The following is a 115,237-nucleotide window of genomic DNA, read 5'->3' as shown; positions in this document are numbered from 1 at the left end:
TCGCACAGATTATTTCAATTACATGATTTCTGACAGGAGCAGGAGATCCTTAGAGGAGGTGGCTGGTAGTATCACAGAGTCTTTTCTGGGACAACACCTGAATCATGTATTTGTACTTTTTAAAGTTTATTAATGAATTTACAACACTGTAAAAATAAAGTTCATCCTAATATGATGTGCACATCTCGCTTAACAAGGTCCCCAGTTGCCCCGGAGCTTGACTCCCTCCCTGCGCTGCATGCAGCAGAGGCCTCCTTGTCTTTCAGATGAGCTAAAAAGACAGCAGACACTTGAGCACGCCCCTCGGTGTTGACTGGCGTTCCACAGGAAGCTGTGTCCGCAGGCTGAGCATGCACCTCACAGTCCTGCTGTAAAACATCGCCCTGCCTGGAAAATGAGTAGTTCTGTACATATTTTAAATAACAGTAATCAAGGGAACAGAGTGCACAGTGACTCAGTGTGGAGGGGCGGGGGCGCGGAAAAGACGCTTGGAAGAGCCTGCTTGAGGCAACCTGCACGTTCGTGCTGCTGTCTGCAGTCTTGCTGAGGTTGGTGCAGTGCGGTCATTCGCCTTCAGGTTGTTTTAAATGATTAGAATCAAGTCTTGGATGCAGACTGTTCACAGACTTCAAGGGACACCCACTTTGTAACTTTGGGGAGGAAAGGAGTGCTTTGTTTTAATGTGCATTCTGTTTGTGAGTAGTAACAAGACTCTATTGATGTAAAACCATAGCTGTGATCATGTGGAGAAATCAAATAAATCCTTTAAAATTCTCAGGTTCTCACTTTTTCTGAAAAGTCCAGGTGTTTCCCTGTTGGCCACAGAGAGGTTTCCAGCTGACAGGTGTGCTCATCTTTGTCGTGACTGGGCAATGGGTCTCCTGGAAGACCCTGGCCTGACTTTAATTTGAGATGCTTAAAGGTACGTATCTCAACTTCAACTCCGATAGAAGATGTCAAAGGCATTTATAATTTCTAGCAACTTTCAGACTTTAGTGTTTTCATCAAGTTAGAAGAGGTGGATCCTATGAAGTTTTGAGGTGGACGGGATGATTTATGGAGGGAGAATACTCCGATGGCCCAGTCCTCAAGTGCTTGAAGAGAGTTTATTTAATAGGTCACAGTTATCTGTTGCCCCATGTTGGTTCACGCGATGTGCAGAATCTAGGAAGGTGGATTCTGATCCTACGTGATTGACTTGTCCTGTGTCTTCCTTCTTTCCTGGAACCAGGTACAGTTTCAGAGAAGACTGCCTTACGTTCAGTACATACCATAAAATGTAAAACTGGTAGATCTAATTTGTGGAAAACAAAAAATGTTAATTTCAGTGACCAAAATTTACCGTGGCTCACCCTTCATGAAGAAGTGAATTTTGATCAAAAGATGTTCTGAGATTTCTGCCCCTGGGTAACCATTCCTTTTCCAGGCCGTTCAGGGTTCTTCAACACAGTGAAGCTGGTCACTGCAGTCTCCTGGAATGCTAGCTTGACTCCGGCGTTTGTCTCTGGCACACGGGGCTGCCTGCCACCCCCCGCTTGGTGCAGGTGAGCCGCTGAGCCATGGAGTCCACGTGATGATGCTCTGGGTTTTGTGCTTGTCTCTCACACCAGATTGTGAGCTCCTTGGGGCAGGGGGTCAAGCTGACCCACTTCTCTGTGTCCGGTGACCAGCACAGGACTGGTCTTGTCAAAATGCATCTGAAAAGGATGCATTTGTTAGACGGAGGAGGGGGTGACAGCAAAACCACTTGTTGATCTTACTGTGTGTAAATCATCAGAATTTTATGGAGACATGTTCGCTCAGCCCTTTGCTACCCTTGACACTGAGAAGTCTAGATGGGGACACACTTGACACTGTCAGAGTTCCGCAGACATGGTCTGTGCTCCCTGACGTTCCCTCCCCCACTCACAGTTTTAGCGCTCATTTTACTTGACCTCAGGGCAGCTTCTGAGATTGTTCAAGTCCCTGCCCGCAACAGCATTTCCTCGTCGCCTTTGGTCCCACACCCTGGCCTTCTTCTCGGGGGAGCCTTCACTGTCTCCTCTGCGGCTAACACTCCTCCACAGAGCTGTTAAGTGTTGGTCTGAGGATCAGGCCCAAGCTCTCTTCCCTCCTTTACTTCCCTCTAGGCCATTCCGTGCAGGTCCGCACTTTCCATCTGCCTTCCATACACCTATAGCTTCCAAATGCGAATCTGCTGCCCAGAGCTCCACTCTGAGCACCCATGTTCCCTTGGGTCTTTCTTTATCTCCATGACAAATATATGGTCACATACACACATAAAAAAACACAACTGGGGCCTCTGCTGTGTTCCCTACGTTGGCAAATGGCATCACCACTGAGTTGTATAAATGAGAACTTAGGGATTGTCCTTGACACCTCTCCTTTCAATGACTCCAAGTCCATTCTGTCACCAAGCCCTTTTGGTCTTTCTCCTTCTACATGTTCTTGAGTGCATTTCTCCACATCTGACACTGCTTCAGGCCAGTACCCGTCTCACCTGGACTAGAGCTCCCTAACCGGTCTCCACCACCACTGAGGGTCCCTCAAACCCATTCTCCACATGGCATCAGAGGAATCGTTTTAAGGTGCAACCTGTGTAAAGCAATGTCAGTGGCTTCCTATTGCCCTTCTGATTAAATCCTTAGTATGGCCTTCATGAGGCCTGCATGGGCGGACTCTGCCTGCCGCTCACCTTCGCTTTCCCCTGCGCTCCAGCCACGTGAGCCTTGCAGGTTCCCAGACACGCTGTGCCCCCCACCGGGCGTGCAAGCATGCCCCTCTTGCATCTGGGTTCAGTTAGCTCCCATTTCATGAATCAAATCCTAGCTTGGCGATTATCTCCTCTGAGATCTGTTCCCTCAGACATATATTCAATAGTGTGGTAATTTTGTTCCAGTAAGTGTCACAAGGTCAGGACAGTGCCTGTAATCTCAACATGTGACACAAAGTAGGGCTTTCATAAATGCCTGCTGAATGAGTACATGAAGACCACAGACCCAAAGAAGGAAACTCAGTGTGGAAATGTACGATGGCATCCAGAGGCTCAGAAGGAGATCCGTGGCCTCGGCAAGCAGCCTGGCCGGAGTGCTGGGCAGAAGCAACCAGCGTCCTGGGTGCTACAGGCATTTCTTGTTAGTTTGAGGAATAGATTGGGCAGTGGTTGGAGGGTTTTAATAATTGTGTTTTAGCTTTCATCAAATGTTTTAACATTTAGAGGGTTTAGAATGACTAGATTTATAAAAAGTAAGGTTAAAAGTCACCCACAACCCCACCGACCCTGAAACAGTTATAATTATTTGGTCTATTTTCATTCCATCTTTTTTTCATAAACAGTTCTCAGTTACCTAGTTCAGGTCTTCTGTGTGTATACCAAAAGGTGTGTAAGTGTTGTTTGGTGCCCCTCATAAAAAAAAAAAAAAAAAAAAAAATTCACAATGAAAAACATCTAGGAAATGCTAAGTTAGTCAAAGTTAAACTAGTTTCTTTACTGCAGGACTTCTCAGAGCCTTTTAAAGACATGATGTGTATTGTCAGTCTCTGTTAGTAAAAGTTTATATGTGTAAATTTTAGTTTTTTCCTTAGTATATTCTGATGTTATGAAAGACTCAGTAGTTTATAACGTCTGCCTGATAGCCCATCGTGTGGATGCCCATGATGTGCTGGCCATGCAGATGGTGCTATTTTGGTGAATGAGGAACAGAAGGAAATAACAGTTACTGAGTGAATTTGGTGATTCTGGCAAGAGTTTGGGATCTGGAAAGGTAGACACTACTGAATCTGACCTTAGTGCTGAGCTCCTGGGGTGCACATTGACACCATTTTGGTAACTCCGGGTAGCCATGTGTCACCGGAGGTGCCTCTCTGTTCAGTGTGTTCAATCGCTTTCCAAGGGAGCCGAGCTCTCTGCACAGAGTAGGCGTGTCATGACGTGCTGGCTGGCTGAGGACAGGTCTGATGTGAAGGCTACTTGCCTCTATTTCTAATGTGGAGCTTCGTGACTTTTAAGGCTATTTTAGGGAATCTTTTCTTCCCTTTCTATTGCTTCTAATTGCATTCCAACCCACCTCCACAATGTGACCAGTGTCCTATAAGAAAAAGTTCCAATTAAATCTGAAAGGTAGGAGCTAAAGTTCTTAAGTCGTCTTTCACGGAGTAAACAGGGAAGAGAGCTTTCAAAAATAACACCAGAAGACCTGAATGGAATCTCTTCTCACATCGTTGAAGAGCTGTTCGGAAAAAGAACCAATAAAATTACCTGTTGCTCAGAACTACAGTGTAACCAGGATAGAGCAAAATCCCACCAATTTCAGCGAAAAGTCAGTGGGGAAATACATGTTAGACTGGGAGAGTCGGCGCCAGATCTCATACCAGAACACAGAGCCGGGAGGGGGCCGCACAGACAAGGGGAGATGGCACGGTCCTCGTGGTGGTAGGACACTCCACCAACGAGAGTTCGTGCCTGTAAGGACAGAGACCACCCAGAGTGGAGACAAGCGGACAGAGGTGAGACCTGGTCAGATCAGGAGAGGAGACTTGCCAAGTGCAGGGACACTGCTTCTGGAGAAGCAGGAAGCACCTGGGAAAGGGCGGTTTCCCTGGGAGGCTGGTGCTGCAGGAGAGAAGGGAGCGGCTAAGCGATAAGGGCCCTGTTAAAACAAGACGCTGTGAAAGAAGCGGAAGACAGACAAAAAATAAAGTGTCTTATTTAGGGAACTGCAGCAAAGTGGGACATTTTTGAGTAAAACCACATAAGACCTGGTGCTTCTCCATAACATCACTGCTATGGAAAATCCAGTACGAACAAACACAAAGTCTTCATACAAAAGTACTTTTAAGGAGGAAAATTAGAAAACTTTTTAGTAAATAAAAACACAGGATAAAAAGTCAAAGCAGCGGGAACTTGTAACACAACACACATCATTCATGAAATATAGTTAAACAACCAATAAGATATGAAAGAACAGCACACATCATAAACTCAGCAGCTCGGAATATGGTAAAAGTGGAGGAGAGGATGTGCGATGGGAGCTCAGGAAACTCAAGCACAAAACTGAAGAGAAATACAAAATTACCTCAAACCAAAGAATTTATATGCACATTTGCACAACCCAAGGACACGGACAATGGTGGGGAGAGGAACTGGGGAGGGGGAAGGGATGGGCTGCAACGGGTCATTGGGGAGAAAGAGGGACATCTGTGATATTTTAAACAAAAATAACATTTAATAAAAAACAAAAAATTACCTCAGCTGCCTACAGGAGAGTGGATGTAATTGAAAATATAGAAACAGACATAGAGGATCCAAGAAAATAAAATGTAAGGAGGTGCAGTATTAAAGATCGGAGAGAAAGTAGAGATGTAGCAGATGGAAAAAGAACATCTAATGGACATGTAAACAGTGAAATAAGAGGAAGATGTAAGAGTAATTAAAGAGAAAGGTCTCGCCTGGCCGGTGTGCTCAGTGGTTAGTGTTGCCCTGAGGCCTGAAGGGTCCTGAGTTCGATTCCGGCCAAGGGCACGTATCCTGGTTGCAGGCTCGATCCCCGGCCCCGGTCAGGTCAGGGCTCGTGCAGGAGGCAACTGGTTGATGTCTCTCTCACATCAATGTCTCTCTCGCTCGCTCTCTCTGAAAAGCAATGGAAAAAATATCCTCAGGTGAGAATTTAAAAAAAAAGAAAAAAGATTTTTAATAAAGAAGAGCTGAACCTACTACATCCTGAAAACTCCAACTATGTCCTTGGAGCGAAAATTACCCAGAATTATCAACACTGAAAGACATATCCTAGTAAAATTAATGAACTCGGAAGATAAACTCTCTGGATCTCAGATTCAAAAGGATAGAAAAGTAGCTTTGCACAGGTTCTGAACATACAAGCATGTGATGAACACACTCCGTAGGCGTCCTTCCTGGGAATCTGTCACAGACAAACCATGCAACCAACACATTCCAGAAATTTTGGCAAAAGGACTGACGAGCACTGGATACATAAATTGTACATATCTGGGTCTGAAGCGGAAGTGGGGATACAGATGGGAGAGTACCAAGCAAGTTATATGTTCAGACAAAATAGAAATAGCACAAACTTTTAAATGGGAAGAGAAGGAAGACGAGTGGAAGAGCCTTAGTCCCTGCCTGTGTTACTAGGTGAGAGTCAAACGATACTGAACCTGATAAAGCCAAACAGTAAAAGTCTAAGTAAGAAAACAGTGGACTAACGACGTTATATCAAAGTGTTATTATAATGGTAACCTCTAGAACAAAATACAAATCTTCCCAAATATAAAGCAAAGCAAAATGCGTTGGTGGGGGAAGAGAGGAGAAAGTAACATCCACAGGTAACTACACAAGGTGAAATATCCCAGGTAGAAGACCAAACATACCAACTGTATCAATGAGCGTAGTGTGTTTAGCTCTCCTATTAAAAAGATTTTAAGATTGACTCATGTATCGCTCAGCTATTGCCATAGTAATTCTGTGTGACAGCCCCAGACTCAGCAGCATTAAGCAATAAACGTGCATTTTTGACCCATGCATCTGCAGGTTAATTGGGGTTCAGCTAATCTAGACGGGGCGCTCCTCCACTTTTACCGTATTCTGAGCTGCTGAGTTTATGATGTGTGCTGTTCTTTCATATCTTATTGGTTGTTTAACTACATTTAATGAATGATGTGTGTTGTGTTCCAAGTTCCCCGCTGCTTTTGGAACTTTGTAGACTCACTTTAAGAACTGCCTTCATTTCAGTAGTTACTTTCCTCTTATCATTTCTTATTTTGTGTGTTTGTTTCTTTTCATCCTGATTTGGTTATAAGTCCACTTTGTTTCTTTTCAAAGAACCAGCTTTTTAAGTTTTACTATTTCTCTGTTGACACCCCCACAATTTTTGAATTGTTTTCAAATAAATTGTTTGTTGCAAATAAATTTGAAAAAGGTAGATGAAATGAGAATTAGCCAAACTGACCCCAGGTGATGGAGGAATTTTAAACAGACAAATTCCCATAAGGGAAATAGAAAACTTAGTCAACCTGCCAGGCCTGTGTGGTTTCATGGAAGATTTCTTCCAAACCTTCAAATACCAGGTAATCTCAATGCTACTTAAGCTTTCAAATCACAGCAAAGGAAGGAAAACTTCCAAATTCTTTTTATGAAGTGATTGTATCAGTGTTTACCAAACCTGATAAATATTGTGTAAAAACAAAACTGCAGACCACCAATGCAAAATTGTTAATAAAATAATAGCAAACATCTAATGGCACATTAAATGTAAACTAATATACTTCACAGTGAAGTAGGGGCTTATTTCAGGAATGCAAGAATGATTCAGTATTAGGAAATCCATAAATCCATCCTTTTCATTGAAATCAGAAGAAAAATCATGATTTTTAAGGGATATTCAGTGGAGCTGTGACAACTTGAGGGTCATTAATATAGCCCACAGCATTCCAAAGTCATGAGCTACCCTGAAGGGCATACCCACATGATTCAGCCTGCTGTGCTGAAGTAGCCAAAGGTAAAGATGCTGCCTCCATGACTTCAAAAGGGGTTACAGTAGGATCCAGCACAGTCCCCAGCATGCTCTTCTTTAAATATGAACCATCTGTAAACCGTGAGAAATCAGCATTCCCTGGAGGAGTCTCCTGCAGTTCACCAGGAGGTCTTGGGGTGAGCCATCAGTGTTATGCAGTCATGAGGAGCTCAAAATATAGCTCCTGTCAAATTCTAGGATTATTTTCCCCTTTCAGGAGAAACAGATTCCAGCATGATGCTTCTCTAGGAAGTCTCGGCCTACTCAATACACAGGGGCAGAGAAACTAAGAAGAAAAGGGTGTGTATCTCTTAATGGGACTAAGCAAAAAGGCATAGATTCAGAGACAGGAAACTGTTGACACCCACACTATTTTTTAACTGTTTTCTTACTTTAAGGCAGAGCAGTTCGGAGCAGTGGGGTTGCACATGGAGAGTGAGGCTCCAGTGTCACTAACGACAGAGGAGATTCATTCTCTGAGCAGATTAAGAGGGAGGATTGGAAAAAGCCCCAGTAGTTCCTTTGAGCTCTATCATTGGGGATTAGGAGACACTGGGAAGGCTGATTAGAAGGCTAAAGGTCCCTGAAGCATTTAAATTTGTGGCAATCCCTTTTCTAATGTCCTGGCTCTTTGCAATAATAGCAGAAGCTGCACAGGAATCTGGAGGGCCTGTGGGAGATGTTTTGCTGCAGGTGTCTTAGCCTGCAAATCCCCTCAGGAGATAGATGTAGGGACAGCATTAGGAGGGAGAGACAGAGGCCCAGAGCAGGGTGGTGGCACCTGACTGGGGTGAGGAAGCATCCACATGGTGGGGGAGGAGGGGTACACAGCAACCTTATGAGGGGTGTTGAAAGGTGAGGAAGATGAAGCATGGGGGAGGAATGATGTGGCACAACAATGGAAATTTGTTATGTAGAAGGTGACTGACAAGTAATTGTATTAAGGATAATGGTAGCTATGTTTCTCATTGTCAGAAAAGGGAATTACAGGTATGGAAAGAGAGAAATTTAGAATGGATCCCATAGTGATGGACTGAAACTGGAGATATTGGAGTGCATTAGTTATTTTTTGCTGCATCACAAATTACCCCCAAACTTAGTGGCTTTAAACAATAAACATTTCTTATCCACCAGTTTGTGTGGGTCTGAAATATGGGAGTTGTTTAACTGGTGCTTCAAGCCCAGGGTTCCTCACAAGGTTGCAGCCTCAGTGTCAGCCAGGGCCATAATCATCTCAAGGCTTATCCGGGGGTTTATACGTGGATTTAGGACTGTTAACCAAGGGATTCAGCTTTTTACCACATAGTCCTCTGCATAGCACTGCTCCCAGCATGGCTGCTGGCTTCCCCAGAGTGAGTCACCAAGGTAGCCAAAGCAATGCTGCATTGCTTTCTATGACACGTCTCAGTGACAGAGGATCACTCTGCCGTATTCTATTCATTAGAACCAAGTCACTAAGTCCAGCCCATATGCAGTGGGTGGGAATTACACAAGGGTAGAAATGGGGATTGTCTTGGAGGCTGGCTATCTCCATCCAACCTCTAGCCCCCTGTGATTCATTTTCCCTTTACATACAAAATACGCTTACTCTTCCTCCTAAAGTCTTCACCCATTATAACATCAGCTCAAAGTCCAGAATCTCATCATCCAGGTGCAGGTAAGGCTCTTGAAACACAGTATCTTTGACTTCAGAACCAGAGATACGTTTTCTGAGCCCCAACCCCCAGCCACGCCCAACACACAATGGTGAGACAGGTCTATATAGGATAACCTCCGTAGATATAATCACAGATGGGGGAGGGAGATGGGAGGCACACAGCAGCAGTTACTGGTCCATAGCAGTTTTGAAATGCAGCCAAGAAAATATTGGAAGCTCTTTGACTAGGACTCAGTCCTATTTTTGCCCAGGTATGGTTCTTCATTTGCCCTTGGCTCCTCCCTCTGGGTGATCCTTCCTTTTCCATGAAAGGTAACGTGTTTGTAGCTCAGTCTGCTTTCTGCCAGTAGAATTTTGGATGTCCAACGGCCTCTTCTCATTTTGTACAGTCTCTGTGCCTTTCATTGTCGAAATGGTGTAAATATCAGGAGGCAGGGATCATTGAGGGTTATTTTGGCGGCTGGTTACCAAGTGATGGAAACTGAAGGTTAACATCCTTACTTTGATAGTTTTATTGTGGCTCAGAATCTCTTATGAGTTTGCAGTCAGGATGTCAGCAGGTGATGCAATCTGTAAAGGCTTGACTGGGGGCTGGAGGATCCACTTCCAAGCTCACTCACACAGGTATTGGCAGGAGGCTTCTGGTCCTCGCTCACTGGGTGGGACTTTCCATAGGGCTGGGCACTGTGACACAGCTTTGCCCAGAGTGTGTGATAACAGAGGGAGGAGAGAGATCATATTAGAAGCTGAAGTGCTTAGTCTAATCTGAGAAAGAACATACCAGCACTATTGGTCAAACAGACAAATGATATTGTAATGCAGGAAGGGGATTGCACAAGGGTGTGAAGCTAGGGACCCGTGGAGGCCATCCTGGGGAAGGCCACCACACCCCCATTCACTCTGTTCCCCTTTCAGAAGCAAATATAGAAACTGGTTAGAAACCAACTTTAATTTAGATAACATTTTTGTTTTCTTTTTAGTGGTAGTAAAGCTTATTAGGCCAGTAGGGGAATTCCTTAGGCACAGATAAGGGTACCATTTTCCAACATTTCCAAATTAAAGGAAAGAATGCCAGAGAGAAAGAACATGACACTTGTTAAAGTACCTGCTTTGGATTCTACTGACACTTTCAAAGGGCCTTGCCTGGATCAGGCACTGTGCTGGCTGCTTTCCTCCAGGTCACCTCATTGTATTCCAATATCACTCCTATCCTGTTGGAGGAAACTGGCACAGATAGCTTGTGATTTGTACAAGGTCACCCAGGTAGTAAGCAGAGACTGGGGACAGAAGCCCACTTCTGCCAGCATCCTAGTTGTATGCTCTTTCTGCTCCTCCAGAAGCTTCAGACCCACAGGTTCCCTCAAGGCAGGATAAATGGCAAGAAATGCTTTCTGTTCGTTGTTGCCTGCTTACCAAGCTTATGGAATTTAGTGCTCTGTTCATGTTGGTGAGATAGCTAACATGAAATGTTTGCCTTAAGAGTATGTGGGAAAGGCTAAAATAATGTAGCAGGTTATTTTGTAATCATGTCCTCAAGAATTATTATTGGCAGAAGTTCCAATAAGGTGATTAATAGTGACAAGTATGATTTTTAAAGATCTATTTTATCTTATTATTTTGAATAAGTACCTCATGCACATGGTACAAAATTCAAAAGAAACAACTGGGTGGCTCAGCTGGTTGGAGTGTTGTCCTGATACATCAAGGTTGTGGGTTGGATCCCTGGTCAGGGCACATGTAAGAGTCAACCAATGAATATATAAATAAGTGGAACAGCAAATCAATGTTTCTCTCAAATCAATAAATAAAAAGTTAAAAAAAGAAACAACAGTAGAAAATTCAAAAAATTTTCAAAGGAAACAAGCAGCAGTAAATAAAATCTTGTTTATTGTTCTCTCTCCCCATCCTCCCAGTTCTCTCCCTTGAGGCAACTATCATTACCAGCTTACTGTGGTCCCTTCCGGAGGTATTCATGTGTATAATTTGTGTGTGATTAAGAAGCCAGTCAGAGAAAGACAAGTATCACATGATTCACTCATATGTAGACTCTAAAGAACAGAATAAACTGATAAACAAAATAGGTCCAGACATGGAAGCATGGAACAGACTGAGGGATCTCAGAGGGAAGGTGGAGGCGGGGGAGAGATTAACCAAAGAACTTATATGCACATATGCATAACCCATGGATACAGACAATAATGTGGTGAAGGCCTGGGTCAGGGAATGGGTTCAGGGTGGAGTAGATCAGTGGGGGAAAAATGGGACATCTGTAATATTTTGAATAAAAAAAAAAAAAGAGAAAAAAATTCTTCTTGCCCGGCCGGTGTGGTTTAGTGGTTGAACATCGACCCATGAATCAGGAGATCACAGTTCGATTCCCGGTCAGGGCACATGCGCCAGTTGCGGCCTCCATCCCCAGTCGGGGGTGTGCAGGAGGCAGCCAATCAATGACTCTCTCTCATCATTCATATTTCTCTCTCCCCCTCTCCCTCTCTCCAAGATCAATAAAAACATACTTTTTAAAAAATTAAGTCTTCTTGTTCAGGATTTATAGTTTATTCCAATGTAAGAGCTATGAGGATTCAAAGGTTCCTGCCAAAACATTGGTTGAGGGAGAGGCACCAGTGTACGGTGCAAACATCTCTGTCGTCGGGATGTCCTGTCTCGTTGCTCACTTTCAGCCATATTTAGCCATCTTGGTGAGGCTCATGGATAAAAGTTAGCTTCTGTTTACTTTCATGCATGCCTATAGAAATGGAGCCCTACACTTTCCTTAGTTAACAATCAAACAAATGTTTGAATCTTCTTACATTTCAGTTGCTTATCCTCTATGATTGTTGTAACTAACCTAAGGTTCCCTTTACCCCTTTCCTGTACTGGATTACTTGTTTGCTGGTCGTCTTCACTTGCAGTTTACTCCTTTGCTTTAATGGAGCATGTCCAGCAGTAGCTTCCTGGGAAAGGATGCCTACGTGGGAGGTAAATTATTGGGACCATCGTATGTCGAAAAATGCCTTTGTTTTACTTTCACATTTGATTTACAATTTGACTGATTATAGGTTTTAGCTTGAAAATTATTTTCAGAAAAGTTGTTTGGAATTTGGTGGCTTTGGTTCTTTCTATTCTAGCTCCCAGTGTTGCTAAGAAATATGAAGCCATTTTCATCCCTATATCTCTCTGGGAGCTTGTGGCATTTTCTCTTTGTCCCTAGTGTTCTAAAATTCAAAATTATATTCCTCAGTTTGAGTATGTTTTCATTCATTGCACTGAGTATTTGATGGGTCCTTTAATGTGGAAACTTATCTCTCTCAATCCTGAGAAATTTTCTTGATTCATTTCATTGATGATTTTTATCCTAATCCCACCTTGACATTCTTTTTGAAAAGATTTTGATTCATTTATTGGACTAGTTCTCAAATTTTATGCTCTACTTTCTGGGATTTCCTCAATTTTACTTTCAATTCTTTAGCGGAGGCTTTCACTTGTTACCTTGTTTTTCTTATTAAATAGCTCTTTTGTTTTTCAAAATACTTATTTTTTCATAGTATTCAGTTCTTGTTTCATGAGTACAAAAATTTCTCTTACTGTTTTGAGGATGTTGATGGGGCTTTTAATATTTTCTTTTAGCCAAATAGTCTTTGTTTCCTCCCAGTTGCTTTTTATACAGTTTCATCTCTTGCCCCATGGGGAAGGGGGGTCCCAGTCCTGACTGCTGTGTGGCCCTAAGCGAGTGTGGGCTCTAGCCCTGTCGTTTCTTGGGGTGCTAGCAGTTGCAGTTATGGACCTGACACAGCCCCATCTGACAGCAGTATTACCTTGATCTCTGCCTTCATCCTCATGACGTTCTCCCTATGTGCACATCTATGTCCAAATTCCCCTCCTTATAAGGGCACCAGTCATTCTGGATTAGGGGTCCACTCTACTCCAGTATAACCTCACCCTAACTTAGCTAATTACATTTGCAACAAAATGGAATAGGAAATCCTCTTTCCAAATAAGGTCACTTTCTGAGGTACTGGGGATTAGGACTTCTACAAATGAGTTTTGGAGGTACATAATTCAACCTGTAACACTTGTCAACCCAGAGAAAGATATCTACCAAGGTCTCTGAAAGGTTAAAGTCAGTGGTGCTTGGGCAGGCTAAATAGCCATCTCAGATGGTGAATAAAAAATAAATTTATTTATTTAAAAAGGGATGGGGGATGGGATACCCAAAGGGAAGGGTATTGAGCCAAAGGGTATTGGATCCATGATGACAACAAAAATATACTTAGGACAGTGCATATGTGATAGGCAGTTAGGCAAACATGAGCAGAGCAAGGATGATGGGCCAGGTACAGAGGTCATCAGGGTGGAAAGCCCAGGTGCATAGCAATGGACAACTGTAGGGTGGGACCCCAGGGTGGCTTTGCCTCCTCTAACACATTGCTGGTCATGCAGTTTAGACCCCCTGACCTTTCCTCTCTAGAGATAACATCTAGGCCTCAGTTGTACTTCGGCTCCAGGCTCAGAAAAGCAGCAAAACCAGACAAGTGACAGCATGGCTGACCTCAGGACCAGCTGCATTAAATGATGGCCCCACCCTGGCACAAACCAATCAGCGGAGACCACAACCCTGAAAGGACACACCTGGGAAGCTGCTGAATATTATAATGAGACCTTTCTCTAGGACCTCCACTAAGATAAAACCATTAGGACAGAGGACCCAGCCCTCTCCCTCCTAGGAGAAGCCAGAACCTTTGTCTTTGCCTTTCGTTAGCATTAGCTTTCTCACTCCGAAGGCCCAAAGGCCCTTCCTTTGCCTCTATAACTTGTTTCGTAGGCCCATTTCTTCTGGGAATTACTTCTTCCACCTCTGTAATTTACCAAATAAATGTTCTCTTATACTTTAGGTCTTGGCTCTGAATTCTTTCCTAGCAAAAACCCAAGTTGGAAGGTTGCTAAACCTAGATCTGATATGACCCCCACAGGCCTAACACCCAGTGCTGGTCCCGTTGCCTACAACACCTAGAAGTAACAGGAGAGCCCAGGCTGGGCTGCTTTGGTTTACTGAGAAGTCAGAGATAGGGAGCCTCGGGACAGGTTCAGGGGGTAAGCCCGGGATGAACTGTTGCTGCCCATTGCTCTCCTGGTTGCACATCAGGTGGGGTCCTCTCGGAGGGAAGAAGGGGGACGGAGCTGGAGCTGGTGTGCTTCCCTGGTGGGGGGGGCACACGCTGGGTCCTTTGTTTGGAGCATATTTCTTTCTTGCTGGTGGAAAGCTTAGGGGAGGTCTCGGGGGAGGGCCTCAATAGAATATTCATTAGCTTTCCAGGTGTGCTCTTTCAAGGCCGTGGTCTCCACTGATTGGTCGGTGCCAGGGTGGGGTCATTAGTCAATGTATCTGGTCCTGAGGTAGCCACAGCAGCACTTGTCTGGTTTTGCTGCTTTTCTGGGCCTGGAGCTGAAATACAGCTGAGGCCAAATGTTATCTCCAGGGAGGAAATGCACAGGGGGTCTAAACCGCATGACCAGCGAAGTGCTGGGGGAGGAGAGGTTCCCCTGGGGACAAGGTCCTTGTTTTCCCAGTTTTCCCCCTTGCTGGGCATCTGGGGCTTTTTGCCCTGGTGAGTCTCTGCACCTGGCCCATCAGCTGGGCTCTGCTCATGTCTAAGTCTCCTTGTGGCTAACTGGGCTCAAAGTTTAAAAAGAGAGCCTAGCAGCCATTTCTAAACAGGGGCCTTTTAGCAAATATTTCAAGGAGAAGCCTGCACTAAGCTACCCACCTCCTACACTAGCCTGCCTGTCTGCACTGTGTTCTGGCCACCTGAGCCTGCCCTTGAGATCCTAGAATCCTACGTCAACCAATAGGACTGAGACTTTCCCCATCCAATGTAAGCTGTACATCTATATCTTTATTAGCATATCCATAGACCAATCAGAGCAGCGCCACTCAGACCAATCAGGACTATGCTTTATGGGCCAATCAAGCTGTGAGAATCTGGAACCCTCATTTGCATGAGGGTAAACCAAGCACAGACCAGTGGCAGTGACTTTTCTACGTCAATGCCCCTCTAGCACGGGGAGCACCTTGTCCCTTTCCACCAAAGATCGAACTGTGTTTCTTCAGCTGGAGCTGAAGCTGAAACATCAACGACATCTTGCCAAATCAGAGTGGAGTGGACCAGGGCAGGGCAGGGCAGAGCAGAGCTGGGTGGTCTGGGTTGGACCAAACTGGAATTAAGCAGAACACAGCTGTCTGGAGAAGGGCCTTGTCTGAGGACATTTGAGCTGTAACATCATTGAGGTGTCTAGCAGCTGTGCTGTCCTGGGCTGCCACTGAGGTTTGCTGAGTACAGCTTCCTTCTTCTAACTGGGGATTCCAGTTGTAATTAAATTGGCACCAATGACCATAGACTGACACACTCCACTACCTTTGTGACTTTCAACAAGACTGTGACTTCCATGTTTCCATAATAACTAATGTACCCCAAGTAAGACTATAAATTAAAAGGGGAAGAATACTGGACAACATAATTTAGTGTGTAAGACAATGACTTCTCTGGGAGACACCTCTGTACACATAGGTCTTTGATTTCTAGACAGTAGGGAGATCTCAGCAGGAAATAAACTGGTGGTAAGATCTGTACAACTTATTTGTGGGTGCTTTATTAAGACATATACTACTGTAAGGCAGGAACCTTGACTAGACTCATTTTTCACATAAATTATTATTGATCTTGTAGCCTTGGAAAGGGAGACAATTCTGCCCCTTTCTTTTCTCCAGTTCTGTAAGTAAATTTCTCCACTGGCTTCTGATTTTGCAGCTTTAACACTGAGGGGATCTAGGAGTAGTTTTCTACTCAGACAATGTGCTGAGCCCCGAAACCAAACATCATGGTATACTAACATTATGGCTAAGTAAGAGTGTCAGCTTGTATGCTGGTAAGTTTTGTATGGAACTCACACAGGAAGGAAATTCAGAGATACAAGCATACTGCAGATATTATGGGTTTGGTTCCAGACCACAGCCATAAAGTATCGCAATAACGTTGAGTCACACAAATTTTTGGCTTCCCAGTGCGTATTATGTTTACAATATACTATAGTCTATTAAGTGTACAATAGCATTATGTCTAAAGACAATGTACACATCTTAACTTAAAAATACTTTATTGCTAAAAAAATGTTAACCATGACCTGAGCCTTCAGTGAGTTGTACTTGTTTTTCTGGGTCTTGCCTAGATGTGGATGGCTGCTGACTGATCACGGTGGTGGCTGCTGAAGGCTGGCATGACCTGGCAAGTTCTTAAAATAAGACAGCAATGCGGTGCTATTTGTCACATCTGCAGTACTTCCTCCACTGAAGCCTACACCCCTCAAACTCAGCCATGATTGTTGAAAGCACCTTCTTCCAGACTCCTGTTAATGTTAAAAGTTTGACTTTTCCTGTGAATCACAAATGTTTTAATGGCATCTAAATGCTGAATCCGCTCCTGAAGATCTTCAGTTCACTTTGCCCAGATCTACCAGAGGCGTTGCTACCGAGGCAGCGATAGCCTTATGCGATGCGTTTCTTAAATAAGACGCCTGTAACACATATAATGAAATCTGAAATATTGTGAGCATCACCAAATCGTGCCACAGACATGAGTGTGCACACGCTGCTGGAAAACGGGCACCGACAGACTTGTTTGGCACATGGTTGCCTCAAACCTTCGATGTGTAAGAAGTACAGCCTCTGCGAAGCACAAGGACGGGAGCTGCACTCACCGGGGGTGTTTTAAACACCGAGTGTGGGAAACTCATGCCTGCAGCAAACTGTTTACACACCCAGCACTCCAGGGTCAGACGGCAATCTCGGCGCGGCCCCCTCTCATTCCTGCAGTAAGAAAGGAAACCGCCGCGCACTTCGCGCGCCAGTTCCATAGGGCTTCCTTCACTTTCTCTTCAGAAAAACCCACTTTTACAGATGAGAAAACGAAACTTAGAAACTGGCAAACTAGTAGAAGTCCAGAAGCATCTCCCACTGTACACAATAGAGTGCTGAGAAATTAAGCTTTACACTTTTCCCAGTTTCTGCTTTGGAAACTGTGTGCCACTGGACTTCTTATTGCCTGACTTACGCTAAACAGGAACTGGCGCGCCGATTCCTGGGTCGACCTGACCCCTGTTCGGCAAAACGGTGCCCAGCCCCGGCGGCGCCGCCCGCCAGCGGCCCTTCCCGCCGCCCCGACGGGGCCCCGGGCCGCGGCGACCCCGCGGGACGCCCGCAAACACGCTGCGACCTGCAAGCTCGCGCGGCGCGCTCCCGGCGGCGCCCCCACGAGGGCCGCGGGCCTCAGGCGGCGGCGGCGGCTGCCCGCGCCGGGCGCCCAGCGGGTCCGGCGGCCGCGGGGAGGAGCTTCCGGCGGCGGCCACGCCCCGCAGCCGCCCCTCGCGCGCCCGCTGCCGGCGCCCGGCCTCCTCCGGCAAGGCGCCCTTTTCTCTTCCGGAAACACGCGTGTTACTAGGTGTAAGCTGCGAATCAAAACAAGATGAATCTTCGCGAGCCCACAAGCCACTTACAAAACGCCACGTGACCCGCCCGGCGGGTCCCCTCGGGGGCGCGGATCCCGGGGCGCTTCCCCCTCGCTTGGCTTTGCTTTCCTTCCGCCACGTTCCGCCAGCCCAGCTGGTGACAGGGAGGGAAGGGGGCAACTAGGCCGCCGCTCAGGCTCCGGGCACCGAGAGGCTCCCGTGGTCACGTCTTGCAGACAACCCTTGGGACTTTAGAACGAGCCTCCCCGCCGCCGCCGCCGCCTTCCCCGCGCGAGGCCGCCGAGACGGCGGCGGCGACTTCCGAGGAGGCCGCGCACGCGCGCCGGCGCCGGCGCCGGCGGAAGGCGCGGACCGGCGGCGTCATCAGCGGGCGCGGCCCGAGCGCGCGCCGGAGGCCGGGGCAGGCGGCGCGGCGGAAGGGCGAGCGCTGCGGCCATGCTCGGCGGCGGGCTCCGCTCGCGCACCTGCCGGGCCCTGCAGGCCCTCGCGGGCAGCCGGCGCGCGCTGCGCTCCAGCCCGCCCGCCAGCGCGTTCGCCAAGGAGCTCTTCCTGGGCAGAGTGGAGACGGTAAGGCCGAGCCGGCGGCCCCCGCGGGTTCCCCTGCCGGGAAGGCCCGGGGTCAGGCTCCGTCCCGGTCGCCACGCCAGCTTCGCAAATACACCTGAGGGACTGGGCGTGCCAAAATTCCAGATTCCCGAGTCCCCCTAGGTCGTGTAAGTTTTCCCTGGAAAAAGGAGGAGTCTTGGCAGGGCAGGGCAGGGCAGGGCAGGGCAGCCTTGGCAGCGGCGCCTGGCGTCCGCTGCTGCGCCCGGGCCCTCGCCCTGCCTTTCAGGTTCCTCAGCAGTCAGTCTCGAGGGTTCCTTCTCCACCCCTACCACGGGTCGCATTACCGGTAGTGACCCCGCTCTTACCCAATAGTAATAGCTTGATTATTAAGCATTCAACATCCTCTTATAGTAGGAAGACTTGGATTTGACCTTGACTCTGTGACTGAGCCTCAGTTCTCCTAGTTTTAAAATGGAGCTAGTGATGTATTCTGCCTCACAGGTGTGTTGTAAAGCCCCAGTGAGATATATAGTGCATGGAAATGCCTTTTAAACGGTAAGTTACTGTGCAGATGCAAAAGGCATCAGAATACGTAGTTAATGCTGGCTTCAACACTTACTAGTCTTGTGACCTTGGGCTAGTCACTTCACCTCCCTGTGTCTCTGTGCTAATCTACAAAATAGGAGTAAAAACAGTACTAGTCCCATCCTAAAGGTGCCCTGCAAACCAGAGAAAAATTCTGTGTACAGTGCTTTGAGCTTGGCAGAACTCTAGACTGATACTGTATCACTTGAGTTACTCCCTGGTTTCTCTTTAGAAATTCCTCTAAGGTTTTCAGGCATTACAGATGCAGAAACAGACTCAGACTAAGAGTGGTTGCCCTGCCAGGAAGTGCAGAGGTAGATCTTTTAAAGTTTAGGAAACTCTTTTCCCCCGCAACTGGAGGCTCTGTGGTGTTCTATCCATGGTGTATGATCTTTTCAATATATTGCTGGATCTGGTTTGCTAATATTTTGTTGAGGATTTTTGCATTTATGTTCACCAGGGATATTGGCCTATAATTTTCTTTCTTTGTAATGTCTGTATCTGGTTTTAGAATTGGTATAACACTTGCCTTGTAAAATGAGCTTGAGAGTTTTCCCTCCTCTTGAATTTTTTGGAATAGCTTGAGAAAGATAGGTGTTAGTTCTTCTTTGAATGTTGTTAAAATTCTCCTGTGAAGCTATTCATCCAGGATTTTTATTTGTTGGGAGTTTTTTTCTATTACTGCTGCAATTTCAGTAATTGTAATCTATCTATTCAGATTCTCTGATTCTTCCTGATTCAGTTCTGCAAGATTTTTTTATGTTTCTGGGAATTTATCCATTTCTTCCAGATTGTCCAATTTGTTGGCATATAGTTGTTCGTAATATTTCCTTACAATCTCCTGTATTCTTTTGGTGTCAGTTGTTATTTCACCTCTTTCATTTCTGATTTTGTTTATTTGGGTCCTCTCTTTTTTTTTTTTTTTTTGAGTCTGGTTAAAGGTTCATCAATCTTGTTTATCTTTTCAAAAACCACCTATTGGTTTCATTGATCTTTTGTATTGTTTTTTTTTTAGTTTCTGTGTCATTTATTTCCACTCTGATCTTTATTATTTCCTTCCTTCTACTCACTCTGGGCTTTGATGTTCTTCTTCAAGTTTCTTTAAGTGTGAAGTTAGATTGTTTATTTGAGCTTTTTCTTGTTTCTTGAGATAGGCCTGTAATGCTGTGAATTTCCCTCTTAGGACTGTTTTCACTGTGTCCCATAGATTTGGGATGGTTGTGTTATCATTTTCATTTCTTTCAAGTTGTCTTTTGATTTCTTCCTTGATCTCATTGTTGACCCATTCATTGTTTAGTAACATGTTATTTCACTTCCATGTCTTTGCGTGTTTTTCAATTTTTTTCTTGTGATTAATTTCTAGTTTCATAGCATTATGGCCAGAGAAGATGCTTGATATGATTTCAGTCTTTTTAAATTTATTGAGATTTCTTTTGTGTCCTAACATGTGGCCTATCCTAGGGAATGTTCCATGTGTGCTTGAAAAGAGAGTATATTCTGCTGCTTTTGGGTGAAATGCTCTGAAGATGTCAGTTAAATCCATCTGATTTAGTGTGAGGTTTTTATTTATTAAAATTATTGGAGTAACAGTGGTTGATATGAACATATAGGTTTCAGGTGAGGTGTGGATTTCTATGTTACAAGATCTGCATATTGCTCTGTGTGCCCACCACCCAAGGTCGTATCTTCTCCAGTCACCATATATTAGGACTCCCCCGCCCCTTTCCCTCTGGCAACCATCACACTGCTGTTTGTGTCCATGAGTTTCAGTTTTATGTCCCACACATGAATAAAGTCATGTTTCTTAGCTTTTTCTAACTGACTTATTTCACTTGTGTAATATTCTCAAGGTTGTTACAAATGGCAGTATTTCATCCTTTCTCATGGCTGAGTAGTATCCATTGTGCACATGTCCCACATCTTCTTTATCCAGTCCTCTGTCACAGGACACTTTGGTTGTCTCCATGTCTTGGCCACTGTGAATAATGCTGCAATGAACATAGAGGTGTGTGTATCTTTGTGAATACATGTTTTCAAGTTTTTCGGGTGTATACCCAGGAGAGGGATTACTAGGTGGTATGATAGCTCTGTTCTTAATTTTTTTGAGGAATCACCAGACTGCTTTCCATAGTGGCTGTACCAGTCTGCATTCCCACAGCAGTGAAGGAGGGTTCCCTTCTCTCCACAGTCTCTCCAACACTTGTTATTACTTGTCTTGCTGATAACAGCCACTCTAACAGGTGTGAGGTGGTATCTCATGTAGTTCTGATTTGCATTCTCCTAATTGCTAGTGAGGTTGAGCATCTTTTCATACATCTTTTGGCTGTTTGCATGTCTTCTGGGGAGAGGTGTCTGTTCAGGCCCTCTGCCCACTTTTTGATTGGGTTGTTTGTTTGGTGTTGAGTTTCATGAGTTCTTTATATATTTTGGAAACTAAACCTTTGTTGGAGCTACGGTTTGCAAATATCATCTCCCATCTGGTCGGCTGCCTGTTTGTTGTGTTGTCAGTTCCTTTTGCTGTGCAGAAGCTTTTTAGTTTGGTACAGTCCCATTCATTTATTTTTGCGTTTGGGATCAAGTTCATAAAATGCTCTCTACGACCAAGGTCCATAAGTTTTGTACCTATGTTTTCTTCTTTGTAACTTACTGTTTTGGGTCTTACATTTAGGTCTTTGATCCATTTTGAGTTCATTTTTGTACATAGGGACAAACTGTAATCCCGTTTCATTCTTTTGCATGTGGCTTCCCAGTTTTCTTGTGCTGGGAAAACTGGAAGGCCACATGCAAAAGAATGACTATTTTTACTCCATTGTGTGTTTCTGGTTTCTTTGTTGAATATTATCTCCCCATATACATGTGACCTTATATCTGGGCACTCTGTTCTATTCCACTGATCTGTGTGTCTGTTTCTGTGCCAATACCATGCTGTTCTGATTATCGTAGCTCTGTACTATAATTTGAAGTCAGGTAGCTTGATACTTCTAGACTCATTGTTTTTTCTCAGGGTGGCTTTGGCTATTCAGGGTCTTTTGTGGTTCCATATAAATCTGATGATTTCTCATTCCATTTCTTTAAAAAATGACATTGGGATTTTGATGGAGATTGCATTAAATCTGTACATTGCATTGGGTAATATGGCCATTTTAAGTACTTTGATTCTTCCAACTCAAAAACATGGGATATTTTTGCATTTTGTTGTGTCTTTTTCAATCCCTTTTCATAACGTTTTGTACTTTTCAGCATATAGGTCTTTCATGTTCTTTGTTAAGTTTATTCCTAGGTATTTTATTCTTTCCATTGCAATTGCAAAAGGAACTGGTTTGTTTTTTTTTTCCATTTCTTTTTCTGAAGTTTTGTTGTTAGTATAGGGGAAGGCAATGGATTTTTGTATACTGATTTTGTATCCTGTAACTTTACTGTATGTTTATTGTTTCTAATAAACAAATTGTTCAATAAGAGTGGTGAGAGTGAACATCCTTGTCTTGTTCCTGATCTTAGAGGAAAAGCTTTCAGTTTTTCACCATTGAGTATGATATACAGCCTTTATTATGTTGAGGTACTTCTAATTTTACTGAGTGTTTTAATCATAAATATATGTTGTATCTTATTAAATGCTTTTCCTGCATCTGTTGATAAGATCATACGATTTTTATCCTTCTGTTACTACGTATTACATTGATTGATTTATGTATGTTGAACCATCTTAGTGCCCCACTTGATCGTGATGTATTATTTTTATGATGTATTATTGTATTCAATTTGATAGTATTTTGTTTAGGAGTTTTTTCATCTGTATTCATCAGAAACATTGGTCTGTAGTTTTCTTTTTTTGTGTTATCCTTGCAGGTCTTGGTATCAGGATTATATTGGCCTCATAAAATGTGTTAGGAAGTATTGCCTCTTTTTTAAATTTTTGGAAGAGTTTGAGAAGGATGGGTTTTAAATCTTCTTTGAACGTTTGGTAGAATTCACTGGTGAAGCCATCTCCTGGGCTTTTATTTTTTGGGAGATTTTTGGTGGTTTCAATTTCCTCACTGCTGATCGGTCTATTTAGATTTTCCAGTTTTTCATGATTTAGTCTAGGAAGGTTAATATTTCTAGGAACTTATCCGTTTCTTCTAGGTTATTGAAGTTGGTGGCATATAGTCTTTCATAATATTCTAGTATGATCCTTTGTATATCTGTGATGTCTGTGGTGACTTCTCTTTCATTTCTGATTTTGATTATATGGGTCTTTTCCCTTTTTTCCTTAGTGAGTCTAGCCAGGGGTTTTTCAATTTTGTTAATCTTTACAAAGAACCAGCTCTTTGATTTATTAATTTTTTGTATAGTCTTTTTGTTCTCTATTTCATTCAGTTCTGCTCTAAATTTTATGATTTCCTTTCGTCTGCTGTCTTTGGGTTGCTTTTGTTCTACTTTTTCTAGATCTTTAGGATATGGTGTTGGGTTGTTTACTTGGGATTTCTCTTGTTTCTTGAGATAGACCTGTAATGAAATAAACTTCCCTCTTATTACTGCTTTTGCTGCGTCCCAGAAGTTTTGATATGTTGTAGTGTCACTATCATTTGTCTCTATATATCTTTTGATCTCACTTTTTATTTCTTCTTTGACCCAGTCATTTTTTAGTAGTATGTTGTTTAATCTCCATGTATTTGTAGGTTTCTTTCCTTACTTTTTGCGGTTGATTTCTTATTTCAAGGCATCGTGGTCAGAGAATATGCTTAGTATAATTTCAGTCTTTGTGAATTTGTTGATGCTAGTTCTGTGACCCAACATATGGTATATCCTTTGAAAGGTTCCATGTGCCCTGGGGAAGAGTGTATAATCTGATGTTCTAGAGTAAAAAGCTCTGTAAATGTCAACTATGTCTATTTAGTCTAGTGTTTCATTTAAGGCTGTTATTTCTTCATTGATTTTCTGTTTGGTTGATCTATGTAGAGCTGTTAATGGAGTATTAGGTTCCCCAACTATGATTGTGTTTTGATCTCTTTCTCCCTTTAGTTCTGTAAGTAGTTGCTTTATATATTTCGATGTTCTCTGGTTGGGCGCATATATATTGAAAAGTGTTATGTTTTCTTGATGTAGTGCCCCTTTTTATCATTATAAAGTGTCCATCTTTGTCTCTTGTTACCTTTGTTGTCTTGAAATCTATTTTGTCAGATACAAATGTGGCTACACCTGCTTTTTGGTGGATGTTATTTGCTTGGAGAAACATTTTCCACCCTTTTACTTTGAATCTACCTTTGTCTTTGCAGCTTAGATGTGTCTGTTTAGGTGACATATGGTTGGATTTTGTTTTTGATCCACTCTGCTGCTCTGTGCCTCTTTATTGGTGAATTCAGACCATTTCCATTTAGGGTAATTATTGATTATGAAGATTTCATATAGCCATTTTATCTCTTGTTTTCTGGTAGCTCTGTGCCTCCATCGGTTCTTTTTCTTTGTACTTCTGTCTGCTGTTTTTGTTTGGTGGTGTTTCATACTTCTTTCCTCTGGGTCCTCTTTTTTTAAGCTATGTATCTAGGTTGGGGGATTTTTGTGTATGGTTACCATTAGGTTTATAAAAAATAAAGTTGGATTTGTAGAGTAGTTTTTTTTTTGTTTCAAGTGCATCTGATGTTCACCCTTCTTTGCCATTTCAGACCTTTACCCCTCCCCTTTTAAGTTTTTGTTGTCACAATTACCCCTGTTTATGCTGTTATGTTTTTGTTGCTCTTACTTACAGTGTTGTGACCTTTTGTTCTTTGTTTCAGGTAGAATAACTCCCTTGAGTATTTCTGCAATGGTGATTTTCTGTTGATAAAATCTCTCAGCTTCTGTATGCCTGGGAACGTCTTTATTTCTCCTTCATATTTAAAGGATAATTTTGCTGGATATATTATTTGTGGCTGGTAATTTCTCTTTTTCAGACATTTGAATATTTGGTTTCATTCTCTTCTGTCTTGTAGAGTTTCTGCCTTGAAGTTGGATGAAATTCTGATGGGTTTTCCTTTGTAGGTCACTTTCTTTTCCCTGGCTGCTTTGAGAATTTTTTCTTTGTCATTAATTTTTGACAGTTTTAATACAATGTGCCTTGGAGAGGGCCTCTTTGGTTTGAGGTAACTAGGTGTTCTGTTTGCTTCTTGGATTCAAGATCTAGTTCTTTCCATAGGTTTGGGAAATTCTCATCCACTGTGTGTTTGAATAGACTCTCTGTTCCCTTCTCCCTCTCTTCTTCTTCTGGGATGCCTATTTTTCTGATACCTCTTTTTCTGATGGCGTCAGATAGTTCTTTTAGAGCTTTCCTTTTTCTTTATGAAAAATCATTTCTAGATTCCTGTCTTCTATATCATTAATTATTTCCTCCATCTGGTTGGCTCTGTTTTATAGATCATTCCTAATCTTAATTGCATGCTTCATTTCCAAGATTTCTGATTGGTTCTTTTTTAACGTTTCCACCTCTTTGGTAAAGTACTAGTTTTGTTCATTGACTTGTTTTCTGAGTGCCCTGAATTGCCTGTCTGTATTTTCTCTTATCTCCTTGAGAGGACTCAGATCCGCAATCTTGAAATCTCTGTCATTCATATCACATATTTCCATGTGTTCTAGCTTTCCTTTTGGGGATTTTTCATTTTCTTTCTTATCATGCTTGTTATTGTGGTTATTCATGGTTTTGCTACTCTCCTTTGTGTAGGCTATTAATGCCTTCTATAGCAGCATTCTCTGAAGATGTCTTCTAGTATTTTCCAATAGATTGCACTGAATCACAAGATTTTTTTCACCTCTGTAATCTCTCAGACTTGACCTCCATGGCTTCTTAAGACAGTACAGCCATGCTTCTTGGGATTGGCGTTTGTTTTGCCCTCACCTAATGGCCATCCCAAATGGGACCTCCATGGTGTACAGCCCTAAGCACCAAACCCGAGGATCAGTCACAGAGGGAAACAGCGGTTCCACTCCCATGGCTCTTTGTTTACAGATAAAATGTTCCTTGACCCGACACTGAGGGCAATGGGAAGCGAGTTTTGGAGTCCAAGGGGTGGCAGGGCTTTCTGTTTCCATTTTTTTGTCAGAATCATCCCCACCCAACAGTGGACAGCCGCACGACAGAACCCTGTCCTCTGTCAGGTATCTGTTGGTTCAGCCTCTGTTCACTCTGCTTGGCTTGCTGGATTGGCCCCCACAGCTCTCTGTTTCTTTTGGACAAAGGAAGCGCCTACTGCTGTAAGCTTGCTCCCCTTTCCTGGCTGCGCTGGTAGCTTCCAGATGCAGGGCTATGTCTGAGGGCAGTCTGAGCTTTCCTCCCTTCTACTCTCCCAGCTTATCCCCAGTTTCTCAATTTTAGATGTTTCAATGCGCGGTTTCTGAGGCGTGCCCCTGTGTTGAGCAGGGATTTCTTTGTTGAGTTATTGTTGGTTAACTTGTTGAAACGTCAGTGGGAGACGCCAAGGGAATCTCTCATGCCACCATTCCATTGACATCACTCTAGTGTGAGATTTCAGGCTCTGTTTCCTTGTTGATTTTCTGTGTGTAGATCTATTCGTTGATGTCAGTGGGTGTTAAATTCCCGTACTATTGCCCTGGCCATGTGACTTGGTTGGTTTGGAGCATCATCCCACATACCAAAAAATTGTGGGCACTATTCTCTGTCAGGTCGCATTAGTTGGTTATGGGTTTGCTCCTCAGTTGGGGTGCATGTGGGAGGCAACCGATAGACTGTTTCTTGCTCACATCTGTGTTCCTCTCTCTTGCTTTCACTCTATTCCTCCTTCCCTTCATTCCTCCCTCCCTTTCCTTTCTTTCTAAAGTTAATAAAAACCTATCCTCAGGTGACAATTTAAAAAAAGTCCCCACTGTGACTATATTACTTTTGACCTCTCTCTTTATGTCCATCAAGATTTGCTTTAGATATTTAGGTGCTCCTATGTTGGGTGCATAAATGTTTGTAAGTGTTATATTCTTTTGTTGGATTGCTTTCTTTATCCTTTTATAGTGTCCTTTGTCTCTTACTGTACCTTTTGTTTTAAAGTCTATTTTGTTAGATACAAGTGTTATTAGCCCCCCCCCCCATTTGCATGAAATATCTTTTCCCATCACTTTACAATTTGTCTGTGTTTATTTTTGGGGGGAGGTAGGTCTTTTGTAGACAGCATGTATATAGGTTTTGCTTTCTTAGTAGCTCAGCTACCCTATGTCTTTTGTTTAAGCCATTTATATTTAAGTGATTATTGATAAATAAGTATTTATTGCCTTTTTATTTTATTGCCTTTTAACTATGTTCTTCTGATATTTTTCCCCTCCTCCTACTTCTTAAAGCAGGCTTTTAACATTTTTTGCAATACTGGTTTGGTGGTAACAAACTCCTTTAGAATTTTCTTGTCTGGAAGCTCTTTGTTTCTTCTTAATTTTAAATGGTAGCCTTGCTGGGTTAGGTAATCTTGGTTGTAGTTCCTTGCTTTTCATCACTTTGAATATTTCATGCCAGTCCCTATTGGTGTGAATGTTTCTGTTAAGAGACTAGCTGATAGTCTTATGGGAGCTCTCTTGTAGGTAATTAACTGCTTTTCTCTTGCTGCTTTTAAGATTCTCTTTTTGGCCCTAGCCGGTTTTGCTCCGTGGTTAGAGCATTGGCCTGCCACCTGAAGGGTCTCAGGTTCAATTCCTGGTTAAGGGCATGTCCGTTGGTTGCAGGCTTGATCCCTGGCCTGAGGCCGGGCACATGTGGGCCAACCAATTGATGTGTCTTTCTTACAATGATGATTTTCTTTCTCAGTCTCTTCCACTCTCTCTAAAAATCAATGGAAAAAATATCCTTGGGTGAGGATTAACAACAAAAAAGATTCTCTCTTTTTCTTTGACCGTTGCCATTTAAATTATGATGTATCTTGGTGTGGGCCTCTGGGTTCATCTTGTTTGGGACTCTGCGATTTACGAACTTTTGGGTCTTTTGTCTTCACCACGTTAGATAAATTTTCTGTCATTATTTCTTCAAATAATGGTCTCTCTCTTCTTCTGTCACCACTTTAATGCAGATGTTATTACCCTTTTGTTGTCCCAAAGTTCCCTTAAACGATCCTCATTTTTAAAATTCACTTTTGTTTTTGCTGGTCTGATTGTTTTTTTTTTTCTACCTTGTCTTCCAAATCGCTGATTTGATCCTCTGCTTCATTCAACCTACCTATTTTTTCAGTTTATTCTTTTTGTAAGATATGGTATTTCTTATTTCTAACTAACTTTTTTGAAAATATATATTTTTATTGTTGAATGTGCTATAGATGTCCCCCTCCATTGAGCCCCTCCATCTGTCATCTGCCCTTGTCCCCCCAGGCCATCTCCACTCCAACTAACTCTTTTTCATGATTTATATGTCCTTTTTCATGCTATAGTAGTTCTCTCTAAGTTTCTCGAGCATCCTTATAACTATTACTTTGAACTCTATATCTGATAGATTGCTTGCTTCCATTTCATTTCGCTCGTTTTTGGAGAATTCTCCTGTTCTTTCATTTGGGGCCTGTTTTTTGGTCTCCCTATTTTGGCCACCTCCTTGTGTTTGTTTCTATGTATCAAGTATATCTGCCATGACACCCAGTCTTCGTGGGGTGGCCTTATGTAGTAGGTGTCCTGTGGTACCTAGTGGTGCAGTCTCCTTGATCTTCTGAGCTGGGTGCTCTAGGAATGTCCTTTGTGTGGGTTTTGTGGGCCCTCCAGTTGTTATTGAATCTGTGCGTGGGATTGATCCTCAGGCTGGCTGCTTTAGAGGCTCAACCCTGACCATGGCATGCAAGCTTCTCTGCAGGTACTGCTGCTATCCCCTTTTGGATACACTGTTTGTGAAGTTTGTTGGGTTCTTCTTTGATGTTGTCTGAAGCTGGCCACTTGGTGTGTTGGTTCTCAGCCTCTTGGGAGGGACTCTGGTGCAGGCCAACGTGAGATGCTATCTGTCCCTGGCCCTTGACAACCCGTTTCAAGTTACAAGTGATCTACAGTTTGTGGTTGCCTCTCCTGGGCTTGGCTGTGCATGGGAAGGACAGGACTTGGAAATTTCATCGCATACCTGGAGTCACACAGTGAGGTCATTGGTAGAGAGACTTCTGTTTCCTTCTGGTATACCCATTGTTTTTATATTGTTCTATCTGAAGGAGTCAGGTAGTTCTTGTAGCGTTCTTTTATTTTTTATAAATCTTTCTCTTCTGTCATCTGAGCCATTTCTGTATTTCTATTTTTGATGTCTAATTCTTTCCTCCTCCTGGCTAGCTTTATTTCCTCAGCTTGCTAGTTTATTCTTCATCTCTTTTATTTAGTTTTTCAGCCTCAGAATTTGTTTGGTTCTTTTCTGTAGTTTTAATCATTTTGATAAAGTAGTCCTTTTTTCATTGATTTTTATTTCTGAGTTCATTAAACTCCCGTTTTGAGTTTTCATGTATCTTGTTGACTTTTTTTTTCAGAACTGCAATCTTGAATTCTCTGTTATTTAAATCACATATTTCCATGTCTTTAAGTTTATTTTCTGGAGATTTTCATCTTCTTTTTGAGCTACCATGTTATCTTGGTTATTCATGGTATTTGATGAATCACTTCTCTGCCTAGACATATGTGGGAATGAAATCTGCTTTTTAAAAATGTGTTTGACACTTGTGTGTTTAGCTGGTTGATAATAAGAAATTTTTCTTTTCTTTTCCAGTGGGTATCACCGAAGTGCAAGTTTTCATTTTCTCTTAGTAGTATATTTAGGGCTTCAACGATCTCTTTAGGGGTGGTTTTGACTAGGCCATGGAAAATGCTCTGCATTTTCTGGTGATGTGGGAAGATCCCCTTTGTAATCAGGTTGCCTCAGTTACAGGGCACCATTCCTATGTGGGAGTATGGTAGGTGATGTGGTTCTGTGCCCTCAAGAACCTAGCACTTCCTCTTGTAACTAGATGCTAACAGTAGTGTTGTCCTATCTGAGGTCTCTCAGATGCCTCTGTCAGGCTCTGCTGTGATGTGTGAGGGTGAGTGGACTAGGAGAGGCTGGTTTGTGCATTTATGGCTTTGTTCTCCTTCCAGTAATGGTAGCTGCCAGAGCTGGAGTTCTCTAAGACTCAGCCTGTAGATCTTTTCATGTACGATCCTACCTTGGATGACCTAATTCATTATTGCTGCTTTAAATACTACCAATATCCTGATGTCACGTATTTATTTCTCCAGTTCAGATTTCTCCTCTGAATTCCAAACTCCTTTTATGTCTACCTTTCTATTAAAAACTTCACTTAGATGTCTAATGGGCATCTCAAATTTAATATATGCAAAACTAAGTTACTGTTCTCCTTACCCAGTCCCGCTCCTGCTACCAGTCTTCTTAATCATAGATGGTGGAGACTCTGTTGTTCAACTTTTTCAGGCCATATACCTGGAGTCACCTTTGATGCTTCTTACTCTCATAATCCACAACTAATCTGACAACAAATCTTATTCTTCTCTACCTTCAGATTATATTTAGAATCCGACCACTTTTAAGTACATTTACCACCATTGTCCTGATTTAGGTCAACATCATCTCTCACAGCATTATTGGGGTTTGAGCAGGAACATGGTATCTGAGCTGCTTAGAATCTGAGAATAGAAAGAGACTTTTGGTGTCATCTAGATCAGTTGTTGTCACACTGCCCTCAGTTGGACCTTCACTATTCATGGAAGTGCCCCTCGGGCTACTGCTGGGACCAGTGGGAATTTGAGCGGGAGACATTTGGGTGACCTTTCTCCCCATCTGCAGTTTCAACCAGAGCAGGTTTTATCTGTTTTACAGATAAACATCTGTTTTACATGTTTGGTGTTTGTACTAAATTTAGTTGAAAAACATGTTTTACTGCTTTAAAAATTTGAAAACTGCTGTTGGAAATTAAACCCAGCACCCATAAGGCACCTCATTCAGTTTTTGAACATTGATATCAGAGATTTCCTTTTACAACCACTTGTGATCTCTTTTCTTGTAGAAGTTATCATTTGGTTGTATTTGAGGGCCAACTAGTTCCCAGGCTGTTCTCTTTTCTCATCTGGAGTGCTCATTAGTACCAGAATAACCTTATAATCTTCTTCTAACTCAGCTCATTGCTCAAGGCTCAGGTGAACCCATGAGGCTGTGAAGGCAAGTACAGTGGGTTGAGACTCTGTATATTCAGCTAAGGGGCTGGCTTTGTTTTGTGAGGCTGCAAAGTAAGTAGAGTTAGCATATTTTTTTTCTAAACAGTCTTGAGGGCAGGGTCAGGGGGCCTGGAGGCAGGAGTTCCTTTAAGTCAGTTCTCACTTTTGGGTAGGCTCCCACATACAAACCTGTAGTCATGGGGCCTGAGAGGAGAAAACAGATTTGGGAGCATGTTACTAGACTCGGCAATGTTTTGTGGCTGATTAGATATTCAAGGGCTGGAGGGGGAAGAATGAAGATTCCTTTGCTTTGAAGACCTTGTCTGGAGACACTGGATGAGAGGTGCCATGAGGAGAGGCAGGGCTTCTGGGAGCTAGCAGCCTGTCATCTGGAACATCACTTCTTAGCAGCTGCAGATCCAGATCCGAATACTCATGTCATGCTGGCAGGAATATCTGGAGCCCAAAAAGCCTGAAGGTCTATGGACACAATAGGATGATTTTAGGTAACATATAGTGATGGCCCAGTGGGGAATCCTGGGCCAGCCAGAAATATTGGCCACTCATTGATTTGAGACAGAGAATTGAAGCTAATTTCTTTTCCAGGTATGAGGTCAAGGCAAGAGCCAGTATCTGACACATACAATTACAATTACTTTATTTTCTAGGACACATTATCTGGTTTGAGCCTCACAGCTCACACTAACAAAGGTTGTGTGACATATCCAAATTGTACATCTAAGAAGTGGCAGAGCCAGGGTTGAGTTAAGGTTGATCTGGCTCAATGTCTGTGCCTCCTTCAGTGACCCTGTTACCTTGCATATTCAGTTCAAGTAACAGCTGTCATCGAGCAGGAGGAGTGGAGGCTGGAATATGCAACTAGATGGTAACCTGACAAGATGTCAGATCTTGTAACCACACTATACTCATGTCAGCTGCAGCATCTTTGAACTCACAAAATAACTAATGTAAAATTTACATTTTAGTAAAGAGCTTTCATACCAACTGTCTTCCATGATTCTCACAATGGCATTGAGTAAATAGTACCTGCGTATTACAGATGAGAAAATAGAAGTATAGAGAGGTAGAGATTTGGTGAAGGCCACACAGTTAGTAAGCTGCAGATCAAGTAACAGAACCCAGGGCTTTGAAATTTTAGGCAGGCCTCTTTGTTTCATGGGAACATCATCATAACTTGTTACTGATGAGGAAAACAGTCAAAGTCACTGTAAACCTGCCGAGTCGGGAGGAGGACTTTTCTGGTGGTGGAGACTAATGCGCAGTTCCCGTGTCCTAAGCACCTTCTGTGGTTTGCTTTCTTGTTCCTTCAGTTAGTTATGTCCTGCCTATCAGATATGGAACCTAGCAAGTCTGTTTCCTTCCTTTTTGACTGATATTACAACTATGGAAAGTTGCTAAAAATGAGTTTTTACTGAGTATTTATCATTTTTAGAAAGAAGTTTTCCCGTTTCCAGAAGTTAGCCAAGATGAACTTAATGAAATCAATCAGTTTGTGGGACCCATAGAAAAATTCTTCACTGAAGAGGGTATGTATGATTTTCTTTATCATTACCAATTTCCATTTTAAGGGTGATGCTTTGATATTTATATTAGAAGCTGTATACAGAGGGGAAGCTCTCTGGAGTGTCTTAATCATGGGGAAATAGTGTCTGTTGAAGTATTTTGCTTTAAGGATTATCCCAGTGGCTGTTTAATTATATTTCAATGTTTCTCAATGTATCTGTGGTGAAGGACCACTTCTAAACATTTCTAAAATGTTTCATATGACACTTCTGTAAAATATAATACAAACAACTAGAAAAATGAAATGAACAAAGCCAAGGACTTATGAAATACAAGCCCATATGCACTTAATTGAGTATCGGCGTAAAACTGTTGTAAATATTCCTAAAAGTTTTCTCTCAATTTCTGTACTTAACTTATTATGAGCCAGGAATAGTTTGTGGACCAGCAGCAGGCTGCAGACAGCAGGTTGAGGATAACAGTGTAGATGGCAGAATCCCTCCCTTAGGGTGGTCAACCAACCCTGAGGAGCTTGTGGGGAGCAGTGATGATAGATTAACAGCAGTGCTTATCAAACTGAGGACCCCGAAGAATTCTTGTTCATGTGGGTTTTATCTAGCGATATGTGCCCTATTAGAAATTAAAACAGAAATTCAACAAATACTGTGTTCACTTATTATTTTATTTAAAAATAACAAACCCGTTACATATCAACATCAACAATATTTTTAATGAAAAATAATATTCCCAAACAAAAAATAGTGACAAGTGGTATTTTTTATAGTTTTGTGAGTTTTTCTAATATTTGATTTATTGTAATATGCAGCAACAGATAATGGGAATTCATTTGGAACGAGGTGGAATCCAGCTGAATTCTCAATATCTGTGTATGCATTTAATCTGCGATATATGTCATGCGTCCTGTGGAAAACTCCACTGTATCCTCATGACAGAATTTGAATTAAAAAGGCAAAGAACATCTTACTACTCTTATTAAAATATTGTGACACTGTGGACTCCTTGGAAGTGTCCCAGGTCCCCCAGGCACCCTTCCAGGACTGTAGTTCTAAATCATTAACTGTTGGTATGATGCTACTTTAAAAAGTTGCTTAGTTGTATATATACGTCTTTTGTTATTTAGAAATATTTGTGCCTGTTTTTTTTTCTAGTTACCTTCTTGTATCTTTTCTTAGTTCCTTAGTCTTTGTTCTTTTATTTAAACTTTCATTATCTTATTTGTTGGTTTTTTTAATTTTAATTTTTATTTTATTTTTTTTAATTAATTTAATTTTTTAAATATATCTTTATTGATTTCAGAGAGAGGAAAGGGGAGGGAGAGAGATAGAAACATCAATGATGAGAGTCATTGATCGAGCCCGCAACTCGGGCATGTGCCCTGACCGGGAATCGAACCCCGATTGCCTGGATCCTAGGTCGACGCTCAACCGCTGAGACACGCCCGGCCGGGCTGTTGGGTTTTTTTAAAGCTTTGTTGAGGTATAATTGATTTACAGTAAGTTGCACATATTTAAAGTGTAGAGTTTGATAAATTTTGATATATGTGAACTTCCAAGGAATCATCAACACGATTAAGGCCATAGACGTATCTATTACTGCTAAAAGTTTTCTCAGGCCCCTTTCATTCCCTCCCTGTCTCTAGGCCACCACTAATCTGCTCTCACTGTACATTAGTTTGCATTTTCAGGAATATTATTTAAATAGAATCATACATTATGTTTGTTTTTCTCCAGCTTCTTTCAGCATAATTTTGAGGTTCACCTATGTTGCATGTATCGATAGTTTATTTTTTTTAATGCTGACTAGTATTTATTTGTATGAATGTACTAAAACTTGTTTATCCACTCGCCTGTTAATTAACATTTGGTATGTAACCAGATTTATATATCATAAAAAGATGTGAACATTTTTTTTGAGGCTGGTGTAGACAAATACCTGGGAGTAGAATGTCTGAATCATATGATTGGTGTATGTTTAACTCTTTAAGAAACTGCCAAACTATTTTCCAAACTGGTTACCACTTTACCTTCCCACTAGCCGTGTATTAAAGTTCCAGTTGCTCCACATTTTCACCAACACTTGGTATGGTTGGTTTGGTCAGTCACTTAAACTTGAGCCATTCTAGTGGATATGTTGTGGTATCGTTGTGATTATAATTTGCATTTCACTAAGTGACTAATGATGTTGGGCATCTTTTCATAGGCTTATTTGCCATCTGAATTTCTTTCTTTTTTTTTGGTATCTATCACATATTGTATGCATTAAAAACTTTCAGTATCTTATAAAGAGCAAAAGTTTTAAATGTTGATTAAATGTATTCTTTTGTAATTCTTGATTTTTTTTTAATTATAAATGAGAGATCTGTGAAATTGATGATTTTTTTGTCTACGTTTTCTTTTTTGAAGGTTTATATTTTTAACTTTTAGATTTATTATCCATTTCCAGTTAATTTTGTGTATTCTGTGAGGTAAAGTTTTCAGGATGATTTTTCTGCATACGACTGTCTAATTCTTCCAGCAGCATGTATTAAAAAGATTGCCCTTTTTCCATATAATTGACTTGGTACCTTTGTCAAAAATCAACTGACCAGAGGATTCTGGGGAGAGAATATAGTGGGGAGCACCAGAAATCGATCTTCCCACCTAGACAGCAGTTGTACTGACAGGTTCTCTCTGTGTAACTGCTTTGTAGCTCTGGATTTGATTGAAGGTTTGAAACTTCAGGGGAAGGCTTGGATAGTAACTTGCAGTTAATTTAGATAGATTTTAGCTCTGAGCACAGTAGCAGCTACCTAGCCCCCACCCCAGCCCTGAAGTAGGCAGCTGTGAACTCATTCCTAAAACAGCTTACACACAACTTGTGGGAGCCAGAGTGGGCAAAAAAGACTCTGTGATCAAATATTGGGCATCTGTGCTCTTGATAGCTGCTTCTGATTACATAGGTGTAGACAAAGAGGCAGAGGCCATTGTCTTTGCACCTCCCCCATTGTTACAAGCCTGTACCCAAAGGCTGAAATAACTTCCAGGGGATTTAAAAGAATGCCAGATTTTAGGGACAACAAGATGGTGGCATAGGTAACCGTGGTACCAGCCGCCTCCCACAACCACATCAAAATTAAAAATAAAATACAAAGCAACTATCATTGAGAACCTCTTGAAATCTAGCTGAACAGAAGTCCTACAACTAGGGAATTAAAGAAGAAACACAGGAGAAGGATAGGAGGGGTGGAGATGGGCGGAGTCTGGCGGAATCGCAAATACGTAGCTGCAGTCCCACTCCCAGGTGCAGCGGTTAAAAACTGAGAGGGATATCTCAGAAGCGGAGGTTTCCCGGAGAAGCAGGGCGTCCTAGCCCCACATCAGGACCCCCAGCCTAGTGTTCCAGTGCCGAGAAGAGTTGTCCCCACAACTTCTGGCTGTAAACACCAGTGGGGATTGTGGCTGAAAAAGGCTGAAGCTACTGCAGTCCCAGGCAGTTCTTCTTAAAGGGCCGGTGTGTGGACTCACTCGGACTCACTCCCTCTGAGCTCCAACTCTGGGCAGCAGCTTGAAAGGAACCTGGGATATTTGGAGAGGAACTAACTTACCTGGAATCAGGGTGAGAGCTGGAGGGGCCGCTTTCTCCCAGACAGAAGAGCTGGCAGAGGCATTGCTCCTTTAATGAGCCCTCCCCTCATAGAGCTAGCAGGCAGGTACCACACCTGAATACCCATCAGCCTGACTCATCTTTTGCCTAGCCCTGGTGATTCCCTGAGACCCTATCTCTCCTTACTTGCAGGCTCATCCAAGCCATTTCCAGTGGCTTTTCTTTACAAGTGGCCTCTCTTGCCTCAGGCTTAGTACTTTCCTCACATCTCTCAAACAAGTAGCTGGCCTCAGCATGCCAATACCTCTTGATAAGTGGCACTAATGGTAGCCTGCATTGGTTCATAGCTTGGCTTCTCCTGAGCACCTCTGAACCCAACACAAGTAGCATCCATTTGTGGATTGCTGTGTTGCTCATCCTAGGTGGCCCTGGGCAGGGCACAGGCAGTGGCTAACTTTGCACCTCCCAGGAGGCCCCAGAGATAGTGCACCCAGTGGAGCTTCAACCACGCTGGATTACAACCCTACCACATCCATGAGTAACACATTTAAGGGGTGGGCTCGGTGCACACCAAAGCCCCATTGAAGTAAATCCTGCTCCATAGGGGTGTCTCCAGCACAGAAGCTCTTTAGCTGTAGTTGCAGCTGGTTCTCACAGCTGATTGGCCTGGTCGTCAGCTCCTCCCAGTGATGCCAAGAGCAACAAAGCCTCATCTACAACAGGGCACACAGCCCACACGGGAGCACCTAGAAGGCCCAGCTCAGGTACTGGGGAGGCTGAGCCAATGGACCCTACAGGACACCTACTACACAAGACCACTGTACACAGTCCAGGAGACATAGCAGCTCATCCTAATACATAGAAACAAAAACCAGGAAGCAGCCAAAATGCAGAGGCAAAGAAACATGTCACAAATGAAAGAACAGAAGAAATCTTCAGAAAATGAACTAAATGAAATGGAGCCAAACAAGCTACTAGATACAGAGTTCAAAACAATGTTTATAAAGATGCTTAAGGATCTTAGTAAGACTGTTAAGGAAACTAGCGAGATCATCAATGACATAATAAAGTAACAATAAGGAAGGAAGGCCACAATGAACTGAAATGAAGAATAATTTACAGGGAATGAACAGTAGAGTAGAGGACACCAAGAATCAAATCAGCAAATTAGAATATGAGGAAGCAAAATCCCAACCAGAAGAGCAAAAAGGAAAAAAAAAATCCAGAAATATGAAGATATTGTATGGAGTCTCTGGGACGACATCAAGCAGCCCAACATTCGCATTATGGGGGTGCCAGAAGGAGAAGAGAGAGAGCAAGAAATTGAAAACCTATTTGAAAAAATAACACAGGAAGTCTATTTCTTTCACCCTACCTGGTAGGACAAGTCCAGGAAGCACAGAGAGTACCAAACTAGAGGAACCCAAAGAGGCCCACAGCAAGACACATCATAATTAAAATGCCAAAGGTTAAGACAAAGAGAGAATCTTAAAAGCAGCCAGAGAAAAGCAGTTAATTACCTACAAGGGAGCACCCATACGGCTGTCAGCTGATTTCTCAACAGAAACTTTGCAGGCCAGAGAGAGTAGCCAGAAATATTCAAAGTGTTGAGAAGCAAGGACCAAAACCAATATTGCCTACCCAGCAAAGCTCTCATTTAGAACTGAAGGTCAGATAAAGAGCATCATAGATAAGAAAAAGCTGAAAGAGTTCATCACCACCAGACCAACACTACAGGAAGTGTTGAAGGGTCTTCTTTAAGAAGGAGCTAATGAACAAAAGAAACTGACAAACAAAATAGACCCAGAGACATTGAAGCATGCAACAGACTGTCATATCTCAGAGAGAAGAGGGAAGGAGGGTGGGAAGAGATTAACCAAAGAAGTTATGTGCATCTATGTATAACCCATGGACACAGACAATAATGGGGTGAAGTTCTGGGGAGGGGATGGGAGCGAGGTGGAGGGGGCTCATGGGGGGAAAATGGGACACCTGTAATACTTTCAACCATAAACATAAATTAAAAAATAAAAATAAAAGAATGCCTTGTCTGCCCTGGCTGGGTGGCTAGGTTTCCCATACACCAACAAAGTTTCAGGTTTGATTCCTGGCCTAGGCACATACCTAGGTTGTGGGCTTGATCTCAGGTTGGGGTGCTTATGGGAGGTGATTGATGTTTCTCACTCCAATGTTTCCCTCTGCCCGCCCCCTCGGTTCGATCCCAGGGTGGGGTGCTTATGGGAGGCAATTGATCGATGTTCCTTACTTCAGTGTTTTTCTCCCTCCCTCCCTCCTTCTCTTCTCTTTCTCTCTTTAAAACATACCTTTGGGTGAAGATTAAAATAACTAACTAGATAGATAAATAGATAAAAAAACAAAAGAATACCCCCCCTTAATTTTTTCCCTTTCTTTTGGGAATCTGATTGAAGAGTAGGACATTCAAAAGCAACCCCATATATGCGGGAAATTAGAGGCTCACAACACATTCCCAGGGAAAGACACAGTCTCAGAAAAGATTTTAAATTTATACCTCAGGTTGATCCTTGGCACAGACATAGTTCACAGTAATTAAAAACAACAACAGCCTGGCCTGCATGGCTCAGCAGTTGAGCATCAACCTATGTTCCAGGGGATCCTGGTTCTATTCCTGGTCAGGGATCGTGCCTGGGTTGTAGGCTCCAACCCCAGCAGGGGGCGTGCAGGAGGCAGTGAATCAGTGACTCTCATCATTGATGTTTCTCTTTCTCCCTCCCCCTTCCTCTCTCTGAAATCAATAAAAAATATAAAATACTGCCCCCCCCCCCGAAAAACCCCAACAAAACCAAACCAAACTCACAAACAAACCAGAAACCAGTATGTGGAACTACACCAAACTTAAATGTTTCTGCACAGCAAACAATTAACAAAATGAAATGTCAACTTATGGAATAGGAGAAAGTATTTGCAAACCATGTATCAAGGGTTAATATCCAAAATGTATAAAGAACTCATAATGAATCATCATCATCATCAGGGAAATACAAATAAAAATTGCACCTGTTAGAACAGCTAATATCATCAAGAAGACAGATGATAACAAGGGTGGGAGAGGATGTGAAGGAAAAGGAAGCCTTGTACACAGTTGGTGGGAATGCAGACTGGTGCAGTCACTGTGGAAAACAGTATGGAAGTTCCTCAGAAAATTAATAAAAGAACTACCATAAGATCCAACAATTCCACTTTTGCATATGTACCCAAAGGAAATGAAAATAGGATATCAAAGAGGTATATGCACTCCATGTTTATTGCATAAGCCAACACATGAAAACAACCTAAGTGCCTGTCAAGAGATGAATGGAATACATATGGTGTATGTGTGTTGTACATACAATGGAATAGTATTCACCCATGAGAAGGCAGGAGTTCCTGCCATTTGTGATCACATAGAGGGACCTTGAGGACATTATGCTAAGTGAGATAAGTGAGGCAGTAGAAAGACAAATACTATTATGATACTGCTTATATATGGAATCTAAAAAAGCTGAACTCGTAAAAACAGAGTAGAATGATGGTACCAGGGACTATGGAGTGAGGGAATAGGAGAGATGTTGTTTAAAGGGTACAGACTTGCAACCAGTACATAGAGATTTAATGCACAGTATAGTAATCATAGATAACAATGCTGTATTATAAACATCAAACGTGTTAAGAGACTAGATCTTAATTATTCCCATCACACACACAAAAAGATAGTTATGTGACATGTTTGAGTTATTAGCTAAGGCCACAAAGCCAGTCATTTTGTGACAAAGAAATGTATCAAATCAACATGTTGTACACCTTAAACTTACACAGTGTTATGTGTCAAAAACATTTCAGTTAAAAAAAGACACAAAAAAGCAAAAAAAAAAAAAACCCAGCAAATCCTGGGGAAGAGGGAAAAAACTCATTTCTAGAGTTACAACATTATCACATTCAAATGTCCAGTTTTCAACAGCAACAAAAAATTGCAAAGCATACAAATAAGCAGATCTATTCAAAGAATATATCATGTAAAAGACCTGATGGAAGGATTTATGAGACAAAGATTTTAAAGCAGCTGTCTAAAGATGCTCAAAGAATTAAGAGATGTGGAGAAAGTCAAGAAAATGATGTATGAACAAAATGAAAGTATCAATCGGGAGAAATTCCAAGAGAAATTCTGGAGCTGAAAATTACAATAACTGAAATGAAAAATTTACTAGAAGAATTGAAAGGAAGATTTGTAAAGATAGAAGAAAGAATCGGCATAACAGTGGAAATTATCAAGTCAAGAAGCAGAATGAAAAAAGATTGATGTGAATTAAAGGGACCTGTGGAACACCATCAGGCCGACCAGCGTATGCATTGTGAAGTCCCAGGAAGAGAAGAGAGAAAGGGCAGACAATATTTGAAGAAATAATGACTGACAGTGTTCCAACTTTTGTGAAAGGCGTGAATACAGACATCCAAGAAACTCTGTAAACTCTAAACAGGATGAACTAATACACCAAGACACATTGTAATCAACCTGCCCAAAGACAGAAGTTTAAAAGCAGCAATAGAGAAGCAACTGGTCACATAAGCGATCCTCAATAAGATTATACACAAATTTCTCATCAGAAACTTTGGAGGCAAGAAGGCAGTGGGCCAGTATATTCAGAGTGCTAATAGAAAACTCAGCCAAGAATCCTGTATTCAGCAAAGCTGTCCTTTAAAAGTAAAGGAGAAATGAAGACATTCCCAGATAAAAGCTGGGGAAGCTTGTCACCACTAGAACTGCCTGCAAGAAATGCTAAAGGGAGTTCTGCAGGTTGAACTGAAAGGACACCAGATAGTAACATGAAGCTGTATAAAGAAATAAAGATCTTAATAAAGGTAAATATACGGGCAATGATAAAAGCTGGTATTATAATAATGGTTTGTAACTCTACTTTTTATTTTCTACACAATTTAAGAGACTGATTCATTTAAAATATTATTAGTCTAAAAATTAGTATCATTGCAACTTTGGTTTGTAACTCCACATTTTGTTTTCTGTATAATTTAAAAGAATGCATGTAAAAGAATTATTTATGTTTTTGGACACAATGTATAAAGATGCAATTTTGTGACAGTAAGGGAAAGGGATAAGGGTGGAGTCATGGAAGGAACAGAAGTTTAGTATGTTATTGAAGTTTAGCTGGTATAAATTCAAACTAGAGTGCTATAACTTTAGCATGTTAATTGTGTTCCCCATAGTGATCATAAAGAAAATAGCCAAAGAATATAGGCAAAAAGAATGAGAACAGTTTAAACATTTTACTGCAAAAACAACTAAACACAAAAGACAGTAACATAAGAAATGAAGGACAAAAAAGATATAAGGCAGATAGAAAACAAGTAGCAAAATAACAAAAGTAATTACTTTGAAAGTAAACGGATTAAACTGATGGAAAGATACAGATTGCAAGAATGGATTTAAAAAAAACCACAATAAAAAACAGTGACCCAACTATATGCAGTTTGCAGGAAGCTTATTTTAGATCCAAAGACACAGATTGTCAGATAAATGGATAAGCATAATGTAGTATCTGCATACAGTGTAATGTTATTCAGCCTTTAAAAGGAAGGAAGTTCTGACACCTGTGACAACATGGATGGATCTTGAGGACATTATGCTTAGCGAAATAAGCCAGTCACAAAGGGACAAATACTGTGATTTCGATTACATGAGTAACTTAGAGTAGTTAAATTTACAGAGACAGAAAGCAGAATGGTGATTGCCAAGGTCTGTGGGGAGGAGGAAATGGGATTTATTGTTTGATGGGTATAGAGTTTCCTTTTGGGAAATAAGAGAGCTGGTGGTGATAGTCACACACTAATACGAATGTACTTAATACCACTGAACTGCGTACTTAAAAGATGGTTGAGTCATGTGTATTTAGCACAATATGAAAAATTGGAAGTAAAGTATTTGACCATTTATGTGTGGCTCTGTTTCTGAATCCTGTTTGTCAAACGGCTTGCCTATCTTTATGCAAATATTGCATAGTCTTTACTGAGCTTTGAAATAAGGCTTGAATCTGGCTAGTGTTAGTCCTCCAACTCTATTTTTCTAAAGTTGTTTTGGCTTCTCTAGGTCTTTTGCATTTCCTTCTGAATTTTAGAATCAGCTTTTCAATTTTGACTAAAAGACCTGCTGGGATTACAAGAAATCTGTAAATCAGCTTAAGGGAGAATTAAGATTATAACAATATTGAATCTTCTGGTCCATGATCATGGTATATCTCCATTTTCTTGATGCTTATTTATAAATATTTATTTCAGTAGCATTTTGCATGTAGTTGTCAGTGTATAAACCTTGACTTTTTGTCAAAAAACCTTTTGTCAAAAGTTTTTTGATGGTTTGTCAAATTATCCTTAAATTTAAAAAATTGTTTTGATTTTAGGAAGGGGGGGAGAGAGAGACTGATTTTTTGTTCCACTTATTTATGCATTTATTAATTGATTCTTGTATGTGCCCTGACTGGATTGCTCTAATCAGCTACCAGGCCAGGACTCCTTAACTTTTCTTTTTTTTATTTTTTTAAATCCTCACCCAAGGATATGTTCACTGACTTCTGTAGAGAGAAGGGAGTTAGAGATGGTTGCGTCCCGTACGGCTCCAGCCATATGTGCCTGACTGGGAATTGAACCCACAACCTTTTTGGTGCACGGGATGATGCTTCAGCCAGTTGAGTCACCCAGCCAGGGATCCTGAACATTTCTTGATGGTTTATAAAAACATTTCCATAAGTATTTAAATATTTTCTTATGTTGCTATAAATTGTTTTTAAATTTTTAATTACTGATTTATGCTAGTATTGGGACATCAATTGATCTTTAAAAAATTATTTTTACAGTGATGTGAAATTCCACTTCTGTATATATTTCTATTTCTGGAATTTTCCTTTTTTATAAAAGATTTATTGTTGACACTATTACAGATGTTCCCCATCCTCCCCCCTTTGCCCACCTCCACACAACCCCCACCCCCTGTTCCTCTGGTGGTCACCACACTGTTGTCTGTATCCATGAGTTATGCATATATGTTCTTTGGCTAATCTTTTCACCTTTTTTTTAAAACTAAGTTGTTGTGGGTTTTTTGTTTTTAAATATATCTTTATTGAATTCAGAGAGAGGAAGGGAGAGGGAGAGAGAGAGATAGAAACATCAGTGATGAGAGAGTCATTGATGGGCTGCTTCCTGCATGTCCCCAACTGGGGATCGAGCCAACAACCCGGGCATGAACCCTGACTGGGAATTGAACCATGATCTCCTGGATCCTAGGTTGATGCTCAACCACTGAGCCACACCCAGCCAGGCTCTTCACCTTCTTCACCAAGTCGTTCCCTCATCCCCCATCTCCCTCTCCTCTGACAGCTGTCACGCTGTTCTATGTATTCATCCATGCCTCTGGTTCTTATTTGTCAGTTTATTTTGTTCAATACATTCCATATATAAGTGAGATCATATGAAACTGCTATTTCTCTCTTTGGCATATTTTACTTAGCATAATAATCTCCAGTTCCATCCATACTGTTGCAAAAGGTAAGAGTTCTTTCGTTTTTTGTAGCCACGTGGTATTCCATTGTGTAAATGTACCACAGCTTTTTTATTCACTCGTCTGCTGATTGGCACTTGGGCTGTTTACTGATGTTTAGGTACTCTTAGGATATATTCACAGAAGTGGGATTGCTGGGCAGTTTCCATTTTTAATTTTTTGAGGAAACTCCATACTGTTTTCCATAGTGGCTGTACCAGTCTGCATCCCCACCAGGAGTGCATTAGGGTTCCCTTTTCTCCACACTCCCGCCAACATTTAATGTTTGTTGATTTGTTGATGGTAGCCATTCTGTCAGGTGTGAGGTGAGACCTCATTGTGGTTTTAATTTGCATTTCTGTGATGTCTAGTGACATTGAACATTGGCCGTCTCTATGTCCTCTTTGGAGAACTGTCTTTTCAGGCCCTTTGCCCATTTTTAAATTGGATCTTTTGTCTCCTTGGTATTGAGTTATATAAGTTGTTTATATATTTTGGAAATTAACCCCTTATCATATATCATTGACAAATATGTTCTTCCATACAGTGGGCTCTCTTTCCATTTTGTTGATGGTTTTCTTTGCCGTGCAGAAACTTTTTAGCTTGATGTAGTCCCACTTGTTTGTTTTCTCCTTTGTTTCACTTGCCAGAGGAGATGTATTGGCAAAAATATTGCTATGAGAGATGTCTGAGATTTTACTGCCTATATTTTCTTCTAGGATTTTTATGGTTTCATGACTTACATTTAAGTGTTTTGTTCATTTTGAGTTTCTTGTGTATGATGTAAATTGGTGGTCTAGTTTTATTTTTTTGCATGTGCCTGTCTAATTTTCTCAGCACCATTTATTGAAGAGGCTCTCTTTTCTACATTGTATTTTCGTGTCTCCTTTGTCAAATATTAATTGACCAAGTGGGTATGGATTTATTTCTGGGTTCTCTGTTCTATTCTATTGGTCTCTATGCCTGTTCTTATGCCAGTACCAGGCTGTTTTGGAATAGTGGCTTTGTAGTATAATTTGATATTCGGTATTGTCATCCTTCCAACTTTGTTCTTCTTTCTCAAGATTGTTGCAGCTATTCAGGGTCTTTTTTGGTTTCATGTAAATTTTTGGAGTATTTGTTCTAGATCTGTGAAATATGCCGTTGGTATCTTAATAGGGATTTCATTGAATCTATGGATTGCTTTAGGTAGTATGGACATTTTAATGATGTTAATTCTTCCAGTCCATGAACCTCGTATATTCTTCCACTTATTTATATCTTCCTCAATTTCTTTCTTCAGTGATCCATAGTTTTCTGAGTAAAGGTCTTATTCCTAGGTACCTTATTTTTGTTGTTGCAATAATAATTGGTATTATTTTCTTAGTTTCTCTTTCTGATAATTCATTATTGGTATTTAAAAATGCCACCAATTTCTGAATATTAATTTTGTATCCTGCTACTTTGCTAAGTTCATTTATTAGATGTAGTAGTCTTTTGGTGGAGTCTTTAGGGATTTTTTTTTTTTTTTTTGCCATTGCTTTTCATTTTTGACATTGCTTTTCAGAGAGAGTGGAAGGGGGAGAGAGACGGAAGGAGGGAGGAAGAGAGAGAGAGAGGGAGAGAGAAACATCAATGTGAGAGAGACATATCGACTGGTTGCCTCCCACACACCCCCTTCCCCTGACCGGGGCTGGGGATCGAGCCTGCAACTGAGGTACATGCCTTTGGCCAGAATTGAACCCGAGACCCTTCAGTCCTCAGGCTGACGCTCTAACCACTGAGCCAAACCAGCTAGGGCTAGGGTTAGGGTTTTGTATGTACAATATCATGTCACCTGTAAATAATGAAAGTTTTACTTCCTTCTTTCCAATTTGGATGCCCTTTATTTCTTCTTTTTACCTATTGCTGTGCCTAGGACTTCCAGTACTGTGTTGAATAACAGTGGTGAAAGTGGATATCCTTGTCCTGTTCCTGATTTTAAGGAAAATGCTTTTAGTTTTTAACCCATTGTGATGTTGGCCGTAGGTTTGTCATACATGGCCTTCATTATGTTGAGGTATGATCCCTCTGTTCCCACTTTGCTGAGAGGTTTTATCATAAATGGATGCTGGATTTTATCAAATGCTTTTTCTGGAGAGAGAAACATCAATCAGCTGCCTTCTGAATGCACCCTCTGGGGATTGAGCCCACAACCTGGGCATTTGCCCTGACTGGGACTTGAACCTGCGACCTCCTGGTGCATAGGACAGTGTTCAACCACTGAGCAACACTGTCCAGGACAGGATGGTGTAATTTTTACCCTTCATTTTGTTAATGTACTATATCACATTTATTGATTTGTGAGTATTGTACCAACCTTGCATTCCTGGAATAAATTCCCCTTGATCATGGTGCATGATCTTTTCAATATATTGCTGGATTCGGTTTGCTAATATTTTGTTGAGAATTTTACTATCTGTGTTCATCAGGGACATTGGCCTATAATTTTCTTCTTTTATTGTATCTTTATTTGGTTTTGGAGTTAGAATAATGCTGGCCTCTTAAAATGAGCTTGATAGTCTTCCCTCTGCTTGAATTTTTTGGAATAGTTTGGAAAGGGTAGGGATTATTTTTTTCTTTGAATAGTTTGTAAAATTGCCTGTGAAGCCATCTGATCCAGGACTTTTGTTTGCTGGGAGTTTTTTGATTACTGCTTCAATTTCATTAGTTGTTATTGGTATATTCAGCTTTTCTGATTCTTCCTGATTCCAGTTTTGAAGATTGTATGTTTCCAGGAATTTATCCATTTTGCCCATGTTGTCCATTTTCTTGGCATATAGTATTTTCTTACAATCCTATGTATTTATAGTCCTCCCCCTTTTAAAATTTTTTTGTTGTTGTTAATCCTCATCTGAGGATATTTCCATTGCTTTTCAGAGAGAGTAGAAGGGAGGGAGGGAAGCAGGGGAGGATAGAGAGAGAGAGAGAAACATCGATGTGAGAGTGACACATCAACTGGTTGCCATCTGCACACGCCCCAGCCAGGGGTGGGGAGTGAACCTGTAACCGAGGTATGTACCCTTGACCAGGAATCGAACCAGTGACCCTTTGGTGTGCAGGCTGACGCTCTAACCACTGAGCAACACCAGCCAGGGCTCCAGTCCACTTTTGCTCTATCTTGGATGGAAGCAGAAGTCTCCCCAGAACTGACAATTTCTCAAATGTTAAACATACCATACTATACAGCCCATTCATTGCACTCCAAACTACTGGTCCCAGAGAAATGAAAACATGTAGCTACACATAAACTTGAATTTGAATGTTTATAGTAGAAGTTTTATTTCTAATAGCCAAAACCTGGAATCCACCCAAATGTCCATCAGGAGGTGAACGGATAAATGATTTTATATCCATTCAGTAGAATATTGAACAATAAAACATAATGAAGGATTTATACATGCCACAGTATAAAGACGTCTCAAGATCTTATGCTGAGTCAGAGAAGCCAGAACAAAAATATACATCTTTGTGATTCCATTTATAGAAAACTCAAAAAATGCAAATTAGTCTATAGATAAGAAGGAGAATTTTGGTTGTCAGGGGATGGAGATGTAAAGGACTAGTCACAAAGGAGCACAAGGAAACTTTTGGTGGAAAAGGAAATGTTTTTTGATGATTTCATATATGAACAGATGTCAGAACTTGAAAGTATATATTTTAAACGTGCAGTTTATTGTGTGACAATTATATATGTCATAAAACTGAAAGTAAATAGAAAATGAGGATTTGGACTCTACTTGGGGACCCATGTGTATAAACATTTATTAGTGTAAGTAATGGTGGTTTTTAAGATTTATATTAGTGATGATGTTTATTTTGTTGGCAATTAAAAAATACACTAACTTGATCCATACAGAAGTGTACATTACAGACCTAATGCTAGTGCTTGTTCAGTTTTGCTGTAATGAATGTGAGTATTGGTGTTAAAGAGACTGAACTGTTATCGAACCCGTGGACTGTGGTGAAAGACCCCGGGTCCTGAAAACATACTGCCTAGACACATTGCCTTGAGTTTGGCTCTCTAGCCTAACATTTTAGGGCTGTTCTGGGAGTTGTGTACTTATTCTCTAATTTTCTGGATGGTAGTGATTTTTTAAAATTCAAATTTAGTATGCAGAAAGTTTACATCTTATAAATGTTTATTTTGCTGCAGTTTTGCATGATGAATATATCCATGTCAATAGCACCCAGAACACAAAACAGTATAACCTGGTATTGGTAATTTTTCAAAATACAGATCTTTCTGGCATAATTAGATAAAATTGAACACATGCTGAATGACCATGACTAGATAATTTCCAGTTTTAAAGTTTTTGAAATTGGGATTGTATACTATACAAAAATTGTTCTGTTTATTTTTATTTGTATAAATGTAGCTTATATTTTGTTTAATCAAGATATTTCCTGTTGGCAGTGGACTCTCGAAAAATTGACCAAGAGGGAAAAATCCCAAAGGAAACATTGGAGAAACTGAAGAGCCTGGGGCTTTTTGGGATGCAAGTCCCAGAAGAATATGGTAAGTAAAGGAAGCCATCTCCTTGCTGGTTGGCTCTTAAGAGAGTGCTCTATTTTTGTTCAAAAAGAGTTCTTTTTGGGAAAGGTGGTCTTTTTTTTGAGGGTTTTTTTAAAATTAAATTTATTGGGGTGACAATGGTTAATATGAACATATAGGTTTCAGGTGTGGGTTTCTATGTTACAAGACCTGGATATTGCCCTGTGTGCCCACCACCCAAGGTCATATCTTCTCCGTTCACCATATATTAGGCCCCCTTCACCCCCACCCCTTTCCCTCTGGCAGCCACCACACTGCCATGTCTACAAGTTTCAGTTTTATACCCCACATATGAGAGAAATCACATGGTTTTTAGCTTTTTCTGACTATTTCACGTAGCATGATATTTTCACGGTCCATCCATGTTCTTGCAAATGGCAGTATTTCATCTTTTCTTTTGGTGAGTAGTATCCCATTGGGCACATGTCCCACATCTTCTCTACCCAGTCCTCTATCGCAGGGCACTTAGGTTGTCTCCATGTTGGCCACCGTGAATCATGCCACAGTGAATGTAGGGGTGCATATGTCTTTGCGAATACATGTTTTCAAGTTTTTCGGGTAGATACTCAGGAGAGGGATGGCTGGGTAGTATGGTAGCTCTATTCTTAATTTTTTTGTGGAATCACCAGACTGCTTTCCATTGTGGTTTTACCAGTCTACATTAAGGGTGGCCTTTAAGTGTAGTATATCCAAGATCGAGCTGTAAAACTGCTGGAATTAATAAAAACACTTGTCATTGGCTGAATACTGGGTGGCTGGTTAGTGACTGTGTGTGGACTGGCTGGGGCTGTGGGCAGAAAGTGGCATTCTGGGCTTCTTCCTTTGAGATAGGTCCGAGACCACTGCAATAACTGTGCTTGCTGGGTCTCTGGGTGATGGAGGAGGGGATGTCGAAGGCAGACTGGCTGATTTCAGTGTCATCTCTACTGTATAGCCCTTTTTGTTCTCTGGGGCACAGGAATTGTCCCTGGAGCCACTTGCCCTTCATGTTGGAGGAATAACCGTGTGGTGAGAGTTCAGGTGCCAAGTTCCACTGGGCTTGCCTTCTCATCCTGGTGCAGAGGAGCAAGGCATATGGTGTAGGGCACAAGGTGCATCTAAAAAACACTAACTTGGTCCATAGAGAAGTGTGCATTACAGACCTAATGCTAATAAGTGTCCAGTTTTGCTGTAATGACTGTGTCGGTGTTAAACAGACTGAATTGTTCTCAAACCTGTGGCCTGTGGAGGATTTTACAGGGATTCCTTTGAGCAGGCCCTGTGCCATCTGGACTGTGCACAGCATCCATGGAGCATCATAGTGATGTTTTCAGCTCCCAAGTGAAAGACCTTGCCTTTTTCCTCAGGATTCTGGGCTAATTCTGCCCTACCAGATTTGGCTGATCACTTGTTTCTTTTTTTGTGTAATCCAGAGGTGGTCATCCTAATTCTGTGGGATTTTGGGGACAAGCAAGAAGTGTATATGGGGAGAGGGATAGACAGTGTCTCAGAGAGATGGACACAGTCTTATGCATGCATGAGCATGCAGACCCACACACAGTGTTTACTCTCAGGCCCCTTTGATGTAAAAGTGTGGGCTCTAGGCGCTCAGCCTTCACCCTGTACCCACTTCACTGAGTCTTTGCTAGCTGGGGCTGCTCCCAGCTTGGATCAGCTATGGGGCAGGAGTTTAGGGGAGAGTTAGTGGTACTTTAAGGGTTGGGTATATTTCATGGGTGTGAGCTGTTCATTGGGAGGTTTTTGGGCATTTTCCCAGCCGTATTTTAAATTAGGTTTACACAGCAAGTCACAGAAGCCAGGGTTTGTCTTTACCTAAGAGACCAGAGTTACACTGCCCTCCCCCTGTGCCCCAACCTGGCCAGCGACAGTGGGGGGCCTCAATGTTTGTAGAGTAAGTACCCATTATACCCAGTCTGGAGCCGGTCCCGTCTAAGACATGTGAAAATTTAGGACAAATTAGTGTGATACCTAATTTCCTTGATTCTGAGGCATATTTTAATCAGGTTAAATCTTAGTTTATATGTATGTTTATTGCTTTGCTTTCAACTGTTAAATGGCCTTATCTTGTCATCTTACGAAATACCTTTCCAAATGTGTAAAAATATTACCCATTTATGTAGAAGACATAAAGTAATCAGGGCTGTTCCCCCTAGCAGTGGAATTCACAGCACAGACCTCTGCAGGGAGAAGGTACACATCCTGTTTCTTAACAGAAATCCGCAGCCTGAGTGAGGTGGGGGAGACTGCTCTCTTTCCAGATATTTGATACTTGTCGGTATTATAACTGACACGTGACAAGGGAATTATATGCCATAACACATGGGCTGCATCAAATATTAGACTAGCAAGCAGGTAGGGGTAGAGCTGGAGAGTGGCGGTTGGTCTGTCATCCACTGGAAAACATGAGTGCTTGGAGTAAATAAATACCAGGAGAGAGCCTCTGGACAGAGCCAGGTTCATAGTAACATACATTTCCTCTTCAAGGTCATTTTTAAGTCATTTCTTGATGGATGAAAAGTACTTAATTTTTCTCCCCAACAATTTTTGTGTAAAATTGGGATACATCTTTTTACATCTGCATGTCTTATATGCCAGCATGTGTTGGGGGTGCACACATGCCTTCCTGTGTTGCTATGAAAAAGCACAACTTTCTGTCCCTTATTCTTGTTTTATGTCGTACTTTCTGGTTTGTAAATGCTCTTTCATGAGATGATAATGGTCGCATTTGGGGCATTTTCCCTCCCTTTGGGAAATTAAGACAGCAGCAACCTTATGTTCATGCCCCAAAAGTTTTGGGGACCTGTTTCCAGCCTGGAACATTCTAAAGAGTGGTTGGAAACTCCCATACAGGGAAATGGAGGCCTTTCTACCAACTGAGCCTGCATTTCCTTTCTGGTTCCCTGCGGCCACCCCAGCCTGTCCTGTCCCCATCCTGTTGACATGGTTCCTCCTGCCCTGCAGCTCTTATTCCACCGGCAGTCTCCACCTACCTGTCCCCCTTCCCCATGTGATTGCTGTCCGCATGACTTTAGTGATAACTTTCCAGGGGGGAAAGCATTGGAATTAATTTTTTTAACAAACAAAACTGACTCCCTCAGTATATGAAATAAGTAAAAGTGTTTTGATTGAAACAGTTGGGAAGGGGGAAGTGATACTGCAGAGCCCTAGCCTTCCCTGGGTACCACCATTGAACTCATGGACTACACACCAGGCAGGGCTAGTCCACATCTCTGCAGGGACTCAGCCTTCCCTTTGTGTGTGAATGGTGGCTCCAGTGCCAACGCCTCACACCCCCCTGAGTTCAGGGCCCAGCCCTGCTACATTTTGGCTACATGACCTTAGGCCTCAGTTTATCATTTGTGAGATGCACATATGGTCACCCAGCCACCTGTGGAAGCTGAAGATGAAATGCAAAATATGTAAGTTCGGTGGAGTTTTTGTTTTTATTTCTTTAGTCTTTGTCTTTTTACTCCAGAACAGTGATTCCCAACAGGGTGATTTTGTCCCCCAGGAGACATCTGACAATGTCTAGAGAATTTTTGGTTGCTGAAACTGTGGGGAGGGGAAACTTCTGGTATCTAGTGGGTGGAGGCCAAGGATGCTGTTACATATCCTACAGTGTACAGGACAGTCCCCATGACAAAGAGTGATCCATCCTAAAATGTCAGTAGTGCCATAGCAGAAAAATCTCTGTCCTGGAGTCCATGAGGCACTGGAATGAGATGCTGGAAAGTTCTTTCATTTATAAAGATCTATATCTGACAGGAGATATTCACAACATATTAAACGATGTAATGTAAAGATATTTTTATATTTTTGTATTATAGATTATACTGTTGTCTTAAAAATATATATCTATATATGCTCATATGCCTAGAAAAAGCCTGACAGGATATAAATAGAAATGGTGAGTGATGTTTATGGGTGACTTTTGTTTTCTTTGTACCTTTCTGTATTGTGATTTTTTAAAAATGGTGATCTGGTATTCTTTTATAATCAGAAAAGACCAGTAAAGCCATTTGCCTTTAATGAGAGGAATTTGGGGCTGGCCACAAATAAAGCTGGTCTGTTTCTTCTCTAGGTGGCCTGGGCCTCTCTAACACCATGTACGCACGGCTAGGGGAGATTATCAGCCTGGACTATTCAATCGCTGTGACCCTGGCAGCACACCAGGCTATCGGCCTCAAGGTCAAGTATCTTGATATGCTTTCTGTGACTCCAGAAGACCTTCAGGAAGTGAATTGTGCTTGCTTACTGTCTCAGGGTCTTGGAGGGGACCTAGCCTGCTCCTGTGCCCTTGCCTGCAGTTGCTAATCTGCACACATCCTCTCTCAGCCTGCTGCATAGTGCTCAGTCCCTACACAAGCAGCAGCTCTCTGATCACACTGTTCCTCCCCTTTGAATCCTCCTCCTGCCCCCATTGCTTTTGACCTGTCCTTGGAGGCCGAGGCTGCTTTCATGGAGCCTGCCTTCACCTCAGGCTGGGTGTGAGCCTCCCCCATGGAGCCCTTGTGTCACTCACTTAGGGCCTGAGCATGTCCTCCCCGCTGTTGTTGCACGTCCCCCTCACCTACTGGGCTCGGCGCATTTCATGGCAGGTCCAGGGTCACACCATTCTTATCAACAGTCCAATTACTCTGGCTGCCTCTGCTCAGTGTAGAAACCAAAATGAGCTGAGTGCGCAGCATACCTGGCTCCCTCACTCCAAGGGTGTGTGCTGCCAGCAGTCACCTTGTGGGAAGAGTGGGTGGGAAGGAGGTGGGACAGTTCTGACATTGATGAACACCTCTTTTATGCCAGGTATGGCTCTAGCTTTCCCACCTCTTCATGTTTTTTCATCTAAACCACTCCTCCAGTGGGTAGGATTATCCCCTGTGTGTAGGTAAGGAGATGGAGGCTCAGAGAAGGGACATCCCTTACCCAAGACCATCCAGCCAGGAAACAGAAGCTGTCATGAAAATCCTTGAGTCTGACCCCAAAGCTCTGCTGGGCCTCCATGCCCAGGCCAAACTGGAGTGTGCACTTCAGGGTGGGTGGGTCCTTAGCAGTCTGGCTCCCCATACTTTCCAGCAGCTCTGACTCAGGGTGTTTCCTCTTGTGTGAAGTATTTCTATCGGAAGCCATGTTCTGCAAGCGTATTTCACAGTCCTCTCTCCCCACAGCTAAACTCAACCTGTGTGTGTCTTGTTTAGGGGATTATCTTGGCCGGCAGTGAGGAGCAGAAGGCCAAATACCTGCCCAAACTGGCATCTGGGGAGCACATTGCCGCCTTCTGCCTGACAGAGCCAGCCAGGTCTGCGGGGTGTGAGTTGCCCTGGAACAGAATATTCCAGGGTACACTGGGAGGAGGGCTGTGGTTTTTGCTAAATAGGTGGTGACTTTTATTTCTTCTGTCTCTGAAATCTTCCAAGAGTCAACTCAGCAACTTTTCTTTCCAGTTCTCTTTATTTTTCTGTCCGGTGAGAGCTATAAGTGAGATAATATACACCTAGTAAATAATTGTTTTGTGGTTTGCAACACCTGCGTTCAACTTTCAGCGTATGGAGGGTGGGTGGTAGTGTCCCTGTTTTACAGTTCAGTGAGGTATGACAAGCTCAGGGTCACACAGCTGGGATATAGCAAGGCTTGGCACAGGGCCAGGACTTCTGATGACAAGTCTGTTCTTGGACCGCACTTCGTCTCGCTTCCCTCCACCTGGGACTCTGGGGTGCCCTGAGCCCGTCCTCACAGGAGTTTAGATGAATCTGTTTTGAGCACACATTTTCATGTTTAAACCTAAGCTCACTTTTTTTTCACTGCCACTTTTTTATCTGATGTGATAAACGAGGGGTTGGCCACATCCAGCCTGCCACCTGTTGTGTGTTTGTATTGTTTTTGGTAATCCTCACCTGAGGATGATTTTTCTACTGATTTTTAGAGAGTGGAAGGGAGGGGGAGAGAAGGAGAGAGTGTGTGAGAATGAATCATTGATGTGAGAGACACATTGATTGGTTGCCTCCCAACTGGGGCCAGGGATCGAACCTGTAACTCAGGTATGTGCCCTTGACAGGGAATCGAATCCATGACCCTTTGTGGTGTGCAGGCTGACGCTGTAACCACTGAGCAGTGCCAGCTAGGTCCTGCCACTGGTTTTTGTAAAGAAGGTGTTACTGGAACACGCCTGTTTATTTACAAATTGTCTGTGATGCCTTCATGCCACTGTGGCAGAATTGAGGAGTTGGGACAGGTATCCTCCTCTAGCCTGAAAGGCTGAATATATTTATAATCTGGCCCTTTATTTTATATTATTTTTTATTTTATTTTATTTATGTTTTAAAATATGTCTTTATTGACTTCAGAGAGAGGAAGGGAGAGGGAGAGAGAGAGAAACAACAATGATAAGAGAGTCATTGATCAGCTGCCTCCTGCATGGGAAGGAGCCCACAACCCTGGTGTGTGCCCTGACCAGGAATCGAACCGGTCATCTGGATCATAGGTCGCTGCTCAACCACTGAGCCACACTCGCCGGGCTGACCCTTTGTTTTTAAGTTTGCCAACTCCTATATTAAAGTAAAAACCTTTATTTTGGGACTTTCCAAACTATTCTTCTTGATTTCCAGCATTACTTTCCTCAACAGCCTATTTCTGTCCCTGCAGTGGGAGCGATGCTGCCTCCATCCAGACCAGGGCCTTGTTAACTGAGGATAAGAAGCACTACATCCTGAACGGCTCCAAGGTACAGCTCCATGGCCTCCCCTGGCCTCCACCATGACCTTCACCACCACTCACTGACCACTTCCATGCGCCAGGGACTGCAAAGGGCGCACACATCATCTTTTGACCTTCACCTTTTGGGTAGATACTACTTTCTTTTCTGGGAAGAAGACATCCTGTGCTTAGAAGTAGGGCCAGGATTAGAACAGAGGAGTTCTGGCTCCGTAGTCTACATGCTTCCAGAGCACCAACTACCTCCCTGAGCTGCTGTTGGGTGTTTGTTTAAAAAAAAAATTTATTATGCAAAATTTGAAACATACAAAAGGTCAGTACAGTGAACTTCTATGTACCTGTCACCCAGCTCCAGCAATTGCTAGCTGTTAGCCAGTCCTGTTTCTCTGTCAGCATCGCCGCCTCTAGATTGCATCCATACTTGTTTCAGGTCGTATGTCTAAAAGGCAGACCATTACAAAGTTATAATACCATTTATCACATTTAAAAATATTTATAATTTCTTACTATCTGGTCAGCATTCAGTTTTCTCTGATTATCTCATACCTTTTTATATTTCAAACCATTTGCTTGAATTAAGATCCAGATAAGTTCCATACGTTGCAGTTTGCTGAGAAGTCTCCGTCTTTACCTCTCCCTTCCTCTCTTCCTCCCCATCTTCTGGCTCCTTTCTGTCCCGTCCCCCTTTCTTGAGGAAACCTTTTTGTTTAGTGCGAGGGCTTGAACTATCTTAGTACCATTGGCTGCTCTTCTGCACCCCCCCCCCCCCCACACACACACACTCACACCCATGGCTACTTATGTCTCTTGGGAAAATCTTTGCTCTGGAGAGACTGGGTTGAACCTCTGTCTTCTGTTCATGCAGGTGACCTCCCCAGAGCCAACGGCTTTACATGCGAGCCTGAAATTTGATGGGTAGCTGAAGTGTCTAGTGGCAGAGATGGGGCTTAGAAGTGGCTCATGATAGTTTGGTTTTCTCCAAATTTCTTTCATTTTCCTTCAGGTCTGGATCACCAATGGAGGACTTGCCAATATCTTTACAGTGTTTGCTAAGACCAACGTTGTTGATTCTGACAGCTCAGTAAAAGACAAAATGACAGCATTTATAGTAGAGAGAGACTTTGGTGGAATCACTAACGGGAAGCCTGAGGATAAGTTGGGTATCCGCGGCTCCAACAGTAAGTGTGTGTATGTGTGTGTGTGAGAGAGAGAGAGAGAGAGAGAGAGACCCTTCAGCCTCATCCGAGTGCCAAGATAAAATGAGATTTAAGTAGTTTTGATTGTACGTAAGCATTTTAGCAACATTAAATTAAGAATGCCACAATGGCTGTTGTAATAATGCTGTAGTGAACATAGGGGTGCATATATCTGTTCGAATTAGTGTTCTTGTTTCTTTCAACAAATACCCAGAAGTGTAATTCCTGGGTCATAGGGTAGTTCTGTTTTCAGTTTCTGAGGAATTGCCCCACTGTTTCCCACGGGGCTGCACCAGTTTACATTCCTACTAGTAACGAACCAGGGTTTCCTTTTCTCCACATTCTCACAGCACTTAGTTGTTGACTTTTTATAACAGCCATTCTGACTGGTGTGAGGTGATATCTAATTGTGGTTTTGATTTGCATTTCCCTGGTGACTAGTGATATTGAGCATCTTTTCTCTGTATGTTCTTATTGGAGAAATATCTTATTTTCTTTGCCTATTTTTCTATCAGATTATTTTTTGTGATTGAGTTGTATGAATTTCATACATATTTTTTATATCAACCCCTTATCATTTGCAAATATATTTTCCCATTCAGTAGATTGTCTTCTTGTTTTGTTGAAGGTTTCCCTCACTGTGCAGAAGCCTTTTAGTCTGATGTGGTCCCATTTGTTTACTTTTTGCTTTTGTTTCCCCTGCTCAAGGGGTGGTATCCAAAAAGATATTACTCAGACTGATCTCAGTTTGTTTCCTATGTTTTATTATAGGAGGTTTCTGTCTTTAACCATTTTGAATTTATTTATTTATTTATTGGTTTTCCTTACTTATTTTTTTTTATCCTCTCCCAAGGATATTTTTCCATCGATTTTTAGAGAGTGGAAGGTGCAGGGGTGGAGAGAAACATCACTGTGAGGAACACAACCATTGGTTGCCTCCCGCATGCACCTGACTGAGCCTACAGTCTGGATGTGTGCCCTTGGCAGGAACCAAATCCGCGATCCTTTGGTGCAGGGGCCCATGCTCTGTCCACTGAGCCACACCGGCCAGGGCTTGAGTTTATTCTTATATATGATGTGAGAAAGTGGTCCAATTTCACCTTTTTGCGTTATCTGTCCAGTTTTTCCAACACCATTTGATGAATAGACTGTCGTTACTCCGTTGTGTATTTTTACTTCCCTTGTCATAGATTAGTTGACTGTATAAATGAATTGATTTCTGAGCCCTCTGTTCTTTTCCACTGATTTATGTGTCTGTTTTTCTGCCAGTACCATGCTGTTTTGATTATTACACCTTGCCAGTGTAGTTGGAGATCAGGGAGCGTGATACCAGGAACTGTGTTCTTCTTACTCAAGATTGATTTGACTCTTTGGGGTTTTTTGTTGTTCCATATAAATTTTAGGATTGTTTGTTCTGGTTCTGAAAAGAATGACTGTGTACCACTATATTCATTGCAACATTGTTTACAATAGCCAATATATGGAAGCAGCCTAAGTTTCCATCAGTAGATGAGTGGGTAAAGATGTGGTGTGTATATATGTGGAATCGTAAACAGCAATAAAAAGAATGAAACCTTTCCATTTAAACAACATGGATTGATCTAGAGGGTATTATGCCAAGTGAAATAAGTGAGGCATAGAAAGACAAATACCAAGTGATTTCATTTATATGTGAAGTCTAAAAAAATAAAAGAAATGGAAAAACAAAACAAAAACAGACTCATAGAAATAGAGACGAAAGATGTGTTAACAGAGGGAGAGGACTAGAGGATGAGTGAAAAGGGGAAGGGAAATACAGTCAGTAATGTGACAATTTTGCACAAATGATTAGGAGAGTTGGTGTGATGATTACATTGTAAGTTAAAAAATGTTGAATCACTATATTGTCCACCTGAAACTAATATAACCAATATAATACTGTATACCAACTATATTTAAATTAAAAAAAGAATGCCACAGTGACTGTGTACCGTTCCATTTGCTGAGCATCAATGATTTCAAGATTAGTGAAACAGTTACAGTCTTGTGGAGCTCTCAGCCTTGAGGGCTCCACAAGACTGGAGGGAGGCATAGTGGATACAAGAAGGGCAGTGGGTGTCCTAGGTAAACATTCCATTACAAGAGACCCTTTATTCCCTGCCTGGAACTTCCTCCCTTCTCTCAATTCCCTTTCTACCTGTCCAGACTTGCTTGTAGCCCCTGGTGAGCACTTGGTTTACTGAGGCTGGGTCTTGTGAGTGGCTCTCAGGATGCAATGGAGTCCTCACAGGACTCTACCTTGTGGGTCTCCTACTTCAGATCATGGAGAGTATGTGCTGCAGGGTACTGCATGCTGCTCTGGCACCTCCAGACCCACTTCTGTTTGCCACCTTGTCTTAGGGACCCTGTGTTCTGAATGGTGGTCTTTTCCATGACATCTGCTTGTCCTGGGGTGGGGGGAGTGTCAGAGGTCCCGAGCTCTAGCCTGGCTCTGGCACGTAGAAGCTTTGTGACCTGGAACAAGCTAGTTTGCTCTTCTTCAGTTCCCTCACCTAAACGAAAGGGATGGTAATAGAACCTTGTGGAGGTGACATGAGAAGGGACTGTTACGATGTATGTAAATGCTGAGTGTACATGGAAGCTGGAGATGCTGGTGGTTGCTGTTATGACATTACCACCATGACTGGTGCTGCCTGTGAGTAATGAATGTTCTAACAGAGCAAGGAGCAGATACAAAGGCCCTGAGATAAGAAAGCTCAGTGTGCTGGTGGGGAAGAAGTAGCCAGAGTGACCACCAGGGTGGAGGGAGAGAGCAGGGCTGCCACTGTGCACTACTGTGCGGGACTGTCCGTACTGAAGTCTAGGTAGGTGGTGCCCACTGGGATTATGCCGTGGCTCTGTGAGAGGGGATTGGGTGGCAGAAGATGAGGTCAGAGAGGGAAGAAAGGTCCTCCCCACACTCAGCAGCCTGTGAAGGATCAAGAGCTGTTAGGAGAAAGGCCTGGGCCTCACAGCCCATGTGCTTAAGCCATACATGAGACCCAGTGGCCAGAGAGATGTGTATTTCATCATATTTTACCAGCAGGGTGTTTGAACACAGCTGTGATCATAGAATAGAAGGTTAGCAGACCTGGTTGCCCACACTGGGTTTGGGTGCTGCTTGGGTTTTGAGCCATTACTTCCCTGTCCCGAGCCTGCCTTTTCTCCAGCATTAGTTGCTGGGAGCTATCGTTTCTTTATGATATAACATACAGAATCCCACTGTTACAGAGAACACAGTAGAGAAGCCTCTGTGCCTTTCCTGCCTCTCCCCTCACCCCTGCCATGCTTACCCTGACTGTTCTCTCCACATTGCCCTCTAGTTCCTTCAACACGCCAGGTGCGTCCTCACTGTAAGGTCTGCTAGTCATTCATTGCTGCAGTAACTCACCTGAGAAACCACCCAGGACTCGGCATTTATTTCTCTCCTGTAGTTCCCAGGTGCTGTGTGTTGGGTTCAGGCATGCCATATGTTTTCTTGAATGTGGTGGAGCGAGTTCTCACAGCAGATCCTAAGAGCGCAAGTGGCCAAGCCAGACTGGATCAACACAGCGGACGCCTCTCTGCTTGTGCTGGATGGGCTCCGTGCCCCTAGCCACAGCAAGTCACATGGCCAAGCCTGGCAATGTGGGTAGGGAGAGGCAAATCTCCTTCCACAGAGCCACAGTGCAGGGTTTGCTGCATTAAAGCATAGTGAAATGGGACCGACATTCCCCCTTGCAGTGGGGGCCTTAGGAAGTGCTGCGCTGCCTGGTTTCTTTGTTCTGTCTCAGTCTCTTTCTCATCCTTCAGATCGCACCTTAGAAAAGTCTAACATAAACCCTTAGTAAAAATAGGGTTACCCACTCCCCTCCAACCTGTCCCTGTGCTAGATGTATTTCATCCGTCGCACTTTACACAGTGCTGTAACATCTTGTTCATAGCTTATCTCCCTGACTAAAGTGTGAACTCCACATGGGCAGAAACCTTGTCTTTCTTTACTGTCCTATCAGTAGATGTAGAGTGAATGAATGAGTGAATTGCATTTCATGCCTGTGGGTAAGTGCAGAGTAGTTTGCATTTAAGGTCTTTAATTTCATGTGTTTCAGCTTGTGAAGTCCATTTTGAAAACACCATGGTGCCCGTTGAAAATGTTCTGGGAGAAGTTGGAGGTGGGTTTAAGGTGAGTTGCCAGCAGCAGCCCCTGTGACTGCTGTGTGGTTTCATGGTGCAGTTTGTTGGCCCCAGCTTTCTGTCTCACCCCTGCTTATAGAAGACCAGCCTGTGCTGGCCAGGTGACCATGTATGGTTCTCCATTGGGAAATCAGCATAGTGGAAAAGGGAAAAATTGGTTCCTGGAAGAGGGAGTGTGTGGTTAGAACTAGGTCCCTTCATTAATCTGTGAGGCTTTGTTTGCCTTGAGTAAGGACAGGACTCTTCCTTAGCAAGCATCAGAAAGCAGGCACTGGGGGAGCACAGGCTCTTTTAATGCATAACCCTGTTTGTTTGCTTGTTTGTTTTGAGTCAGATTTATTATTTTTATTGACAGATAATTCATGTAACATAAAATTCACCCTTTTCAATTGTACACATTGGTTGTTTTCAGTATATTTGCTATGTTGTGCAGTCATCACCATGGTCTAATTCCAGAACATTTCCATCACCCCAGAAAAAATGTGCCATCCCTCTTGTTTCCACTTCCCCCCATCCCTTCGCAATCACTATTTCAATTTCTGTTTTTATGGATTTGCCTATTTTGAACATACCATGTAAACGTAATCTATATGTGGCCTTTTGTGTTTGACTTCTTTCATGTAGCATTATATTTTCAAAGTTTATCCAAGTGGTAGCATTTATCATTCCTTTTAAAGGCTGAATAATATTCCATTGTGTGGATAGAACGCACTTTTTTATTCATTTATCGGCTGATGGTCATTTGTATTATTTCCACCTCATGGCCATTATCAATAATGCTGCCGTGAACATTTGTGTACAAGTTTTTGTGTAAACAATATGTTTTCAGTTCTTTTGGGTATTAACCAGAAGTGAAATTTCTGGGTCACATGGTGACTGTATGTTTAACTGTTTGAGGAACTGCCAGGCTATTTTCCACAGTGGCTGCACCACTTTACATTCCCATGATCAGTGTATGAGGGTTCTTGTTTCTGCACATCCTCACCAACACTTGTTATTGTCCATTTTAAAAATGAAAGCCATCCTCGTGTGTGTGAAGTCATATCTCATTGTGATTTGGTTTGCATTTCCCTAATGACTAATGTAGCATCTTTTCATGTGTTTATTTGCCGTTTGTGGTATCTTTGGAGAAATGTCTTTTCAAATCCATTGCCCATTTTTAAATATCTTTTTTTGTTGCCCTGTCCTAATTTACTGGATCCCCTAGGTAAGTATCTCATATCCCGGTGAACTCCTCCCCCTGGCTGTGAAGCAGGGAACAAAGCAGTGCCTTCAGCCAGCACTCCTGCAGCTTGGTGCCTGCCGAACCTAGGGTGGTAGAGGCGGAAGGACTGGCATGGAGCAGCAGTCTGTGTGCAGTGATAGGTGTGATTGTTATTCAGCTCACCCAGAAGATACGCAAATTAGACCATATAGATAAAGGAACAAAATGAACCCCCTGAAATCTGTCTCCAAGAGAGCTGGCATTCATTGTTCACGCTTTCTCTGCAGGTGGCCATGAACATCCTCAACAGTGGGCGGTTCAGCATGGGCAGCGCTGTGGCTGGAATGCTCAAGAAATTAATCGGTAGGTAAGTCAGGGACAGGAGCCCCCTGCAGTGCAGACTTGCCCCTGCTGCCTCCACTCCAGCCTGGAGGCTCTGTCATATGTTCAGGGCAGGCTGGTGCTGAGCCAGGCCACCTGGGCAAACGTTCTCACTTAAGTTTAGGACCTGGGCTTTGGTTTAGATCAGAGAATGTATTCGGTCTGTCCCCAAAGGGTGAGTGTTCATGTTTCAGCACTCCTCTCCTTTACATGCTCACAGGGTGGGAGGAGGCTGTGGACATTCCGTCAGAGATGGAGATGGGCAGCTGCTCTGGCCACTAAGAGCGGAGCTGCTTAGCGAGCATCCACGTGTGAGCAGACAGCTGTGAATGTCAGCTCTAGTCTCCCAGTGCTGCCCTGTAGGCGGCTCTCCACAGTGGGTGGGCGCAGGACTGGGGTCAGAGCCCTGGCCTCAGCCTCTCGACCCTCCTGTGTTCCTCTGGCAGGGCCCCTGAAATCTGGACTTTCCTCTGCCAGTGAACTTGAAATAGTCCTAAGGGCTTCTGCTGGGCACAGAACATCGTTACTATGTTAGCATTGTGGGAAATTCAGGGGGCCCTGGCTGCGGATGGTGGATTTCCCAGGGGCCACATACCACTGAGTGCTTACGAAGTTCTTCAGAGTTTAGGGTACAGTGGGAACAGGAAGGCTCTGGTTTAGGGTCTTACCTCCTTTTTATAGATGAAGAGACTGATGCTCAGAGAGGGTAAGGGTTTTTCCCAAGGGCATGCACCTGGGCCTAAAAGCTGACTCAGACTCCAAGCTCAGGGCTTGTCTCACTCTGCCCAGCTGCTCCCAAGACCCTAAAGCCCTCTGGACTTCTTTCCCATCTGGAAATTCCTCAGTACAAGAACTTTGTGGGGGTGCTCATGGCAGCCTCTCCCCAGAGGATGCAGAATGTGGGTGCCTTTTTACCTTATAGGCCCACCATGGGGAGCAGTTTGATTGGATCATACCTATGGAAATGTTTGGAGAACACTGTCCATAGGGGGCAGGGGGTTGCTGACTGTGTGGGATGCTGCCGTATTCATTTGGGTGTCTTCAGTGCTGGCCCCATGACACAGTTTGTGTTCACAGCTGTTCAGTTTGAAGCTGTAGGCCCGAGTTTTCAAAACAGACTGCCTTCCTGCTTTGGTGATGGACAGCTGTGAAGGTGTGCGCCAGCCCCTACTTCTGTCTAGGGTGTTTCTAGATAGGGGGCCGGACTTGGTGCTAGGCGCCTTCCACCTGAATCGTGTGTAATCTTCACAACAACTCTGAAGTTGGTGGGATTGTTCAGGGAGGTAAAGTCGCTTGTCCCCAGCTACCAGCTGGTAAGAAAAAGTAGCAGGTTGAAACCTGTGTCTGACTTCAAACTCTGTGCTTCCACGTCTGTCCAACGCTGTTGGCACCCCTGGGAGTGGATACACCCTCCTCCCACCTCGACTCACTAGGAAGCAGGGGCTCTGTCTTTCAGGGCTCGGTCTCTGCACACGCATTTCACGTAGCTCCTGCCAGAGTGTTTGAAAGGTGGTGATGGTAGCCTTAGGAAATCATCTTAGGATAACCAGAAAATGGTGCTTTTTAAACACTTTGCTCTTCCTCTCAGAAATGACTGCTGAATATGCCTGCACGAGGAAACAGTTCAACAGGCACCTCAGTGAATTTGGATTAATTCAGGTACTGAAGGTTGTATAAGTGGCACGTGTTTTGATCTCACTATGTGAGCATTTAGTGTCTTTCATTTTCTGTACTGGTGACTCCTGTGCAGTGACTGGGGAGAGGACGAAGCCTGATTGAATGTGACACCCTTTTGTGAATGCTTGGGCTAGGCTCTCTTGTGCAGTGCAAGGCTTTGGACTTAATTACCTTCTCTGCTGGTTGGCAGATTTGGTTCTCAGCACGTATAAAATGCTTCTTGATTGTTTTTTCCCTTTTTTCCCCCTAAATGCTCCAGGAAAAGTTTGCCTTGATGGCTCAGAAGGCTTATGTAATGGAAAGTATGGCCTACCTCACAGCGGGGATGCTGGACCAACCAGGGTTTCCTGACTGCTCCATCGAGGCTGCCATGGTGAAGGTAACCCCAGCACAGCCCGAGGGAGCTGAGAAAAGCTGCCTACTACTGTTGGTCAGTGTGGTCAAGGAAGGAAAAGGACTTGCCTGAGGTTGCCCAGTGAGACTGTGACAATCAGAGCTCGTGCCTGGCTCGGTCTCATCTCAAAGCCCAGTTCTCTGTCAAGCCTCCCATTCCATCCCCAGCCGCTCTGCCCCTGTTCTGAGGTCCTCCTTTTGGAAGGGAGTTGGTACTAATGACCTTGTGCTGGTCTTCTCCTATGCCTGTGGCAGGTGTTCAGCTCAGAGGGTGCCTGGCAGTGCGTGAGTGAAGCGCTGCAGATCCTTGGAGGCTCAGGCTACATGAGGGACTACCCATATGAGCGCATGCTGCGTGACACCCGCATCCTGCTTATCTTTGAGGTGCGTGCCCTGCTGCCAGCTCCGCCTTGCTCTGCCGTGGACCTCCTGAGCCTCCTGGTTTTGGGGCCAGACTGGCTTGTGCACTCTCTCCTCCTTACAACCCTGCCTAGACCCGTTTCTGCTGATGAGGAAGACGAGGCTGAGAGGCCAAGCCACTCACTCAGGGTCTCACTTCCAAGGGTCCTTTCTGCTGAGCCCACCACCTCTTGACAACCTACCGCAGGTCTTTGCCAAGTTGCTTCTGCCAGCTGTGGTGGGACAAGCAGAGATCTTCTCATAGGACGCCTAGGTTGTGCCTTGAATGCTCTGCCTGGGTCTGGGTTTTCTTCTTAGTATATTGAGGGAGCTTAAGAGGATCATCTCTGAGGGCTTTCCCAGCCCGACAGTTCTCCCTCTCTAATTGCTGCCCCCCATGAGTATAAGGTGCTGGGAGGGACCTGGGTGGGGAAGAAAGGGGGGTTGGGGCCAGAGAAACACCTCAGATACCATCCCACCTTTGGGGTGCTAGTGATCTTGATTGTGTGGACTGACTGACCTCAGAGGAAACAGGAATACCAGGGAGTGAGGGACAGAGGTGCACCTCTCCTGAGGGGACTGAAGTCTTATGAAGCAAGTGCAAGTGCACTTGGCCCTTAGAGGCAGAAAGGACTTAGATCAGGCCTAGGGGTGGGCTGTATGGGTCAAGCACAGGGACGTAGAACATGCTAGGCCCAGTCAGGACCTCACCTCTGAGCTCTAGGCGAATGGGGTAAAATAAGCCAGTTGTGGTGGCGCCGGGGCAGGCGATGGAGTAAGTGAGGGGACGGAAGGGGAGACAAGGAGCCAGGTTGTACAGGACCTTGGCTCTTACTCTGAGGGCAGTGAATCTATAAAAAGCCCTCCTCAAATAGCTTCCTCAGTGTGGGTGGGCAGTGGCACAGTCCATCCAGTCACACATGCTGTACTGCTGGGGCTAGATTCTTTGGGGTAGCTTTTGACCTCTGTACTGCTGGCCACAGGGAACCAATGAGATTCTCCGGATGTACATCGCCCTGACGGGCCTGCAGCACGCTGGCCGCATCCTGACTGCAAGGATCAAGTAGGTACCATTACTATTCTCTGCTCCTCAGATCCCACCTGGAAAAACAAGGGGGTGGGCAGTGTAGCTCTGTAGAGCCGAGCCCATTCACTGACTGGCTGAAGGAAGGGGAGGTGGACAGGAGCCTTGGCCAGTGAGTGTTGGGCCTTGAAAGCTGGGCTCAGAGCATGGCCTTTACCGGCGGGTGATAAGAAGGGTCAGCTGCTCAGGGAAGCCCTCACTGCCCTGCACATTGGTTCCCTCCCCTGACGGTTCCTGTTTCCCATGCTGCAGGGAGCTGTGTTTCCAGAATCTGGGAACGAGAGGTACCCCTAAACACGTGTCAGGCCCCAAGACCAACACAAAACCAATTTGTTTCCCCTGCCCTTGCTCCCCTCCCTTACTCCCCTCAGTCGCCGTCCTGGGGCCCAGGCAGTTGAAACCACTGCTGGAGCCGAGACTAGGCTGTTTAGAGCTTGCTCCAGAGTACTTCACAGGGAAGAACTGCCTGGAAACTGGCTGTGACTCAGCTCCCTGTGGTGGGAGCACACCACTGAGGAGCCTGGCTGCCCTCTGATAGGCTGACAGGGCTTGGCCTGCAGCCAGGTGTCCCACAAGCCCAGACTGGGGGAAGGTCACATCGGGCCTGGGTTGGCCCTTTATGGCTTTGCATGGCAGGGAGAAGGAATGAGTGCCTTAGAGCTCTGGGGTACCTATTGGTGGGGGTTTTGTTACTGGACAGTGGGAGGAACAGGAAGGCGTCAGGTCATGGAGCCGTGGGCTTTCTGCAGTGAACTTAAACGGGGCAACGTGACCACTGTCCTGGAGACTGTTGGCCGGAGGCTTCGGGACTCCTTGGGTCGAACTGTGGACCTGGGACTGACAGGGAAACTTGGAGTTGTGCACCCCAGTGTTGTGGTGAGTGACCCCATCAGGTGTAGCCTGTCGGATATCTCCTTCCCAGAAGGGATATGACCGGGGTGTTGGGAGGACCAGCCAGCCCTGAGGGACAGCTGATATCCCATCTCCACCTGTTACAATGGGGAGCAGCGTGCTTGTTAGTCAGGCCTGGGTCCTGGAGCCTTGCCATGCCCTGTGCCAGTGGGAAGGACGGGCACCATGGGGAGGAGGTGCTGAGCTGAGTCCTTTCCTGTGGCTTGCAGGACAGTGCCAGGAAGCTCGAGGAGAATGTGTATTACTTTGGACGCACTGTGGAGACATTGCTACTCCGCTTTGGCAAGGTAGTTGGGCCCCTGCCAGACCTGGGGGTGGCAGGCCCTCCAACTTGGGGTCAGGGAGGTGGGGCCAGCATCTGTGAGATGATGTTTTACCAAGTCTCCACCTTTAGAACCAGGCTTAGGAAGAAATCTTACTGTGGAGGGTGGGATAGGGAGGCAAGGCTGGCTGTGGCTGTCTGCCCAGGGACCACTCAGCTAGTGGGGTGGGAGCCTCTGCTGGGTAAACACCTTCCAGGTGAAGAAAGGCTCCCTGCATTTGGAAGGGGCAGCCCCAGCATGGCCTGAATCTCAGGACCTGATCTCTGAGGCTCTTGCTGCTGAGGCTGTATTAAGCCCTGGCCTCTCATCTCAGCCAGGCTCCTGGGACCTGGTCTTGCCTTGACCCTTGCCCAAATCTAGACAGAGTAAATGGAAAACAGTAGGCTACTGTGAGCCAACTTCTCACAATCTTGAGGCATAAAGTGAGGCTCGGAGATCGGTGAAGATGTGCCCAGAGAGGGACCCTGTGTGTGGGGAGGTAGGAGGGGGCGGGGTAGCAGGTAATGGGCCTCCACCCTGGGCCTCTGTGTTCCCAGACCATTGTGGAGGAGCAGATGGTTTTGAAGCGGGTGGCCAACATCCTCATCAACCTGTATGGCATGACGGCCGTGCTGTCTCGGGCCAGCCGCTCCATGCGGGCAGGACTCCGGAACCATGACCACGAGGTGAGCCACCCTGCCCTGCCCTGTCCTGCTAAGCTGCACAGGGCACCTCCCATGGGCTTCGTCCTGTTGCACTTTAATGAGGCCTGGTGCTTGGGGGATGGGGTCATTGGGTGGCATGGCCCAATTGAGGAGTATCAAGTGGGAGGGGCTGGGCAAGTCAAGGGCCTTGGCACCCAGTTGTGGTCCCAGAGAGGGGGAGTGAAGTACAAGCCCATGCAGCAGTTGACCTAGACACTGTGGCCTGAGGTGAGCACTGAAGCTCCCATGGGATGGGAGGGTGCATGCTGCTCAGGACACAGGGTCACTGCCTTTCGTTTTCCTACCGGAGACAAAAGGGTGGGTGAATGAGGTGAATGGTAGGATACCAAACCTAGGGCCCTCACCCTGACTATCTCCACACCCTGCTGGAGAGGTGGATGCAGTCATTGAGTGCCTGCTGGGTATTTGGTCTTTACGTGCATTGACTCACAGTAGCCGGTGGCCACAGGAATTATGATGCCCCTCTAGCAGGGGAGGAAACTGAAGCTCAGAGATGTTAATTTGCCCTTGGGACAGAGCTAGTTTGGCTTACAGCTGAAATTAGAACCTAAGATTGTGTGACTTCTGAGCCAGGTCTCTAGTCCCCGGCCAAGCTGCTTGGTAGTTCTTTGAAGTTTAGGGGTCAGTCACCAGGGAGGGGGAGCCCAATGGCCCAGAGATCCCAGGGTTCTCTCTGACCTCGGTTCTGGCAGGTTCTGTTGGCCAACATCTTCTGCACGGAAGCTTATTCCCAGAATCTCTTCACCTTATCTCAGCTGGACAAGTGTGAGTAGGGTTGCTTGGGGGAGGAAGGAGAGGGTCTGATTCCAGGTGACTGTGGATGGTGAGCTGTTTCTGGACCCTGTCAGGCTCTCATGGTTTGCTGGCTGCTCACAAAAGTCTGCCTTGAGCGAGGGCTGGGGAAGACCTGCACTGACCTGCAGTGAGGCTGGAGCAGGTGCCAAAGCCCCTTTGCAGGCCCTACAGGCATCTGCCCAGGGAAGGTTTACAAAGGAAGGAGTCATTTCCTTTGCCTTTTCACCCCTGCACTGCAGTGGAGATGCAGCTGCCCTTCTTGCAGATGTCCTGGGCTGCTGGCCTAGACCATGCAGGGGTTTTGCCTGTGTTGCTCAGTCTGCTCAGTCTGGAATGCTCTTATGGCCATGTCTTAGAATGTGTAGCGTAAATTTTCCTTCTGACCCCTACAGTCCTGCTGGCCTCAAGGCTTCATGTCATGTCCCCTACAGAGCCCAGCCCTGTTGCTAAAAGACTGGAGAGGAACACATCATTCTGTGTAGGTCCTGGCTCTGGGTGCTGTCTAGTGTGCTCCACAGTGCTGGCCTGACTGTCCACGTGCTGTGGAGAGAGGAAATGTTTCTCCTGCTGCAATAGGCTTGAATCGCAAAGGGGTCTTTTATTGAGCAAGTGCCTTCTCCTACAAGAGCTGGAGTTTTTAGGGATTAACAGGATGAACCTTTTGTTACTCAGAATGAAGCTCTATCTGTAGCCCAGAATCACTTCCTGGGGGGTTGGAGGGAGCTCCCACAGGCTACTGTTGGAAAAAAATGCTCCAGCAGTATTTCTGTTATCACAGTGCAGAAAGATCACTCACTATCTCTTTTCCTCTCCCAGATTCTCCGGAAAATCTAGATGAACAGATCAAGAAAGTGTCCCAGCAGGTCCTAGAGAGGCGAGCATACATTTGTAGCCACCCTCTGGACCGGACGTCCTGAAGCAGAGGACGGTGGTTCCTGCTGCCGCCAGCCCAGGCCATAGACCATTGCCGGACAACTCTAACTTCTTCCAGAAGGTGTCGAGCTTGGGGCTTTTTCAAGTTGAACTGCGTCTTCCCAGTATTTACCTGAAGGTCTTTCTCCTGGCCTGAGGAAGCCTCTTCTATCTAGGCTTGATCGGTGGGCACTGCTGCCTGACGTGATCATCCCAGGTTCTAAACGGAGGTGGAGGGAGAGGGTGGAGTTGCTGAGACCTGGGATTTGAGTATGTACTATTAGTTTAGGAGACTTCGGAATGGAAACGGGGGCTTGTGTTACTGCCCCTGTGGCATGAGCCTTGGGGGACCTGTTTTGGGCATGGACAGCAGCCATTTCTACTCAACCACACATTCCCCATGAAATAGCCTGAAAGCTATGTACGTGTCATTCATTCACACTAGGAGCAAAATGTACTTAAAACGTGTACCAGGAACCACTTAACAAAAAGATAATTTAAAATGGCAGTTTGTGTTTGTTCCTCTAGTCATGTTTTTTCTCAGAACCAACCTTTAATGGATGACATCATGACCTTAAGAACCACCCTGCAAGAAGGCCCTGAAGCTGAGGAGCACGTGCCCACTGCAGGGCCATGGGGGTTATGAGCCTGCTGCTTTGATCCTCTGGTGATGGCTGGAAAGCAGCACTGCTTGGACCATGACAGCATACACTTGTTCCCACCTGGACTTTTCTGTCTGTTTTCTTTGCAAGGATTGCCCTCTAGTTTTAAAGTGAGAAGAAAAGGTGTCTTTAGGTGGCACTAACAGGCCTTTGCATTTCTCCAGGCTCCCTTCTGCTGTCACTTCCGGGATGTACTGGGGCCCAGCAAACTGGCTGGTTTCAAGCTTTGGTTCCTGGGTGGTTTGGGGGTCCCTTCCCCCAAAAGCCCAGTCTAGCTGTTGCCTCAAGATGGGAGGAGAAAACCAGGCTCACTTTTCCTCCAAGTGTAAGTCACTGTCTGCTGTGGTGAGAGAAAAAGGCCAAGTAGATTAGGAATGCTGAGACCTGAGCCAGCTCAGGGGCGTTGGCCTGGACATTCTGCCAGGGTTTTGGTAGCTCATCTTCAAAACGTGAAAGTTTACAAATACTGTGACTTTGGAAATAACTTTCCAGTGAAACTCAAAGCTCTTAAGCGTTGGCAAGGAGGCATTTTGCACAAAATGGAGAGTACATATCTTCTCTGTGCTGAAAGGGAGGGCTTGGGAAGCATGCAAACCCCGTCCCCCTCAAGAAAGGTGCTTCACTCTAGGCCTTGTGGCATGGAAGTCCCTGTGAGCAACAGGGGACTCTTTCCTGTTGAGTTTAAAAGGCTTTTCACCTTCCATTTCTGAGTTTTTAAACAGGTTGTAGGGAGGGGAGGGCCCAGCATGCATTTGTTATGTGCTTTCAGCAATATGCACAGGCTAGGACTAATTGGGATGCTCAGGGAACTTGTGCTGGGAAGGCCTGCAGTGGAGCCCACCAGAGCACTCTGGCCAGTGAGGCAAGCGTGGCATTCCTGGGCTGGACCACAGCAGAGACTGAGCTTCTGAGACACCAGCATGTAGCAGGAGATCTTCGCACAGCCCCAGAGACCAGGGCCTATTCTGAAGAAAGGCAGCCAGGTCCAAGTGGGGGGAAAGAGGTTTCAGGAGCTTGTCAGCACTTCCTCCTACTCATAGAGCTATCACTAGCTTCCCTTGGGAGTCAGGGGAGGAAGGAACTCCATCCGGATTTCTGGGAAAGGGTTCTCTGGCAAACCTTGTCATCAGAATACCCATTTCTCTGCACATAAAGATTCTGGGTCTATAAACCAACAAATTTAGGTTCTCTGTCAACCTATAAATGACTTTGAGGTCTTTCTTCATGAAAGAAAGGACTTGGAGGGATTCATGTAGCAAGACCTCATTCTCTCCCCTCGCCCCCAGAGGGAGATGGCAGTGTCTTGAGCTGGAAGGAAGCTGGAAAGTCCCAGCGAAGCCCAGATCCTCTGCATCCAGCTGTTGGCTGGGCCTCCAGAGGCCAGTCATGGGTAGTAACAGTGTTGAAATTCAGAAAGCCCTTAGATCGTCTTCCAACTTTTCATTTTTCCAACAAACCAGACCCAGAGCAATAAAGGGATCTGCCCAAAGTCACACAGCTGGAACTAGAATCTGGGTCCCCTGAGTTCTAGCCCAGCATTCAATCTGCTACACCAAACCCATTCTGAATCTTGATTTCCTAAGTCATGGGTATCTAAACCAAAATGGATACTGCTGAAGAATGAAAGCTGCGCAGAGCTGCATAACAGCAGCATCAGGAGGCTCGGCTTTGCAAAGCTCTTGTCTGCTACCTGTTGCTGGGTTCAGTGCTGGAGAAGCACGCAGCCTGAGGAAAGGCAGTGGTTTCTTGTACAGATGAGAATGCCAGTGGCGCTGGTCCCACTCTCTTGATCCAGCACAGGCTCCCGCACATTAGCAAACTCTTTTCCCTCCACTCCTAAATTGGGAACAATAAGTTAGGAGGAAGTCCCTGTGGACACCCCACTTGAGTCCCTGCTGCTCTGTGGACTTTAGTCACCTCTATAGTGGTGCTAGTGGGCAGCAGCTCCAGGTGATGGTCATTTTCAGTGCTGCTCTTAAGGCCTGTCACTTGGAGTCCACTGGCTATGAGCCCGGCCCAGTGGGTTTTCTTGGCGTTTTTTCTTCTCTTTTTCTGACTCCTGAGACTCCACCATGGCTGAGAGGTAATTCTGTGAATATACGACTTGTCTGGGCTCCTGGAAGGGAGGGGCAAACGTGGATGGAAGGGTGGTGGCAGATCTGGAGAGGGCTGACTGAGCCTCTGGTTTCCAAGTAGGGGTCAGAAAGACCTGAGGGTGTAGTGATAGTTCCTGACAAGGGCATTTACATTAACTGAACTGTGCAGCTGCCCTGGAAGGTTCATGTTATTGTGTCTTTTAGAAGCCCTTATGTAAAGTCACTGTGTGTGGAAGCCTTAGCCAAGGCTTTTCCTTTGGGGCGACAGATGCTTTTCAATAAGGAGCAACAAAATACTCTCTAGAGGGGAGGAACCTGCAGTGGCTTGCAGCTGTGAACGTCTGAACATTCACTGAGGACCTCTTGGCTCACCTCTGCATGTGGAGAACTCACTTAGCCCAGGAACAAAACACCTCTCCCAGCACCTGATCCCTTGTCTGCTCCCCCTAGCTGGTTGGCTCTCCATACACGGGAGATTTTCTGCTGACCTCCAGGCAAGATGGTCATAAAGGAAAGTGTGTGTGGGATAAGTCAACTCATTATAACTCTGGACTATAAACATTTGGTTGTTTCCTACTCTCTGAGCCTCTCACTCACCTTGACCATCTCGTGTATCCCCTTCTTTGACAAGCTCTGTGGAATTGAAGATCTGAATACTGCAGTTAGAGACAGCATCTTTGGTAGGGGCTTTGATTCTAAACACCTTCACCACAGACTTTGGAGATTCTTGCTAACCTGGTAGGCTCCCGTGATAGTTTTCTGAAGAAAGAGACAACAGTCATTACACAAGGCCCCTCACCACCTTTTTGTCTTCAGCTCTGGAACTTGGCTCTAGTGCAGGTATTGATTCTTGAATCCTGGAGCTGCCATTTCATCACAGAACCCTGCAAAAGGGCCATCTAGCCCAACCCCTTACTCTCTACAGTGGACCAGAAACTTGACATTTGCCTAAGGTCACTGGAACTGGTACACACAGCTCTTGGCCAGGCCAGGGTTTATGGCTCAGGTGGTCAGAAGTGGAAGAGGCTTGAGGATTCCGTGGTATATACAGGGGAGATTATAAAACTGCCATCCTTGACTATGATTGTGTAAGGAGTCTTTTCTCTCCATAGCCTGAAGATGGTCTGCTGGCTTCCTTTGTGAATAGAGGTGCTGGGACACAAAAAGAGTTTCACACTAATGTTAAGTACTGTGCAACATAGCTTGCTCTTATCTGTCAACCTTAAGCAAAATACGTTTTGCTTAAAAAAATTTTTAACTCAAGATGGTGACTTTGACTCATTTATTAATGTAACTTTTTGTCTTGACTTTGGAACCTTTGAGGAATTTCTGTAAGAGTGCAAAATAGTCAAGGGAAGGAATAAATCTGTGATTTATATACAAAAGAGAAAAGTTGGTGTAGGCAACTAGACCCCTGTGGCTTGGAGCAACAGGGACTGAAGGCAAAGGCAGCCTAAAGGTCATTGGATGAGGGACAAAACTCAGGCCTTCGAGCACCTTTGAGATGATGGTGTTAGAAAGGCCACCTAGTATAGGATCCTGTCATGGCCCACACATAACTTCAATCAGAACATTTAGTATTTTGTCCAGTTTTTGTGGTTACCCTTTGGCAGGGTTGCTCTAAATTAGTCTGTTGTTAATAAAAATAGAAGTCCCTGTTTCTTCCAAATCCTAGAGCAGGTGGATCATAGCCTGGGGAGACAGATTCTTCCTTTCTTGATACTTTTCCCCTAGAGTTTAAAGTCGAAGTTCTGACGAAAAGAGGTTACTTGGTGAAGTAAAAACAGTGGTCAACAGTTCTGGGTGCCTGGGATTCTCTGCTCTGAGGCTGATCTGCCTGTGTATCTGGGGAATTTGGACTCAGCCAAAGTAACTAGATGCCTGAGAAGTGTATACAATATTAAAGAAAGACCACAAACTGAACAACTGAAGCTAAATTAATTATTCTTAAAAGATGTGAATGAATATATTAGCAGTTGAAGCAGAATTAAGACCGAAGAAAAAGAAATATTGGGTGTAAAAACATTAAAGGTGAAATAAAGGACACAAATAAATGAGATATACTGCAGAAATAACAGCTGTGGAATGAATTAGTGAACTGAAACATCAGCTCTAGGTATGCTCCCAGAAGGCAGCCCTGTACAAAGAGAAAATTAGAAAACCCGAGTTTAGGGAATGGAAATAGAAGTAGCAGAACCTACACACATACCCAAAAGAAGCGGAAAGTGAGAATAGAAAATTTTGAAGAAAGAATGTGAGAATGTAAAGGAAATTCCAAGCTGGACACATCATTAGATTTAAAACAACAAAGGCAAAGTTTGATTAACATCAGGTTCCACGACAGCGGTGCTGTAAACAAGGACTTGAACCTGCAGTTTTATATCCAGCTTAACCCAAGAAAGTTGATTCAAAGACATTGCTTTGAAAATATACTTGGAAGAAAATTCAAAATGGAGGAGAAAAACCCAGAACTATTTAAAGTTAACAATTGTCAGTTTTCAGTATCCTAGTGAAGTTCTCTTGTCTAAAAAGAACCAGGGAAATATAACAACCTAGAACTGAAATTCTAGAGACATATAACAGGGCTGGGGGGGGGGGGGGGAGTGAGTAGGAAAAGAGAAGAGGGTTCTAAGAGTGCTGCTTGTCTTATAAAGGAAATTATAAGTTAGAAGCTTCCGAATTGGAGTATATAAAAATTAATATGGTCTTTAGGATAACTTCCTTGGAAACAAAGACTATAGCTTTTTAAGTTAGTGGAAGAAAACCTGATCTATCCAAAGAAAATAATGTGGCTTCCAAAAAGCCGAATCTAATAGTAAATGAGTTAAGCTTGCCAATTAAAGAATTCCAGATTGGATTTTTTTAAAGCTAATACTGTGCTGCCTATAAAAACTGCTTTAGATGAAAAGATACAGGTTTGACTTTAAAGGGAAGAAGAATATAAACTAGGCAAAATGGGACCAGAAAACCAAAACAAAAAAGCTGGAGTAGCGTTCTTGATATCAAATCACGTAAGTAAAAAATCTGTCAAAAGAGGCAAAAAGGTATGTTGTCTGTTGAGAGGAGGAAAGACAGAGAACTATTACGAACATCTTGTGCACCTAACAATAGTCTCAAATTTTATTAAGCAACAACGGCCAGGATTGCGGAGAAATATGGACATCTGTTTGACATTGTAGAGCAATCAAAGTAACCAGGATTTGAGGGGCAAAGAATCTGGAAAGAAGAGATACAGTTAGTACATATTTTTTTGCAGTTTTTCTGAAGACATTTGCTGATTCCTAAGTTGCACATGAATGAGAAATGAAGCAGATAACCAACTCCCCCCCACCCCCAAAAGCAGCTAAAGTTCAAGTTTTAGGCAGATATTTTGGAAAGTGTTACTGTGCTAGGAACACAAAAAAATTGGATTTCAGAGTGTTCCATGGAAGAAGGTCCATGGTAGCACCCTAGGCTTTTGGTTCAGAATTCAGAAAAATCTATACTTAAGGAATTTGTCCTTACCTGCTAGAAGAAAATTAAGTCCTCTCTGGAAGAAGATGGCAATTTTTCCTACACAGTGTTCACCATTTAATAAAAACACCCAAAGCAATTTATAGGGTCACTACAATTCCTTTCAAAATTTCAATGGCTTTTTTTTTTTTTTTTTTTTTTTTTTCACAGAAATAGAACAAACCTAAATTTTTATGAGACCATGAAAGATCCTGAATAACCAAAGCCATCTTGAAGGAACAACAAAGCAAGAGGCATTATGCTTCCCAATTTCAAACTTCATGACAAAGGTATCAAGTCATCAAAACAGTACGGTATTGTCATAAAAACAGACACACAGATCAGTGGAACAAATGGAACTGCATATACAGTCAATTTACAACAAAGGAACCAAGAACGTACCATGGGGAAAGAACAGTCTCTTCAATAAATGGTGTTGGAAAAACTAGACAGCTACATGTAAAAGGATGAAATTGGACCACTGTGTTACACCACACACAAAAATCAACACAAAATGGATTAAACTCTTGAACTTAAGACCTGAAACCATAAAACTCCTAGAAATAAAAATGGTAGGTAAGTTCCTGGACATTGGGCTTGGTGATAAGCTTTTTTGATTTGACACCAAAAACAAAGGCAACAAAAGCAAAAATAAACACGTGGGACTACATCAAATTAAACAGCTGCTTAGCAAATGAAATTGTCAATAAAATAAAAAGGCAACTGGATGGGAGAAAATAGTTGCAATCTGATAAGGGGTTATCTCCGAAATATATAAGGTACTCATACAACTCAACAAAACGACAAAAAACTCTCAATACAGTTAAAAAGTGGGAAGGGGATCTAAATATTTTTTTCCAAAGAAGACATATAGATGGCCAAAAGGTAAATAAAAAGGTGCTCAACCTCACTGATCATTGAGGAAATGCAAGGTAAAACCACAATGAGCTGTCATATCTCACTTGTTAAAATGGCTATTATAAAAAAGACATGAAATAAGTGTTGGCAAGGGTGTGAAGCAAAGGAAACCCTTATTTACTGTTGGTCTGTGTACTAGTGCACTCACTATGGAAAACAGTATGGAGGTTCCTCAAAAAACTAATTAATAGAACTACCATATGACCCAGCAATCCCAATCTAGGTATTTATCTAAAGGAAATAAAAACTAACTCGAAAAGATACCTACACCCTGTGTTCACTGCAGCACAGAAATAACCCATCAGATAAATATGTGAGATCACACGCATGCACACACGCATGCATGCACAGACTGGAATATTGTTTAGCTATAAAAATGTCATTTGTGACAACATGGATGAACCTTGAGGGCACTATGCTACATGTAATAATGCAGAAAGACAAGTACTATATGATCTTATTTGTGGAATTTAAAACAACCACCAAAATGAACTCATAGATTAGATGGTTGCCAGAGGCAGGGGTGGGTGAAATGGATGGATGTGGTCAGAAGATACAAATTTCCAATTATACAATAAATAGGTCATGGGGATATAATGTACAGCATGGTGACTACAGTGAATAACTCTTTTATTTCTGAAAGTGACTAATAAGAGAGGAGGTCTTAAGAATTCTCATCACATGGAAACAGTTTGCTATGTGTGGTGTATGTTAACTAGACTTACTGTGTTGATCATTTTATAGTATATACAAATATTGAAGCATGTTTTGTACCGAAAACTAATGTTAGTTATATCTCAATTAAAAAAATTAACAGACATACCAGGAAACAGGACTAAATTTATACAGACCAAGAGAAAAGCAGACAAAGAAACTCAAGGTAATACAAATATTGGAATTATCAAAGACATTAAGATAATTATGATTAATGTAATAAGGAAAGTAAATGCATAGGTAGAGAACTGAACCAGATACCTGGAATCTATAGAAAAGTCAAATGGTAATCTTAGAATTGAAAAAAAATTATTAAAATTATAATTCACTGGATGGGTTTAATAGCAGACTGGACTTAGAGCAGAAGATTAATGAGTCAGAAGAGAGATTGGTTGGAAATGTCCAGATTGAAGCACACACGCACACATACACAGACATACAAGATGGAAAAAGTATGAGATATATATGCAATATAAGAGATAAGTCCTAGTGAAAATACTAAATTTGTCATTAGAACCCCAGGAGGAGAGGGGGAGAGAATATGAATAGAAGTAGTTTTAAAGTGGAAGATATCAAACTACAGAAACAAGAAGCTCTGTAACCCAATGGCAAGATCTATACAGAGAAAAACACATCTAGGAACATCATAGCAAAATGGCTGAAAACCAAAGAAAAGGAGAAAAATTGTAAAGGCAACCAGAGGAAGACGCATCATCTTCAAAAGAGCAGGAAGACTGACTGCAACAGAAGAAACGCTGTAAGTTGAGAGAATGGAATGACATCTTTATTATTTTTAATAATGCTTTATTAAATTTATTGCGGTGACTGGTTAATATGAACACGTATCTTTCAGGTGTGGCTTTCTGTGTTACAGGGTCTGTATATTCCCTGTGTGCCCACCACCCAAAGTCATATCTTTTCTGTCACCATATATTAGGCCCCCTTCAACCTCCCCCCCCCCCTTTTGCCCTGGCAGCCACCACACTGCTGTTTGTGTCCACAAGTTTCAGCTTTACATCCCACATAAGAGTGAAATCACATGGTTCTTAGCTTTTTCTGCCTGACTTATTTCATTTAGCATAGCATTCTCAAGGCTCTTCCATGTTCATGCAAATGGCAGTATTTCCTCCTTTCCTATGGTGAGTAGTATCCACTGTGCACACCTCCCACATCTCTGTCCAGGCCTCTACTGCAGGGCACTTGGGCTGTCTCCATGTCTTGGCCATCGTGAGTAATGCTGCAGTGAACATAGGGGCGCATATATCTTTGTGAATACATGTTTTTGAGTTTTTCGGGTATGTACCCTGGAGAGGGATTGCTGGGTTGTATGGTAGCTCTGTTCTTAATTTTTTGAGTCCTCGCCAGACTGCTTTCCATAGTGGCTGTACCAGTCTGCATTCCCACAGCAGTGAAGGAGGGTTCCCCTCTCTCCACAGCCTCTCCAACACTTGTTATTACTTGTCTTGCTGATAACCGCCCCTCTAACAGGTGAGAGGTGGGATCTCATTGCAGTTTTGATTTGCATTCTCCTAATTGCTAGTGAGGTTGAGCATCTTTTCATGTATCTATTGGCTGTTCATAGGTCGTCTTGTGAGAGGTTCAGGTCCTCTTCCCACTTTTGATTGGGTGGTTTTTTGTTGAGTTTTATGAGTTCTTTATATATTTTGGAAATTAAACATTTGTCATAGCTACGGTTTGCAAATATCACCTCCCATCTGGTCGGCTGCCTGTTTGTTTTGTTGTCAGTTCCTTTTGCTGTGCAGAAGCTTTCTAGCTTGGTACAGTCCCACTCATTTGTTTTTGCCTTTACTTCCTTTGCCTTTGGGATCAGGTTCATAAAATGTTCTCTACGACCAGATCCTTAAGTTTTGTACCTATGTTTTCTTCTATGTAACTTATTGTTTCAGGTCTCACACTTAGGTCTTTGATCCATTTTGAGTTAATATTTCTACATGGGGGACAAGCTGTAATCCCGTTTCATTCCTTTGCATGGGGCTTTCCAGTTTTCCCAGCACCATTTATTGAAGAGACTATCTGTACTCCATTGTGTGCTGCTGGCTCCTTTGTTGAAAATTACCTTCCCATATACATGTGGTTTTATATCTGGGCTCTCAATTCTGTTCCATTGTCTGTGTGTCTGTTTCTGTGCCGGGACCATCCATGCTGGTTTGATCATAGCTCTGTAGTATAATTTGAAGGGAATGACATCTTTAAAGTGTTAAAATAATTGCCACACCCTAGTCAGTTTGCTTAGTGGTTAGAGCGTTGGCCTGCAGACTGAAGGGTCTCAGGGTCGATTCCAGCCAAGGGCAAGAACCTTGGTTGCAGGCTCCATCCCTGGCCCTGGTCAGGGCGCGTGCAGGAGGCAGCTAATCAACGTGTCTCATACTAATGTTTCTCTCTCTCCCACCTCTCTGGAAAGCAGTGGAAAATTATCCTCGGGTGAAGGTAAAAATAATTGCCAAGCTAGCATTTTGTCAGGAAAAATATCTAAAAAAAATGTAGTCAGAGAAATGATAAATCAAAACTCATTAAACACTTCTCATTAAAATACATTAAGACAATGAAAAGGCCAGCCACAGACTGGGAAAAGATATTTGCAATACACATAACTGACAACTCATCCAGATTTAAAAAACAAAAAAACCTCACAAGCGAGAAAGAAAAATAAAACTAAATTTATTTGAAATGGAGGAAAAATATATAGTTGAACAGGCACTTCACAAAATGAGATATCCAATTGGCCAGTAATATGTGAACAGGTGCTCAACACTATTACAAGTATTTATAAATATATATGTGTTGAAAATAAGCCAATGCAGGGCATACTGTATGGTTTCATTATATCAAGTTCAACAAGAAGCAAAGCTAATATGGTGATAGAATTCAGGATAGTAGTTCCTGGGGAAGGGATGTGATACTTTCCGGGTGATAGAATTGTTCTACATCCTGATTTGAGGAATGGTTTCATGGATATGTGTGTATGTGTATATATATGAGTGAGGTTATAGACTAAAGATTTATGCATTTGACTAACTTTAACGTATACATCTAAAAAATGTTACCAGAGATAAAAAGGGACCTATCAAAGTCATAAAAGAATTGAATCAACAGCATAAAACAGTCTTAAATATGTATGTATATATAACAGCCTTGACCAACATAAATAAAAAATACATAGGAGGAGAAAGAAAGAAATTCATAATAATACTGTATTTGATATTTTAACAGACTTCCACTAGTAAGTGAGGGAAGAAACAGAATTTAAAGGTAAGGATATAGAAGATTTGAAAAAAAATTTACATAATTGACACGTATAGAACATTATCAGCAACTGCAGGATACACATTTATTTCGAGTAAACTGGGAACACTTACCAGAATTGACATACGCTGAAGCACAAATCAAATCTCAACGAAGAATACAAGTTATACAGTGAAATCAAGGTCGAGCTAGGTAACAAAAAGATACGGGTAACTAAAATATCCTAAAGTATTCAGAAATTAAACTATATATATATTTTTAAATTTTAAATTTATTTTTGTTTAAAATATTACAGATGTCCCTTTTTCTCCCCAATGACCCGTTCCACCCTGTCCCATCTCCCTCCCCGGTCCCTCTCCCCACCGTTGTCTGTGTCCTTGGGTTGTGCATATATGCATATAAATTCTTTGGTTACTCTCTCCCCTTTCACCCACCCACCCTCCCCCATCCCTCTGACATTGATCAGTCTCATCTATGCTTCCATGTCATTGAATCTATTCTGTTCATCAGTTTATTGAGTTCTTTAGATTCCACATATAAGCGAGATCATGTGTTTGTCTTTCTCTGCCTGGCTTATTTCACTTAGCATAATACTATCCAGGTCCATCCATACTGTCCCAAAGGGTACAAGAGCCTTCTTCTTTACAGCTGCCTAGTATTCCACGGTGTAAATGTCCCACAGCTTTTTATCCACTCATCTACTGATGGGCACTTGGGCTGTTTCCAGATCTTAGCTATTGTAAATTGTGCTGCTGTGAATATCGGGGTGCATATATTCTTTCTGATTAGTGTTTCAGGATTCTTAGGATATATTCCTAGAAGTGGGATCACTGGGTCAAAACGCAGCTCCATTTTTAATTTTTTGAGGAACCTCCATATTGTTTCCACAGTGGTTGCACCTGCAGTGTACCAGGGCTCCCCTTTCTCCACACCCTCGCCAGCACAAATCGTTTGTTGACTTGTTGATGGAGCCATTCTGACAGGTGTGAAGTGATACCTCATTGTGGTTTTAACTTGCATCTCTGATGATTAGCGACTTTGAGCATTTTTTCATATGTCTCTTGGCCACCTGTATGTCCTCTTTGGAGAAGTGTCTATTCAGGTCTTTTGCCCATTTCTTAATTGGGTTGTTTGTCTTCCTCTTGCTGAGTAATATGAGTTCTTTGAACACTTTGGAAATTAGCCCCTTATCAGATACATCCTTGGAAAATATGTTTTCCGAGACTGTGGGGTTCCTTTGTATTTTGAGGCTGTTTTCTTTTGCTGTGCAGAAGCTTTTTAGTTTGATGTAGTCCCATATGTTTATTTTTTCTTTTGTTTCTCTTGCCCTAGGAGGTGTATCAGTGAAAAGTCCACTATGTGGGATGTCTGTGACTTTACTGCCTATGTTTTCTTCCAGGATTTTTATGGTTTCATTACTTATGTTTAAGTCTTTTATCCATTTTGAGCTTATTTTTGTGTATGGTGAAAGTTGGTGGTCTAGTTTCATTCTTTTGCATGTATCTGTCCAATTTACCCAGCACCACTTATTGAAGAGACTGTCCTTACTCCATTGGATACTCTTGCCTCCTTTGCCAAATATTAACTGACCATAATGGTGTGGGTCTACTTCCGGGGTCTCTTTTCTGTTCCATTGATCTATATGCCTGTTGTTGTGCCAATATCAGGCATTTTTATTACAATGGCTTTGTAGTATAGTTTGATGTCCGGCAAAGTGATCCCTCCCACTCTGTTCTTTTTTTCTCAAGATGGCTGCAGCTGTTCGGGGTCTTTTTTGGTTCCATATAAATTTTCAAAATGTTTATTCTAGATCTGTGAAATATGCTGTTGGTATTTTAATAGGAATTGCATTGAATCTATAGATTGCTTTGGGTAGGATGGACATTTTAATATTAATTCTTCCAATCCATGAGCATGGTATATTCTTCCGCTTGTTTATATCTTCCTCTATTTCTTTTTTCAGTGTGCTGTAGTTTTCTGAGTACAGGTCTTTTACATCCTTGGATAAGTTTATTCCTAGGTATCTTATTTTTTTAGTTGCAATGGTAGATGGTATTGCTTTTTTAGTTTCTCTCTCTGAAGGTTCATTGTTGGTGTATAAGAATGCCATTGATTTCCGGATGTTGATTTTGTATCCAGCTACCTTGCCAAATTCGTTTATCAAATCTAGTAGTACTTTGATGGAGTCTTTAGGGATTTTTATGAACAATATCATGTCGCGTGCAAATAATGACAGTTTTACTTCCTCCTTTCCAATTTGGATACCTGTTATGTTTTCTTCCTCTCTGATGGCTGTGGCAGGGCCTTCCAGTACTATGTTGAATGAGTGGTGAAAGTGGACATCCCTGTCTTGTTCCTGTCTTTAAGGGAAATGGTTTTAGTTTTTGTCTATTGAATATGATGTTGGCTGTAGGTCTGTCGTATATGGCCTTTATTATGTTGAGGTGTGACCCCTCTATGCCCACTTTGCTAAGAGTTTTTATCAGAAATGGGTGCTGGATTTTGTCAATTTTTCTGCATCTATTGATATGATCTTATGATTTTTGTCCTTCATTTTGTTTATGTGATGTATCACGTTTATTGATCTGTGGATGTTGTACCAGCCTTGCATCCCCGGAATAAATCCCACTTGGTCATGGTGTATGATCTTTTTAATGTATTGCTGGATCCAGTTTGCTAGTATTTTAGTGAGGATTTAGCAACTGTGTATATCAAGGATATTGTCCTGTAATTTTCTTTCTTTATAGTGTCTTTATCTAGTTTTGGGATTAGGATGATGTTGGCCTCATAAAAAGAGTTTGGGAGTTTTCCCTCCTCTTGAATTTTCTGGAATAGTTTGAATAGAATAGGTGTTAATTCTTCTTTGAATGTTTGGTAAAACTCGCCAGTAAATCCATCTGGTCCAGGATTTTGTTTGCTGGGAGTTTTTTGATTACTGCTTCAATTTTATTAGTTGTTATCGGCCTATTCAGGTTTCCTGCCTCTTCTTGATTCAGCTTTGGAAGGTTGTATGCTTCTAGGAGTTTGTCCATTTCACCCATGTTGTCCAATTTGTTGGCATATAGTTGCTCATAGTATTTTCTTACAATCCTTTGTATTTCTGTTGGGTCAGTTGTCATATTGCCTCTTTCATTTCAGATTTTATTTATTCAGGTCCTCTCTCTTTGTTTCTTAGTGAGTCTGGCTAACGGTGCATCAATCTTATTTATCTTTTCGAAGAACCAGCTCTTGGTTTTGTTGATTTTTTGTAATTATTTTTTAGTCTTGATGTCATTAATTTCTGCTCTGATCTTTATTATTTCTTTCCTCCTACTTCCTTGGAGCTTTTCTTGCTGTTCTCATTCTAGTTCTTTTAGTTGTTGTGTTAGATGGTTCATTAGATCTTTTTCTTGTTTCTTGAGATAGGCCTGTAATGCTATGAACTTTCCTCTAAGGACTGCTTTCGCTGTGTCCCACAGATTTCGGGTTGTTGTCCGTTCATTTTAGTTTGTTTCCATGCGGTGTTTGATTTCTTCCTTGATCTCCTTGGTAACCCATTCATTGTTTAATAACATGCTATTTAGCCTCCATGTGTTTGAATATTTTTGAGTTTTTTTATAGTGGTTGATTTCTAGTTTCATGGCATTGTGATCTGAGAAGATGCTTGATATGATTTCAATCTTCTTGTATTTGTAGAGACTTGCCTTGTGCCCTAGCATGTGGTCTGTTTTTGAAAATGTTCCATGTGCACTTGAGAAGAATGTGTATTCTGCTGCTGTTGGACAAAAATGTTCTGTAAATGTCAATTAAATTCGTTAGATCTATTGAGTCATTTAAGGTCTGTGTTTCTCTGTTGTTGTTTTTTGTCTTGATGATCTGTCCAATGCTGACAGTGGGGTGTTGAAGTCCCCCACTATGATTGTGTTGCTGTCAATCTCCCCCTTAAAGTCCACCAAGAAATTTTTTTATATACTTAGGTGCTCCTATATTGGGTGATAAATGTTTATAAGGGTTATTTCCTCCCCCTTTAGTATTATGTAGTGACCATCTTTGTCCTTGTTGTGGTCTTTATTTTGAAGTCTGTTTTGTCAGAAATAAGAATTGCGCCCAGCGGTTGAGCGTTGACCTGGGATCCAGGCGATCGGGGTTCTATTCCCGGTCAGGGCACATGCCCGGGTTGCGGGCTCGATCAATGACTTTCTCATCATTGATGTTTCTATCTCTCTCTCTCTCCCTCTCCTTTCCTCTCTCTGAAATCAATAAAGGTATATTTATTAAAAATAAATAAATAAAAAAAGAAAAGAAAAAAAAGAAATAAGAATTGCTACTCCAGCTTTCTTTTCCATTTGCATGGAATATTTTACTCTATCCCTTCACTTTTAGCCTGTGTGAGTCTTTTGCGCTCAGGTGGGTTTCTTGTAGACAGCAAATATTTGGGTCCTGTTTTCTTATCCATTCAGCTCCCCTGTCTCTCTCTCTTTTTTTTTTTGGATAAGTTATATTTTAATGAAACAGAATATTATACAGCAATGATGACAAGTCAACTATAGCTATATACTATAAAGCAGATGCATCTTTAAGGCAATGCCGAGTAAAAGAAGACAACAAAATTATGAGTCCCATGGATTCATTTTTATGAAGCCCATCATCGGGCAAAACTAAACTGTATTGCTAGAGATGCGTACACGGCGGTGGACGCCACGGGAAAACAAGGAACTGATCACCAGGTCAGGGCACTGACACTCTAGGGACGAGGGCAGGGCTGTCACCAGAAGGGGAGATGAGCATCTGGTGCTGTTTGTGGACCTGAGTAGTAGTTGCACAGGTGTCCACATTATAACCATTAAATTTGTGCACATATGTGTGCTTTTTACATCTGCTATTTTTTACAATGTTTAAGAAGAGAAGGTCCAAGGACTTTAAAAAGTAGAAATACAGGCAACCTTTGAAACTGACATGAGAAATAACATTTAATAGCAGATTTATAATATTGGATAATATGGATGAGACATGAAAACAATTCATACACTAGGAATCCATCCTGAAAATCCTGGTTGTAGATGAACTTACATATCAAATGATCTTCACAGCACCATTCATACTAGCAAAGAACTGAAGGTAGTAAAACAGCGCAGCACAGGGCACCCCCTAAGGTATCCCACGCAGCGTACCGCAGGATACTGCTGATTTTGTCTGCCTTTCTCACTAAGTTACAAATCCTTGAGAGCACAGACAACTTCATAAATCTGTCCTCAGGACTTGCAGAGTGCATAAAATTCAGTAGGCATTCTGAGTTTTAATGGACAAATTAAGCCAACGCTTCTGCTGCTTGCAGAGAAGGAATTATCTTTAAAATGCTCTATCTCCTTTGAAGTACTGGTGGGGATTTTCTGATACACAGGAGAATCTTACTTTATTGGTGCTGTAGCTCCCTTTGGTCCTCCGAGCTCAGAAAGGGGAACAAGATCCCATTTGAAGTGCAGCCCCCAGTTGAACCCTCCACGCACCACAGGGGAAGAGCTATAGGCCAGCGTGTCTGCATTGATGATGTCAATCACCGGGCACACGACTGTCCGCTGGTCATTGCGGATGGCAGCCAGCAAGGGCTGCAGCCACATCACATTCACTTCGCAGTGGCTGTCCAGGAACACCAGGACTTCTCCTGTTGTGTGGGCTGCTCCAATCATTCTTCCTCGAATTTATCCCTCATGCTTTGTATTTCTTTAATTTTTCCAGGGAGGTGTTTTTGGGCAAATTCATACAGTTCCCCTTTCAAATTATCCAAGTCACTGTCATCTACGAGGATGATTTCGTGGAGAAGCCGGGCAGGCTTGCGGTCCAGGACGCTGTGCACAGTCCTCAGCAAAGCAGACAAGGCTTCATTGTAGAAACAAATAACACTAGCGACTGGCAGATCCGTCGGGTATGTCTTGTCTTTACATTCTGCGTTCCTTGTATCTGGCACATCTGTGTGGTAGCCCAAGGGGTTGCTAATCAGCATATTGAAGGCATGCTTCTGATCCCCCAGGTCCCTCAGCTCCTTGTCATGTTCATTAAAAATCATACCCAATTCAGAAGAGAATTTCACGTTGCCTTTTCCTGCATCTTCAATATGAGGATCCACCACATTGTCAACCTTGTTTGCTTTGAACTGTAAATCTAATACTCGACTTGGGCCTTGAGTGAAATGGGGATAGAATTTTTTGGGGAATGGTCCTTGGGGCCCAGACCCCTTGATGGGCACATTCTTAAGTGGCTGAGTCACTTCACTGAAGTTGAAATAAACAAAAAGCAAAACTGTCCAGGTCGCAGATGTAAAAAGGCATCCATAACAGAAATGCTGAGCTGTGACGCTTCCCATTATAGACCTAGCATAGCTGAAGGGCCATTTTCAGTTTCCTGGAGCAAAGCTGCTGGAGCCATAAACTGGTGCTGGAGGCTGGATGTGAACGGGCACGAGAGTTAGAAACTCCAGGGATGCAGTCTTGGGGGGGGCAGGCACACTTTTATGGGCTTTACCTCCAGGAACCCCACCAGGTCCTCAAGATGAAGGTAAAAATCCCAGAAAGATCCTCTGGTGAATCCCGGTGCCGGAAAAGCAGGGTCCCGGCCTACAGAAGCGCGGGCTGTGGCATCTTCCCTCCCGCCACAGCCCAGGTCGGACTCCCCTGTGTCTCTTGATTGGCCCATTTATTCCATTTACATTTAAGGTTACTATTGATATAAACTTATTTAATGCCATTTTTCCCCTTCATGCTGATGTACCTTTCTCTCACTATTCCTTCTTTTTCTTAAAGCAGTCCTTTTAGCATTTCTTGCAGTGCTGGTTTGGTGGCACTGAAATTCTTTAGCTTTTTTTTTTGTCTGGGTAGCTCCTTATTTCACCTTCAACTTTAAATGAGAGCCTTGCTGGATAAAGCAATCTTCGTTGCATGTTCTTGCTTTTCATCACTTTGAGAACTTCCTGCTGCTCCCTTCTGGCCTGAAGAGTTTCTGTTGAGAAATCCGCTGTCAGCCTTATGGGGGTTCCCTTGTAGGTCACTGCTTGTCTCTCTCTTGCAGCCCTTAATATTCTCTCTTTGTCCTTGACATTTGCCATTTTAATCATGATGTGTCTTGGAGTGGGTCTCTTTGGGTCCCTTTTGTTTGGAACCCTCTGTGCTTCCTGAACTTGTGTGGTTTTCTCCCTCACCAGCCTAAGGAAGTTTTCTGTCATTATTTCCTCCACCAAGTTCTCTATCCCTTGCTCTCTTTCTTCCCCCTCTGGCACTCCTATAATGCGAATGTTGTTTCTCTTTATGTTGTCCCAAAGCTCCCTTAGACTCTCCTCATGCTCTTTAAGTGCTTTTTCTTTTTGCTGCTCTGATAGAGTGATTTTTTTCTACCTTGTCTTCTAAGTCACTTATTCTATCCTCTGCTTCATTGAGCCTGCTTTTAATTCCTTCCAGTGTATTCCTGATATCAGATACAGAATTCTTTATTTCTGTCTGATTTTTGTTTGTTATGTATCTCTTTTTTAATGTTTTCACTAAGGTCTTCGATCTTATCCTCTATAGCCTTGTTTTTCTCATTAAGTTTCTTGATCACCTTTGGAGTGAGTTTTCAGGCTGGAATTTATATGCATTTTGTACGGTGCAGAATGTAGCTACCTGCTCGGGGGTTTTGTCATAGAAGCACCTTTCCTGCAGGAGCTTATTGCAACATTCATTGTTTGGCTAAGTTCTTTAGGGTTGGTTTTGGAAGGTCTTTCAACTTTGTCCAAATCCGCTTCGTACGAAATGTTTTCACAGCCCTGTATCCAAGTGCCCACAAAGAGCTGCTGCTTGAAACTGTCCACATGCACATCTCCCATGCTGGTGTGCTCGTTTCACTACCTGGATTTTGGTTTCTCTTCTTTCTTTGAAATGACAAGCCTTCTTTCTGCATGCTACACACACCTTGTAGCAGTTTCAGTTTTAAGCATTTTGGTGCTCTCAAAACGCTGTGTAACCTATGTAGAGTGTGTCACTCTACAGCACTGAATACACAACTTAGAGCTCCTTTCACCACAGACACGCAAACACATCTTTTTGGGAAAGTCCTAACTCAGGTAACTTGGAAATGTAAGGGTTTCATTGAGAACATGAAGAAAGTCATGCTTTTACACCCTGCAACCGAAAGAAATGGCTTTTTGTACATGCCAGTCTGAATTTCACTGCAAAATGCCCTTCTCTTCTTCTTTCTTGAATGTTCTCAAAGCATTAGGTGAAAGAGTGTGTTTGAGGCAGAGTGATGCATTGTGCGTTTTCCTGGATTTCAAGGGATTTGGGGAACATAATCCGCGTTTTTCCATATTGTCTAAGAAACAATATGAGGCTTGCAAGAGACTGAAACAATGCTACCCAAAACGTATTCCAGTAGTGAAAACACACGTTTCTACAAAGACTTGGAAGGAGCAAGCAAAAGCCAATGGCTGAGTGCTCTTTCAGAGAGAAACTCACGCATATCTTCCTTCTGGAGTAAGTTTTCAGGCTGGAATTTATATGCACTTTGTACGGTGCATAATGTAGCTACCTGCTCGGGAGTTGTGTCATAGAAGCACCTTTCCTGCAGGAGCATATTGCAACATTCATTGTTTGGCTAAGTTCTTTAGAATCGATTTTGGAAGGTCTTTCAACTTTGTCCAAATCCAGCTTCGTACGAAATTTTTTCACAGCGCTGTTTCCAAGTGCCCACAAAGAGCTGCTGCTTGAAACTGTCCACATGCACATCTCCCATACTAGTGTGATCGTTTCACTACCTGGATTTTGGTTTCCTATTCTTTCCCTGAAATGACAAGCCTTCATTCAGCATGCTACACACACCTTGTAGTAATTTCAGTTTGAAGCATGTTGGTGCTCTTAAAACGCTGAGTAAACTGTGTAGAGTGTGTCAGTCTCCAGACTGAATACACAACTTAGAGCTCCTTTCGTCACAGATAAGCAAACACATCTTTTTGTGAAAGATCTAATTGCGGTCACTTGGAAATGTGAGGGTTTCAGGGAGAACATGAAGTCAATCATGCTTTTGCACTCTGCAACCAATAGAAATGTCCTTTTGTACATACCCATATGAATTTCACTGCAAAATGCCCTTGTTATCTGGTTTCTTGAATGTCCTCAACGCAATAGGAGAAAGAGCGTGTTTGAGCAAGAGTGATGCAGTGTGCGTTTTCTCGATTACAAGTGATTTGGGGAACATATTCCTTGTTTTTCCACATTGTCTAAGAAACAACATGAGGCTTGCAAGAGATTGAAACAATGCATTACAAAACTTATTCCAGCAGTGAAAACACACGTTTCTACAAAGACTTTGAAGGAGCAAGCAAAAGCCTAGTGGCTAAGTGTTCTTTCTCAGAGAAACACACGCATATCTTCTTCTGCAATGAGTTTTCAGCCTGGAATTCATATGCATTTTGTACTGTGCGGAATGCAGCTACCTGATCGTGAGTTGTGTCATAGAAGCACCTTTCCTGTAGGAGCTTATTGCAACATTTATTGTTTGGCTAAGTTCTTTAGGGTTGGTTTTGGAAGGTCTTTCAACTTTGTCCAAATCCTGCTTCGTACGAAATTTTTTCACATCCCTGTTTCCAACTGTCCACAAAGAGCTGGTGCTTGAAACTGTCCACATGTACATCTCCCATACTGGTGTGCTCGTTCCCCTACCTGGATTTTGGTTTCCTCTTCTTTCTTTGAAGCTACAAACCTTCTTTCTGTATGCTACACACTCCTTGTAGCAGTTTCAGTTTGAGCATGTTGGTCTTCTCAAAACGCTGAGTATACTATGTAGAGTGTGTCATTCTACAGCACTGAATACACAACTTAGAGCTCCTTTCAAAGCAGACACACAAACACATCTTTTTGTGAAAGCCCTACTTCAGGTCACTTGGAAATATAAGGGTTTCTTTGAGAACATGAAGTCAATCATGCTTTTGCACTGTGCAAAGAATAGAAGTGATCTTTCGAACATGCCTGTCTGAATTTCACTGCAAAATGCCCTTCTTTTCTGCTTTCTTGTATGTTCCCAAAGCATCAGGTGAAAGAGCGTGTTTGAGGAAGAGTGATGCATTGTGCGTTTTCCTGGATATCAAGGGATTTGGGGAACATAATCCGCGTTTTTCCACATTGTCTAAGAAACAATATGAGGTTTGCAAGAGACTGAAACAATGCATCCCAAAACGTATTCCAGCAGTGAAAACACACGTTTCTACAAAGACTTGGAAGGAGCAAGCAAAAGCCTAGTGGCTGAGTGTTCTTTCAGAGAGAAACACGCATATCTTCCTTCTGGAGTGAGTTTTCACATTGGAATTCATATGCATTTTGTACTGTGCAGAATGTAGCTACCTGCTCGGGAGTTGTGTCATAGAAGCACCTTTCCTACAGGAGCATATTGCAACATTCATTGTTTGGCTAAGTTCTTTAGAGTTGGTTTTGGAAGGTCTTTCAACTTTGTCCAAATCCCGCTTCGTACGAAAGTTTTTAACAGAGCTGTTTCCAAGTGCCCACAAAGAGCTGCTGCTCTAAACTGTCCACATGCACATCTCCCATACTGGTGTGCTCGTTTCACTACCTGGATTTTGGTTTCCTCTTCTTTCTTGAAATGACAAGCCTTCTTTCTGCATGCTACACACACCTTGTAGCAGTTTCAGTCTGCAGCATGTTGGTGCTCTCAAAACTCTGTGTAACCTATGTAGAGTGTGTTACTCTGTAGCACTGAATACACAACTTAGAGCTCCTTTCACCACAGACAAAAAACACATCTTTTTGTAAAAGCCCTACCTTAGGTCCCTTGGAAATGTAAGGGTTTCATGGAGAACACGAAGTCAATTATGCTTTTGCACTCTACTAGCAATAGAAATGACCTCTTGTACATGCCCGACTGAGTTTCACTGCAAAATCCCCTTGTTTTCTGGTTTCTTGAATATTCTCAACACATTAGGAGAAAGAGCGTGTTTGAGGAAGAGTGATGCAGTGTGCATTTCCATAGATTTCTAGTGATTTGGGAAACATGCTCCTTGTTTTTCCACATTGTCTAAGAAACAACATGAGGCTTGCAAGAGATTGAAACAATGCATCCTAAAACTTATTTCAGCAGTGAAAACACACGTTTCTACAAACACTTGGAAGGAGCAAGCGAAAGAATAGTGGCTGAGTGTCCTTTCAGAGAGTAACACATGCATTTCATTCTTCTGGAGTGAGTTTTCATGCTGGAATTCATATGCATTTTGTACTATGCAGAATGTAGCTACCTGCTCGGGGGTTGTGTCATAGATGCACCTTTCCTGCAGGAGCTTATTGGAACTTGCATTGTTTGGCTAAGTTCTTTAGGGTTGGTTTTGGAAGGTCTTTCAACTTTGTCCAAATCCCGCTTCGTAGGAAAGTTTTTAACAGAGCTGTTTCCAAGTGCCCACAAAGAGCTGCTGCTCGAAACTGTCCACATGCACATCTCCCATACTGGTGTGCTCGTTTCACTACCTGGATTTTGGTTTCCTCTTCTTTCTTTGAAATGACAAGCCTTCATTCAGCATGCTACACACACCTTGAAGCAGTTTCTCTTTGCAGCATGTTGCTGGTCTGAAAACTCTGAGTAACCTGTGTTGAGTGTGTCAATCTCCAGCACTGAATACACAACTTAGAGCTCCTTCCCCACAGACACGCAAACACATCTTTTTGTAAAAGTCCTAGTTCTTTTCACTTGGAAATGTAAGGGTTTCATGGAGAACATGAAGTCAATCATGCTTTTGCACTTTGCAACCAATAGGAATGAACTCTTGTACATAGACGTCTGAATTTCACTGCAAAATGCCCTTCTTTTCTGCTTTGGTGATAGTTCACAACACATTAGGAGATAGAGCGTGTTTGAGCAAGAGTTATGCAGTGTGTGTTTTCCTGAATTTCAAGTGATTTAGGAAACATACTCCTTGTTTTTCCACATTGTCTAAGAAACAACATGAGGCTTGCAAGAGACTGAAACAATGTATCCTAAAACGTATTTCAGAAGTGAAAACACACGTTTCTACAAAGATTTGGAAGGAGCAAGCAAAAGAATAGTGGCTGAGTGTCCTTTCAGAGAGAAACATGCATTTCATCCTTCTGGAGTGAGTTTTCATGCTGGAATTCATATGCATTTTGTACTGTGCAGAATGTAGCTACCTGCTCGGGGGTTGTGTCATAGAAGCACCTTTCGTACAGGAGCTTATTGCAACATTCATTGTTTGGCTAACTTCTTTGGATTGGTTTTGGAAGGTCTTTCAACTTTGGCCAATCCCGCTTCCTAGGAAATTTTTTCACAGCGCTCTTTCCAAGTGTCCACAAAGAGCTGCTGCTTGAAACTGTCCACATGCAAATCTCCCATACTGGTGTGCTTGTTTCACTACCTTGATTTTGGTTTATCTTCTTTCTTTGAAATGACAAGCCTTCTTTCTGCATGCTACACACACCTTGTAGCAGTGTCAGTTTGCAGCATGTTGGTGCTCTCAAAATGCTGTGGAACCTATGTAGAGTGTGTTACTCTCCAGCACTGAATACACAACTTAGAGCTCCTTTCACCACAGACACACAAACACATCTTTTTGTGAAAGTTCTACCTCAGGTCCCTTGGAAATTTAAGGGTTTCATGGAGAACATGAAGTCAATCATGCTTTTGCACTCTACTATCAATAGAAATGACCTCTTGTACATGCCCAACTGAGTTTCACTGCAAAATGCCCTTGTTTTCTGGTTTCTTGAATGTTCTCGACACATTAAGAGAAAGAGCGTGTTTGAGCAAGAGTGATGCAGTGTGTGTTTCCCTAGATTTCAAGTGATTTGGGAAACATACTCCTTATTTTTCCACATTGTGTAAGAAACATGGGGCTTGCAAGAGATTGAAACAATGCATCCCAAAACGTAATCCAGCGAAGAAAGCACACGTTTCTACAACGACTTTGAAGGAGCAAGCAAAAGCCAATGGCTGAGTGTTCTTTCAGAGAGAAACACACACATTTAATCCTTCTCGAGTGAATTTTCAGCCTGGAATTCATATGCATTTGTACTGTGCAGAATGTAGCTACCTGCTCGGGGTTTTGTCATAGAAGCACGTTTCCTGCAGGAGCTTATTGTAACATTCATTGTTTGGCTAAGTTCTTTAGGTTTGGTTTGGGAAGGTCTTTCAACTTTGTCCAAATCCGCTTCGTACGAAATTTTTTCACAGCCCTGTTTCCAAGTGCCCAAAAAGAGCTGCTGCTTGAAACTGTCCACATGCACATCTCCCATTCTGGTGTGCTCGTTTCACTACGTGGATTTTGGTTTCCTCTTCTTTCTTTGAAATGACAAGCCTTCTTTCTGCATGCTACACACACTTTGTAGCAGTTTCAGTTTTAAGCATTTTGGTGCTCTCAAAAAACTGTGTATCCTATGCAGAGTGTGTCACTCTACAGCACTGAATACACAACGTAGAGCTCCTTTCACCACAGACACGCAAACACATCTTTTTGGAACGTCCTAACTCAGGTCAATTGGAAATATAAGGGTTTCATCGAGACCATAAAGACAATCATGCTTTTGAAGTCTGCAACCGAAAGAAAAGGCTTTTTGTACATGCCAGTCTGAATTTCACTGCAAAATGCCGTTCTTTTCTGCTTTCTTGAATGTTCTTAACGCATTAGGTGAAAGAGCGTGTTTGAGGAAGAGTGATTCAATGTGCGTTTTCCTGGATATCAAGGGATTTGGGGAACATAATCCTCGTTTTTCCACGTTGTCTAAGAACCAACATGAGGCTTGCAAGAGACTGAAACAATGCATCCCAAAACTTATTGCAGCAGTGAAAACACACGTTTCTACAGAGACTTGGAAGGAGCAAGCAAAAGCTTAGTGGCTGAGTATTGTTTCAGAGAGAAACACACGCATATCTTCCTTCTGGATTGAGTTTTCACAAAGGAATTCATATGCATTTTGTACTGTGCAGAATGTAGCTACCTGCTCGAGAGTTGTGTCATAGAAGCACCTTTCCTACAGGAGCTTATTGCAACATTCATTGTTTGGCTAAGTTCTTTAGGGTTGGTTTTGGAAGGTCTTTCAACTTTGGCCAAACACCGCTTCGTACGAAATTTTTTCACAGCGCGGTTTCCAAGTGTCCACAAAGAGCTGCTGCTTGAAACTGTCCACATGCACATCTCCCATACTGGGGTGCTCGTTTCACTACCTAGACTTTTGTTTCCTCTTCTTTCTTTGAAATGACAAGCCTTCTTTCTGAATGCTACACACACCTTGAAGCAGTTTCAGTTTGCAGCATGTTGCTGCTCTTAAAACGCTGAGTAACCTGTGTAGAGTGTGTCAATCTCCAGCACTGAATACACAACTTAGAGCTCCTTTCACCACAGACACGCAAACACATCTTTTTGTGAAAGTCCTACTTTAGGTCCCTTGGAAATGTAAGCGTTTCATCGAGAACATGAAGTCAATCATGCTTTTGCACTCTGCAACCAATAGGAATAAACTCTTGTACATACCCGTCAGAATTTCAATGAAAATGCCCTTCTTTTCTGGTTTGTTGAAAGTTCACAACACATTAGGCGATAGAGCGTATTTGAAGAAGACTGATGTAGTGTGCGTTTTCCTGGATTTCAAGTAATTTGGGGAACATAATCCGCGTTTTTCCACATTGTCTACGAAACAACATGAGGCTTGCAAGAGATTGAAAAAAATGCATCCCAAAACGTACTACAGCCATGAAAGCACATGTTTCTACAAAGACTTTGAAGGAGCAAGCAAAAGCTTAGTGGCTGAGTGTTCTTTCAGAGAGAAACACACGCATATCTTCCTTCTGGAGTGAGTTTTCACAATGGAATTCATATGCATTTTGTACTGTGCAGAATGTAGCTACCTGCTCGGGAGTTGTGTCTTAGAAGCACCTTTCCTGCAGGAGCTTATTGCAACATTCATTGTTTGGCTAAGTTCTTTAGGTTTGGTTTTGGAAGGTCTTTCAACTTTGGCCAAATCCGCTTCGTACAAATTTTTTCACAGCCCTTTTTCCAAGTGCCCACAAAGAGCTGGTGCTTGAAACTGTCCACATGCACATCTCCCATACTGGGGTGCTCGTTTCACTACCTGGACTTTGGTTTTCTCTTCTTTCTTTGAAATGACAAGCCTTCATTCAGCATGCTACATACACCTTGTAGCAGTATCAGTTTGAAGCATGTTGGTGCTCTCAAAACGCTGAATAACCTATATAGAGTGTGTTACTCTCCAGCACTAATTACACAACTTAGAGCTCCTTTCACCACAGACACGCAAACACATCTTTTTGTGAAAGTTCTACTTCAGGTCCCTTGGAAATGTAAGGGTTTCATGGAGAACATGAAGTCAATCATGCTTTTGCACTCTACTCCCAATAGAAATGACCTCTTTTACATGCCCGACTGAGTTTCACTGCAAAATGCCCTTGATTTCTAGTTTCTTGAATGTTCTCGACACATTAGGTGAAAGAGCGTGTTTGAGCAAGAGTGATGCAGTGTGCGTTTCACTAGATTTCTAGTGATTTGGTAAACATGCTCCTTGTTTTTCCACATTGTCTAAGAAACAACACGAGGCTTGCAAGAGATTGAAACAATGCATCCTAAAACTTATTTCAGCAGTGAAAACACACGTTTCTACAAACACTTGGAAGGAGCAAGCAAAAGAATAGTGGCTGAGTGTCCTTTCAGAGAGAAACACATGCATTTCATTCTTCTGGAGTGAGTTTTCATGCTGGAATTCATATGCATTTTGTACTGTGCAGAATGTAGCTACCTGCTCGGGGGTTGTGTCATAGATGCACCTTTCCTGCAGGAGCTTATTGGAACTTGCATTGTTTGGCTAAGTTCTTTAGGGTTGGTTTTGGAAAGTCTTTCAACTTTGTCCAAATCCCGCTTCGTAGGAAAGTTTTTAACAGAGCTGTTTCCAAGTGCCCACAAAGAGCTGCTGCTCGAAACTGTCCACATGCACATCTCCCATACTGGTGTGCTCGTTTCACTACCTGGATTTTGGTTTCCTCTTCTTTCTTTGAAATGACAAGCCTTCATTCAGCATGCTACACACACCTTGAAGCAGTTTCTCTTTGCAGCATGTTGCTGGTCTGAAAACTCTGAGTAACCTGTGTTGAGTGTGTCAATCTCCAGCACTGAATACACAACTTAGAGCTCCTTCCCCACAGACACGCAAACACATCTTTTTGTAAAAGTCCTAGTTCTTTTCACTTGGAAATATAAGGGTGTCATGGAGAACATGAAGTCAATCATGGTTTTGCAGTCTGCAAACAATAGGAATGAACTCTTGTACATAGCCGTTTAAATTTCACTGCAAAATGCCCTCCTTTTCTGGTTTGTTGAAAGTTCACAACACATTAGGAGATAGAGCGTGTTTGAAGAAGACTGATGCAGTGTGCGTTTTCCTGGATTTCAAGTGTTTTGGGAAACATACTCCTTGTTTTTCCACATTGTCTAAGAAACAATATGAGGCTTGTAAGAGATTGAAAGAATGCATCCTAAAACTTATTCCTGCAGTGAAAAGAGACGTTTCTACTAAGACTTGGAAGGAGCAAGCAAAAGAATAGTGGCTGAGTGTCCTTTCAGAGAGAAACACATGCATTTAATCCTTCTGGAGTGAGTTTTCATGCTGGAATTCATATGCATTTTGTACTGTGCAGAATGTAGCTACCTGCTCGGGGGTTGTGTCATAGAAGCACCTTTCCTACCGGAGCTTATTGCAACATTCATTGTTTGGCTAAGTTCTTTAGAGTTGGCTTTGGAAGGTCTTTGAACTTTGTCCAAATCCCGCTTTGTACGAAAGTTTATCATAGCCCTGTTTCCAAGTGCTGACAAAGAGCTGATGCTTGAAACTGTCTACATGCACATCTCCCATACTGGTGTGCTGGTTTCACTACCTGGATTTTGGTTTCCTCTTCTTTCTTTGGAATGACAAACCTTTCTGCATGCTACACACACCTTGTAGCAGTTTCAGTCTGCAGCATGTTGGTGCTCTTAAAACGCTGAGTAAACTGTGTAGAGTGTGTTAGTCTCCAGACTGAATACACAACTTAGAGCTCCTTTTGTCACAGATAAGCAAACACATCTTTTTGTAAAAGATCTAATTGCGGTCACTTGGAATTGTGAGGGTTTCAGGGAGAACATGAAGTCAATCATGCTTTTGCACTCTGCAACCAATAGAAATGTCCTTTTGTACATACCCATATGAATTTCATTGCAAAATGCCCTTGTTTTCTGGTTTCTTGAATGTCCTCAACGCATTGGGAGAAAGAGCGTGTTTGAGCAAGAGTGATGCAGTGTGCGTTTTCTCGATTACAAGTGATTTGGGGAACATATTCCTTGTTTTTCCACATTGTCTAAGAAACAACATGAGGCTTGCAAGAGATTGAAACAATGCATTCCGAAACTTATTCCAGCAGTGAAAACAAACGTTTCTACAAAGACTTGGAAGGAGCAAGCAAAAGCCTAGTGGCTGTGTTCTTTCTCAGAGAAACACACGCATATCTTCCTTCTGCAACGAGTTTTCAGCCTGGAATTCATATGCATTTTGTACTGTACGGAATGTAGCTATCTGCTCGGGAGTTGTGACATAGAAGCACCTTTTCTGGAGGAGCTTATTGCAACATTTATTGTTTGGCTAAGTTCTTTAGGGTTGGTTTTGAAGGTCTTTCAACTGTGGCAAAATCCCGCTTCGTACGAAATTTTTTCACAGCGCTGTTTCCAAGTGTCCACAAAGAGCTGCTGCTTGAATCTGTCCACATGTACAACTCCCATACTGGTGTGCTCGTTCCCCTACCTGGATTTTGGTTTCCTCTTCTTTCTCTGAAACGACAAGCCTTCTTTCTGCATGGTACACACACCTTGTAGCAGTTTCAGTCTGCAGCATGTTGGTGCTCTCAAAACTCTGTGTAACCTATGTAGAGTGTGTTACTCTGTAGCACTGAATACACAACTTAGAGCTCCTTTCACCACAGACAAAAAACACATCTTTTTGTAAAAGTCCTACATTAGGTCTTTTGGAAATGTAAGGGTTTCATGGAGAACATGAAGTCAATCATGCTTTTGCACTCTACTCCCAATAGAAATGACCTCTTTTACATGCCCGACTGAGTTTCACTGCAAAATGCCCTTGATTTCTAGTTTCTTGAATGTTCTCGACACATTAGGTGAAAGAGCGAGTTTGAGCAAGAGTGATGCAGTGTGCGTTTCACTAGATTTCTAGTGATTTGGTAAACATGCTCCTTGTTTTTCCACTTTGTCTAAGAAACAACATGAGGCTTGCAAGAGATTGAAACAATGCATCCTAAAACTTATTTCAGCAGTGAAAACACACGTTTCTACAAACACTTGGAAGGAGCAAGCAAAAGAATAGTGGCTGAGTGTCCTTTCAGAGAGAAACACATGCATTTCATTCTTCTGGAGTGAGTTTTCATGCTGGAATTCATATGCATTTTGTACTGTGCAGAATGTAGCTACCTGCTCGGGGGTTGTGTCATAGATGCACCTTTCCTGCAGGAGCTTATTGGAACTTGCATTGTTTGGCTAAGTTCTTTAGGGTTGGTTTTGGAAGGTCTTTCAACTTTGTCCAAATCCGCTTCGTACGAAAATTTTTCACAGCCTTGTTTCCAAGTGCCCACAAAGAGCTGGTGCTTGAAACTGTCCACATGCACATCTCCCATACTGGGGTGCTCGTTTCACTACCTGGATTTTGGTTTCCTCTTCTTTCTTTGGAATGATAAACCTTCTTTCTGCATGCTACACACACCTTGTAGCAGTTTCAGTCTGCAGCATGTTGGTGCTCTGAAAACGCTGTGTAACCTATGTAGAGTGTGTCACTCTACAGCACTGAATACAAAACTTAGAGCTCCTTTCAAAGGAGACACGCAAACACATGTTTTTGTGAAAGTCCTACTTCAGGTCACTTGGAAATATAAGGGTTTCTTTGAGAACATGAAGTCAATCATGATCTTGCACTCTGCAAACAATAGAAGTGATCTTTTGTACAAGCCCGTCTGAATTTCACTGCAAAATGCCCTTCTTTTCTGCTTTCTTGAATGTTCTTAACGCAATAGGTGAAAGAGCATCTTTGACGAAGACTGATACAGTGTGCGTTTTCCTGGAGTTGAAGTGATTTGGGAAACATACTCTTTGTTTTTCCACATTGTCTACGAAACAACATGAGGCTTGCAAGAGTTTGAAAAAATGCATCCCAAAACGTACTCCAGCCGTGAAAGCCACTTGTTTCTACAAAGACTTTGAAGGAGCAAGCAAAAGCCAATGGCTGAGTGTTCTTTCAGAGAGAAACACACGAATTTAATCCTTCTGGAGAGAATTTTCAGCCTGTAATTCATATGCATTTTGTGCTGTGCAGAATGTAGCTACCTGCTGGGGGGTTGTGTCATAGAAACACCTTTTCTGCAGGAGCTTATTGGAACATTCATTGTTTGGCTAAGTTCTTTAGGGTTGGTTTTGGAAGGTCTTTCAACTTTGCCCAAATCCCGCTTCTTACGAAAGTTTTTGACAGCGCTCCTTCCAAGTCTCCACAAAGAGCTGCTGCTCTAAACTGTACACATGCACATCTCCCATACTGGTGTGCTCGTTTCACTAGGTGCGTTTTGTTTTCTCTTCTTTCTTTGAAATGACAAGTCTTCATTCAGCATGCTACACACACCTTGTAGCAGTTTCAGTTTGAAGCATGTTGGTGCTCTCAAAAAACTGTGTATCCTATGTAGAGTGTGTCGCTCTCCAGGACTGAATACACAACTTAGAGCTCCTTTCACCACAGACACGCAAACACATCTTTTTGGGAATGTCCTGACTCAGGTAACTTGGAAATGTAAGGGTTTCATGGAGAACATGAAGAAAGTCATGCTTTTGCACCCTGCAACCGAAAGAAATGGCTTTTTGTACATGCCAGTCTGAATTTCCCTGCAAATGCCCTTCTCTGCTGCTTTCTTGAATGTCCTCAAAGCATTAGGGGAAAGAGCGTGTTTGAGGAAGAGTGATGCATTGTGCGTTTCCCTAGATTTCAAGTGATTTGGGAAACATACTCCTTATTTTTCCACATTGTGTAAGAAACAGTGAGGCTTGCAAGAGATTGAAACAATGCATCCCAAAACGTACTCCCGCGGTGAAAGCACACGTTTCTACAAAGACTTTGAAGGAGCAAGCAAAAGCCAATGGCTCTCATCCTTCTGGAGTGAATTTTCAGCCTGGAATTCATATGCATTTGTATTGTGCAGAATGTAGCTACCTGCTCGGGGATTGTGTCATAGAAGCACCTTTCCTACAGGAGCTTATTGCAACATTCATTGTTTGGCTAAGTTCTTTAGGGTTGGTTTTGGAAGGTCTTTCAAGTTTGTCCAAATCCCGCTTCGTAGGAAAGTTTTTAACAGAGCTGTTTCCAAGTGCCCACAAAGAGCTGCTGCTCTAAACTGTCCACATGCACATCTCCCATACTGGTGTGCTGGTTTCACTACCTGGATTTTGGTTTCCTCTTCTTTCTTTGAAATGACAAGCCTTCTTTCTGCATGCTACACACACCTTGAAGCAGTTTTTGTTTGCAGCATGTTGGTGGTCTGAAAACGCTGAGTAACCTGTGTAGAGTGTGTCAATCTCCAGCACTGAATACACAACTTCGAGCTCCTTTCACCACAGACATGCAAACACATCTTTTTGTAAAATCCTACATCTTTTCACTTGGAAATGTAAGGGTTTCATCGAGAACATGAAGTCAATCATGGTTTTGTACTCTGCAACCAATAGGAATGAACTCTTCTACATACCCGTCTGAATTTCACATGAAAATGCCCTTCTTTTCTGGTTTGTTGAAAGTTCCCAACACATTAGGAGAAAGAGTGTCTTGAAGAAGACTGATGCAGTGTGCATTTTCCTGGATTTCATGTGGTTTGGGAAACATACTCCTTGTTTTTCCACAATGTCTAAGAAACAATATGAGGCTTGCAAGAGATTGAAACAATGCATCCTAAAACTTATTCCAGCAGTGAAACACACGTTTCTACAAAGACTTGGAAGGAGCAAGCAAAAATAGTGGCTGAGTGTCCTTTCAGAGAGAAACACCCATTTCATCCTTCTGGAGTGAATTTTCAGCCTGGAATTCATATGCATTTGTACCGTGCAGAATGTAGTTACCTGCTCGGGAATTGTGCCTTAGAAGCACCTTTCCTACAGGAGCTTATAGCAACATTCATTGTTTGGCTAAGTTCTTTAGAGTTGGTTTTGGAAGGTCTTTCAACTTTGTCCAAATCCGCTTCGTAGGAAAGTTTTTAACAGAGCTGTTTCCAAGTGCCCTCAAAGAGCTGCTGCTCTAAACTGTCCACATGCATATCTCCCATACTGGTGTGCTCGTTTCACTACCTGCATATTGGTTTCCTCTTCTTTCTTTGAAATGACAAGCCTTCTTTCTGTGTGCTACACCCACCTTGTAGCAGTTTCAGTCTGCAGCATGTTGGTGCTCTCAAAACGCTGTGTAACCTGTGTAGACTGTGTCACTCTCTAGCACTGAATACACAACGTAGAGCTCCTTTCACCACAGACAATGAATACATCTTTTTTTGAAAGTCCTACTTTAGGTCCCTTGGAAATATAAGGGTTTCATGGAGAACACGAAGTCAATTATGCTTTTGCACTCTACTACCAATAGAAATGACCTCTTGTACATGCCCGACTGAGTTTCACTGCAAAATGCCCTTGTTTTCTGGTTTCTTGAATGTTCTCAACACATTAGGAGAAAGAGCGTGTTTGAACAAGAGTGATGCAGTGTGCGTTTGCCTAGATTTCAAGTGATTTCGAAACATGCTCCTTGTTTTTCCACATTGTCTAAGAAACAACATGAGGCTGGTAAGTGATTGAAACAATGCGTCCTAAAACTTATTTCAGCAGTGAAAACACAAGTTTCTACAAACACTTGGAAGGAGCAAGCAAAAGAATAGTGGCTGAGTGTCCTTTCAGAGAGAAACACATGCATTTCATCCTTCTGGAGTGTTTTCACAATGGAATTCATATGCATTTTGTACTGTGCAGAATGTAGCTACCTGCTCCGGAGTTGTGTCAAAGATGCACCTTTCCTGCAGGAGCTTATTGGAACATTCATTGTTTGGCTAAGTTCTTTAGGGTTGGTTTTGTAAGGTCTTTCAACTTTGGCCAAACCCCGCTTCGTACGAAATTTTATCACAGCCCTGATTCCAAGTGTCCACAAAGAGCTGCTGCTTGAAAATGTCCACATACACATCCCCCATACTGGTGTGCTCGTTTCACTACCTGGATTTTGGTTTCCTCTTCTTTCTTTGAAATGACAAGCCTTCTTTCTGCATGCTACACACACCTTGAAGCAGTTTCAGTTTGCAGCATGTGGGTGTTCTTAAAACGCTGAGTAACCTGTGTAGAGTGTGTCAATCTCCAGAACTGAATACACAACTTAGAGTTCATTTACCACAGACACGCAAACACATCTTTTTGTAAAAGTCCTACTTCTTTTCACTTGGAAACGTAAGGGTTTCATCGAGAACATGAAGTCAATCATGCTTTTGTACTCTTCAACCAATAGGAATAAACTCTTGTAACATACCCGTCTGAATTTCAATGCAAAATGCCCTTCTTTTCTGGTTTTGTTGAAAGTTTACAACACATTAGGGGATAGAGTGTATTTGAGAAGACGGATGCAGTGTGCGTTTTCCTGGATTTCAAGTGATTTTGTAAAAATACTCCTTGTTTTTCCACATTGTCTACGAAACAACATGAGGCTTCCAAGAGACTGAAAAAATGCATCCCAAAACGTACTTCAGCGGTGAAAGCACACGTTTCTACAAAGACTTTGAAGGAACAAGCAAAAGCCTACTGGCTGAGTGTTCTATCTCAGAGAAACAAACGCATTTCATTCTTCTGGAGAGAATTTTCAGCCTGGAATTCATATGCATTTTGTATTGTGCAGAATGTAGCTACCTGCTGGGGGTTGTGTCATAGAATCACCTTTTCTGCAGGAGCTTATTGCAACATTCATCGTTTGGTCAAGTTCTTTCAGGTTGGTTTTGGAAGGTCTTTCAAGTTTGGCCCAGTCCCGCTTCCTAGGAAATTTTTTCACAGCCCTGTTTCCAAGTGCCCACAAAGAGTTGCTGCTTGAAACTGTCCACATGCACATCTCCCATACTGGTGTGCTCGTTTCACTACTTGGATTTTGGTTTCCTCTTCTTTCTTTGAAATGACAAGTCTTCATTCACCATGCTACTTTGAGGGCTAGAGTTAGAGAGACGGTTAGGGTCAGGATTGGACCTAGGGTTAGGGTTATGTTTAGGGCTAGGGTTGGAGAGACGGTTAGGGTTAGGATTGGATCTAGTGTTAGTGTTATGTTGATGGCTAGGTTTAGAGAGACGGTTAGGGTTAGGATTGGACCTGTGGTTAGGATTTTTTTGAGGGCTAGGATTAGAAAGATGGTTAGGGTTAGGATTGGACCTAGGGTTAGGGTTATGTTGAGGGCTAGGGTTGGAGAGACGGTTTTTGTTAGGATTGGACGTAGGGTTAGGGTTATGTTGATGGCTAGGGTTAGAGAGATGGTTAGGGTTAGTATTGGACATAGGGTTAGGGTTATGTTGAGGGCTAGGGTTAGAGATCCGGTTAGGGATACGATTGGACCTAGGCTTAGGGTTATGTTGAGAGCTAGGGTTAGAGAGACGATTAGGGTTAGAATTGCACCTAATTTTAAGGTTATGTTGAGGGCTAGGGTTAGAGAGACCATTAGGGTGAGGATTGGATGTAGGGTTAAGGTTATGTTGAGGGCTAGGGTTAGAGATCCGGTTAGGGTTAGGATTGGATCTAGGCTTAGGGTTATGTTAAGGGCTAGGGTTAGAGAGGTAGTTAGGGTTAGGATTGGTCTTAGGGTTAGGGTTATGTTGAGGGTTAGGGTTAGAGAAACGGTTAGGGTTAAGATTGGACCTAGGGTTAGAGTTATGTTGAGGGCTAGGTTTAGAGAGACGGTTAGGGTTAGGATTGGACCTAGGGTTAGGGTTATGTTGAGGGTTAGGCTTAGAGAAACGGTTAGGGTTAAGATTGGACCTAGGGTTAGGGTTATGCTGAGTGCTAGGTTTAGAGAAACGATTAGGGCTAGGATTGGACCTATGGATAGGGTTATGTTGAGGGCTAGGCTTAGAGATCTGGTTAGGGTTCCGATTGAACCTAGGGTTAGGATTATGTTGAGAGCTAGGGTTAGAGATCCGGTTAGGGTTACTATTGGACCTAGGGTTAGGTTTTTGTTGAGGGCTGGTGTTAGAGAGACGGTAGGGTTAGGAATGGACCTAGGGTTAGGGTTATGTTGAGGGTTGGTTTAGAGAAACGGTTAGGGTTAAGATTGGACCTAGGGTTAGGGTTATGTTGATAGCGAAGTTTAGAGAGACTGTTAGGGTTAGGATTGGACGTAGAGTTAGCGTTATGTTCACGGCTAGGGTTAGAGAGAAGGTTAGGGTGAGGATTGGACCTAGGGTTAGGGTTATGCTGAGGGCTAGGGTTAGAGAGAAGGTTAGGGTGAGGATTGGACCTAGGGTTAGGGTTATGCTGAGGGCTAGGGTTAGAGAGACGGTTAGGGTTACGATAGGACCTATGGTTAAAGTTATGTTGAGGGCTAGGGTTAGAGATCAGGTTAGGGTTACGATAGGACCTGTGGTTAGGGTTATGTTGAGGGCTAGGGTTAGAGAGACGGTTAGGGTTACGATTGGACCTAGGGTTAGGGTTATGTTGAGGGCTAGGTTTAGAGATCCGGTGAGGGGTATTATTGGTCCTAGTGTTAGGGTTATGTTGAAGGCTAGGGTTAGAGAGATGGTTAGGGGTACGATTGGACCTAGGGTTAGGGTTATGTTGAGGGCTAGGGTTAGAGAGACGGTTAGGGTTCCGATTGGACCTAGGTTTAGGGCTATGTTGAGGGCTAGGGTTAGAGATCAGGTTAGGGTTACTATTGGACTTAGGGTTAGGGTTATGGCCAAACTCCGCTTAGTACGAAATTTTTTCACAGCGCGGTTTTCAAGTGTCCACAAAGAGCTGCTGCTTGAAACTGTCCACATGCACTTCTCCCATACTGGGGTGCTCGTTTCACTACCTAGACTTTTGTTTCCTCTTCATTCTTTGAAATGACAAGCCTTCTTTCTGAATGCTACACACACCTTGAAGCAGTTTCAGCTTGCAGCATATTGGTGCTCTTAAAACGCTGAGTAACCTGTGTAGAGTGTGTCAATCTCCAGCACTGAATACACAACTTAGAGCTCCTTTCACCACAGACACGCAAACACATCTTTTTGTGAAAGTCCTATTTTAGGTCCCTTGGAAATGTAAGCGTTTAATCGAGAACATGAAGTCAATCATGCTTTTGCACTCTGCAACCAATAGGAATAAACTCTTGTACATACCCGTCAGAATTTCAATGAAAATGCCCTTCTTTTCTGGTTTGTTGAAAGTTCATAACACCTTAGGCGATAGAGCGTATTTGAAGAAGACTGATGCAGTGTGCGTTTTCCTGGATTTCAAGTGATTTGGGGAACATAATCCGCGTTTTTCCACATTGTCTACGAAACAACATGAGGCTTGCAAGAGATTGAAAAAAATGCATCCCAAAACGTACTCCAGCCATGAAAGCACATGTTTCTACAAAGACTTTGAAGGAGCAAGCAAAAGCTTAGTGGCTGAGTGTTCTTTCAGAGAGAAACACACGCATATCTTCCTTCTGGAGTGAGTTTTCACAATGGAATTCATATGCATTTTGTACTGTGCAGAATGTAGCTACCTGCTCGGGAGTTGTATCTTAGAAGCACCTTTTCTGCAGGAGCTTATTGCAACATTCATTGTTTGGCTAAGTTCTTTAGGTTTGGTTTTGGAAGGTCTTTCAACTTTCGCCAAATCCGTTTCTTACAAAGTTTTTCACAGCCCTGTTTCCAAGTGCCCACAAAGAGCTGGTGCTTGAAACTGTCCACATGCACATCTCCCATACTGGGGTGCTCGTTTCACTACCTGGACTTTGGTTTTCTCTTCTTTCTTTGAAATGACAAGCCTTCATTCAGCATGCTACATACACCTTGTAGCAGTATCAGTTTGAAGCATGTTGGTGCTCTCAAAACGCTGTATAACCTATATAGAGTGTGTTACTCTCCAGCACTAATTATACAACTTAGAGCTCCTTTCACCACAGACACGCAAACACATCTTTTTGTGAAAGTTCTACATCAGGTCCCTTGGAAATGTAAGGGTTTCATGGAGAACATGAAGTCAATCATGCTTTTGCACTCTACTCCCAATAGAAATGACCTCTTTTACATACCCGACTGAGTTTCACTGCAAAATGCCCTTGATTTCTAGTTTCTTGAATGTTCTCGACACATTAGGTGAAAGAGCGTGTGTGAGCAAGAGTGATGCAGTGTGCGTTTCACTAGATTTCTAGTGATTTGGTAAACATGCTCCTTGTTTTTCCACATTGTCTAAGAAACAACATGAGGCTTGCAAGAGATTGAAACAATGCATCCTAAAACTTATTTCAGCAGTGAAAACACACGTTTCTACAAACACTTGGAAGGAGCAAGCAAAAGAATAGTGGCTGAGTGTCCTTTCAGAGAGAAACACATGCATTTCATTCTTCTGGAGTGAGTTTTCATGCTGGAATTCATATGCATTTTGTACTGTGCAGAATGTAGCTACCTGCTCGGGGGTTGTGTCATAGATGCACCTTTCCTGCAGGAGCTTATTGGAACTTGCATTGTTTGGCTAAGTTCTTTAGGGTTGGTTTTGGAAGGTCTTTCAACTTTGTCCAAATCCCGCTTCGTAGGAAAGTTTTTAACAGAGCTGTTTCCAAGTGCCCACAAAGAGCTACTGCTCGAAACTGTCCACATGCACATCTCCCATACTGGTGTGCTCGTTTCACTACCTGGATTTTGGTTTCCTCTTCTTTCTTTGAAATGACAAGCCTTCATTCAGCATGCTACACACACCTTGAAGCAGTTTCTCTTTGCAGCATGTTGCTGGTCTGAAAACTCTGAGTAACCTGTGTTGAGTGTGTCAATCTCCAGCACTGAATACACAACTTACAGCTCCTTTCCCCACAGACACGCAAACACATCTTTTTGTAAAAGTCCTAGTTCTTTTCACTTGGAAATGTAAGGGTTTCATGGAGAACATGAAGTCAATCATGCTTTTGCACTTTGCAACCAATAGGAATGAACTCTTGTACATAGATGTCTGAATTTCACTGCAAAATGCCCTTCTTTTCTGGTTTGGTGATAGTTCACAACACATTAGGAGATAGAGCGTGTTTGAGCAAGAGTTATGCAGTGTGTGTTTTCCTGAATTTCAAGTGATTTAGGAAACATACTCCTTGTTTTTCCACATTGTCTAAGAAACAACATGAGGCTTGCAAGAGACTGAAACAATGTATCCTAAAACGTATTTCAGAAGTGAAAACACACGTTTCTACAAAGACTTGGAAGGAGCAAGCAAAAGAATAGTGGCTGAGTGTCCTTTCAGAGAGAAACATGCATTTCATCCTTCTGGAGTGAGTTTTCATGCTGGAATTCATATGCATTTTGTACTGTGCAGAATGTAGCTACCTGCTCGGGGGTTGTGTCATAGAAGCACCTTTCGTACAGGAGCTTATTGCAACATTCATTGTTTGGCTAACTTCTTTGGATTGGTTTTGGAAGGTCTTTCAACTTTGGCCAATCCCGCTTCCTAGGAAATTTTTTCACAGCGCTCTTTCCAAGTGCCCACAAAGAGCTGCTGCTTGAAACTGTCCACATGCAAATCTCCCATACTGGTGTGCTTGTTTCACTACCTTGATTTTGGTTTATCTTCTTTCTTTGAAATGACAAGCCTTCTTTCTGCATGCTACACACACCTTGTAGCAGTGTCAGTTTGCAGCATGTTGGTGCTCTCAAAACGCTGTCGAACCTATGTAGAGTGTGTTACTCTCCAGCACTGAATACACAACTTAGAGCTCCTTTCACCACAGACACACAAACACATCCTTTTGTGAAAGTTCTATCTCAGGTCCCTTGGAAATGTAAGGGTTTCATGGAGAACATGAAGTCAATCATGCTTTTGCACTCTACTATCAATAGAAATGACCTCTTGTACATGCCCATCTGAGTTTCATTGCAAAATGCCCTTGTTTTCTGGTTTCTTGAATGTTCTCGACACATTAGGAGAAAGAGCGTGTTTGAGCAAGAGTGATGCAGTTTGCGTTTCCCTAGATTTCAAGTGATTTGGGAAACATACTCCTTATTTTTCCACATTGTGTAAGAAACATGGGGATGCAAGAGATTGAAACAATGCATCCCAAAACGTAATCCAGCGAAGAAAGCACACGTTTCTACAACGACTTTGAAGGAGCAAGCAAAAGCCAATGGCTGAGTGTTCTTTCAGAGAGAAACACACACATTTAATCCTTCTCGAGTGAATTTTCAGCCTGGAATTCATATGCATTTGTACTGTGCAGAATGTAGCTACCTGCTCGGGGTTTTGTCATAGAAGCACGTTTCCTGCAAGAGATTATTGTAACATTCATTGTTTGGCTAAGTTCTTTAGGTTTGGTTTGGGAAGGTCTTTCAACTTTGTCCAAATCCGCTTCGTACGAAATTTTTTCACAGCCCTGTTTCCAAGTGCCCAAAAAGAGCTGCTGCTTGAAACTGTCCACATGCACATCTCCCATTCTGGTGTGCTCGTTTCACTACGTGCATTTTGGTTTCCTCTTCTTTCTTTGAAATGACAAGCCTTCTTTCTGCATGCTACACACACCTTGTAGCAGTTTCAGTTTTAAGCATTTTGGTGCTCTCAAAAAACTGTGTATCCTATGCAGAGTGTGTCACTCTACAGCACTGAATACACAACGTAGAGCTCCTTTCACCACAGACACGCAAACACATCTTTTTGGAACGTCCTAACTCAGGTCAATTGGAAATGTAAGGGTTTCATCGAGACCATAAAACAATCATGCTTTTGAAGCCTGCAACCGAAAGAAAAGGCTTTTTGTACATGCCAGTCTGAATTTCACTGCAAAATGCCGTTCTTTTCTGCTTTCTTGAATGTTCTTAACGCATTAGGTGAAAGAGCGTGTTTGAGGAAGAGTGATTCAATGTGCGTTTTCCTGGATTTCAAGGGATTTGGGGAACATAATCCTCGTTTTTCCACGTTGTCTAAGAACCAACATGAGGCTTGCAAGAGACTGAAACAATGCATCCCAAAACTTATTGCAGCAGTGAAAACACACGTTTCTACAGAGACTTGGAAGGAGCAAGCAAAAGCTTAGTGGCTGAGTATTGTTTCAGAGAGAAACACACGCATATCTTCCTTCTGGATTGAGTTTTCACAAAGGAATTCATATGCATTTTGTACTGTGCAGAATGTAGCTACCTGCTCGGGGGTTGTGTCATAGAAGCACCTTTCCTACAGGAGCTTATTGCAACATTCATTGTTTGGCTAAGTTCTTTAGGGTTGGTTTTGAAGGTCTTTCAACTGTGGCAAAATCCCGCTTCGTACGAAATTTTTTCACAGCGTTGTTTCGAAGTGTCCACAAAGAGCTGCTGCTTGAATCTGTACACATGTACATCTCCCATACTGGTGTGCTCGTTCCCCTACCTGGATTTTGGTTTCCTCTTCTTTCTCTGAAACGACAAGCCTTCTCTCTGCATGGTACACACACCTTGTAGAAGTTTCAGTCTGCAGCATGTTGGTGCTCTCAAAACTCTGTGTAACCTATGTAGAGTGTGTTACTCTCCAGCACTGAATACTCAACTTAGAGTTCCTTTCACCAAAGACAAAAAACACATCTTTTTGTAAAAGTCCTACATTAGGTCTTTTGGTAATGTAAGGGTTTCATGGAGAACACGAAGTCAATTATGCTTTTGCACTCTACTAGCAATAGAAATGACCTCTTTTAAATGCCCGGCTGAGTTTCACTGCAAAATGCCCTTGTTTTCTGGTTTCTTGAATGTTCTCAACACATTAGGAGAAAGAGCGTGTTTGAGCAAGAGTGATGCAGTGTGCGTTTCCCTAGATTTCTAGTGATTTGGGAAACATGCTCCTTGTTTTTCCACATTGTCTAAGAAACAACATGAGGCTTGCAAGAGATTGAAACAATGCATCCTAAAACTTATTTCAGCAGTGAAAACACACGTTTCTACAAACACTTGGAAGGAGCAAGCAAAAGAATAGTGGCTGAGTGTCCTTTCAGAGAGAAACACATGCATTTCATTCTTCTGGAGTGAGTTTTCATGCTGGAATTCATATGCATTTTGTACTGTGCAGAATGTAGCTACCTGCTCGGGGGTTGTGTCATAGATGCACCTTTCCTGCAGGAGCTTATTGGAACTTGCATTGTTTGGCTAAGTTCTTTAGGGTTGGTTTTGGAAGGTCTTTCAACTTTGGCCAATCCGCTTCGTACGAAATTTTTTCACAGCCTTGTTTCCAAGTGCCCACAAAGAGCTGCTGCTTGAAACTGTCCACATGCACATCTCCCATACTGGGGTGCTCGTTTCACTACCTGGATTTTGGTTTCCTCTTCTTTCTTTGGAATGATAAACCTTCTTTCTGCATGCTACACACACCTTGTAGCAGTTTCAGTCTGCAGCATGTTGGTGCTCTGAAAACGCTGTGTAACCTATGTAGAGTGTGTCACTCTACAGCACTGAATACACAACTTAGAGCTCCTTTCAAAGGAGACACGCAAACACATGTTTTTGTGAAAGTCCTACTTCAGGTCACTTGGAAATATAAGGGCTTCTTTGAGAACATGAAGTCAATCATGATCTTGCACTCTGCAAACAATAGAAGTGATCTTTTGTACATGCCCGTCTGAATTTCACTGCAAAATGCCCTTCTTTTCTGCTTTCTTGAATGTTCTTAATGCAATAGGTGAAAGAGCATCTTTGACGAAGACTGATACAGTGTGCGTTTTCCTGGAGTTGAAGTGATTTGGGAAACATACTCTTTGTTTTTCCACATTGTCTACGAAACAACATGAGGCTTGCAAGAGTTTGAAAAAATGCATCCCAAAACGTACTCCAGCCGTGAAAGCCACTTGTTTCTACAAAGACTTTGAAGGAGCAAGCAAAAGCCAATGGCTGAGTGTTCTTTCAGAGAGAAACACACGAATTTAATCCTTCTGGAGAGAATTTTCAGCCTGGAATTCATATGCATTTTGTGCTGTGCAGAATGTAGCTACCTGCTGGGCGGTTGTGTCATAGAAACACCTTTTCTGCAGGAGCTTATTGGAACATTCATTGTTTGGCTAAGTTCTTTAGGGTTGGTTTTGGAAGGTCTTTCAACTTTGCCCAAATCCCGCTTCTTACGAAAGTTTTTGACAGCGCTCTTTCCAAGTCTCCACAAAGAGCTGCTGCTCTAAACTGTACACATGCACATCTCCCATACTGGTGTGCTCGTTTCACTAGGTGCGTTTTGTTTTCTCTTCTTTCTTTGAAATGACAAGTCTTCATTCAGCATGCTACACACACCTTGTAGCAGTTTCAGTTTGAAGCATGTTGGTGCTCTCAAAAAACTGTGTATCCTATGTAGAGTGTGTCGCTCTCCAGGACTGAATACACAACTTAGAGCTCCTTTCACCACAGACACGCAAACACATCTTTTTGGGAATGTCCTGACTCAGGTAACTTGGAAATGTAAGGGTTTCATCGAGAACATGAAGAAAATCATGCTTTTGCACCCTGCAACCGAAAGAAATGGCTTTTTGTACATGCCAGTCTGAATTTCCCTGCAAATGCCCTTCTCTGCTGCTTTCTTGAATGTCCTCAAAGCATTAGGGGAAAGAGCGTGTTTGAGGAAGAGTGATGCAGTGTGCGTTTCCCTAGATTTCAAGTGATTTGGGAAACATACTCCTTATTTTTACACATTGTGTAAGAAACAGTGAGGCTTGCAAGAGATTGAAACAATGCATCCCAAAACGTACTCCCACGGTGAAAGCACACGTTTCTACAAAGACTTTGAAGGAGCAAGCAAAAGCCAATGGCTCTCATCCTTCTGGAGTGAATTTTCAGCCTGGAATTCATATGCATTTGTATTGTGCAGAATGTAGCTACCTGCTCGGGGATTGTGTCATAGAAGCACCTTTCCTACAGGAGCTTATTGCAACATTCATTGTTTGGCTAAGTTCTTTAGGATTGGTTTTGGAAGGTTTCACTTTGGCCAAATCGCCCTTCCTTGGAAATTTTATCACAGCCCTGTTTCCAAGTGCCGACAAAGAGCTGCTGCTTGAAACTGTCCACATGCACATCTCCCATACTGGGGTGCTCGTTTCACTACCTGGATTTTGGTTTTCTCTTCTTTCTTTGAAATGACAAGCCTTCATTCAGCATGCTACATACACCTTGTAGCAGTATCAGTTTGAAGCATGTTGGTGCTCTCAAAACGCTGTATAACCTATATAGAGTGTGTTACTCTCCAGCACTAATTACACAACTTAGAGCTCCTTTCACCACAGACACGCAAACACATCTTTTTGTGAAAGTTCTACTTCAGGTCCCTTGGAAATGTAAGGGTTTCATGGAGAACATGAAGTCAATCATGCTTTTGCACTCTACTTCCAATAGAAATGACCTCTTTTACATGCCCGACTGAGTTTCACTGCATAATGCCCTTGATTTCTAGTTTCTTGAATGTTCTCGACACATTAGGTGAAAGAGCGTGTGTGAGCAAGAGTGATGCAGTGTGCGTTTCACTAGATTTCTAGTGATTTGGTAAACATGCTCCTTGTTTTTCCACATTGTCTAAGAAACAACATGAGGCTTGCAAGAGATTGAAACAATGCATCCTAAAACTTATTTCAGCAGTGAAAACACACGTTTCTACAAACACTTGGAAGGAGCAAGCAAAAGAATAGTGGCTGAGTGTCCTTTCAGAGAGAAACACATGCATTTCATTCTTCTGGAGTGAGTTTTCATGCTGGAATTCATATGCATTTTGTACTGTGCAGAATGTAGCTACCTGCTCGGGGGTTGTGTCATAGATGCACCTTTCCTGCAGGAGCTTATTGGAACTTGCATTGTTTGGCTAAGTTCTTTAGGGTTGGTTTTGGAAGGTCTTTCAACTTTGTCCAAATCCCGCTTCGTAGGAAAGTTTTTAACAGAGCTGTTTCCAAGTGCCCACAAAGAGCTACTGCTCGAAACTGTCCACATGCACATCTCCCATACTGGTGTGCTCGTTTCACTACCTGGATTTTGGTTTCCTCTTCTTTCTTTGAAATGACAAGCCTTCATTCAGCATGCTACACACACCTTGAAGCAGTTTCTCTTTGCAGCATGTTGCTGGTCTGAAATCTCTGAGTAACCTGTGTTGAGTGTGTCAATCTCCAGCACTGAATACACAACTTACAGCTCCTTTCCCCACAGACACGCAAACACATCTTTTTGTAAAAGTCCTAGTTCTTTTCACTTGGAAATGTAAGGGTTTCATGGAGAACATGAAGTCAATCATGCTTTTGCACTTTGCAACCAATAGGAATGAACTCTTGTACATAGATGTCTGAATTTCACTGCAAAATGCCCTTCTTTTCTGGTTTGGTGATAGTTCACAACACATTAGGAGATAGAGCGTGTTTGAGCAAGAGTTATGCAGTGTGCGTTTTCCTGAATTTCAAGTGATTTAGGAAACATACTCCTTGTTTTTCCACATTGTCTAAGAAACAACATGAGGCTTGCAAGAGACTGAAACAATGTATCCTAAAACGTATTTCAGAAGTGAAAACACACGTTTCTACAAAGACTTGGAAGGAGCAAGCAAAAGAATAGTGGCTGAGTGTCCTTTCAGAGAGAAACATGCATTTCATCCTTCTGGAGTGAGTTTTCATGCTGGAATTCATATGCATTTTGTACTGTGCAGAATGTAGCTACCTGCTCGGGGGTTGTGTCATAGAAGCACCTTTCGTACAGGAGCTTATTGCAACATTCATTGTTTGGCTAACTTCTTTGGATTGGTTTTGGAAGGTCTTTCAACTTTGGCCAATCCCGCTTCCTAGGAAATTTTTTCACAGCGCTCTTTCCAAGTGCCCACAAAGAGCTGCTGCTTGAAACTGTCCACATGCAAATCTCCCATACTGGTGTGCTTGTTTCACTACCTTGATTTTGGTTTATCTTCTTTCTTTGAAATGACAAGCCTTCTTTCTGCATGCTACACACACCTTGTAGCAGTGTCAGTTTGCAGCATGTTGGTGCTCTCAAAACGCTGTGGAACCTATGTAGAGTGTGTTACTCTCCAGCACTGAATACACAACTTAGAGCTCCTTTCACCACAGACACACAAACACATCTTTTTGTGAAAGTTCTATCTCAGGTCCCTTGGAAAAGTAAGGGTTTCATGGAGAACATGAAGTCAATCATGCTTTTGCACTCTACTATCAATAGAAATGACCTCTTGTACATGCCCAACTGAGTTTCATTGCAAAATGCCCTTGTTTTCTGGTTTCTTGAATGTTCTCGACACATTAGGAGAAAGAGCGTGTTTGAGCAAGAGTGATGCAGTTTGCGTTTCCCTAGATTTCAAGTGATTTGGGAAACATACTCCTTATTTTTCTACATTGTGTAAGAAACATGGGGATGCAAGAGATTGAAACAATGCATCCCAAAACGTAATCCAGCGAAGAAAGCACACGTTTCTACAACGACTTTGAAGGAGCAAGCAAAAGCCAATGGCTGAGTGTTCTTTCAGAGAGAAACACACACATTTAATCCTTCTCGAGTGAATTTTCAGCCTGGAATTCATATGCATTTGTACTGTGCAGAATGTAGCTACCTGCTCGGGGTTTTGTCATAGAAGCACGTTTCCTGCAAGAGATTATTGTAACATTCATTGTTTGGCTAAGTTCTTTAGGTTTGGTTTGGGAAGGTCTTTCAACTTTGTCCAAATCCGCTTCGTACGAAATTTTTTCACAGCCCTGTTTCCAAGTGCCCAAAAAGAGCTGCTGCTTGAAACTGTCCACATGCACATCTCCCATTCTGGTGTGCTCGTTTCACTACGTGCATTTTGGTTTCCT

The 115,237-nt window shown here is 42.8% G+C and overlaps 1 protein-coding gene and 1 pseudogene across 2 annotated transcripts; one reads left to right on the top strand and one right to left on the bottom strand.

Moving 5' to 3' along the window:
• The first annotated feature begins 18,130 nt into the window (after positions 1–18,130).
• Positions 18,131–74,414, top strand: ACAD9 (acyl-CoA dehydrogenase family member 9). Of its 2 annotated transcripts, none has more exons than XM_087818041.1 (18): positions 18,131–18,270; positions 32,387–32,480; positions 48,057–48,158; positions 52,276–52,382; positions 53,387–53,496; positions 54,831–54,909; positions 55,903–56,077; positions 60,202–60,275; positions 61,778–61,853; positions 63,460–63,530; positions 63,808–63,927; positions 64,197–64,325; positions 65,324–65,403; positions 66,174–66,300; positions 66,546–66,623; positions 67,196–67,324; positions 68,056–68,128; positions 68,975–74,414. In XM_087818041.1, the coding sequence occupies exons 1-18, from the start codon at positions 18,139–18,141 to the stop codon at positions 69,073–69,075; spliced, it is 1,857 nt and encodes a 618-aa protein (XP_087674167.1). In that variant the 5' UTR covers positions 18,131–18,138; the 3' UTR covers positions 69,076–74,414. The 2 variants fall into 2 exon arrangements, with proteins under 2 accessions (XP_087674167.1, XP_016071128.2); XM_016215642.2 differs by having other exon boundaries at positions 53,387–53,487; positions 68,975–74,413.
• An 11,189-nt stretch (positions 74,415–85,603) lies between these two features.
• On the bottom strand, positions 85,604–86,676 carry LOC107539222 (polypeptide N-acetylgalactosaminyltransferase 11 pseudogene; annotated as a pseudogene).
• Positions 86,677–115,237: the final 28,561 nt, after the last annotated feature.

Source organism: Miniopterus natalensis, chromosome 6 (genome assembly GCF_054644295.1).
Source record: "Miniopterus natalensis isolate mMinNat1 chromosome 6, mMinNat1.hap1, whole genome shotgun sequence".
Taxonomy (NCBI): domain Eukaryota; kingdom Metazoa; phylum Chordata; class Mammalia; order Chiroptera; family Miniopteridae; genus Miniopterus; species Miniopterus natalensis.
Note: the sequence above shows the minus strand (reverse complement) of the source record. Positions and strands in the feature narration are given on the sequence as shown.

Coding starts and splice junctions, on each gene's coding strand:
- ACAD9 (XM_087818041.1), top strand. CDS start 18,139: ATGCTCGGCGGCGGGCTCCGCTCGCGCACCTGCCGGGCCCTGCAGGCC. Junction 18,271..32,386: donor TCCTGGGCAGAGTGGAGACG/GTAAGGCCGAGC, acceptor TATCATTTTTAG/AAAGAAGTTTTCCCGTTTCC. Junction 66,624..67,195: donor TGCTACTCCGCTTTGGCAAG/GTAGTTGGGCCC, acceptor CTGTGTTCCCAG/ACCATTGTGGAGGAGCAGAT.